At 48.2% G+C, this 127371-nt stretch overlaps 2 protein-coding genes across 48 annotated transcripts; both read right to left on the bottom strand.

Annotated features, from left to right (window-relative positions):
• Positions 1–41637: 41637 nt before the first annotated feature.
• On the bottom strand, positions 41638–82213 carry TNK2 (tyrosine kinase non receptor 2). Of its 44 annotated transcripts, none has more exons than XM_070583506.1 (17): positions 81613–82206; positions 61255–61435; positions 60139–60209; positions 58074–58295; positions 57027–57179; positions 56237–56514; positions 54630–54756; positions 54059–54205; positions 53875–53969; positions 48589–48783; positions 47055–47146; positions 46341–46457; positions 44654–45666; positions 44321–44470; positions 44123–44218; positions 43833–43960; positions 41638–42458 (listed from the first exon to the last, which is right to left on the bottom strand). In XM_070583506.1, the coding sequence occupies exons 2-17, from the start codon at positions 61415–61417 to the stop codon at positions 42452–42454; spliced, it is 3054 nt and encodes a 1017-aa protein (XP_070439607.1). In that variant the 5' UTR covers positions 61418–61435; positions 81613–82206; the 3' UTR covers positions 41638–42451. The 44 variants fall into 44 exon arrangements, 37 of the variants coding, with proteins under 37 accessions (XP_070439607.1, XP_070439611.1, XP_070439612.1 ...); XM_070583510.1 differs by having other exon boundaries at positions 46413–46457; positions 81613–82205; XM_070583511.1 differs by lacking the exon at positions 81613–82206 and adding exons at positions 64748–64917; positions 68103–68375 and having other exon boundaries at positions 44321–45666; positions 46413–46457.
• Positions 82214–95183: 12970 nt separating this feature from the next.
• On the bottom strand, positions 95184–121218 carry TFRC (transferrin receptor). Of its 4 annotated transcripts, none has more exons than XM_008509323.2 (19): positions 121061–121218; positions 115657–115718; positions 115053–115263; positions 114334–114541; positions 112745–112894; positions 112477–112582; positions 110787–110900; positions 110091–110189; positions 109313–109452; positions 107412–107569; positions 106317–106436; positions 104791–104876; positions 104515–104578; positions 103515–103582; positions 102523–102581; positions 102222–102303; positions 100411–100632; positions 99005–99145; positions 95184–98122 (listed from the first exon to the last, which is right to left on the bottom strand). In XM_008509323.2, exons 2-19 carry the CDS (start codon positions 115687–115689, stop codon positions 97880–97882), a joined length of 2304 nt encoding a protein of 767 aa, XP_008507545.2. In that variant the 5' UTR covers positions 115690–115718; positions 121061–121218; the 3' UTR covers positions 95184–97879. The 4 variants fall into 4 exon arrangements, with proteins under 4 accessions (XP_008507545.2, XP_070438707.1, XP_070438706.1 ...); XM_070582606.1 differs by lacking the exon at positions 121061–121218 and adding an exon at positions 119032–121025; XM_070582605.1 differs by lacking the exon at positions 121061–121218 and adding an exon at positions 120282–120954.
• Between the last annotated feature and the right edge of the window lie 6153 nt (positions 121219–127371).

The following is a 127371-nucleotide window of genomic DNA, read 5'->3' as shown; positions in this document are numbered from 1 at the left end:
TCTAAGAAACATGGGACTGGGGCCAACGACATGCGGTGAGAGATAGGAATCACAAATACCCTGTGTGCAACCTTTGGAAAGAAGTGCTGGGCTTAGAATATCTGCTCCGTGCCAGGCCGTGGTAGACCCTCACCAAAAGGTGGATGTCTTCTTTCCAGGAGAGGGAGCACAGAGCCAGGGTCCAGATATCCTGAGGCAACCTGGGAAAGTAGCTTGAGGGATCTGGGATGGGTAGTGAGGTTGAGGGTCGAACCTGGGGAAAGGTCATTGTGACCCCATGAGGAAGTGGGGACTGCTCCTGGAGACCTTGGAGCTCCGGTCATCCCAGTTTGATCTCATGGGACTCACAGGCACGACCAGGAAGGGACGGGAACCACAGACAGGGTGAGCTCGGCAGAGTTTGAGGGTGAGAGAATGCGGCTGATGCAGCTCTGCAAAGGAAAACCACGGAGATCTTCCTCCACACTCTGCCACAGCACGAAGCCCTGTTTCTGGCTCCTCAAGACTTGATTCCCTGAGTATGGGGTCTGTGGAGTGATTGGTCCCAGAGCAGGGAGCTCAGGCTCTCAGACACCACACAGCCCAGGAGGAGGAATCGGCATTTCCACATTCCCAGGCAGAGCCAGCCTTGCCCAAAGAGGAATAGACAGCTGGCACTGTGGTGCCATCTCAGAGGACCATGAAGGCTCCACCACCATGTTGGAAACTTGCTTTCTGAAACAAAAAGTCCAATTATAGCCAAAGCCCAATGGTTGGACCTTCCAGGTATAACACAGATACTACAGAGGGGTAGCATGGTCCCTCCATCTGTCCCTCTCCTCTTTATGGGTGAGTTGATCCCATTATTTCCTGGAAGCAGGAAACTCACAAAGGTAAGAAGGAATTCAGGCAGAGAGCAGCTGGACAGGATGGGAGGAAGATAGCACTGAAGAGAAATCACATAGCCACCAGGTCTGTCTTGGCCTTCTTAATCACTTGTCTGTGTCAGTTCTTGCTCACGAGTTCTCCCTGTTAACTCGGTGTGTGTTTTGTTTGGTGACACTCTCTGGACTACAGTTTCCCATCTATAGAGGAGGAAAAAGCATCCCAGGTTAGATCAAAGGAAGAGTTCGACATCTTGTTGAGCTCACACAGATAACCTCCCACCTTCCAGGGCAAGGAAAGCCAGAGGCGCAGAACATTCTCCAGAGGCTACTGTGGGGGCCAAGACTCCAACTGGCTATCTGGACACCTGGACTTGAATCCCAGTTCGGCCACCCAAGGCAAGTCACAACCTCTTTGAGCCTTGTTTTCCTCTTCTATAAAATAGGGATAATATGTCAATGAAAAACCAGAGCTGGAGAGTAGTTAAAGTGGTAAAGACAGATTTTACTAGGGACTATTGCAATAGGGTGAAAGGGACCTCGGTGTAGAACCAGGCTCAGCTCTGAATACAGCGCCGGCAAGTGGGAATTGATAGGTAAGGAGCAGGGTGGGGGTCAGTGGATGGAAAATGACTAAGTGAAAACATCAGGAGTGAGGGGGATTCTGGTTCAACTGACCTAATAGGACATTTTGCTGAAGACAGGCCAGGGTGATCAGACATCACCCAGGGCTACTGGCAGATGCAGAACCTGGGACATGGAGGGTGATCAGATATTGAGGATGGGGCACTCTTGCCAAAGTGACTTAGTAGGATTCTTGCTAAAGCTGGATTTTACAAGAAAGTACACAGATGGGTCTAGAAGAAGGTTTAGAAGCCTGACTAAAGTTTGGCTAAGCAAAGAATCTTTGTCAAATAGCACCTACCCAGAAGGTTTTGAGACTGAAATGAGCTCATACATGTTACAGTGCCTTATAAATGTTAAGACACCTGTGGAGGTTCTTGGCTCCTCATTTCATCCTGACATCATCCCTGAAGGTAGAAAGGAACAAGGAAGCCAGGAGATAAGGAGGAGTCTGGAAAAGAATTTTCAGGCCCATGTTCATACCAGTCTTTCCTGAGTCCCTGCCGGGTTTTAGGATATTAGCATGTACACATCTAAGTCATCTTCTCCTGCCCTCCTCCAGTTCCCTTCTCCTTTCCCTTTGAGCCTAGCTCCTTCTCAACTTGCCCATTTTCCAGAGTTGAGATGCTTCTAGGTCTCTGTGACAAATGTCTCTCTCTTTATCTGCTTGTCCTTCCTTCTCCCCTCCCAAGGCATCTGATGGAAATTGAGAGGGGTGAGTAACAGGGGAGGAAAGGAGTGGATTCTCTGAGTTCTGTCTGGTGGAGACCTCCTAGGCCCGCAGACTGCTGGTTTCACCTAGGCGCAGGAATCTGAGACGAAGTTTAAGTTGATATTCCATGGGGTAGGGGGGGCAAGAGAGCTCAGTCTTGACTTGGGGTATAAGTAAATTGGAGCAAGGAAGACACATGGAAGGAAGACACAGACTTGGCTTAAACAGACACAGCTTGGGTCCTGAGCAGCGAAGCCAATATCTTAAGAGGACATTTCTCTTCTAAGCTAACCAAAGTGGGAGGCCCTGGTTTTTTGGGGACCCCCTAAAATTGCTTACCGCCATAGAATTTGTGCCCTAATAGACTCTCTTGCTGCTAATAAAGTTCCTTCTGGTCAGACTTAAGACACCCAGACTGAGATGGGGCAGGAAGTCGAGCATGTATTAAGTCTAACTTACTAAGTCTTGAATAAAAAGACTTGCAACTGGAGTGCCGGGCCCGGTACATGTCTCCGTTACCCTGTGGGGTGCATACCATCCTCCCCATTTCACATGTGAGAAAACTGAGGTTCAGGGAGGTAAATATGTGCTCTCGTCATCACTGAGTCATGGCCCAGGTTGGGTGATCAAGTGAAACTGGAGAACACTAACGCCCTGATCACACTTGTCCTAGGTCACCCAGTAAGTCACAAATGTGGAATCTGAGCCTAGATCTGCCTGGTTCCAAAGCAAAAGAAGGGAGTTAATATGCATCGAGTGCTTACTCTGGGCTGAACTATGTTACTTCCCCAAGGCAGACACGGAGATATGCCTTTAAGAAAGGATTCGCTGTCCAGCTGCAAGGAGAGCAATAGTTGACAGTATCCAGCTGTTCGCTCCTTCAGGGCGCACCCCAGTTTCAAGCCAACATCATGCTCATCTCGGGGTGACAGTTGGGACAATGACTGAGCAAGGCAGCAGTGCAAGGTCCTGGCTATGCCCCCTCCCCCGTCTGTGGAATTCTTCTAACAGGCAGTCTGTCCCCAGAGCTTGGCGCAGGGCCAACAGGCACGTTGAGAATTTGTCAGCTCTGCCAGCTCCCCCTGCCCAGTCCTGCCTCCTCCCTTTTCTTTTCATAGGTATTACTCCCTAGTAAACCTTTTCATTTCACTCCATCTCAGCTTTTGCTTCCAGAAGGACCCAACCTGAGACGCTCACTTAAAAGAGGATGACCATTTCACAGACATGGAAACTGATCCTCTGAGCTGGGGTTCGCACCAAGATCTGTACAACACCAAGTTCCATACTCAATCGTTCACCAAGAGGGTGTGTGAGCCTGGGGGGCCTGTTACCCTCCAGTGCACAGTCCTGTCCATGAGAAGTGTGTGACCTGCTTGCAAACACAACATTCTCACACTACAAAAGATAAAGACCAACGGAATTGATGCTGGGGGCCCATGACGGGACCCTCAACAGGAGAGTGTTGTGTGTTGGTGTCAGTGCCACCGCAGAGGAGGGAGCCAAGGTGATGACGGCTCCCAGGCTGGCTTTGGTGAAATCAGGGGCCCTGGCATTTGGGCCACACAAAGGCCCCCGTCATTCTCCCAGGATTGGGTTTCTCAGCCCCTTTCTCTAAAACTGCCGAGCATTTTCACACCAATTAGCTCATTTCCCTTCTCATTTTACCTCCAAGGCAGAGGGGGGCCTATTCAAGCAACATCCTCCTGGCTTGGGGTCCCCAGGAAGGAGGGTCCCCCTGAATGCATAGGCAGGGGTGAAGGGGCAGTACTGACTTAAGGTCCAGGAATCTAAGTTTTTCCATTCACTCAACTTTAAGGAGAAGAATACCAAGGCCAGGAAGTTAGCAACAGTGAAAGTCAAAAACCCAGCACCAGGATGCTAGATTTGCTGTCTGTGTCTTAAGTTAGGCTTCCCTTTTTAAATTCTGAAAGAAAAAAAATCTCAACGTAATTTTAGAACTGGAAGAGACCTTGGCCATCATGTGGTCCACACTTCTCATTCTACCAAGGAAGAGGTGCAGGCCTGGAGAGAAGGGAGTGTCCAAGTTCACGCAGTTCGTAAGTGGCAGATGCTGGCCTTGACCCCATGTCTCCAGTGCACGTTCTGCCTCTCACGTTAATGTTAAGTGGTCTTTGCTACTCCTAGCACCCCAGTCAGAACCACTGGCCCCAGTCGAAGGCTCTGTCCACAGGCAACACCCAGTAAATGTTGTCACGATGGGCACCGAACAGTGATAGACTGTCCTCTCGGACAGGGCAGCAGGAAGAGATCTCCAACGCAGAGTCCTGACAGAGAGCCCAGCTGAGGCCTAAAATAGTCCTTTAAAATAAAGGTTACTAGTTGTGGTTTTTTTCCTGTTATGAAAGTAATTCATGCTCCTTATAGAAGAAATGGAAAATACTTACAAGTAGAGAAAAGAAAAACATCATCAATGTTTCACCACCCAAGAAAAGCCTCTCAGTACATTGATAGATTTCTAGCCTCTTCCCCATGAGTAGCTCATATACATAGTTTTAATCTATCATATTATAGATAAAATTTGGATTCCTGCTCTACCGCTTAAGGAACTTTAAACCTAAACATTTCCTTCTGTTGTTACAAACACTTCATTCGCATATTCTTAAGGAGTGTATAATATCCCATTGAGTGGGCTGCCACTGTAAATTAATTAGGTTGTACGCTTGGGTTATTCATAGTCATCTCTATTACAAGTAAGGCAGAGATGACATTCTTTGTGCCTAAAGGTCATTGTATATTTAGGCTCATTTCCTTAAGCTAGAATCAGGCCTGGTATGTTTTGCTAGGCCACTCTGACCTTCCTTATCCTACAGCAGGAAGTGAATGAACATGAATTAGCTAAGTCTACAGCACGTGGGGCATATTCTTGGACACTTAGGGTCCATTAAATCTCTTACGCTGACAGTGTAATGGTGGAGGCAAAATTAACATGGAATAATTACTCGTGTACTCAGATGAGCTAAAAGTGATGGGTGGGTTAAGGACTCTATAGGTGGGTTGGGAAACAGGTGGAATCACTGAAGGACACTTTCCTGGGTGGGCTCCCAGCCATGAGTCATTACTAACTGCCAGGCCTCTCATTTGCATATCTGAGCCTTGAACATAGCCCAGGTGAATATTCTAGAGAAAGTGATCCAGAAGGATTTTGAAAGAGAAAGGGAGAGGAGGGGCACTTAGAGGGTTAGGGCAGAAGAAAATGGAAATGGTCCTGGAGCAGTAACAGCAAAACCTAGCTGGGGAGTGAGGCTTCCTCTCCCTCTCCCTGCTCACTGGGGAGAGGAACCAGCCAAAGATGGAAGGGAAGGCCAAAGGGAGAGAAGGGGAGCAGAGCCAGGAGTCCCAGCAAGCCCCGTGCCCCGCTGTACAGTGGAGGGTCAGAACTCAGAAGGAGGGTCAGCCTGGCACTCTAACAGCCAAGTTACTCCATGAACCTGTGTGCCAGGCACTGAGATGAGCAAGACACAGCCCTGCCCTCACAGGGTCACAATCTAGACGGATGTAGACATGGGAGGAGGCATTTAATGACAGGCCCTCTGGGTCTGTGGCCCTGAGGTCTGGGTGTATGTTGGGCCATGGAGGAAGCTCACTGAGCTCAATCTAAGGGGATTTCTGTGTTCGTTTCCTAAGGCTGCCATAACAAAGTACCACAAATTTGGTGGCTTAAAAACAACAGAAGTTTATTTTCTCACAGTTCTGGAGGCCAGAAGTCCTAAATCAAGGTGTTGGTAGGAACATGGCCCCTCAAAGGGTCTAGGGAAGAATCCGTCTGGTGGTTGCTGGCATCCTTGGCCTTCTTTGGCTTGCAGCTGCATCACTCCAACCTCTGCCTCCTTCATCACATGACCATTTTCTTCCCTGTGTGTCTGTGTCTGTTTTCTCTTCTTCTAAGGACATGAGTCACTGGAGTAGTGCCCACTAATCCAGTATGACCTCAGTTTAATTTAACTGATTACATCTGCAAAGACTATATCCACATAAGGTGGCATCCTGAGGTTCTTGGTGACGTGAATTTTGAGGGAACACTTAGCCAACCCCTCAAAGAGGGAACTCTTTGAAGAAAGTCTGGGAAGGGTAAGTGTATGGGTCATTACAATAGATGATGACCTCTGCAGGGAAGCCCAGAGGCTGAGCCCACTTCACCCTGGGCTGGCCCTGGAAATGCCTAAAGACTTGCCTTCATCACCACTGTCACAAGCCAGGCCAGGTGATTAAGGGAAACCACTAGACTGATCCCTTGATGAAACTTTACAGGAAGCTGGGCAGGCCACAGACCCAGGAGCTCCCAGCCCTGCCTGCCTCATTATGTCCATTATGTCTGTCCTGAGACCGCCCCTCCACTGCCAAAGGAAGGCTGGAGTGGTGGCAAGAGGAGAGCAGGGCCCGGCTGGAGCTGATGGCACCTGCCCCCCATGGTTGCAGCCCTGCTCTCTTAAATGTGGACTTGCTGCAGCCGCGTGAAGCTCTTGCACTTCATGATTTCCTGCTGAACCCGAGACGAGAGTAAGGATGGGCAAGGGGAAAGGGATGGGACAGTACACCTAAAAATAAACTAACCCCGCCCCGACTTCGGGCATTCCACAGCCACAGGTCAGCCAACCCCCCATCCCCCAGATGACCACTCCTGCTCTCGAAAGGTGGGGAAGCGCTGGACCTAGACGGTTTCTCTTCTGCCTACAATACGCAATCCCAGACTCTCCCTTTATCGGAAAATGTGACTCCTCGCCTTGCCCTGCCCCCTCAAAATTACTTCCTCAGGTGCCCTTGGAATGTTCCCTGCCCGCAGCCCTCCGCTCCCACCCACACTCCCTGGAGCCCTGGAGAGCTGGGAGGCAGGTGGGAGGAGGAGGCAAGAGGATTACAAGTAACAAGCCTGCGTCCCACGTGGGTGCAGTGACCCCAAGATGAAGTTTCCACTGAAATGAAGGTTCAGTTTCCAGGGTCTAGAGACTGCTTTAGCCATGAGGTTCCAGGTGCAAATTAACTGCCCAGGATGTGGCCCCAGGTCCAGGAGATGAGCCTGGGGGAGGATCTCTGGCTGGTTCTCCTTCAGGGGAAGGAGGGTGTGAGAGGGGCTGCAGAGTGAGTGCTCCGGGAAAAGAACAGGGCTTTGGAGTCCCCATAGGTGGACAAGCGACCGCCCAGCTGAACCTTCGTCTCCCCATCTGCACAATGGGAATAGCAATAATAATTCCTATTAGCTTAGCACATAGAAGGTTCTCAGTAAATGTTAGTGTCCTCACCCAGGGAAGGCAGACATGGAAAGGGACACAAAAAGTTGTTCAGAGCGAGAGTCTGGGGTTCTGGGTGGAGGGACCAGCTCGTGGAAGCGAGGGGGTTACAGTATGATTCTTGCTGAGTGAATAGGGAGCCAGGGGTGGGGGACAGACCCAGCTATAGCGCTCAGGAGGCTCCTGCCCCGACCAGGGTCCTGGTAAACTGGGAGATGGTCAGCTTGGCTGGACCAGGTGAGTTGGTGTTAATCATATGCTGAGAAGCTCATTTTATGCAATGATTGTGCAAGTCGGTAAGTGCTTCAAGGACTATGGTTTAGACGCTGGGAGAGAGGGGCCTGTCTGAGAGAAGGAGGTTTTGAGAATCAGAAGCGATAGTGTTGAATCAACCAACTAAAAAGCATAATATGCAAGGACAAGGGCGAGGTGGGTCCTGGAAGGATATTTTTGATTTGAGGGATTTCTTATTCTGACACTAGACTGTCTCACAGAGGAGGGAAAGCTTGCGGGCTGTGGACACAACCGACTCTAGTCGAAGTTTAGGCGTAGGCTCTAATCTCTTATCATAATAGTGAATATATATTGTACAATAATTACTTCATTGTGATATGTGATATAATAGCATATGTTATATATGGTTATTCTATTAGCCTAATTTAAGTGTGAGATTGGCTTTTTAAAAATGCTTTAAAAGCTTTCATGACTGTTATTGCCTGGGGAGCCCCTGAGTGTCTGATCCCCTTTGACACGTCTGGGCAGTTGACCCCGAACCCCCGGTCACCCTGAGACAATGAGGCCACCTGCCTCATTGGTTAGTTTGTTCCTCTGCCAAGAGGCAGGCAAGGACCTGGCTTTCAGAGGACTCAGCCTGAGGAAAGACCTACCCCACCCCCACCCCATGCCATCACAGTAAAGACCCCTGTACTTTGCCTGAAGAATTAAGAACACAACACCCAAACTCTTGTTCTTGGGTTAGAGCTTCTCCTTCTTTTCCCCACCAGCCCTCGGCAGGAAAGAGAGGCAAAATTAAAATTCACTTGTGTTTTTATCCATATCGGTGACCGTGCTTCTGTATAAGTGACCAATGCATTTTAAAGAAACAATGACTTTTTGTACCCTTCTCAGGACCTAAAGTCTGGCCTTTCATCAGATGCATACAGAGGGTGAGGGAGGCAAGGAGAAGATGGGGATGTCAGGAGGGGATGCCGAGCAGATTGACAGGTTGCAGTCAGGCATCCAGGCCAGACCTGGACCACTGGAAAGAGCCTCTGTGTGCAGAGTCTGGGACACAGGATGACAGTCGTTTTCCAGTCCCTGTGGATGCAGCCCAGGCCTGGGGGTGGAGGGAGTGTTAACCAGAACAACAAGGAGGTGAAACCAGAGCCCCCTCCGCAGGGTGTGAGTAGTTTAATGCTGCCAACCTGCATGCCACCATGAGAAATGTGAGAATTACTAGTGGCTGATGAACCCAAATTCCCTCAAATGTGAGTAAAGTCCTTTGGGTACTTGGTTGGAATCCAGAAAGTGCCTGCCTGGGGTGGGGGAACCTCAGAAAGGAGGAACATTGCAGAGAAGAGCCTGAGGGGCCGACAGAGCATCCCTTGTAAGAAGCAACATCTCTCATCTGCTGGGCTGGGAGGTGGGTGCTTTGTGCAGAGGGTGCTTGTGTTTAGGGGTTTCCTAGGGGTGAGTGTCTCTATTTTCTACCTGGGGTGGAGGACTCTGAGTTCATGGAGGGGAGTGAGAGAGAGAAGATGGGTGGGACCAGAATGTGAAAGTCATTACCTTGGGGAGAACGGGCTTTCTGCATGAACAACCTTGGCTGGAGACTTCCTGCTTCCTTCTGGTGCCCAAAGATTCTTGGAGACTTCAAGCCCTTCCTTTCTGGCTTTACAGCTACCTCCCACCCTCCTCAGGAAGCTCTGCCCAGGCCCTTAGAAGGCCTACAGCTGGGGAGGAGGCCAGCCCTCATGCTGCCCCGAAGGATTCCTGCCCCGGCTTCCTTCTCCCTGGGTTACTCTTCTGTTTCCCGCTCTCCCTGGCTGGTCTTCACAGTGCCTCAGGGTTTGACTAAAACTCATTCATCAGGTCTTTTTCTATCCCCTAGGCGAACTTTAGCTTCCTTACCTGCCCTCCTGCTCAGGTATTTCCTGAGACAGACCCCCAGGTGCCCAGTGCCCCAGCCTTGTCTCTCCTCCGGCTCCCTCTTGGACTGCCCTGAGCACCATCACTTCACAGTCCATTCACTGAGCTGAAAAGATAGATCCACCTGATGTCAAGAACTGAGAAGGCCCTCCTGCCACAGTTTCATGGATGCTGGCGGAAGAAATGAGACTCCTGGGTCAGAGACAAAGGACTTTATTACTCCAGGCACAGCATGTAGCATGAACTTCGTGTTCACATTGGCTTCCCTTGCCCCCTAAGTCCCACAGGAGCAACACAGAGGCAGGCCCAAGTGGATTCCGTGACATGGTGGGTTTGCATCACAGCTGAGGAACCTGACCTTAGGAAACCCCAATCTTTCTAAGGGGCTTCAAGCAAACCTGCCCAACCTTTCCCCAGAGGTAAACCTTATCTTTATTATATTGGACAGCAAACAAATCTGCCCTCTGCCCTACAGGGAGACACTATCTCTGTCTCCCAAGGCTGTTCACTGTGTTCATCCTTGAAAAGCTAGTCTAGAACAAAGGGCTGTCAGGGCCTCTGCTTCTGAGACTTGCAGAAAGGTGAGAGACCGGCGGAGAATCGTCTCCCAACACTCATGACCCAGGGAAACGCAGGTCCAACTGGTATGCGTTGCTGGCTCTTCCCCCCGCTCAGGTTTACTGGGGTGACTTGTTCAAGTGCCATAAAGTCCCTTCACCTAGGTCTTCACGCCCAGCACAGTGCCCGACCCCTAATAGGTTCTCAATAAGTGTTTGTCAAATGGATGGGTGAGTGAAAGACTAGGTCTTTAGAGAATTGCTGATTTTCAGGATGAAAATAGCTAAAACATTAAAGAAACCACAATAGTAGTGACTAACATTGGTGAATATTTACCACATGCTGGTAGAATCAATTCCACTGTCACCAGAGCTGGCTTCACGGGTCCGTGACCTATACAGCCACACAGGGCCTCACGCCAAGGAGGGCACCAAGCTTGGTTAAATGCTCTGCTGTTACCATCTTGAAATTCTTAATTTTTTAACAAGGATCCCCATGTTTTCATTTTGCATTGGGCCCCACAAATTATGTAGTTGGTCCTGGCTATAACACTACACATGCATTCCTAAAAATTACCGTGCTATGTAAAATCATGCAATAAGAAGCAGAAGGCATGTGGGGAAAACGGGGTTAGGGACACAATACTCAAAAACTTTGTTGACTATATCAAAAATCTACCTAGTAAAAACAGTAACATAGTTTTGCACATTAAATGGTTAAGAAATACGTTAATATTACTATAAATATGGCACTTTTATATATTTATATGAGATTGAAAAATGAGATAAGCCTCACAAACCATAAGAAACTCTGGATTATCTGCTTCTGGAGTGTGCATTTTTTGGAGGGAGGAAAGAATAACATGCAAAATCCAAACATTATCATGTTTGGTTTTTGAATGCATTTGGCAATATATGTATATATATTTTTAAAGATTTTATTTTTCTTTTTTCTCCCCAAAGTCCCCCAGTACATAGTTGTATATTTTTAGTTCTGATTCCTTCTGGTTGTGGCATGTGGGATGCCGCCTCACCATGGCTTGATGAGCGGTGCCATGTCCGCGCCCAGGATCTGAACTGGCAAAACCCTGGGCTACTGAAGTGGAGCGCACAAACTTAACCACTTGGCCATGTCCGGCCCCCATTTGGCAATATTTTAAAAGAGGTTGACCCTGTATGTAAAACAAAAAGCATAAGTTAACTTCAAAGGCAGTTTTAAATAACTCAAGAAAAACATTTGCAATGTATTTGAAAGATATGATATCCTGAATATATAAATATTATATACTTATGTATTATATTTATGTTATTTATATATTCATTATTTATATATTAAATATTACATAATAATATATTATTATTACAAAGTAATAATAATAATACAAAATAAAAATAGGAGCAAAGGACACGAATAAACAAAGAAATACACGGAAGAAATTTTCAGTCCCACTAGTGTTTAAAGAAATGCAAATCAAAATGATATATCAGGGGGCCGGCACCATGGCCGAGTGGTTAAGTTCACGTGCTCCACTTCGGCTGCCCAGGGTTTCGCTGGTTCGGATCCTGGGCCCGGCCATGGCACTGCTCATCAGGCCATGCTGAGGCAGCATCCCACGTGCCACAACTAAAAATACACAACTATGTACCGGGGGCTTTGGGGAGAAAAAGGAAAAAAAAATCTTTAAAATGAGATTTTTTAAAAAAATCACATTCATAAAGAACTGGAATAAATAGCAATACCCAGGATTGATGAGCATATGGAGAAATGGACATTCGTAATTGCTCTTGAGATTACAAATTGGTACATTTCTGGAGAGCAATTTGTTAACACATAGTGGAAGTCTTAAGATTTTACTTCTACTCTCCAAAAGTCACTTCTAGGAATTTATCCAAAGGAAGTCACAGACCAAGTAGACAGAGACACGTGTACACAGCAAAACCCAGAGACTGCAGGGCGAGTAAGCACTGGGATTTGCTTACGTTCTTAGCGCAATGGAGTGTAACGCATTCATTAACAATGATCTTTGGAAGAATAGACAGCAGAGAAAAGTTTATAAAACATTGTGAAGTAAAATGTTTGCAAAATAGTTTACGCCTTGTGAACCCAAAATCTTTAAAAGAGCTGTATACAATGAAAAAAAAAAAGCCTGGAATGAAATACACCCACATGTTAACACTGGTATTCTCTGAGGGGTGGATGACTCTTCTTTTTGTTTGTTGGTGTCTTCAACGATAAGTATTATTTTTATAATAACAGAGTAAATGTGTTGTAAGTTTTTTAAATGAAGGTTTACCTTCCTAAATGAGTTTTTCTCAGGTGAGTATTAACAGGAGTTTGAATTCCTTGAAAGGCAGCCACAGAATCCCAGCCCCGACAGGACCTTGGGGCCAGGCAGTGCAGTGCCTTCCGCAGGCTCGTGCTCAGCACCAGCCGTGGGGCCTCACGCCAGGGAAGCGGGTCAGCACCAGCACTTAAAACATTGTATGTGACATGAGTAGAAGACTGCAACGCGAACCGTATTTTTATGTGGGTTGTAGTTTGAACACAAGAAAGTTTGAGACATCCTACCCCACAGTAGCCCCAGCAAGTGCTGCCCAACCCTGGCTGAGCCCTTCTAGCAACGGGGAACTCGCTACGTTTCTGCTGAGTTTTGACAGTACGAACTGTTAGTTTTTCTTTCGTTTAACAAGCTCTGGCTTCTCATCATGCCGGGTCACCCCCAGTTCCCACCTGCCCAGGCATCACTAGACATTGGAAAGCGGCCACCATGTCACGCCTGAGTCCAGGCCTGCCTCATCCTCTCCCCAGCCCCCTAGCCCATTAAACTATGACGCACACACACCCCTCTCCAATAGGACTGAGGCCACCATGTCTGGCCATTTGGCTCATTAATTAACCCATAGATTCATTTAATGATCAGTAAGTGAGCACCCACTGTGTGCCAGCTCTGTGCTGGGTGCAGGGGAGATACCCAGAGAATAAGAAAAACCCAGCCGCCTGCCATGGGCAGTCCCTGGTCTAGTGGGGTAGGATGAGTTGACACTGGTCATCTTTGTCATGAGCGTTGCCCACAAGGGCTGGCTGAGAGCCTGCTGGACTCACATGCATCCAGGGTCCTCAGCCTGCCATTGTCCTTTCTGCCTGGGCAGAGAGAAGCCAGCTTCCGTGCCCTGCATGGGCATTGTCTGCCATCTGCCCTCCAGCAGCTCTGGGCCTCGGCCAGCTCCCGGACCAGGCATTTCCCTCCAGCAGGCAGCCTGAGGCCACAGAGACCTCTGCCCTTCACCCACCCCCACCCGGAGCTGCCGGAGGCTGCTAAGGACCTGCAAGCTGTGCCACCTCATGCACAGGTAGGAGAATGAAACCGAACCATCCACCCAGGAGAATGTACTTGCCACTAACTGTAAAGCTCTATGCCAGTTCTTTTGTGCTGCTTATCTCATTTGGCTGTCATTTTTTTTTTTAAGCTACCGTTTATTGGGCACTTGCTGTGTTTGGCATTTTGAAGGATTATCGGTAATCATTGGAACTTTTTGAAGTGGGTGTTGTTGTCCTGCTTTACAGATCAGAAAATTAAACACAGAGGTTAGTTTTTTGTACAAATAATGTCTATTGAGTTCCTATCTGTCCTAGATATGTGGCTAGAAGCAGAGATAAAGGCAGTGGAGAGCAAGACTGCCAGTCTCTGCCCTCAGCAGTCTGGTCCAGAAGCAGATATTCAACAGAAAGTCAAGCAAATACTTGTAATTGTGATAAGTGCTATGAAGGGAAAGTCGAGATTGTCCTACGGACATATAGCAGTAGCATTTACTTTGGTGGGATGGAGGACAGGCAGAAGGATACCTAAGCTGGGGCTAAAGGGGAAGCAGGAGGTAGCCAGGCAGAGGTGGGGCAAGACAGCTGTGAGCAGAGGAATGGCATGTGCTAAGGCCCTGAGGTGTAGAAACTTTGCCTGATCAAGGGTCTGAAACAAGGCCAGAGGGATTGAGGCTGAGGGGCAGGAATTAGTGAAATGAGGCTAGAGAGCTGGGTAGGAGTCAGATCCTTTGGGTTTTCAAACTCTATTGGCATAAGAATCTCCTGGGGGAGCTGATTTCAATGCTGGCTCCAGAGCCCACCCTCCACCAAGCCTCAGACAGAGGTCCTGCACTTTTACCTATTTCCCCAAGCGATGCTGAGGCAGGCAGCCAGAGGAGGACTCTTCGAGAAATACAGAGGTAGGTCTTATCAGCCATTTGGAGGATCTGGGGCTTTTTCTAAGAGGAGGGGAAGCTGTTGAGGCCAAGCCCACACAGCAGGCTGGCTGGCGCAGATTTGAACCCAGTATTGTCTGATTCCCAAACCAGAGGGACACTGTCTCTTCCTAAAAGGAAGGTGGTGTCAGATGGGTGCACCAAAGGCCAGAGGAAGGACCCTCCAGACAAGGGAACAGTGTCAGGCGCAGAGGTGGGTGGGGCAAGGCCGCCACAGAGCCGCTGGCCTAAGCAGAGCCAGATGTCCCAGACGCAGGTCCTCCAGGACCTCGCAGGGCCCTCACACGCTCCTGCTCCAAGTGGTTTTGCATCTGAATCTTGGTTTGCATTTACAATACCACTGTGAGGAAGAAGGGTCTACTGGATCACTCTCCCCTTTCTGCGATGGATATACTGAGGCTCAACCAGGTGGAGCCATTTGCATGATGGTCAGTGAGAAGAAACATGTAGCACTAGGACCCAGGGAGGGAGCAGGACTGGACTTGTCAATGGGCAGCCAGTGTGTTCCTTGCCTGTACCAGAGGTTATGGGATAGCAGCGACCCCTGTTATCATCAGCCCCTTGGAGGCAGGAGGCTGGACTAAATGACCCCCGGCTTTTGCTCACAGGGGCTCTCTGTGTGGGCGCTGCTTTGGTTCAGGGAGGTCATGGAGATCCCAAACCTGGGCCGGCTCACTGCTCTGTGACCTCAGGCGTCTATTCCCCATTCTATGCCTCGGTTTCCTCATCTGTGAAATGAGGTTGGACTAGTCAGTTTCTACAGTCCCTTCCAGCTCTGATGCTGTCAGACTCTGAGTCCGCCTGGGTGCGTCCCTGATTCTGGAGGGTGCTGGCACAGCTGGCATTTTGAGCTGGGACGACAGTGACCCAGGTGCCAAGAGGAACAAGGAAGTAAAGGAATGTTTCGAATTCAGTTTCAATCTGAGCTGCTATGAGAACTGGGTGGGGAACAGGGTGCAGGGGGTGGGGGCGTGTCACAGGACTGCCCTCGCTCTTGTCTACTGGGCAGAGAGGAGGTGGCTGTGAGCTCAGGACCCTGGGCCAGGCAGAGGACACAGAATCGGCTGCCGTGGTATCCTAGCAGAGGCAGGTTGGGCGGATCCTCTCGAGAGGGGTTCTCACCGGTTTCTACAGGCCCACAAGGAGCTCTCTCTCCTCTCACAACCAGGATGGGTCAGAGGAGCAGGACCAGAGCAGAGGCTCACGGAAGGGACGTCCAACAGGAAGATGGGGCATGGGAGGCTTTGAGTTCCCAGTCCCTAGGGCTTCTTGCCACCACCCAAGACGCAGCCAGGCCCTCACCATCCGCCGGTCCCTTCTCCGCAGGTGTGAGAGCTCAGAGCAGGTGTCTCCCCCAGGGATTGCCCCCGTGTTCTGTCGAACCCTGTGGGACTCCACGATGGTTGTGCAGACCCCCACCACCTCTTGGCCCTCCTGGGCTGGGACAAGCGTCTCCTCCTGGCTGGTTCTCCTGGGTTCAGCTTGAAGCTGCTCTGGCCCATCTCTCCTCCTCTTTGGTTTTCTGCCCCTTTTCTCACTTCTCTCCTCCTTCATGTACTTCAGGCCATAGCTGGTCTTTTGCCCATTGCTAAGATGGCTGACCCATGACAACCCCTTTCGCCCTCAGCAAATGTAACACTTATGAAAGATCCATGTTTCCTAAAGCCCACAATTCTAGAGTTGGAAGGTGCCCCGTGGGAGGTAACAAGGAGCCTACTGGTCACTCTGGCTGGGCCCATCCTCTCAGCCCAGTGGCCCAGCCTTTGGAGAAATGATTCCTGCTAACCGAACCCACAGGAGGACAACTGATGCATAAACCAGAATGCCAGTTTGTTACCTGAAAATGTAAGACAGAATTCCCAAAGTGGCCGAATGCTTGATGCCTATTGGTTTACTCTGCCCTGTTCTGGCCTATTCGTCTTCAGTGGGGGCTGTCCCTTTGTGTCTGACGACAGGGTGTCTGGGTAACTGAAGACTCCATTTAGGCAGCTTGGTGAGCCTAGAGCCAGAAGTAGAGGAGAGGGAAGAGTGAGGCCACATTTCACAGAGCAGAACACTCTTGCAAGAGCAGCTTTCAAAATAAAGGACTCTTAAAGCCAATTAAGTTTGGAGACAGCTGCATACTTGACCTCCTCCTGGAAATTCACAATATGTTTTGGCCTACTCAAGGCTCTGAAATGAAGTTTGGCAAGAAATTTTCCTAATATATTTGACCACAAAACCATTTTCCCCTGTACTCCATAATACTATGGGATGGCTAGCGCTGGGCTACAGCCAGGGATGGCTTCTGGGAAGTGGAGAGCCGTGTTCCTGTACCCAGGGCCTCCCCCATCAGGCCGCCCCGCCCGGTTCAGCCTCTCGAGCCCCCTCTCTTGTTTTCCTTGTTGACCAGCCTATGCTGGCAAATTCTTTCTTTCTTTGTGTTAGTTGCATTCTCTAAGCACTGACTGGTCTTCTACACCCTGAGGTCAGCTTGGGAAGCCTTTGTGTGTTTAGTATGACTTCTATATCAGCAACAGAGGAAGAAAGGGCTGTTTGGAAGAACAGGTTGAAGGAACTCAAGAAAAAAACCACCAATTGTGGGTGTACTGAGCTAATAAAGGGGCAGATGTCCTTGAGGGATTTAGAAATGCAGATGTGGACCTGGGCTGAGTCTGGGGATGAGGTCTGAGCCCAGAATTGCTCTGACTTATACAGTGAGCAGGATTGGAAGTGTCAGGGGGATCTTGGAGGGAGGGGCAACGAGAAGCCTTGGAAAAGGAGAGGAAGCCAGATTTAACAAATCAAAATATAGAATGTTTCCTCTTTTTTTTTTTCTTTTTTCTTTTGCTTGAGGAAGAGTAGCCATGAGCTAACATCTATGCCAATCTTCCTCTATTTTGTATGTGGGTCACTGCCACAGCATGGCTGACAAGTGGTATAGGTCCATACCTGGGATCCAAACCTGTGAACTGGGGCTGCCAAAGCAGAGCGCACCGAACTTAACCACTAGGCCATGGGGCTGGCCATTGTTTAGTTAAATTTGAATTTCACATAAACCATGGATAATTTTTTAATACATCCCATACAATATTTGGGACATACTTTACTAAAGATTACTTGTTTATGTGAGATTCAAATTTAACTGCGTGTCCTGTATTTTATCTGGCAACAACTAGAAATTAGCCCTGCAAAGAAAGGAGAGGGCTTTCTGGAAGAAGGAGAGGCCTGTGCAACATCTGAGAGTCTCCTTTCTCCCCGACACTGAGGGGGAGAGAGCTGGGCCTCCAGGTGGCCCCAGACCAGCTCTGGGCAAATTAATCACTAGTTGTCAGTTGGTTGGCTAAAGTCCTAGGCAAGTTTCTGGGCCTAACCCTGGTTTCCTGCCTTGTTGGATTCCCATTGAGAGAGGAACAGGGAGAGAGACTGGCTAATCAATCAAATCCTCAGAGGGAGGACCTGGAGTAGGGGCAGGAGGAACCTGGTGTGGAAGGAAAGGCGGCTGATGCGGGAGGGCCAGACCACAGCTCTTCCCTCCCCTCTGGGAGCTGGTGCCTGCTCATCTCCTTCCTGGAGGGAGTTGGGGTCCAGAGCCTATACACTGAAGGCAGGATTTCAGGGCTAGAGCAGAGGGGAGCAGGCACAACTGTGCTCCCCGATAAGACAGTGCCCCAAATACCTGCAGCTGGGAGGTGTTCTCTCATCTCTTCCCTCTCCCCCCACCTCCATTCCTTCCTTTATTCTTCTTCTTTTTTTTTTTTGGTGAGGAAGAGTAGCTCTGAGCTAACACCTGTTGCCAATCTTCCTCTTTTTGCTTGAGGAAGATTGTCGCTGAGCTAACACCTGTGCCAGTCTTCCTCTACTTTGTGGGACACCACCACGGCATGGCCTGAGGAACAGTGCTGGTCCTGGCTAGGATCCAAACCCACGAACCCCAGGCCACAGAAGCAGAATGTGCGAACTTAACCACTACACCACTGGGCCGGCCCCCCTCCTTTTTTTTTTTTTGAAATAAATGCAATATTCAAGTGTTATAGAATGCCTGACGTTAGAGGGTGGAAAAGTCACATATATCCCATTTTCTCCACAGATAACCCTAATAATTTTTGCTCCTAACTTTCTCATCTACATATATATTTTAACATGACTGGAGGCACACTGTAGATATAATTTTATATTCAGTTTTTTAGTTTAATTTATTAAACATCTTTGATGTTACTACGTCTTTACAATCTTAATGGAAGAGTTTCATCAAGTAGTTATGCCATAATTTACTGTTCCTCTATTATTGAATATTCAGATTTTTTTTGTTTGCTTTTGGTTGGTTTGCTTGTTAAGTTATGATAAAGAGTGCTCTGGTAAATATCCCAATAGCTTTTCCTTCTACTTATCAGTTTCTTAGGACAGATTTCCAGAGGTGGTATTACTGAGGCAAAGTGCATAAATCCTTTATTGGCTGTTAATGTATGGCTAAATGACTTTTCAAAAGTGTTGTACCTAGAAATGTATGACAATGGTTGTATTAGTCAGGGTTCTCCAGAGAAACAGAACCAATAGGATTCATATATATATATATACATATATATATATGAAGAAATTTCCTTTTTTTTTTTTTGAGGATGATTAGCCCTAGCTAACTACTGCCAGTACTGCCAGTCGTCCTCTTTTTGCTGAGGAAGCCTGGCCCTGAGCTAACATCCATGCCCATCTTCCTCCACTTTATATGTGGGACACCTACCACAGCATGGCATGCCAAGCGGTGCCATGTCCACACCCGGGAGCCGAACTGGCGAACCCCAGGCCTCTGAGAAGCGGAATGTGCGAACTTAACCGCTGCGCTACTGGGCCGGCCCCAAGAGATTTCTTTTAAGAAAGTGGTGCACACGACTGTGGAGGGAGGCCAGCCGGCTGGAGACTCAGGAAAGAGTTGCAGTTCAAGTCCAAAGGCAACCTGCGGGCAAGGGCCCGTGCTGCAGGTGAACAGCGGCCGCGCCGGAAGAGTCCCTCTTGCTCAGGAGAGCAGCCTTTGTTCTATTCAGTCCTTCCACTGATGGACGAGAGCAAGCTCCCTTACTCAAGGTCCGCAGATTTAAATGCAAGTCTTGTCCAAGAACACTCTCATAAAAGCATCCAGAAAAAACGTTTGACCAAATATCTGGGCACTGTGGCCCAACCAAGTTGACTCACAAAATGAACCGGCACCAAGTGCCACTTTCACCAACTCTTTGCAAGGACCGGGGAGTATTCGAAAAATTATTTTTATGGTTTAACAGTTTTAAAATCATACCATTATTTTAATTTACATTTTTTACCACTTCTGAGAATTGAACAACTGTTTTTTTCTTCTACACATATGCCGTATATATATACATATATATGTTCTCTTAGTGAATTGTCTATTCAAGTCCTTAGTATTTTTCTTATCAATTTATGTGAGTGTTTTTATTTACTATCGATAAGAACACTTAGACAGATTAGTTGCAAATATTTTCCCCATAATTTGTTATTTCTCTTTGTCTTCTCCTTCAAAACGTAAAATTTTGTGGGACCTGCAGAAAAAAAAAAAAAGATTTTGAAAGAAGTTCTTAAGGAAAAAAACAGATGAAATAAACTAAAAAAGAACATTTTTATTTCTTTCCACAGAAAAAATAGCTAACGGGAAACATAGGCAAAAAACCAAGGCGTTGAAGTGGAAGTGGCCATGATCCTGGGAAAGATGGGAGCCACTGGATCGAACACTGGAGGGAGAAGCTCCATGCAGAGGGCAGCCCCGTGCTGCAGCCATCCAGGCTTGTGCAGGCAGCAGGTGGGGTGGTGTGCCCAGGAGCCTCGCCAGTCAGAGGGGTTAGCATAGCTGTGCACAGTGGAGGGCAGTTTTGTTTTGTTCTTTTTGGCACGTGTAACTAGGACAAAAATTGTCTTTCCTTCCCTAGCCAGCTGTGACAAATTTTGCCTTTGCCCATGTTACTGAGCAGCCCTAAAAAATGAGGGATGTGATCAAACTCTCTCGAGGAGGGAAGTCCTCTGCCATTTGCTAACCTCTCAGCTGAGCTTTTAAAGACTTAAGGGCAGCCTGGCCAAACCTTTGACAGTGGCCTCCAACAGCATATGAAGCAAAATCCCATAAGGAGGGTTAATATATATCTTTAAGGGAGGAAATATATTAGAGGCTGACATTGCAAAGTGTTTGCAGGGCTTTTGTTGTGTATTTCGGTAATGAGATGAGACACCTGTCAGAGAGATGTCCACTGAGGTGGAGAAACGGCCAGTTCTGTCTTCCCAATCAGCCTGTGACATCTCGAGCACGGGACCGACCGTCTCGGTCACCTTTGCATCCCCAGCATCTGGTGCAGTTCCTGGAAGAGATCAGTGACTTGATCATTGTTGAACTGAACAAAGCCACAGAATATGATTAGGAGGGTGGTACAAGAATCGTTAAGGCAGATTTAGATCAAAACCTCTTCTGACTGGACAAGACATAATTTTCTCCATCAAGACTAGACAAGAAACTGAAACGTTTTAGTGGAGGCCATGTGCGAGGAGGATAGCAGCATCTTCAACCAGGGCTTGAAGGGGAAGAGGTGAATGACAGTCTGCAAATCCCCTCACCAGGGACAAACACCTGTCAGGATCTAGAGGCATGTCGTGTCCTCAGGCCAGGCTGGACAGTGCTGCTGATCATAGCACAGCCGGGAGGAGAGTGTGATGCAGATGCTCACAGCCAGAGAAGTAGAGCCAAGAGTGAGGTCTGAGGGGCACGTTGAGGTGGGCAGGAAATCAAGACCCAAGGGCAGAAGCTAGAAAGATCCAGAACAGGCTGAGAAGTTAGTTTGAGGTAGGTCAAGGCAGGCTGCAAATGATGGGAAATGATGGGGGGTGGTGAGGCCAACGATCTGTGGTGCCAGCAGCGTAAGATGGGTGTGAGCCACCAGCCTAAAGATGCATGCAGGACCAGGCGGCCACCAAGCAAGAGAAGAGGAGCAGACGTCAAAGATGGCCGGGGAATGGCGAAGGCAGGTGATGGCACTCAGGAGTCTCTCGCTGGGAGGGACCAAACATTGGGGAGGTGCCCGTAAAAAAGTCCTGTTGACTCTCTCTGAGTGCCCAGAGGACAACCAACAACGAAATCAGCCTTGAGAGTAGGTGGAAGAGAGGGCAATAGATGGCTCCAAGGGTGTATTAGCCGCTTCCTCTTGCTTACCTGTAACCTCCCACTCAAACAGAGAGGTACATATGTGGTGGCCACCATCACCATTTACTTAATTGTCAACTCCAGTATACATGTGGTGTTATCAGAATTGTTAGCCTGCACCCCCACGAGAAGCAGCTTTATGTACAGTTTCTTTTGCCTTTAGTCTTCTATGCTCCACTCACTCGCAAAGTTACTGATGTCAGCACCATTTTCCCCAGCCCCGTTAGTGAGACTGTTGCATGCATTTGCGATGAGTTAGATTGCTTAGCTACATTCTGCCTTCTACCCTGGGATTCCTGGCCTCCTAAATGATTCTTTTTTCATTTGCAAACAGTCAGGCTCACTCTATTGCCGCAAAGTTCTATGGGTTCTGACACATGCATAGTGTCCTGCATCCACCATTACAGGATCGTACGGAATAGTTTCATGGACCTAAAAACCCCTGTTCTTCACCTCTTCAACTCTCTCTCTCCTCCTTCCCCTTAGCCACCACTGATGTTTTTACCATCACTATAATTTTGTCTTTTATGGAAAGGATTGTATTAGATTTTGTAAAAAATCTCGATTTAGGATGAAATAAAAATTTTTTAAAAACCGAATTCTTCACCACAGATAATTTAAGAAGCAGTGAGCTAAATAATCTGCCCAAGGTCACTCCACTGCCACAAGGGCAGAGTGCGAATTTGAAGCCAGATCTATCTGGTTTCCACGTCTGTTGCTTGATTATTCCCTATTCAAGTATTAAGAGGGAATCTCTCATTTTGAGCTCTGAATAACCACTATGAGATGCTTTAGGAGCCCCTTGGGCAAGATTATGGAGGAAAACAAAAGGGGGCAAGCCATCGTTACAAAGTCTTTATATGGACTCAGGAAGTTGAAGGAAGAAGGAGGAAGGAAACCAGGCGTTAGGTAAACCCCATCGAATTTTTGGGTGATTCCATAGCCCCACATGGGTAGCCTACCTGATGCTAGGCCTTTACTGGGTGTCTAGGATCTAGGACACAAAGGGACACTGTCCCTCAAGAAGTTCACAGCCTAGCAGAGTATTGTCAACACATATATAACCTGATACGTTCTACAGAGAAAACAGGAGAAAACTCTTTCAAAACAATAAAAATGTAAGCCTCAGGAGAAGAAATGAGCGGCAGGATTTTTACCCACTCAACTAAAAAAAGATGAAGAGTCACATGAAAAGATCAAATGTTTTCATTTATTGCACTTTCAAATGCGTGGTAATTGAATGACTGTAAAACTTTTGCTCTATTTGGTGAGGGGAGAGAATTAGAAATGGAGATATGAAATGTAGAACAGAGGCTCAGTCACAAGCACCAAAGACGTCAAAATAAAAATACTCTTGTGGGGCCAGCCCGGTGGCATAGTGGTTAAGTTCGTGTGCTCCGCTTCAGCAGCCCGGGGTTCACAGGTTTTGATCCTGGGCACAGAGCTACACATCGCTCATCAAGCCATGCTGTGGTGGTGTCCCACATACAAAATAGAGGAACATGGGCACAGATGTTAGCTCAGTGCCAATCTTCTTCACCAAAATAAAACACTCTTGGTGATTACAATGAATGTGGGAAGACATTCTGATGGACTTTGGGTTTAATTTGACCCCAGAGAAACCAACCACTGAATAACTGAGCACTGACAATGGGAAAAGCCAGATTCTGTCTTGCCATAGAATTGATCCGGGCTGGGCTCTGTAACAGAAAATATAAGTCTTGGAGGGCTGGGTCTGCCTTGGTAGATCTTTTTGTTATACTGTGTGTACACTAAGTTGACCTCACTCCTCATATGAAAATACAAAAATCTGCATATTGCAAAGGCGGCTAATAATTAACCGGAAGGGTAGCCTGACCTTTATCTTTTTGGGTACAGACCGAATGCAGCAGCAGGAGCTCCTGGAGAGGAGTGGACCAGGGGGAGAAGGACCACTTGAGGCTGAAGTGGTGTCTCTGTGGTTCCGTGTGTTGATAGCTTCATCTGAAACCTCTTTCCTGAGTCAACTGTCACAACAACTACCTGCTGGGAAATTGCGCTTGGATGTCTCGCAGACACTCCAAATTCACGTCTCCCAAACAAACTCATTGGACCCCAAAACTGCTTTTTTTAAAAATTAATTTTTTATTGAGATAAAATTCATCATTTTAACCATTTTAAAGTGTACAATTCATGGGGGCCAGCCTGGTGGCACAGCGGTTAAGTGCACACATTCCACTTCGGCAGCCCAGGGCTCGCCGGTTCGGATCCCGGGTGCGGACATGGCATTGCTTGGCATGCCATGCTGTGGTAGGCGTCCCACATATAAAGTAGAGGAAGATAGGCATGGATGTTAGCTCAGGGCCAGTCTTCTTCAGCAAAAAGAGGAGGATTGGCAGCAGATGTTAGCTCAGGGCTAATCTTCCTCAAAAATAAATAAATAAAGTGTACAATTCAGTGTTTTTTAGTATATTTACGATGTTGTGTGACCATCACCACTAATTCCAGAACATTTTCATCACTTCAAAAACCAACACCGTATCCATTAAGCAGATACTCCCCATTCCTCTCTCTCCATTGCTCCTAACAACATGAATCTACTTTCTGTCTCTATGGATTTGACTATTCTGGACATTTCGTATAAACAGAACCAGGCCACATACAGTCTTTTGTATCTGCCTCCTTCCACTTAGCATAAATTTTCAAGGCTCATCCATGTTATAGCATGTCTGAGTACTTCAGTCCTTTTTATGGCCACATAACACTCCATTGTATGGATATACCACAGTTTATTACCCCGAACTTGATCTTGCATCTATCTTCTGTATGTACTGAATAGCACCCTTCATCCAGTGCTCCAAACAATAAATTGGGATGTCTTCCTTAATCTTCTTCTCTTTCACCCTCAAAATCCACTTAGACAAGATAGAAGTCTTGTCGATTCTATCCTCCTCTAAATCTCTCCTTCCCATCCCTTCCCCTATCCTCTATCATCATGGGCCCTATCCCAGTTCAGGACACCCTCTTCTCTCACCCCAAGCCTCTAAACTGTCCCCCAGCCTCAAGCCTTCCATCCATTCTCAATACTGCGGTGGGAGTGACTGTCCTTATTTTCAGAGCTGATCATGTCTCTATCCTGCTTAAAACCCTTCAATGCCTGCCCGCTGCTCTCAGGATGAAGTCCAAATTTCTCATCAGAGCTTATAAATCCCCCCAGGACATGCACCCTACTCGGCTCTCAGCCTCATCTTGCATCCCACACTCTGTCCCCTGAACATTCTGTCCTGAAGCAGCCAGGCTGTCCCCGTGTCCTGAACCAACCAGGCTGTCCTCCTGACCAATAGGAGCTCGTTGATCTGCACTCAGCTCAGTGGCCGAGTTCTCTCTGCAGTTCCTCTTGATCTCTTGCCCACCCTCCAGACTGGACCCCACCCAGGCCTCCCCACGGCAGCTAGACCCTGAGCTGCACTCATGTTCACCTCTTTCTCTGGTGGTCATGTGCCTGACCCCTTCTCCTTGTTCAAATCTCCACTTAAATGTCACAGTCACCTCCACAGAGAGTCCTTCCTTGAGGATGCCATGCCACCACCCACCCCAGTGCTCTACCACATTTCATTTTTAGCACTTACAGCTACCTGAAGTCTTATCAACCTGTTCGCTTGCTTATTGTCTATCTCCCCACACTAAACTGTAAGCTCCTTGAGAGCTTTTCTTATTTCACTCTGAACCCCAACCTCAGATCGGGGCCTGGCACGCAGGAGGGACTCTATAACTAGATAATACACAATGTATATATGTTTAACGTGAAAATAGCTTTTATTTTTTAAAAATCACATAGCGATTTTTTGAAAGTCACAAATCTGAAGCCACTTTGCAGAAGTGAAGCCCCACATCACTGCGATGCTGACCTAGCTTTGACTTCCTCCTCCTTTAAGAAATTCTTCTCCCTCTCTGACCTCTGAGTGCCTGGGCCCTCCTGGTTCTTCTCTTACACTCTGACTGCTCCTTTGTTTACTTGTTTCCTGTTTGCTCTTTCTCTTTCTTCCCCTCCCAGTTAAGGGCTTTCCCCACCACCTGGTCTTGGTTCTTTCCTTCAGCATGGAACGCATCCCCTGGAGCGCGTCTGGGTCTCTCTGGCTCACTGGTCCATGCACCGGACCCTACGTCCTCCCACTACCTGCAACCTACAAGGTCCCACTTGGAACTCCCTTTGTGCCTTTAAATGTGGGATGGAAACTAGGTTCGTAATGACTACAAACTCACCATGTTGAAACCTCATGATAGCATCTTTACACGACTGTGTCCCATGCGGCCATTGAAAAGAATGTGAGCTCCATACGTATTGATTTAGAAGAATTTCCACAAAACATTATGGGAAAAAAAGCAACATGTAGAATAGCGTGCAGGGCGATGCTGTCCACTAGAAATATAATGCAAGCTGCACGTGCAATTTTAAATTTTTCAATAGCCACATTAAAAGCAAAAAGAAACAGGTGGAATTAATTTTAACAGAATAGTTTATTTAACTCAATATACCCCAAATAGTATCGTTTTAACATATCACTATGAAAAATTATTAATGAGATATTTAATATTGTTTCTCATACTAAGTCTTTGAGATATTGTGTCTTTGAGGTGTACTTTATACTTACCGTCCATCTCAATTTGGTCTAGCCATATTTCAAGTGTTCAAGAGCCGCATGTGTCTAGTGGCTGCCATACTGGAGCGGTGCAAGGCTGTCCCCTTGAAGAGTATGTGAACAGGAAGCACACAGCCAGAAACGACTACACAGCACACCCTGGAGAAGCATCCTCAATGGCCTCAGTCATCTTTCCCCCTGGAATGCTCTATGGGACTCTGGTGACTGACCGTGGGACTCAGGATCGGTGGGAGGCTCCGCCCTGAAGTTCACACTCTAGCTCCCTCCCAGGGCCCTGCTTAGACTTCTCAAAAGGACCGCCATTCTATAAAGACTCCTGCCATTTTTGCCCAGAGGCCGTGTCTTTCCTAAGAAGCAAGCTAGCTCCTCTCATCCCACCCCCATTTTCACCATCCTTTGTGCAGCCCCTCTAGGAGAATTTGTTCCAAATCAATATATCAGTCAATCAACAAACATTCATTGAGCACTTATTATGCGCCAGTTGCTTGCTAAGCCCTGGGGACATGATTCTTGCCCTCGTGGAGCTCCCAGTCTCTCAGGAAATCTCTCCCCATCCCTCCTCGCCCACTCCCTCCTCCTGCCCCTCTTCTCGCCCTTGGCCCCCTTCCTTTCTCTCCCAGGGACTCAGATCTCTCTCTTGGCACCTGAGGGCAATGCCTAGGTTGCCAACCACACCCCTTTGGGCTTGGTTTCCATTTCAGAGTTCAGCCTGGTCTCTGCTCTTCTTGGGGAGGTTTCTGTGCATTAGTCACTCAGCTCAGGGAGCACAGGATGGCAGAGATGATGGGGTCACCAGGAGGACAAGGAGGAAGTCTGACCTGTAGAGCAAGGACACGGCTCGGGTCTCACAGCCTCTGGGCTGCTCTGGAACCACCATGGCCAAGCCTGACCTGGAGAGAAAGGAAAGCACAGACCGCGGTGGGTCTAGTTGCGGCTGGTACCTGGTGTGGGGTTCCAGCAGTGACTTACCTGATCTGCCCACACACCCGGAAGAGAGAAGCACTGGCTGCCCCGGGGTATCCAGTCCTGCACTGACTCTTCCCTCCCCTCACGTCTGTCACAAACCAACACGCTTCTGGCTCAGCACTGTGGTCTAGGCCCTCAGACCTGCTCCTTGGGGTCATGCAGGAGCCTCCCCACTAATCACCCTCCCAGATGCCCCAACTCTGGTTCACCCTGCACCCAGCACCACATTAAACTTCACACAGCCCTCCTCTGTGGGCACCCCATTCCCGCTGAATAATTCTGCACGGCACCTTGCCCTGCTCGGGGGTTGACTTCAACCCAACCTTCCCAGATGTTTCTCCCACTAATCCAGGAACAATGGGACAGACCCCGTGTTCACCCCACCGCACACTCTTCCTGGGAGGGGTTCTTTAGGAAAACGGAGGGGCAAAAAAATAGAGATGCTCTTAGCATAGTAGTGCACCAAAGTTATGAGGCTGCCAATGGTGGCAAAGGAAAGGTTTGCTGATCTTGTGGATGTGCTTCTGTGAGGCTAGACGTGCAGGGCCATTTTCCTTCATCCTCTCCCGCTCCTATATAGCTTCTGAAGTCACCTCGCCAACTCCAGGAGGAGGAAAATCTGATAGAGCCAAGACCCTGGGTTGATGGAAAGGCCTACAAAACCCAAAGGACGTGTCCATCTGTGTGTGTGTGGAGGGGGGTCATTGGGGTCGGAGCAGAAATTCCCCAGCGCCCCCAGCTCCCGGACAATGACCAGCTGTGGCAGGGATATTAACTTGTTCCTGAGAGCCTCAGCTCCAGGACTCCCCGATGACTTTGTCGAACATTCCATAGACTACCCAGTGGTCTAGGATGTCTCATTCAACCTTCCCTCCCTCTCTCCTTCACTCAGGTTCAGACTTGCACAGTGGGCTGAAGACTCTCCCAGTGTCTCCGGCTTCCTCCTGATTTTCTCTCACACTCTCACTTCCGCAAACAAAATCCCATTTGATCCCAACCCTTGGTGACTGCTTCTTGGAGGATCTGGACGAACACAAGTGTTCTGTGCATTTCTTCTCCACACACCCTCAGCCCCAGCCAAACCCAACTCACTGAAGGAGTTGAGTGGGATTCTACCAGCAGGGGGCGTATGCACAAAGAGAGCCCCTCAGCCCTTCTCCTCCACCAGGCCATCCAGGGAGAGCTCACTCGAGGAGAAGGGACTCCTGTCTCTGTCCCCACCTCCATGCCTTTGAGACACTCTCAGGGGCGCCTCCCAGATCTGGGCCTGCTGGTTTCTCCGGGATCTGTTGTGGTGTGTGGGCACAGACAGCCACTTGAGGTGCCACCTAAGGAAGGGGGCCTGGGTCCACAGTTCTATCTGCCCACCCAGGCCCTGAGGGCACAGGGAAGTTAAGGTGGAGGTTCCCCAGGGAAGCCCAGCTGCTCTCAGCCTCCAGTTCCTACAGTTGCACTATGTCCACACAAAGGGTGGACCCTAAGTGTTTATTCTTTTCTGCTATAAACAAACCTGGTCACGCCTAGTGACCAAGCAACTCTTAATAAACTACAAACACCTCCAAAACAATCCACAGAGGGAAACATGATCTTGGTGACAGGTAGACTTGGGTTCAAATCTTGCTCACCCCCCTAATTACTAGCTGTATGAACCTGGACAAACTACTTAACTTCTCTGAAGGTGATTTTCTTAGCTAGAGAGAGGGAATAATAATGCTTTCCTCCCAAGCTTTTTGGGAGGATTAGATGAATAACACGTAAAGTTCCAGCACAGAGTGTTCTCTATGGGACCAATGGTTCTCATGGAGGACAGTAGTGACCTCTAGGGGACAATTTGGGAATGCTGGGAGTGTTTTCAGTGGTCGTCACGCCAGGGGGTTCCTGGGGTAAAAGGCAGGGACCAGGGAGCTCCTGCCACACATGGACCGTCATGCACAATGAGGAAATGTCCTCTGTTCCAAATGGCAGAGTAGGTTTTTTGCACAATTTGAAGACATGATGAGTTTTCCAGGAACTCAACTGACGAAATTTCATAATGGGTTTTGTTTGGTACTTTACCAAGAGTTGATCACTAGTCTGAAAAATGTCATCACTGACGGTATTGCCACTTGTGGTGTTTGAGTGGCCGCGAGATACCCATGTGTCAGTCCACATTCGTAACCATGCATCAGACTCACGCGATGTCACTTAATGAGGTGCTTCTCACGCTCTCTGTGCACACGTCTCCTGGGGACCTTGCTGAGGTGCAGATTTGGATTCCAGCAGGTCTGAAGTGGGCCCTGAGATCTGCATTTCTCACATGCCCCCAGGAGAGGCCAGTGCTGCCAGGTCCTACTGCAGTCACGCCCGAGCAGTGACGTGCAGAGCACATGTGCTATTATAAATTACCCTTCTTGTATTCTTCCTTTGTATGACAGTTAGGGCATTGTCTTAGGTCAAGTTCCCCAGGAAACAGACTCAGAGGGAGAGTTCCATGCAGGTGGGGAACTGGGGTGTGCTCTGGGAAACCCCCGTGAGCAGTGGGCAGTGAAGGACTGGGCCGGGGAAGAAGTTCAGCCCTGATGCCGTCACAGCAGACGCATCCTTTATTTCATTCATTCACTCATTCATTTATTCATTAAATTCTTACGAAGGGCCTGAACCCCACCGGGGCCTCTTTCCCTCTGCAGCTGCCCCTCCACCGTGTCATTCTACCCAGGCCCCCAGTGACTCATGTCTGGGAGAGATGTGCAGAGACTGGGGCTAGTCAAGGAGAGAAGGGGCAGGTCACAAGCACGTGGCCCCCATGGTCCGTCCACAGCAACCTTGTCCTCCTTTGCTTTCGCTGCCCCCGCCCCGGGGGGGCAAACCTCGCTTCTGTCTGGAGTCTGGGTCCTCAAGGCTCAGTCCCAGCCAGAGGAGCCCAAGGAGAGCCAGCTAAGGGCCCAGATGGAGGAACAGAGCTGTCATTTTCTGTGCAAATAGACGTGTGCACACTTTTCTGCATTTTTCTCACTGGGAATCTAGAAGCCTGGGTTTCTAGCCAGGCTCCTCGATGAACCTTCTGGGAATCAGGACCCATCAGCCCAAAATACCCACTAGTAACCACAGTTATTACAATGGGTCTATTTCTATAATGTTTGATTTCCTCTGAGTGTAAAATCACGCACACACATACACATGACTCGGAAAGTTGAAAAATTAAAAAGAAATATTGAGAAAAACTGAAGATCACCCACAATTTCACCACCCACAGCCAGGCACTGCTAACTTCAGGATGAATAATCCTTCTGGGTTCTTTTCTCGGCAGAGTTGCAACTGAACAGCTATTAGTAGCCATTACAATCGTGGCTGCATTTTAAGACCTTAGCATTTGTTCAAGGAACACGTGTTTCAGCAACATCGCTGTCCACTGATTTGCGTTCCACCACAGCAGCGAGTCCCCCGCCCAGCTGTCTCTCTGCATCCCCATCCTCCAGCTCCTCCAGCCCAGCTCTCTCTCTGCATCCCCATCCTCCAGCTCCTCCGGCCCAGCTCTCTCTCTGCATCCCCATCCTCCAGCTCCTCCGGCCCAGCTCTCTCTCTGCATCCCCATCCTCCAGCTCCTCCGGCCCAGCTCTCTCTCTGCATCCCCATCCTCCAGCTCCTCCGGCCCAGCTCTCTCTCTGCATCCCCATCCTCCAGCTCCTCCAGCTCCTCCAGCTCCTCCAGCCTGCAAAGGAGAAACTGCTGTTCGTGCCTAGTGCTTCACATTCTTTATCTCATTGAATCCTTACAACCACCTTAAAGTATGTTTTATTATGCCCATTTTACGGATGACGAAACTAAGGCTCAAATGGACTAAATGGTTTGCCAGAGGTGGCAAGTAGAGAACCCAGGTCTGGGTTCCAAGGCTCGTGCCCTGTCCACAGCAACACGCAGCCTGTCAGAAGCCCTCTGCGGATTCTCCAGGCTGGAGAAGAAGCGGCTGAGGGAAGATTCAGGAAACATCTTCTGGTCCATGTGGAGGTTTAATTGGAGGAGCTAGTGCCTGTCCTTTCTGAGAACAAGGCTGAGCGTGTAGCCAGAGGCATGGCTGAGCATCCCCCAGTGGTAGGGACGTTTTTGAGAGTGCTATTAGCAACACACAGGAGCAATGGGCATAAACGGGAATGTGCCAGAGAAACTGGGAAGGACGGTCACCCTGCTCAGTGGAGGCAGAGGGTGGCGGTAGGACTCTCTTAGGGGATGGCCCAGGGTGGCCGGAATGCACGAGCTCATCCCCTCAGGTGAGCTCTGGGCACCAGGAGAGATTCCGAGAAGTCACGTGGTCTCTTTGGCAGTCCTCTGACTCTCTTCATGGCTCGGTTCCCAGAATCCAGTTTGGCAGCCACGCTTGGTGTTTATACTGCAGGCGGCTATATGGGTGCTGGAGTCACCCAGATCTGAACTTGGGTTCCAGGGCCACCTCTTTCCACGGCTTTGAGAAAGTCACTAAACTCTCTCAGCCTCGGTTTCTTTGTCTGTAAAATGAGACCAATAAAATCTAATTTGTGGGGTTATTGTAAATAACACAATGAGATGAGGTGTGTGAAAGTGCGGACTGCTTAGCGTGTGCTCAATAAAGATAGTGTTAGCCTCTGAGTGGGGTTTTTGGGTGGGTAGGACTGGAAATGTCAGGGGAATGTTAATCGACAGGGTCAGTATAAGCTTTCTAGGCCAGGGTAAATTCTTGGCCGGCCTGTGGCTTTCTTCTACATGAACACCCTCAGGAGTACTAACCTGGGGGCACATCCTGATTCTAGTCTGAGGATTCCTTTTTGAGACTCTGAAAAGTAAATGGTGGCAGTGGATTGGGGAAGAAGCCAGAACCTGAAGTAACATCAAACCAACAAGTGAGTTTTCCCTCTCCCCCTCCCCCACCCCTCGCCCGGGGCGTCTCCTAGCCTGGACTCAGACAGCTGAAAACTAGAACTGTGGTCTGGACACAGACAGAAAGAGCTTCAAAAGAAGCTCTCTATTTCTGGTTAAAGGAGCAGAAAATGGGGCTCCTATGGGTTAAAGTGGGTTAAGAGAATCTACATTTTTAAATGTTGTTTTGTCCTTTCTCTCCCATCCCAGTTTCCAGCAAACCGGAAAAACCTAACACGAGGAAAAAGACAACAGACACCAACCCCAAGAAGATGCAGATGTTGGAATTCTCAGAGAGAGGCTTTAAAGCAGCCATTATAACCAGGCTCCGAGAAGTAACAACAAACACACTTGAAGTGAATAGAAAGAGAATCTCAGCAGAGAAATACTAAAAAGGACCAAATGGAAACTTTAGAACTGAAAAATACAATAACCAAAATGAAAAATTCACTGGATGGGCACAATACCAGAATGGGCCACAGGACATGAAGCTCCACAGGTAGCCCCTAGGGTTCCTTAGGTTTGGAAGGGTAAGGTCGGGGCACTAAGGCCAGCACCAAACCAAGGGGCTTCGGTCCAGGAGCCCTTGCTGCTGCTGCCACTGAGGCCTACGTATGTGTAAATCTGCCCAGCCCTTTCTAGCCCAGCCACACTAGCTCCCCACTCATGCCTGGCTGTGGTCGCCTTCCAGCTGCCATGATGCGTTTGCTTAACACCCCCCGTCTGTAAGCACCCAGCCCCCTCCCATGTGTAAACCCCCTGCAGAAAGGGAATGGTGGTTTCTCTCTCTCCATCTTCATAATGCTCCGCATACAGCAGGAGGCACGCGAGGAGGTCTGGTAAACTGAGGACTCGCCTCCAACTGTGGGCTGTGGGGGAGAGGCAAATTTGACAGGTCACCCGATCTTACAGCTGGCAGCCCTGACACAAGACTTTCTCACAATTGCTCACCCTCGTTTCAAGATGAAGAAATTGATGTTCCGGAGAGATTAAAAGACAGGAATGAGGCTGGACGTGAGTAGCAGAGCGTGGTCTCAAACCAGGGCTTCTGCCTATAACCTGGGGCTTTAGCCGGGGAAGACGTGAGAGACGAGGGCGAGGAGCGCAGACGGAAGCTGTAACGAGAGTTGAAGCATCAGCCTCTCCTCCCTGGGAAAGAACGCAGAATATCAGAGCTGGCGAGGTGGGAAGGACCTTCTTCCCGCCCCTCCTTTATGACCTGGGAAACTCAGGCCCAGAGAAGGACAGGGACTTAGCAAAGGTCACACAACCCGCGGCAGCACTACCTGCTTTCCTGGACCTTCTGTATTTAAGTAGAATTAAGTACAATAAGGTTTTTAGACGCTTCATTAAGCATTTTATTTTTACCAAAATGTGTACAGTTTAAGAAAAAAGGTACTTATGTGTAGATGTACTTAATAAATGTTTTGTTAAAATAGTATGATGGGTAATTATTATTTTCCTCAAGGAATACGCCAGATTAAATGCTAAGCCCCGATTGGAGTTGATTAAATAGTAATAGATTTAGCACAATTAACTTTGGCAATAAGAACTATAGAAAAAACAAAAAGGGGAACTACTCCTATACCCAACCAAGGAGGAATGATTAAGAATATTTCAGCACATGTATTCAACAGACTCTGTTTATGAATTTATGATGAAGTGAACACAGTAAAAAAAACAAAAAACAGGACAGAAACACCAAGATGTTCAACAGTGGTTGTACTCCAGTGTCAGGCTACAAATGAGCTAAAGATTCTATTCTATGTTCCAGAAATTATACAATGAGTATGTTTTTTGGCAAAGAAGGAAAATGTTTTATTCAAGAAAAAAAAAAGGCCAGTCTTCTTTTTGGTGGGGGGACAATAACTGGAACAATAGCTTGTGCGACTTTAAGGAGCCTCTGTCCTGTTAACCCACTTCTGTTTTGCTCATGAACGCGCCTCTAGCTCCAAGTACCGTGCCTGGTGCACAATAGGCACGCGGGAAATATTTGGTGTTGAATACATGAGTGGATGGATGGGTGGATAAATGGACGACCTATTCAGAAATATTTAGTACTTGAAGTTGTAAAACGCCTAGTAGAGAAATAAAGGAGTTAAAAAGAAGAATGATTCCAAACAGGAACCATGTAACGGAAACAAAGATAAATAAGTGCACGTTGGAGGGAGCTGTTAGCCCGCTCCCCTGTGGCTCGGGCTGTGGTTTAACGGAGTGTGGCGATCAGACGTGACAGAGTACTCTTCACCCCAGAACTCTTGGCAGACAAACCACTTCTCCAAAACATAGGCCTGACGCTGATATTCTGCACTGCAGCCATCCCTCTCTGACCAGCGCTCCCTTCCCTCCACGGGATGATCGACCCAAGGTTCTGAGGGGGAAGAAAGTAAGAGAGAGGCCGGCAGCTGGCAGGCCAAGACCTGGGGGCCCTCCCTCCAGGTGGAGTCCCTCCAGAGGCCTGCCCCCGACACAGGCGGGATGCTCACTGCCCTGAGTGCCTCTCTGGTCCTGGTAGGGGAGGAAGGGACTGGGGAGCCAGGCATCTGCCATCATAGACAGCACGTCTCGTGTTAATGCAATTAAGGTATAGTGAGTACCCAGCAGTAGCCACTTGGCTACAACAGGGAGGGAGCAAGCGGAATAAAATCAAAACGCTGATCTGGAAAATACTGGAAGCAAAGGGGAAATCCAGTCAGCACACTTTCCTGGAGCACATAAGGGGGAGTAAGGACAGTTCGGCTCTCCAGAACTAGAAACCTAATCACGGAGACGAAACCATCCCGAGGCCACCTGGCCAACTTTTTCCCTGGGGCCGCTCCCCAGCCTCCCTGCACCCCATCCAGCCACCATGGCCTGCCACACGAGTGCCTCTGTGAGTCCAGATCTTTGCTCAGGCTGCTCCTTCTCACTTCCCTCTCCTTCGCCTGGCAACTTTTCATGCTTCAAGGTCCATCCACTTCTTCGATTGTGCTGCCAGGGCTCCTGGTCCCTGCCTGGCCAGTCAGAGCTCTTGGCCCCGCGTTATATAAAAATTGTGTGTGTGGCCATCTCCCCTCATTCACCGTGAGCCCATAAGAGGCTTGTAATGGTTCCAGAGGGCAGCTGACAGCTAGACAGGACAACTGCGGAATGAACCGAGAAGCGGGACATGGGCCCGCGGGAGGGGCAGGCTGGGCTGGAGGGACTGGGAAGACCCTGAAGAAGGCAGTGTTTCACAAGGGCTGGCTGCCACCAGCAGGACTGCAAACCGTCCCCAGACAGGTGTAAAGCCAGCCTAGATGGGGATGATGAGAAGCAATTCAAGGTGCTGCTCCTCCAAGAACAGGCTTAAATACCCAGAAACAAGGAAAAGCCAGGACAGAAGGTGCTGGGGTGGGTGGAGGGAGAGCTGGGCCCATATGTCACATGCTTGGAGAGAAGAGAAAGGCAGAGAGCAGGATTCCTAAGTCCAGGGAAACCAGACGGCGAGTGATGAGGCTCCGGGTCACAGGGTCTGGCAAAAGGGCAGTTAGGACAACAAAAAACCAAACCACCCAATTGAAAAATGGGCGAAGGGATTACTGGACACTTCTCCAAAGAAGACAGACAAAAGGCCAACAAGTACATGGAAAGATGCTCAGCATCACTAATCATTAGGGAAATGCAAATCAAAATCACAATGAGATATCACCTCACATCCATTAGGATGGCTGCTACTAAAAAAAGTTAATGTATATTTCACCACCATAAAAAAAAATGGAAAAAAGTATAATAGGAAGAAGCCATTTTGCAATGTAACAGAATACAGAAGTTAAAAAATAGCCATAATCCCATCCCAGAAAGAATCAATTTTAATATTAATTGAATTTTAATTGAACACTTAAGGATGATTTGATTTGCTGTGCTGTTTCAATTCCGTGAATGAAATAAAGTATTTCTAACCAATTCTCTAGTACTGAACATTTTGATGATTTCCAACTGTTTACTGTTATAAACACGGTTGCAATTAAATTCCTAGTATATATTAAAAAATTAATTGTTGGGGCCGGCCCCATGGCCGAGTGGTTGGGTTCATGAGCTCTGCTTTGACGGCCCAGGGTTTTGCTGGTTGGGATCCTGGGCGTGGACCTAGCACCGCTCATCGGGCCATGCCGAGGTGGTATCCCACCTGGCAGAGCCAGAGGGACCTACAACTGGAATATACAACTGTGTACTGGGGGGCTTTGGGGAGAAGAAGAAGAAAAAAGATTGGCAACAGATGTTAGCTCAGGTGCCAATCTTTAAAAAAAAAAAAAAAAAGAATTAATTGTTGCAGCCAGCCCAGTGGCATAGTGGTTAAAAGTTCACGGGCTCCACTTCAGCAGCCTGGGGTTCACAGATTCCGATCCTGGGCATGGACCTATACACCGCTCATCAAGCCCTGCTGTGGCAGCATCCCACATACAAAATAGAGGACGATTAGCACAGATGTTAGCTTAGGGACAATCTTCCTCATAAAAAGAAAAAAAAAAAGGGAAGGAGGGGCCAGCCTAGTGGCAGAGTGGTTAAGTTCACGTTAAGTTTGCATGTTCTGCTTTGGCAGCTCTGGGTTTGCCAGTTCGGATCCCAGGTGTGGACCTATGCACCACATATCAAGCCATGCTGTGGTGGGCGTCCCACATATAAAGTAGAGGAAAATGGGCATGGATGTGAGCTCAGGGCCAGTCTTCCTCAGCAAAAAGAGGAGGATTAGCAGCAGATGTTAGCTCAGGGCTAATCATCCTCAAAAAAAAAAATGGGAGTGAGTTAGGATGGGTGATGACAGGAGAGTGGGTAGGGAACAGAGCCTCTGCTTAGAGAGGACCGGGGGCTCCCTGGAGCCAGGCAGGGACACCCAAGGCCCACCTGTTCTTTGGGATTAGAGTGGAGCAGCCTTAGTTCAATGCTTTACACTTTATCATGTCCACAAATCCCCTGGGAATCTTGGCCGAACGAAGATTCCAGTTCAGTAGGTCCAGGATGGGGTCCAGGTTCTACATTTCTAACAGGTTCCCAGGTGATGCTGACGCAGCTGGATTTCACGCCACCCTTTAAGCAGCAAGGCCTTAGGATGAAGGGTGAATACATGGGATGGGGCCTGTGACGAGGCTGGTGATGACAGGACTGGAGATGTTTCCCTCAAAATTTGGTTCAGTGGTTTGTAAAGCTCCACCTTGTCTCTACCTCACAAAGGCCAGTAAAGAAGGGGATTCTGTCCACCTTGTGCCAGAGCCAAAGGGGGAAGCCAGACATCCCTGGGGGCCATCCTGGTGGCATCAGCAGGAACAAAATGAGAAACCTCCAAAAGGACAACTTCAGAGAAGACAGCTGGACCAGTGGGAATGTCCCCACCTGGACATTTTAACTTTACTGTGGACAGGTTCATGCATCGTCTTAAGTAGAACAGAACAATGAGCCTCACATCTGACCACCAGCTCCAACAAATCCACTCACGGCCCATTTCCTCCAACTGTCTAGACCCTTCTCAACCGAGCATATCACTCAGCAACACCTTGAAACGTATCTCCAGAATATAACTCCTCTCTTGAACAACATATATGCTCTGTTTTTAAAAAGGAGATAAATCTTTCTGGAAAGCCATTTAGCAATATTTGTTAAAATAATTTGCTACAAAATAAAACTGTCAACAAAATAACATGTTAAATAGAGAATTTCTCTATTTCTATAGAATGAAAACTATGCAGTGTTTATCCTTTGAGAAGATGAATTTAAAGATACAGAGAACTTCTAGTGGTATAATAAGTAAAGAATGGTTACAAAACAGTATGACAGGGATGACCTCGTTTTTATAAAACTGTAATACATACAACCTGGGTGTGCACTGCGAAAAAACTGGAATAAAATATATCAAAATTCAAGTGGCTTTCTGGGTAATTTTTATTTTCTCATTGTGCTTTTATGAATGTTCCAATTCAACAAGTATGTATGACAATCATAAAAACATTAAAAAAAAATACAGTGGTGGTGGGGCTTCCCGGAGGGCACCTGTGTCATCCCAAGATTTTTCACTGGTGAGTGAGCACGTGCTCTCCCCTAGCCCCCAGCACCCTGCCACGCAGCCCAGGGCTTTTTCCCTAGGTTTAGGGGTGGCCTCCTTCGGAGACCCCCAGCCACTCCTTTTCCTGGCATAAGGTCCTAGTGGCCCTCATCTGGCTCCAGATGGTGGGTGAACCTGTTCCCTCTTCTCCTAGCTTCCCTGGGATGTGTCCCTTTAAGCCCCCATGGGCCTGGGCCAGCAGCTTTTTGTGTATGTCTTTGAGGAAGATTTACCCCTAGCTAACATCCAGTGTCAATTCTCCTTTTTTTTTTTTTTGTGCTTAAGGAAGATTAGCCCTGAGCTAACATCTGTGCCAATCTTCCTCCACTTTGTATGTGGGATGCCATCACAGCACGGCTGACAGTGGAGTAAGTCCACACCCAGGATCCAAACCTGTGAACCCAGGCCGCCTAAGCGGAGTGTGTGGAACTTTAGCACTCAGCCATACAACTTTTAGACTTGATTTATTGGGCAATGACTTTACACAATCTTAGCCTTCTCTCCATCTGGAATTGAGCCTGAGAGACTGCAATGTCACATCTTGCCAATAGGTGGCGCTGCCTAACACAAAAGTACTTTTTGTCCAGAGTTTCTGAAGATAGATTTCAGGTGTCATGAAAATAATAATTGCTGGAGAGGGCATGCTGACATCACATTGCTACATAAGGGCATGGGGACAAGTTTATCACCTACCAGTACCACCACCATCACCCTACAAGAATAGCCATTTCAAAACCAAACATAGAGGAAGACCAAAATCTGAGAATAAAGACAGTCCTTGAACTTGAATACATTTCATTGTAAGAAAAACTCAGTTGGGCTGGCCCCAGTGGCCTAGGGTTAAGTTTGCACGCTCTGCTTTGGTGGCCCAGGTTTGGGTCCCAGGATGCGGACCTACACCACTTGTCAGTGGCCAGGCTGTTGGCAGTGGCTCACATACAAAAAGCAGAAGATTGGCAACAGATGTTAGCTCAGGGCAAATCTTCCTTAGCAAAAAAAAAGAAAAAGAAACCTGAGTTTTGTGGTTCTTATTCTTATCATTTCACCTCAGACCAGTGAAAACTTGACCCGAGACCAGCACTGGCCCTGGACTGGCCTTCAGGAACCCCTGCTCTAGCCAAGAGTTGGAGGTCCCTCTATTCCCCAAGTTCACATTTCTGTAAATATTAATTTGCTTCAACTTAGGGACACCACATGTTTCCAGTGTGCAGCGAGACACATCTGCTAGATCCTTCCTCCACTCGTGGCTGCAGTGGAACTGAGCCACCGACCACATCACTTCTCTGCTTCTCTCTCCTCGGCTGTCTCCCTTTGTCTACAGGGTCAAGAGAACTCAGCATTGCACACCAGCAGCTTCATGAGCCAGCCTGCCTCACTCATCAGGATCACATGAAAGCCACCTCCAACCCAGCCTCAAAATACAGCCACAGGATGGGCTCCAGCCTCACCAAACGTCAGAGGTTAGGACAAGCCAGTTCCCTCTGCCCGCAATACCTGCGTGCCCCTCACCTTCCTGACATACGCCTATTCTTCCCCATCAAGCCAGCACAATGCCACCTCCTCTGCTCCCAAGCCACCTGGCACCCAATGACCTTAGAGCACTCACCATCTTGCTATAACGTCACAGTCCCTGCGGCACAGACTGTCTATTTGGCTTGTATCCCCTCTTCAGGGCCCAAAAAGAAAGAACCCAATGAGTCCTCGCTGATTTATTGATTCTCCTTGTTGGCAAACAAGCCTGGGCCGGCTTTTTCAACATCTTCACTTAAGATCTTTTCAATAAACCCAGCAGAGGCTGGTAAAGCTGGCAGGCTGGTTAGAAGTGAGAAAAACAGCAGGAGACTCTAGGGTTTAGGAACTGTGTCCAGCAAGAAAAGCACATCGTGTTTCCTGATCCCCCGTGGGGCCCCCAGATGCTTTGGTGTCCGCCCTTGCAAAAAATCTTCCTGACATGTATTAGCTCTGCCATCGTTTACCAAAAGACAACATTTTAAAAATGGAGTCAAACACGTCCAAATAGGAATGATTTGTAGCAAAAGAACAAATTGCCTCCAAAAATATAAAATTAAGGGAAAACGGGACAGAAGACAGTTGTACACAAAAAGTTGTGGTCAGTGTATAACGAAAGCAAGTGACTCATAGAGACACGCAGGAACACAAAGAAGTAAAATGTGTAACGATTAGTTTGTTGGGTACTTACCATGGCCCATGCACTAGGCTCAATGTTTACCTACGGGACCTCACTAAATCCTCACCACCATTCTCTAAAGCAAGAATTACTCTCCCTCAGTTTCCAGGCTCAGAAAGGTTAATAACTTGCAAGATAAAACAGAGCCGAGAACGGAATCCAGGTCTAAAGCCCTAAGGTCACTTAATACCAACTTTTTCCCTTTTATGATAACGTATTTGACTAAACGGGAGCCACAGACACAACGGAGAGCGACCGAGGCCCATCCTGAATGGCATTTCTTTTGATTTTAATAAACCTAAGACATCAGCTTACTCTCTCATGATTTACTCTTTTCCTAAAGTTTGGATGAGACGATGGTAACGGCCCAAAGGGCTAATTTCCTTGATCCAGTAATTTCCTAAAACCCAGTAAGAAACCCAAGGATATTAATGGATAGTTCATAGAAATGGAAACATAAAGGGCCCAACTTATTTTTTATAATGCTTATTCATTCATTAGAGAAATGCAAATTCAAACCAGAGAGACCCCATCTTCCACCGTCAGACGGCAGAGCTCAGAGGGCTCCATTACCCACGGGTGGGTGTGACAACTGCAACCATGTCCTCAGGGGAGAGCAGTGCAGCACAGACCGCACACACTCTTCGAGGCGGGAGCGCCACTTCTGGGAACTCATCCTTCAGGCTGACTCGCAAGTGAAAAGTAAGCTACAGACGCCATCTACTGCAGCGATGGTTGTAACTGCAAAGGACTGGAAACAACCAAAGTCCCCCTTCGCGAAAAGGGGCCAGGTTAAACAGCTTATGATACAGCCACGCCACCCTATACAAGAACGGGGAGCTCTTTCAGTGTGGCCACGGAGCCCCTCAAAATATGAAGTGAAAACACAGGAAACACACAAGAACCCAATGACAAGGGCAGCCTCTGGGGAGGAGGCAGGCGCCGGGATGGGAGGCTCTACTGTTTACTCTTTAGTACCTTTCGAATCTTGAACTGCGTGAAATATTAGTTATTCAGAAAAACAAAATTAAAATATTTGTACATATTGCAGCCTTTGCTGTTACTGAAGTTTCTGGCCTAGCTCCAGCTGAGTTACGTACTCTCTCCTGCAGTGCACCCCGCCTTAGGGAGCTCTATCGCAAAAACACAGGATGGTGAGTCAGTGACACCAGGTGGCGGCCCTGCAAGGGGTGAAACCCTTCAGGGTCAACCAGGCCTGCCCTTCCTCCCTCTGTCCACAGGTGGTGCGATAAGGCCTGCAGACCTGGGTAGACAGCAGGCACTTGGGGAACCCTCGGGCCTCTGGCTGCTGACCAAGAGGCAAAGAAAGAGGCAGGTACAAGTAAGTAACATAAAATAGAAATTAACTTTATTTTTCTGGAAGAAGCAGGTATCCATAGCTGGGGCAGTAACTTTGGCGACAGAGGCTGGTGGGAAAACACAGAACAGGACAGGGGAAGAGCTGGGTCAGAGAGGAAGCACTGGTGTCCCTCCAGGGCAGCTGCCCCCTTGGTCTCCTTCCAACCCTGGTGCCTTGGGCCCTGGTCCCTGCCAGAGGACGATCTGGCACCCTTGCTCTGCTTCCTGAGCCACCTCAGGCTATTTCCAGGCACAAGATTCTCAGACCAGCCAAGTCCTGTAACATGTCCATGGCGAGGCCCTAAGTCACATTCTGTCCGACACTCCAACTGCCCACCAGGGGCTCCATGGAGAAGGGCCCAGCCCTGGGAAGGGCCCGCCAGGTGCTGGTCCACCTTTCTGTGTAGCCAACACATCCTCCCTGCCCAGGGTCAAGCCTGGCTTCCCCACCAGCAGGGCCTAGGGACACACTCCAGCCACAGGCCCTGCTGGGACTGGAGCCAGAGGCAGGTCAGCCGCAGGGCCTACTGAGGCCACCCTCAGGCCTGCCTTCTTGGGGTCCCTTCCCACACCTTGGCTGGGGGGCACCGAGGGCTGAACTGAAGTTGCAGGGACAGCGCTGGGTGAGGGAGGGACTGGCAAGGCAAGGCTCCCAGCCTCCTGCTGCCTTGGCCTCGTTCTGCCACTGGGAGCAGCAGGTGGCAGCAGGTCCTCCAGGCCTGGGCAGGGCATCTCCCCAACCTTGTCAGCTGGACAGGCTCAAGTGATTCCTTCAGGGCAGATCCTCGGCTCTCCAGATGTTTCAGCGCCTAAGGATGGGAACCAACCAGAAAGGCGCTCTGTCAACAGAGTATGGAATGTCCGGCACAGGTGGGCACGAGAGGGCCTCTCGGTGCCAAGCAAATCGGCTGAAAACTGGTAGTTCTAGGCAATAATTCTGAAACGTATCACCTTGGGATGCCTTTTTTCTTTACCTTAATAAACTAAAAATAAGAGAACAGCAGTCCCATGTATTAAAGTGTCCGACGGCGACAGGGACAGTAAAGCCTAAGTTTATTTGGATGCAAGTTGGTGAGAATAAGCCCGAGATAATGGCTAACATTCAGTGATGGTGTCCTGTGTGCCAGACACGTGCTGTGTGGACCGACGGACGCAGCCCTCCTCAATTCTTCTGACCACTGCTGTGCGGTGGGCACTCCCACTCTCACACATTTACATACAAGAACACCGAGAGGTGAGCACACAGGCGGAGCTGACGCAATCCATGAGCAGAAGGCTGGGCTCTAACTTGGGACGTCCAACGCCAGAGCCCACAACTCCGAAACCCACACCCCACCAGCACCTCTCCTGGGATGTGCTGGGATTTACCCATTTCACTACTTTCTGATTTGGTAAAACTTTCATATGTATATATACTTACACTATATTATATCTAGACATTTTGTTATATATACACACATGAAAATTTTTTACAGGAAATGGATTTTTTTTGCTAGGTGTTCCTTTAAAAATGTGTTAAAGCTCTGTGTTGAGGCCGGCTCTGTGGCTGAGTGGCTTAGTTTGCGTGTTCTGCTTCCGCAGCCCAGGGTTTGCCGGTTCGGATCCTGGGTGTGGACCTACGCACAGCTCATCAGGCCATGCTGAAGCGGCATCCCACACAGAAGAACTAGAATGACTTACAACCAGGATATACAACTATGTACTGGGGCTTTGTGGAGGAAAAAAAAGAGGAAGACTGGCAACAGATGTTAGCTCAGAGCCAATCTTCCTCACTAGAAAAAACAAAACAAAACAAAAAAACTCTGTTACTTTAAACTGCAATATGAAATGAATAGATGAGAAGTAGTTGTTTAAATCAGGTCCTAAACCCCTGGAGTGGGCTCAGGGGCACTGTGGGAGAGGCCCAGGAAGTGAGCCCCCCCTGCAATGGGAGGCTCCAATTCCCTTCTTACTCACTATTGGAACCAAGTGCTAGAAAGTCTAAACAAACAGGCTTAGGAGAACCTGTTTCCACCCAGAACTGTCTGCGTCCTGGGATCGGGGCTGCCTTCCCTCCCTCTGGCTGGGGAACCCTGTGTCTCCTGGCTGTGCATGGCCTTCGAGGTGCTGGACTTTCCCCTGGAGTGGTGTGCCCCGGGACAGCCCTCCAGGGACAGGCAGGTGGCAGGGTGGGGCTTGCTCACTTGTGGTGGGCAGGGCCACAGGATCCCAGGAGGTGGCAGCCGGCCTGCTCCAGGTTCCAGTCGAACATCTCCAGCACTTTGTGGCACTCGCCTCGCGGCCGCAGACCCAACCCAAAGAGCTGCTCCACCTGAGGAGCAGAGGGTGGCGCCATGGGACACACTGGGGCTGAGGGGCACCGGACCAACATGGGGGCAGAGGAGAGCCAGAGGTGGGGGGTGAGGGCGGGGAAGAGCAGCAGAACCAGTCTTCAGGGTCCCTGAAAGCCAGAGTGGGCAGGAGATGGTGGTACCTTCAGATACTGGGCAGCCCTCTGCACGTTCCAGCTGTGGCTCTGCAGGGCCGCCTGGCACTCCTCTGTGGTCACCCCATGCACCATGGCCTGCAGCTGGGCACACCCACCACCCACCGGTCAGCACCACTTGGGCCCGTTCCTCTGTGCCCCTCGGGCCCATGCCCCTCCTCACTGGCAGCCATGCCTGGCACTCACCATCTGGATCTTATCTGCTGGCCGTCCAGCCTCTGGTCCGTCCCCAGGGCAGCCCCTCTGTGGCAGCCGAGTGGTGGCCCTCAGGGCTGGTGGCCGGATCCCTGGGTTGCTGTTGTTGGTGGAGAAGTTGGCCTTGGGGTCCGGGGCAGCCTGTGGCATTGGTCGAACAGTAGCAGTGGGGGCAGCAGGGGCTGGGGTGCTGGGTGGGGGCAGCAGCAGGGGCACAGGCAGGGGGGCTGGCTCTTCAGGGCTCTGGGCCTCACGCAGGAAGCGCTGGTAGCGCTCCAGATAGGGTGGGCGCTCAGGCAGCAGGTAGTAGTGGGTATTGCTGACCTTCTTGCCATCACGGACGATGGGCAGGATGCAGGGACCAGCCCGTGGGCCAGGGGCCTGGATCACCTGGGGTGTGGCGTACTTGGGGTCCGAGGCGAAGCTTTGAGTGGTGGGCATGGTCTTCCCAGGTGAGCTTGAGAGCCGAGGTGGCAGCGGGGAGCTACCGGGTGGCACCAGGGGGCTGGGGGTCCTCGAGCCTTGAGGGGACAGGGGCTCCCGGGGAGGCACCCGGGGAGGGGAGGCAGGTCCAGGCCATCGCCCCATCTCCTCCTCGCCTGAGGGGGCTGGAGACAGCTCGCCACGTGGGCGTGTGGGCCTCGGGGGGATGGGCACCCGGGGGGGCACCTGGGGCTTGTCGTCACCCGGCGGGCTGGGGGAGGGGCCCAGCGAGCCAGCCGGGACCTGCAGTTGCCGCATGCATTCCTGCTGCAGTGCCTGGAAGATCTCTGCGGTCTGAGCCGAGTCAGGAGGCTTGCTCCCACCCTGGGGTGGGAGGAACAGGTTGTCCTCCAGTGGAGGGAGGAGCCGTGCCTGCTCGGGCACAAAGGCGTAATTGGTCTCGCCCTGGTTGGACCCAGCGGAGACCCCTGCATCCACCAGGGTGCTGTTGATGGAGGACACCTCAAAGTCATCCTCATCCTGGGCCACATCGTCGTAGGCAGGAGGCGGGGGCAGTGGGCGCGCATCCCAGTCCACCACCGGCGTGGGGTGCAGAGGCCGGGGCAGTGCCCGAGTGGGGCTCTGGGGCGGCGTCTTGTCCAGCAAGGAGCAGGCATCCATTGCCAGCTGTGCCAGCGAGGGTGCAGAGGGTCGTGGGGCTGGGACCACAGGCTCCTCGCCGAAGTCAATGAGTGCGACCTCGCCGCTGCCGCGGCCTGCCTTGGCACCTGGCACCCGGGCCGAGGGCTTCGCCAGCCACAGTCCACGGGGCAGGCCTGGCTTCCGCAGGCCCAGCCTCTTAAAGTCGCTGGACAGGGGGTCTTGGTCCTCACTCACAGGGTCGTAGGTTGGTTCTGCGATGGAAGGGAGACCCCGACAGGGAGGCAGCGTTAGGCACGGGGACAGGGAAGGTGGGCTGTGGGGAAGAAAGCCACGTATCCCCCACCAACTCCCCATTCCCAGTTCCCCCGAGGTCAGCCCTCAGCGGCTGAACGTCTCCATGCACACCGACCCTATTCACACAGGACGGCCAAACGTTCTCTGGACGCTGTCAGCCCTCTACACAGGCTGGTGACCCCTGCCTCCATCTCGGCTAGAGCAAGCAACACCCCACACCTGGCTGCCTCAGATGCTCCCTCCATCAACACAAGACCCATATCCCCTGCTCCTGGGCCCTGGTTAGTAATCCCTCTCCCGACCCCATCACGGCACACCATTAGTGCAGGCAGGGGACTATGGGGCGTCCCCTAGCATCAAGGGCAACAGAAGTCATCATTGGAGAGGACAGAGCTCATAACCCACCACCATTGAAAGCCCAGACATAGCCTCTGCAGGTCCCAAAGGGAGCGGGGCAGGGCCACGCAATGGCAGAGAGAGGCAGAGGTGGGCGCCAGGACCACACATGTGTTCCAGAGGCCCAAGACTTTGGGGTGGGGGGCGAGGCAGGCATGCTGGGCCGGGTCAGCAGCCAAAGCTCCCAGCACATCCCTGCTCCCCTCCCGCCAGCCAGCCCGCCGGGGCCCTGTACCTTCCAGGAGGAGAGGAGGAATGAGAGGAGAGAGGGGGCGGGGGCCAAGGCACCGAGCGCAGCCCCACTTACTCTGAGTGAAGATGGTAGGCTGAGGTGGGCGAGGTGGAGGCTCCCCTGCAAGAAAGGCCATGCGGAGAGCAGAGGAGGGCCAAGCAGAGAGACAGAGGACAAGGGAGGGAGGACAGAGCCAGACGAGACGGCAGAGTTGGGGGGGGGCAGGGAGAGAGAGAGAGAGGGAGAGCCGTGAATAGGGGCAAGTGACGTAGAAACTCAACAGCAATGGGAAGCAATGGGGCGGCAGGATGGGAAAACCGTGTTCCGGAACGACAGTCCCAGGATCCAGGAGATGGATGAGGCTCCTGGCCAAGATGAAGGCCGTGGGGTGGTTTTGGCTCGGGAGAGGAGAACAGGATTAGAGAGGGCAGTGAGGAAAGCCAGGATCTGAGCACGGCGGGAAGGAGGAGGGAGGAGGGAAGCTGAGGCGGGCAGGCCAACGCAGGAGCAACCGACCGAGGATGCCCACCTCGGCGGATACAGATGCCTCTCATCTTCCACCCCACGCCCAGCCAGAGCCAAGGACACAGCTGTCCCCCTGCTGCCCTGGCCCAACCATCCCAGAGCCAGAATAGCCGGCTCAGGGCGGCCTGAGGAGACAGTGCCCCTTCCAGGGAAGCTGAAGCGCCAGGGGATGTCAGGGAGTCGGGCTCTTACTTTTTCCCCTTCCCAAATGCTGGGCAGGTTGGGAGGCACTCAGTTCCACGCTCAGCAGGTCAGGAGGGTCCATGGGGTTTCCCAGATACAGCCTGTAGGGAGAGAACCAGGTCAGAGGGTGGGGGGAGCATATGGAGCGGTGGCAGCGAGGAAACCCCTACAGGAGATGCCAGGCCTGTCCCCTGGGGTCAGGCAGAAAACAAACACCTGAGTGTCCAGGGGACCACCTTGTCCTAGACCCCTGCAGACTTGGGTCTGGAGCACAGGACTTTCAACTCCCAGTAGCTCCCTTCTGCGGATCTAAGCTGTCCCCAGCGAAGGGTATCGTGGAGAGAGGGCAAAGAAAGAATCCCTGACTGCAGGCTGAAAAGCCCAGGACTGCAGGGGCTCCAAGAACACCCTACAAGGGCAGAGCTGGCCCTCTGCAACCCCCTGGCCCCCCAACCCACACCTGGCAGCCACCTGCTGACACTCTGTTCTCTCCTGCCAGGCCCAGGGGCATCTGGGCTGCATTCCCCTGGTCAGGATGGGGAGGAGGCATCCTTTTGCCCCACTGCCAGGAGGTGGGGTAGGGGCAGGGCCACCTGTCCTGCTCTCAATTCACTCTCAAACCCTGTGCTGACTGTCAGGATCTGGGACTTAGTCACTAGGGCTGATTAAAGCCCAGAGGAATGGGGCTGGGCCGGCCACGGCGCCAGGAGCAGGGCAGAGGGCGCTGGGCCTCCTTCTGAGGGGGGTCGTCTGTGCTCTCCTGCCCCAATTCCCTCAGGCCCTCGCCTGGCCCTTGTAAGTGAGAGACACAGGCCACCCTCCAAGAGCTTAGTGTTCTGGTGTGTGGGGGCACAGGGGTCAAGGGCCTGCTCCATCATGCTTCTCAGGGCAGGAAGCTGTATCAGGAGAAGTCAGAGGAGAAAGGGCTGCAGAGAGCCAGGCATGGCAGCCCCCTGGGGCCAGCAGAGAGGCATGGCGGCCTGGGCTGAGGAGCTGCCAGGTGGCTCCCTGGGGTGGGGCACCCAGGAAGTGACTAATTCTTCTCCTCTGTGTCCTCCCCAGAGGCCTCTCCATTGACCTCGTCCTTTCACTTAGAGGAGATGGAACTCCCCTCCCGGGTACAGAGTGAGCTGCTGCCTAATATTCCCTCTGAAGTGTCCCCACAGTGAGTTCTTTCTGCCCTTGTGCCCCTGGGCCTGACCCAGCAGCTCCCATCTCCAGGACTCTGGTACTCCCAGCAGGAGAAGGGAAACTGCCACTCAATTGCTGGGATCACAAGAGAAGCTTTCCTACTTAACGCTTCCAAAGGCTATGCCCAAGTCCATTTCCCTAGGGCCAGTGTGCCGGGGTGCCAGGCTGTGGCCCCTGGAGGCCTGTCCACCAAATGGAGCGTGGGTCCATCCTTTGAAGCTCCTAACCCAAGCTCTGCCAACAGGGAAAACCTGCTGGACAATGACAGACTGTGCCCCACGATGTGACAGGGACCTCAGAAGCCTAGGGGCTGCTGGCTGGTGCCCAAGGCAGGGTCCTGCCCCGTACTCACTCGTCAATCTTGTCGGGGAAGCCCCAGCAGTGGCGGGGGTCGCTGTCACCATGCCCCGTGTGGATGAAGCTATTCTGCAAGGGCTGGCTGATGTCCTGGGCTGAGAGGCCGGCCACGGAGGTCACCACATTGCGAGGGAAGGGTCCCACACACAGTGTCCGCGTGTTCTGCCCACGCCACCAGTAATTCTCAGCCCTGCCCAACAAAGATGACATGGTGAAACCCAGGGCGTGGTGGGATGGCCCCAAGGAGTGGGACCCTTTTCATACCAAGCTCTCTTTAGCCAAGATATCTGACCACCTTGGCAGAAGAGAACACAAGGGCTAAGGTCCTAGGATCGGTGGCCACAATCAGCCCACCTCCTTCTTAGCAGCCCCCCAGGATCTGCCTCTCCCCCAGGACAGGGCCTGGCTGTTTGCATACAGTCTTTTCCCTAAGCTACCTACGTGGGTCGGACAGCTTTTCCTACAGTTTACAAATAAGGAAACAGGTTCAAACAAGTGACGTGACTTGCCAACAGTGGCCAGAGAGATCGCAGCAGACCCAGGATTCAAATCCAGTTGTTGGTATGTAAGCCAGCACCCTTCTCACAGTACCACCTTCCCCCCCTCCTCCCCTCTGGCAAGGCCTGGGCCCCAGGCTTCTTCTGACCACCCAAATTCATTCTTCAACCAGTTCTGGGAGATCTGAACTGCCAGGGCCCAAGGGAGCACCATGCCCTTAGCACTGGGCTGGGGCCAGGCCCTCCAACCACGACCCATCTCCTGCACACAGCCCTTCACGTGTTTGGAAGCAATCTACGCCTTCACGCCACCAGTTTACACGTCTCCAGTGCGTTCCACCACCTCCTGGCAGGGCTGTGGGACCCTCGCCCTTGCCCCCATCTCCCTCATTGGGAGGAGCTCTACTCTTGTCTTAAACAAGGGGTCCAGAAGGGAGCCTAGCCTCCCAGTGTGGCTGGACTGTGGGACCACCAGCTCCTTGCACTGACCTCAGATACAAAATCAGTTGACTAGGCCTAAGCCTGGACCTGGGGTGGGGTTGGGTGTGGGGGAAGGCAGACAAGAAAGAACAGAGTGCCCTCCTGGACACTTCGAATGCTAAGAGCCAACAGGCTGTGAGGCTCCTGTATCCGCCACTGGAATCACTCACGCCTGACAAAGTGGGCAGAATCTGAACTCAGGCAGAGGTGGCGACAGCCTCGTGCTGCTGTGGTGGACACATGTGGCACCAAGCTGCATGCCCTCACTGCAAACCCCCACCTGTACATCACCTGTCCACAAACGAAAGCGTACAGAAAGGTCTCCTCCAAACGGCAGCCAGACCAGAGGGGCTGGGGGAGGCTGGAGGCTGCAGGGAGGCAGCAAGGCCTGAGAACCTGGACCCTCCCACTGGGGCAGCAAGACCCCCAAACAGCCTGTTCCAGAGACCAAAAGTCGAACCCCACGACACAGCAGTCCTTGGGGAGCCGAGAGGTGGGGTGGAGGAGGGGGAAGGGCCGAGCCTCCTTGTAAACAGGGCCGCTGAGCGGCCCACCAGACACAGCAACCCTGTGATTACCACCCTGCCCTCGGGCGGGACGGGCAGGAAAGGAAGGAAGAAAGGACAACACCCAGGAAGGGACAAAGACCATCCAAAAATAGCAGGGCCACTCCAAGGAAAGAGCCCCCCACTCAGGGCTGGCTGAGGTCAAGGCCCTCCCTTGGAGCAGGGTGGGAGGAAGGCCTAGCAGCAGGGGACCCCGCTGCTGCTCTCCCGCAACACCCACTGGTGACCTGGGTTCCGCGTGTCCCTCCGCGGAACTGCCTCAGACACCAAGCCCAGGGCTGGACGTTGGACTCTGCTCTCCACACCTCTCCAGAGGTGCTCATTAATGGGGGCGGGGGGAGAAACGCAGCCGAGGCACAGATGTAGCGCAGAGCAGAAGGGATTCACGTTCAAGGCCAGGTCTACCCCATGACCACACCCTCCCTCTGTGGACCCTGAGCAAAGCCAGACTGACAGGTCATTCCCTCTACTCTTTTCCTTTTGCCAACACAGCCACGCTCCTCACACAGAAGCCTCCTTTGGACCCACCTCTGAGAGGCAGAGGAGACGCCAAGCCCACCTCCCTTATTAGAGGTATGGCTAAAGCAAGAGCCCCCAGTGACTGCTGGGAGTGATTCCACTTCTCAAAAACGTCTTTGCTCCTGGGGGAGGGGGAGTCAGAGCGCAGACTATGCGTATGGAAGAGACCGCCTTGGGAATCTCATCCCAAGCACACTCGGAAGCAGCATCCTCCTGACAAGGTTCCAACGTAACTTCTGAGATGGCCAACGCTACACTGCACTGCCCAGCAGTCCCCTCTGGGGCTCAAAGGGGCCAAGGTACCAGCAGCCAGAGAGAACCAAGGCGATCCCTTCCCACTCAGCCTGATCTGGCCACACCCTCTCTTCCCCCATCCCCAGGAGAACAGGCCAGAGTCTCCCTGCCAACAGGAGGGCCGGGCCATCTGGTATTCACCGCAGCAAAGACAGACACAGACATGGTCCCCAGGGAAGTGAGCAAAGGGCCCAGCACCTCCAGCATGAGCTCTCTATTTCCTGCGGCAGCCTGTCAGCATCCTGGGACAAGCAAGATGTAAGGCAGCGCTGAGAAACCAAGGCCTGGGCCAAGAACTGCCTAAGGCTGCCGTGCTCCATCAGGGACCACCCTCTGGAAATGTCAGCCCTTGTCCCAGTCCTGGCCTAAGGGAGTCCAGAAATGGCTGACAAAGGTTGCTTAAACTTTCTGCTCAAAACACCAGGCCACCCACTTCTCTGTGAGCGTCCCAGGCAGCCCCTGGCCTCAAGGGACAATACAGACCCTTGCTTCCCCCTCCCCCACCCACCACAGGAAGCAGAGGCTCCAGGCACCAGGCCAGGCCAAGGACCTGCAGATGGATTTCAAAACCTCTGTCCCCCTTCTCCAGTTCTGTAAAAACAGACCATGAAAGTGCTGCCAGCATCCCAGCCTCCAAATAAGACCCTCTGGAAAAGAGCAGCCACCACTGTCCCTCAGTCTAAACGGAGCCTCACACGCTTGGCGGACAGAGCATCTGGGTGTCCTCTCTCTGTCCCCTGCCTGGTCCCCCAAGAAGCACTGAGCCTATAAAGTACATTAGAGCCAAGGGCTAGGGGAATCCCAGACTCTGGACTAGGAAACAGATACTGGAGACAGATCCACAAGCAGGGATCCGAGACTGACAGCAAAGCACAGATATGGAGAAAGCTGAGAGCAGGTGGAGAAACAGACAGAGAGCCACATCTACAAACCCAGACTCAGGGACACACAACAACAGAGAGCCCATCCACCCGAAGACATGGAGACAGAGCCAGCCAAACAAACACAGATATTCAGACACCGAGAAAACAAGGAGGCAGAGGTCAAGCTGTGGTACCACCGACACACAGCCCCACTCCCAAAGCCTCACCGGCTGTCGTGGCCTCCTGCCCCTCACCTCCCACCTCTTGAGCAGCTCCAGGAACCAAGTGCAGGCGCTGTGGTCCAAGTCGGGCTGTTGGCCCTGGAGGAGGAGCCCAGCGAGCCCACACTGGCAGGCAGCAGCAGAGCCAGCAGCTGGGGCCCAACCGGAGCCTATGACGGAAGGGCTGGGCAGGCCACGCCCACAGTGGCCTCCCAGGAGGAGCGGCTCCCCTGACCCCTCCTAAGGCCTGCCTCGCCTCCAGTGGTGACCCAGCTCCAGAGACACACACCCCAAAAACACATGAAGCTCCTGAGTCACCCCCTGGGGAACATGGGGCCCTGGCACACAGGCCCCCACGGGGAGCAAGGTATGGAGGAAGTAAAGATCTGGGGACTACATGGCACTACAGGCGTCAGGTCCAAGGTCCTCTGGCTCCCGGAGGTGGGAATGGTTGCAGGCTCAGACTTCTGGCATAAGGTCCTGCCATGCACCTCCAGAGGAGCCCTCAGCCTAGTCTTCCTATTTCCAGACTGTTCCCCAGAATGCCACGCCTGCCATCCCTGCCTTGGCCCCTCAGCTCCAAACCACAGACTGTATTCCTGCCTGTCCCCCAGGCCTCTCTTCTTCTAGAAGCTTTCTGCTTCTGTCCACCACCACTGACTCCCCAACCATACCCCTCCCCCAACACAACTTGCTGGTATGTCATTCTTAGTCCCAGATACTGGGCCCAAAGGCAGGGGGAGCCCTTGGCTGGGGAAGAGATGCTGGGGCCACAGTGGGTGCAGGTCATTTTCCTCCACAACCAGCCTGATTCCAGGGCCTACTCCATCACTCTGACTCAGACCCAGAGGCTCTCCCCTCTCACCAACCCCCATGAGGCACAAGGTCTAACCAAAGGCCCCAGACTCCCAAACCTGAAGTCCAGGGAGAAAGGGCTCTGTGGGAAGCAGCCCCTACCCTCATCCCTGTCTGGCTCTGAGTCAGAGGACCTGGGAACGCAGGGAATTTCCTCTGCCTCACTCCTCTTCCTGGTCCTCCATGCTCACCCCCTACCCCAAAGGCATCTCAAGCCTGCCCTGCCCCAACCAGTTCCTCAGACACCCTGGGGATCAGATAACAGAGGGTGGGGTAAGGGTGGGTGGGGCTTCCACAGTAGGCGGCTTGAACCGCAGGGGCTACGGGTAGGAGACAGTGACTCAGGAGATGCTGCCTGTGGGCAGAGATCCACGTTGCCAGGTGTGAGGAGGAGGAAGGGTTCAGGAATACAGGGCCTGCGAGAGGAGCCTGGGCAGTAGCAGGGCGGGGGGCTGTGGATGGACAGCAGAGGATGGAGGGGAGCCCTGGGAGAGAGTAGTGGGGCTCAGTGGGAGGGCAGAGGCTGCCAGGAAGAGGGTGGGGCCGCTCTGGGTACTGAAAGGCACCCAGGTGGGCAGTCCAGAGTCTTTATCCTGAGAGGAAGCAGGGAGGGGAGGGGAGGGGAGGATTAGAGAAGGAATGTTAGGAGTTCCAGAGTCCCCAGCTGTGGCCTTGAGGCCAGGCTCAGCCACTTCCTATGCCTCACGTAACACCACAAGGGCAGTTTGGCCCTGACCCACACAGCCAGGGCTAGAGTCCAGTGGGAACAGGCGGTGGTGTGGCGGGGTTGGGGTGGTGATGGCAGCCAAATCCCCTGGGAGCGGCGGCACCTGCATACCAGGGGCGGACACAGGCCTGTCCTCCTCTCCCGCGGCATGGCTCAGGCCCACCACAGCCTGTGGGTTGCTGGGGGACTTTGGAGGCAGAAGAGCTCTTGCCCACAGGGCACCTTCAAGGCAGTGCTGGTGCAGTCCCGTGCTCCCTACCTCCCCTCGATGACGGTGATGACATCGTTCATCTGGATATGCAGCTTGTCTGGTTCTTCAAAGTCCTGAAGGGCCCGCATGTCAGTGGGCTGGGCCTGGGGGCAGAGACAGGTCATTGACCTGCCCAGGACCGACCCCTGATTGGGCCACCAATCCCAGCCACCATGGGCAGACAGGCCCCCACCTCCAGTAGGAAGTCCCGCAGGGCCACAAAGGTGGGTCTGTCCTCTGGCTTGTGAGCCCAGCACTGGACCATGACGTTGTAGATGTCCTGGGGGCAGTCCTCGGGCCGGGGCAGGCGTTCCCCTTCCTTGTCAATCTTATGCAGGATCTGGTGGTGGGGTGGTGCAGGTTGAGGACGAGCAGAGCCCCCAGCTCTTCACTTCCCACCTTCCCTCCAGCTCACGGAACAACTAGAGCTACAGGCCACCATGCCTGCACCCCAAAGAAGAGGTCTACCTATGTCAGGGGGCCAATGCCTGGGCCTCTGACCCTTACCCCATGGGTCTAGGGCCTCCTGACAGGTGGCTGCAGCAAGGGCTAAGAATGTGAGCAAAGCCCAGTCTGTCACTCTCCTGATCACTCGGGGCCCTTCTGTTTGCTCAGCTATCCAAGAGGTCATGCAGACACAGGGCATCGGGGACGGGACTCCGGCAGACAAGACCAGTTCCAAGGGGACCAGGTTGGAAGCGAAGGATCAAATCAATGCTTGCCCTCCCCCAACCCTGTGGGGAGCACATCGCCAGCCCCCTCACCTGACTGCCATTGAGGCCAATCCAGGGCTCCTGGCCATAAGTGAACATCTCCCACAATGTGACCCCAAACATCCAGGTGTCACTAGCATGGGAGAAGGTACGTGTCTTCAGGCTCTCGGGGGCACACCTGGCAAAGGCAAGGGTCAGACAGAAGAAGGAATCTCAGGGAACCACTCACATCAGCCCCAATGGATGTAAAATGCTCATTCAATAAGAGTGCTGTTGCCCCGTCTGCCAGGCTCACCAGCAGGAGCTGGGGAAACAGTACGACGTGGACAGGGCAGGACTTCTTGACTGTGGGGGGCACAAACTTGGAGAAAATCATCTCTGCTCAGATCTCTTACCCACATGCAGCCTGGGATGGGGAGACGGTGAAGGTCCCAGGTGAGGGAAGCAGGGAAAGGAAGAAGGTCAGAGGCTCCGGGAGGTGGGAGGCGGATAAGGTCTCAGGCTGCTTTCTAATTGTGGTGGGAGGATGACAATTTCCAGATTTTGGGCAGGAGCCTAGGATTTGGGTCACTTCAGCAGGAAGCTGTGGGTGGGAAATTTGGATAGGGCCTGGGGAAGAACCAAAATGGGTGGGAACAGCCACACTGGCTTCACCCAAACATCCCCACACTCGGTCCAGGACTCCCTCTTGGGGGAGGAAGAGAACCACCACTGCGGGGAAGCCAGCAAAGGGGGTTCCAGGGTGGGCTGAGGCAGAGAGTGAGAGGACTCTGCCCTAGGTGGGGAATCAGAAGATCGTTCATGAGACTGGAGAACTGGCCCTGCCACACAAAGGGGTTGGGACCTAGGGAAAGCCACTCAAAATCTCTAAGCCTTGTGTTCCTTGTTTGTGAAATGGGAATAACAATAATCTGCTCACTTCACTGAGTTGTTTGCAGGGGGCTGCATAAAAAAATGTGACCTTGTAATTTACCATCTGAACCAGGACGCTTGAGTACGGAAGGGGGTGCTACTAATTACTCCAGGACAACAGGCATAATCCAGGAGGGACAGTCACCCCAGGTGTAATGTCAGTCAGTTATTAATTAGGGTGACTGTCCCTCCTGGATTAGAAGGGCCCTCTGGCAAGCAGAACTAGACTGACTCCTCCCACCCCAAAGCAGGGAGACCACACTCCTTAGGGTGCTTCAGACACCAGAGGACCACAACGGTCTCAGCACAGGATAAGCTTACACAGCAGGCAGGGCCAGGTACTACCCCAGCATGCAGGTGAACATCCCTGGTGACAGTCTCCAAAGCCCAATGTGGTCTGTTCCTGCCTGCCACTAGCTGTACCTGGAACATGCTCACCAACCAGTATTTGCCTGGTTAACTTCTGCTGATATTTCAGGGGCTTAATGTTTAATTCTCCAGGAAGCCTCTATGAGTCCCCACAGCACCTATCCCGGTGCATTCCAGTACCTGGCACATGGGCCCTCAAGAATTCCTGGATGGATGAGTGAATGGATGGGCACACAAGAAGGGCAGCCCAGGCCCAGAACAGACAAGGGATGTTGTGAGTATAAAGGCCCTGGAAGCTCTGAGGTCTGGGTGTGCAGGGGACAGGGTGGGGCAGGGTGGGGTCCAGGCCCTGTGAGCTGGCAGCACCTGCCCCTCACCAGGCAAAGGGCACCTTGCGATGCTCCTGCATGACGTAGTGGTCGTCATTCTGGGGTAGTGCTCGCATCAGCCCGAAGTCCCCGATCTTGACCAGGTCACGGGTGGCCAACAGCAGATTGCGGGCAGCCAGGTCACGGTGAATAAAGCGCTTGGACTCCAGGTAGCCCATGCCCTCAGCCACCTGCACAGCATAGCGGCTCAAGGTACCCAGGAGGAAGTGGCCCTGATGCTTGCGCAGCCGGTCCAACAAAGATCCCAGAGGCGCCAGCTCTGTCACCTGTGGCCACAGAGGAGGCGGGAAGAAAAAGCGTGACTAAGCCCTGCCCCTCCCTCAGCACCCCATGCTGGGCTCCCAGTTGCTCTCCTGAAAACCTAGATCTGCTCAAGCCATATTCAATGCTCCTACCTAGCCTGTCCTCTGGGGACCTCTAGGAGTCCCACAGCTTCTCAATCCCTTCCCTCCAGGCAATGTGGGAAACTGAGGCCCAGAGAAGCAACCCAAAGAGCCTCAGGTTAGAAATTCCAAAAACTAAACTCTAGGGCCACCCTCTCCCACGAGTATAACTCTCTGCCAATGAACATGAGCAAAATCCAGAGGTATACGTGGGCTCCAGCGCACACAGTCAATTCTGGGCCAGGCCTGTTAGCCCCTTTCCCGTATCAGGTGGGGACCAAAGCAGGATCTGGAGGACTTCTGACATTCGTCAGGATGAAGAGAGTGACCACAGCACAGGCAGGAGGAGGGGCAGACCTGGGGGCCCAGAGCCCAGAGCCCTTCCCCATACTCACCATCTTCATGGGCGGTGTGAGCACCACACCGTAGAGGCGAATGAGGTTTCGATGGTCAAGCGAGTGCATGGCATTGACCTCCCGGATGAAGTCGTCCATGGCCTCTGGCTGGCTCAGCACATCAGGCTTCAGGCACTTCACAGCCACACTCACCTGCCCAGAGTGGGACTGAAGGGAGTCAGGACAGGCCCTAGCCACCAACACTGAGCTGCTCCTCCCTCCAACTCAGCTCAAACATCCCTGCCTCAGATCTGCTCTTCCAGGCAGGTGATGGTGTCACAGGTGCCTGTGGCCTGGCTGACCCCCAGGGGCCATCAGCTGGGCCTCCCTTCCTCGGCAAATGCCCAGGTTAAATAGCGACCATAAGGTAAGAGATAACCAGTACGATGACAGAATATTAAAATGTCATAACAAAATGGAATATTAAAAGTGTTTATGGTTTAAAAGTAAAATGTTTTAAATAAAATGCCCAAAAACTAGTCTATGGTGACAGACATCAGAATAGCGGCTTCCCTTGGAAGAAGGGGCTACACAGTGGAACAGAGATGAGGGAGCCTTCCAGGGAGCTGGAAATGTTCTAGGTCATGATCCGGGCAGTGGTGACATGGGTCCAGGCACACGTGAAAATTCACTGAGCTGTATCCTCAAGAACTGTATGCTTTATTGTACTTATTATTGTATTTTAAATACGATGCCAAGACCAAAGGGCAAGATTTAAAAAGTTGTATCCAAAACGTGTACCTTAACTAAATTCAACAATACACCCTAGGAGGGAGAAAAGGCAGAAATGCTAACTCTGCTTCCTCTGAGTAACGGGATTATGGGCAATTTTTTTTTCTTAGTTTTTAAATAGTCCCCAACTTTATAATAAGCAAATGATTTTTGTAATTGAAAAAAGAAACAGATGTGTCTAGTTAAACCGGAGCATGGACTCCAGGGTGAGTCACTTTGCAAGCTATCACCAGCTCGCTTCACAACCCAGCAGCGTGGACAGATCCACCTAGAGGGCGGAGCGGGGCCTCACCCCACAGGACCCAGAAAGCTCACCGTCTTTCCCGAGGGGGCGTCCCACTCGCCCCTGCGCACCACGCCAAAGGAGCCATCTCCCAGTTTCTCGAAGAGATGCAGGTCCTTCTCCCCAATGAGGCAGGTGAGGCTCTGCAGAGGCCCCTCGCCTGCTGGGCCCCCTGGGGTGGGTGAGGTCTTCCGGAAGGTGCTCTGAGAGTGATGAGCTGGGAATTCAGCCTCCAGCCGCTTTCCACTGAACACCTGTTTGAAGGCAGCCAGGGGCCAGATGGAACACTGAAGCCCCAGGGCTAGTCATTCAGTCCCGCCCCACTGGGTCCTCGGCTAGGCCTCTAGATAGGTCCTGGCTTTGCCAAACTGGAGGCCCACGGCCCCTCCGGACCACACCCCCAAATGGAACCCACAGTGTGGTCTCAGGGTGTGCACCAGAAATGGACTGACAGGCATGTAGCTTGTGGCCTCACACCCAGCTGTGGGGTCAGAGACAACTCAAAGCCACTCCAGGCACCACCTTCTGCCCAACCCGTCCCTCCCTGTCCCCCCTACCCCGCACAGTCTCCAGCCCCTAACCCGAGCAGATGGGCAGGAGCCTGAGGGGCCCTCCACAAACACCTCCCTGTCCATTTTTAGCCCTGGCCCCTTCTCTGAGTTGCCCATTTGGCGCTGTCTGTCCACCCTCCCCAGGGAGTCGGCTGCCCTTCATCCTGGCAGCGGAGAGGATAATTTGAGCCTGACATTGGACCGTGAGTGTGTGCAGGGCGGGTGCAGATGAAGCAAGGCTTTGCTAGGGAAGGGCCTGGGAAGACAACTGGGCCTCTGGAGGGACGCCTAGAGCTGAGGCTCAGAAAGAAGGAAAATTAGGGAGGACTCTGCAGCCTGGGGTGGAAAGGGAAGGGCTAAAAGTCAGGGGACAGGAGGAAGGAGGCCCTGAAGGTCAGAGCTGGCTCCATCAGTGGCCACTCCCACCAGGGCACACAAGGCCATGGCTTCAGGCTGCAGACTGTGCCCAGTTGGGCCCCTGCCTCCCAAGGTTGGCAGAGCCTGTCTGTATGGGGTAGGCGGCATCTCCAACCTGGGGGCCTCTACTGGCTGCTGCTCCATCCCTCCTCCCAGTAACCGAGATCCCTTATGTTTACAAGCAATGTTCAGCTGACAAGGCCCTTCACAGCCTTTATCTCAAGGGACCTCCCCCACGGCCCTGTGAGGTGAGCTGGGTGATGTGGCCAGCACCGTTTTACTGAAGACATGCCTCAAGTCTGGCCCAGGGACCTCCTGCAAGTCAGGGGTAGATCCAAGACCCTGAATCCTGGCATACCACACAGCTCTTCCTCCCACCTTCACCCGCCCCACACACTCCTCCTTCCCTAAAACCTGGGCAAGGGACCAGGACAGTGTCCCCAGAAAAGGCCACAGGATCCCAAGAGACAGCCCCTTTGCCAGATGGCAGCCAGGAAACCTCTACTGCCCAATCGCGGTCCAGCTGTTCTGCCCTGCCCGCCCCCCACCCCAGCCCTGAGGCCAGAAGTGGGGAGGGAAGGCCCTGGCTGGTTCACTTCCTCCCACATTGTCTTCCAGACAATGGGCAAAGTTCCACTGAGTCAGACCAGGCACTCACCACTACAGAGACCAAAATTAGGGCAAAGGGCAGGGGGGTAGGCTGAGGGGAAGGATGCTGTCAGCAGGGCCAGATGACCAGAGAAACCTCTACAGACTAGGGAGGGGGAGGAGGGAAGCACAGCAAAGATGTCCTGGATCCAGACAGTCCCCACCACCCCACGCTGGACACCAGCCCCAACACTCAGACAGAGCAAGGGCTCCAGTTACAGGGCACTTGTCAACGAGTGCCCAGCACCACCGCACAGCAGGAGGGACGTGAAACCATGGCTATACGCAGGCTGCTCACATGCCGTCTCTGGCGGAGACAGACACTCAGCCAGGCAGCTCTGCAAGTACCCTGCCCGATAAGACCCTGGAGGAGGGAGGTCAGTACAAAGTGTGAGATTATACCTGCCCGGGAATGGGGGAAGGTTCCCAGGACTAACACCAGAGTGGGGCCCCACGAGGCTGCCCACCCCATCTCACACACCTTGCTCATCCAGGACTTGCGTTTGCACATGGCCTTTCTCCTCTTCACAGCCTCCCACAGCCGCCGCTGGCCTGTGGGGAGGGAAGGGGAGCCATGTGGTTAAAGTGGCTCACAGCCCACCAGGAGGCTGCTGCCCACCTGCAGGCGTCCTCGCTCCCCCTGAGGTGGGTCCACCACTACATACTGCCCAGCACAATGACACCAAGGAAACAAACCATCCCAACCAACCAGGGGCGGCAATTAACTAGACGGTCACTGCATTCCACTTCTACACAGGGGTTCTCAAAACTAGGAGGAGGAGTTTAACCACCAAAATTGAACAGAAGTGCTCTTTTCCCTACTCTCAAGGAAAAAAAAAAATCAAGGTAACGGATAGAATTTTCCCAATTTTGAGTTTTCTCTCATATAATTTTACTATGTTACTGCCATCAGCACCAAGTATCCAGGCCAAAAGCAGCATGAGGGTCTAAGTCAGCACATTATTACTTATTTAGCTATTTTAAGTTGAATGCACCCATAAGTTTCTAATGTTCTACAAAAAACACACTGACTTCTAGATGCACAATCACCACTCTTAGGATCAATACATAGAAAAGAAATGAGTTCAACTTAGAGAGCATATCTTTGTGAGAGAGACAAAGAGAGAAAGAGACAGATTAAGAGAAAATCAGCAAACCATCTGAGGGCTTGTAATCTTTCCTTCTCCATAGAGATCGCTGGACATCGACCCCTCTGGTGTTCAGAATGGTGAAAAGAACAGACTCAATTCTACTAGGGAGTGGGGAGGGGGGTTTCTAACAGAGGAGGAGATGGAGGAAATACATCCTACAAACATCCAAACAAACAAAAAGGGGTGTGTAAGTAATTCTGAGGAGCCAGAGCTGTAAGTGACGACTCCTCAAACGCCAATTCAGCTTCACAAGTGCACACTGTCCTCACACACTCACTGTGGGCAGCATCTCCTGCTGCCCCTCCACCCCACCTCGGGGGTTCTTGGACAGCAGCTAGGCCACCCCATGGAATAAAGGGGGCAGGGAGGGCTCTTTCATGCAGTTGGTGGTCCTGAGGATAGAGGAGGTAAATGGCAACCAAGGCCAACTCAACGGCCCCACCTACCAGGCCGGCCCATGCCAATCTTCTCCAGGTCCTCATTCTTGACATACTCAAAGTGGGACAGGCGGGTAACATTGAGGTCGTCGCGGAGCCGCAGGAAGTACTGTTGCAGCTGCACCTCGGACAGCAGCTCCAGCAGCCAGCCCGTGCCCTCCTCCGGCTGCATGCTGCTGCTCCCCAGCCTCTGTGGGGAGGGAAGAATGGCTCAGGGACCAAGGGATGCAGGGAGGTAACAGGGGACGCTGCCTCGAGTGCCCTGGACTCACCCACATCCTACTACACTGCTGCGGGGAAGGACTCAAACCACCGTCTTGCTCCCCCAAAATGGCTGTACAGAATGCCTGGACCCACCTGCCCCGCTTCCTGCCAGCAACAAAGGTAGATAAAGGGCAGCGGGGATAGAGCCCCCGCCCTGGAGTCAGGGTCTTGCTCTCAAAACCTGTGATCCACGGCCAAATGACCTGAGGTTGACTCCTCTGTTCTCAGGTTCCCCATTGGCTCTTAAACTCTCCTGGAGTCACAGCCCTTTGAGAATCTGATGAAAACTATCGATTATGTCTCCAGGCGAATATATATTCTCAATCATAGAGTTTTAATGAAAAATTTGGGGGGAGGATGCAGTGGTTGCAGTGTCCCTTGAGACCCATCCATGGGCTTCCCAGACCTGATGGACCCCGCAGAAAGAGCTCGGGACTAGACAAGCTCTAGCTGAGTTCCTCCCAAGGCCTGACATTGCCAGAGCCTCTCCCCTAATCCAGAGACCACTCCACAGGCCAGCACTCGAGTGCCTCCAGGACCACGGGGAGGGGAAGACAAGAGGGAGGGCAGGGGCTCAAAGAGCAGCACTGCTCAGCTCCCGTCAATGGCTGACACAACAGACTGTGTGGCCCAGTGTTGTCAAAGCTTTCAACTGTTTCAAGAAATACCAGAAATCAATCTGTATGTGAAACCTCACCATTAAAAGTTTTTTTGGAAAGGTAATATATGCACATGGTAAAATATTCAAAGGGCACACAGGAACCATAAAGTCTTATTCCCTCCCTCACTGCACAGCTGCCTAGCTCCCCATCCCCAAAGCCGGCTGCCATCAATGGCTCTTAGTCTCCTTCTAGATTTCGCTTTTCCCCCACATAAATATTCACGTTACCCACACCATTCTGTTCCTTGTTTTCACTAAACATTATATCTTCCTCTTGACTTTTTAACTATGTCAACAAATTCATGTTTGAAATATACACACACACGTAATGTGCTGGCCAAACAGAACACACATGCAGGCCACAATCAGCCAAAGGGCCACCAGTGAGTGACCTCTGACTTACACTCTCTTGGGCCCAGAGAAAGAGGCCAGTGGCACCCTCAAAGCTAAGCAGCCTGACCCACCAGACACCAAACCCATCCCTGTCCAAATAAGACATTCGGAGCTCAGAACTAGGCCAAGGCCAGCCCCTGACCTGTGTTCAATCCCCACTGAGAAAAACAGGCAGGAGGGAAAAGGCTAGCTGCCCTGTAACCCCCCCTCCTCCCCAACTTGGAGGTGGCCTTGTTCCCCAGCTCTCAGCACAGGTTGCACTAAGAGAAGCAGGCGCTCACAGTCCAGGCCCAGCATGAGCCTCCTGCCCCGACAGTTCCCAGCGGTGCCGTCCACCCAGTGCCAGGAGTTCCGCCTTTCCCAGGAGCTCAGAACAGCACAAAGAATGACAAACGGGAACGAGAAGCCCTCCGTTCAAACCCTGGCTCTTCCACCAAGGCGGCTGGGCCAGAGGGAAGTTTCCAAACTTCAAGCTGTAACCCTTTACCCAGACGGTTCTCAGGAGGGCCAGACAACCCCCTAGGGGACATTTTTGGTTGTGACGATGTTGGGGGCCGCTAGTGGCATTTAGCGGGTGGTTGGGGGAACAAGAACACAAGTTATCCAGCAATGCCCCAGGACAGCCTCACACTGTCTCAAATCCCACACAACTGAATTCATGCAGGTGAAAAATTTGTTTATAATCATCTGAACCTAAAATCAAATTCCACTTTATACCTGAACAAGAAAGTACTTCTGCAGTTTTAACACACACTGAATTTTCCTGGAGTGGAACCGCTGTGTAAATGGAGGGAAAACTGGCCTCTGCTTTGTCCAGAACTTAGCAAAAGTTGTTCACTGTTCAGAAAAATGTCCCTGAAGGCAACTCATCCTTATTATTCCAAAACTCCCCTCTCACTCGGCACTTGGAGATGCTGCCTTCGAGGTTCTATGGAGGTCTCAGCACCTGACGACTTCATTATGTCATATGTACTGATGCACTGGAATACACAAAATGTTACAATTCTTTCCCTTTTATTTCTCCTTTATATCATAGGTGACATTATGTTGACTGACTATCTACACACGCACACAGTAAACAGGTCATATTTCAATTAATGTTTTTTAAGAAGAATAACAATAAAAATAACTCCAACACTTCAACTACACTTACTATATGCCAGGCAGAGTTCGAAGCATTTAGCTGTATTAACTCCCTTACCCTCAATAAACCCATCTGTTACCAACAAGATGGTGTGGGCTTCCCAGGGCAGGGCACCACTGCTTTCCAGAAGAAAGCCCCCAAGGTGCACTGTGAGAACCACTGACCTAGGCAGCCCGGCCAGGCAGGGCCAGCCAGAATTTTCACCATCACTGCCCTGTCCCTGGAGCAAAGTGACCCTACCCCCTACACAGCTCAGGGCTGAAGGCCCCCTCCTCTTCTGCTCCAGTCCCAAGTCCCAGGGTTCCTGGCTCCCCAGTCTAGCCTCCTCTGGGGTAGGAGGCAGCAGCTCCTGAGAACAGCTCAAAGCCTTGTCCTGGGTGGACGGGGCTGGGGGAGACCCAGAGGCCCTTCCCCTGAAGCTGCTTAGAAAGCACAGTCCAGCGTGTTCCTCTTCTCTGAAACATCAGCTAAGAAATCTCCCTGCTCAGCTGGACACTCCCCTCCCTGCGCCCCAACCCCAGGAACAGGGCTGCTCTGCAGTGAGGAGTGTGTGGGAAGACTGGGACGAACCGTGGGATCCTGGGGAGAAGGCGGCAGTCAGGGTCCCGGTCCTGCCTCTACCACCAAGCCCAGGATGACCCTGGACAAGTCCCCTCCCCTCCCCTAAGCCTCTCTCCAGCCCAAGTTTCTTTGTTTGTGAAGCACAGAGCACGCCGCAGCCTCCCCCAGCTCTGACAGTCTCCAGTTGTGTGTGTGCCCGGCCCCCAGCACAGGCCAGAGCCCGCACACCTGTGTCTGACGCGTGCAGCTCTCATGGCGGGCACGCACACTTCTCGCACACACTTTTCTAACACACTTGCCAACAAGAAGGCAGCAGCCGGAGAGGAGAGGCTGCTCAGCCCAGGCCCCCCGTCAAGCCCTCACTGGAGGGGCCCCTCAGCCATTCCCAGCCCTGCTCTCTGCCCTCAGTGAAGTGCTGGCTCTGAGGAGCTGGTCCAGCCCCCAGTCAGTCCGACCCCCGGCCCCGGCCCCCCACTCACTGTGTACAGTCGTCGCCGTAGTCTGGCCAGGAGAGGGAAGGAGAGCTCTAGGCCAGGAAACCGCCGAGCTGCTGGCATCTCCACGGAGGAGCTGGACCCCCTGACTGGGTCACTGGGGCTCTGGCCCGAGAAGTGGAGGAGCAGGGGCCTCAGCTCTTGAGTTTCAGGTTCTGCCCAGAAGGGAAGTGGGCCAGAGGTTTGCCCCAGGAGACCCCAGAATCCCACACTAGGGGTGGGAAATGGGGCAGAAGAATAGGGTGGGCCCGTTCTCTCGGCTGCACAGCTGTTTCCACAGCTGGCTAGTCTGGCAGCGAGCAGGTTAGCTCTTCTCTGGGCTGACTGCAGCCCGGGTCCTCTGTCCTGTTTCTCTGTCTTCTCTCCAGTGCAGTGGTCACAGCTCCAGCCCTACTCCCTGGCTCCCCCACCCAACTGCCCGCCCTCCCTCCCTCCTCCTCCTCCCTCCCTCCCCAGCTGAGCAGCTCTGACACTGGCTGAAAAAGGACCTTTCTGAATCACTGCCAAGAGGGCGGCGGGAATGGGGGGACTCTCCCTCCCAGCCGCCCGCGCTAGCCCCCCTGCCTCCCCAGACACAAGGCCCCCTGTCTCTAGCTTCCATCCCAGCCTCCAGAGTTGTAGACAACTCCTGGGATTTTTAGGTGGGGGCTATGCGAATCAAGTAGCAATGTTCAAAGAAGGGTTGCAGGCCCCCATATGGGCTTGTGTGGGGCTGTGGGGGCTAGTACACAGCCCGAGCTGGGGGCTTAGACCCCAGAAAATCATTCCTGGACTCTGCAGGCAGACCCTTCAGAGACCCTCCCCCATCTCCCAGTCCCAGCCTTGGCTGGGCGTCTCCTGGCTCAGGCCCTAATGTGGCCCTGTTACCCTGGTGCCCGACGGAAATAGGAGGCCGGCAGCCTGCCAGAGGAGGGCAGTCCAGCCAAGAACAAGGGGGGGTGGGGGGAGGAATCTCCTCCCCCTCCCTGGGGTTGCCTTGTCTGCTGCCCACAACACCCAGGGTGCCTCCTCCCCAGATCAGCTGGCCAACAGCCAAAGCCCCCTCAAAACAAACAAATATGCCCCTAGCTCCTGCTGGGATGCCCCCACCCCAAAGCTGTGGGATTCCACACTGTAGGATGTCTCTTGTATAGCACCCACACACAAAGACAACAGCCCCAGCTAAAGGGAACTGGAGACACTCCATCAAGCCCCCGTGGGCCCCCCACGTTCCTAGAGCTGACAAATGATCCCTCTGCCCCTCCTCAAGAGCGCCAGCTGCTCTTACACGCCGCCTCGCTACAGCCCCCAGACACACCTGACAGCTGCAGGAAGTCCTCTCAGGCTCCCTTGGCCCCCCCCAGCCATGCCCAGGGAGCCCCTGTTTCTTGCACACTGCTCTCTTGTCCTTATCCAGCTGGCCAGCAGCTCTGGGAGCCCCAGCTGGCCGGTGGGGTAGGCAGCTGGGGTGAGGAGTTTTGGGGAGTCAGCATCCCAGGCTCTTTCCAGGGCCTCTCTCAGTGCTTGACCCCCTTGAAAGGGAAGTATCTGAAGAGACAGGCATTTCCTGCTCCGACCCTGGGGAGTGGGACGGGGGGTGGGACACCCTCAGCAATCAGTCCCTCTTCTCTATCCCTGTCATCCACCACCCAAAGCCAAAGCCTGTGGAGCCAGCCAGGTGCAGCCGCTCTCAGTCCAAATGAACCATGGTCTGAGGCTGGGGTCAGAGTTAACGAACAAGATGAGGTCAGGCCAAGGTCACACTGGAGCTGACTCTTCCCCAAACCCTGGAAGACAATACCCACAACTCAGAGAAGCCTACTGCCTCCCCTCCCACCAGGCACCACCCTGAAGGAAACCCAGGGACTGGGTGTCAGGGGACAATTTAAGCAGGATTACTCCTTCTATTGCAAGATGGGGGCTGCTGGATTGGAATGGCCAAATTAAAAATTCTAGCCACCCTCTGAAAGATGTGCCCCAAATCTACCAGAACCTCACGCCTGACTCTTTCCTTGGATGTCAGGTAAGGACGAGCCTCAGCAGCTTGCTCAGCAATCCAGCTGGGGGAGGTTGTGAGGAAAAGCAAAGCATGGTCAGGACTCAGAGCTCAGGCCTGCTTCTGGACCCCTTCTCCCAGTCCTGGAAAACAGCCCCCACCTCTCCACCCCTCGTCCTGTCAGCTACTGCCCTCTGCCGGCCAAGAGAGGAAGCGCTTGACCTCCAAAGGGAAGGGAATGGCCCCCTGAAAACGGCCATCATATTTTGCAAAGCAAATCGGGACATTTGGCTTCATATGCCTATTTGAAAGGCGAGTAAGTGGGAATGTCCAGGGCACAGGGACTCAGGGCCCATAAAAGACTAAACCCAAACCCTGGCAGTGCTTGCGGGGCTCCCATGGGGCTGTCGAAGAAAGCCCAAAGGGCAGCTTAATTGGGTCCCAGGAGACCTAGAGACACTGAGCAAGATGTCAGCATCAGTAACTCACCATCACTGACTCGCCACACCCCTCCCCACACACAAACACACGACTCTTCTTTACCCAGCCTGGCAGCCCCCAGGACAGGGGCATAGACACCCTTCACTCCTGAGAGGCTGCCGCAGAGAGCAGGGCTGGGTCCTCAGCTCAGCGGAAGATGGAGTGTAGGGCCCGGCTGCCTGGCTATCCCGCAGGCTTCCCCCATTACCTGCTCTCCCTCCTCGCCCCCAGCCAGGCGCCGATATGCAGATCTCTCCCCCATGGAACCCCAACAGCAGCGTTAGGGCCAGGGAGGGGAGCAGAGCCCTGCCGCACCCCCGCCCCTCCAGCGGCACCGGCGGCGTCACTGCCCTGCGCTCTGAGGGGCCGGGCCTCGAGCATCCTCTAGAAGGAGGGCAGGGGCCGCTAAAGCCTCAGCTGGGGAGGACCCGGTCCTTGGCCCCTGGGGCACGCACCCACAGCCTCACATCCTCCACGACGAGAGCCCGAGCTGGTGGTGGCAGTCTCTCTCGCTGGGCCTGCGGCGCCCCTCCCCCATCCCGTCCCAGCCTCCATTCCTGGGCGCCACCGCCTCTCTGCAGCGCCACCGGCTGACCCCCGGAGAGGCAGGTACCTGGGGCCCCACCCCCACTGACCACGGAGCCACAGCTTTCCTCAGCCCCTCCCCTCGGCCTCCTCCACGACCCCGGAGATCCACAGCCACCAATTAGGTCCCAGGGATTCAAGGGGCCCCCTTATTCCACTGATAAAGGGGGTCCATCCAAGAAGCTCACAGATGAGAAGCCCTGGCCTGACTCGACCTGAGACCCCCTCCCTCTAGACAGTGGGGCCTGAAGCCTAACCCTCGCCTGCTCGGCTTCCACTTAGCTCCAAGGATGCGCCCACCTGCCGGGCTCCCTGTCGCTCCACTGCGCGCTCCACTGCTCCGCTCGCCCGGCCCACTCCCCGCCCTCCGCCGAGGCCACGCCCCCGGCCGGCCCCCACGCCACTTCTCCACCTGGCCTTGACATCTCCCTGCCTGACCCCCAAGACGGCGGGCTGCGCGTATGGGAGCTCAGGCAGGGCAGAGTCCTGGGGGCTGACCTCTCTGGCCTCAGATGAGTGCCCCGTGTGCCCACACTCCCTGCCGGAGGAGCCCTCCAACACGCGCCCACGCACGGCTCCGTCACCCGGCCCTGGGGTGAGGCCACTGCTAGCGGAGGAAGTCCCACTGCAGAGGCTCCTCCTCTCCCTCCAGCCCCAAGGGCCCCAAGGCCCCACAGGCACACCCTCTCATTCTGCTGGCATCTGAAGCATCCACTGACTCCTTAGTACCAGGTATTTACGGCTCAGCTGGGAGCACCTTCACCCCTTTCGGGTTGGGGCAGAGGAGGAGGAGGATGCTGAGACCACCCCCTCACACACACACATTCAAGCTCCAAAGTGAGGAAAGAGACCCCAGGAGGGCTCTAGGGGAGCTCCCATAAGGCTCACTCTCCTCACAAGCTCCTTCTCCACCTTGAAGCATGCTGGGGTGGCAGGCGGCCTATTCTACGCAGCACCTCCTCTGCATCTCACTGCAGCTTTGGCAGAAACCCCTTTTGGGAGCAGCTGCAAGAACCCAAAGTCAGGAGGCTGTGGAAAAGGAGAGGCTGAATATGTCAGGCCCATCTCTTCTTCCCCTGGTTGGAGGAAGGGTCTGATCCAAACCATTCCTCCTTCTTACTTTCTCTCTACCTCCTCCCCCAGACAGTCCCCTGCCTCCTATGCCATCAGGTTACAAGATATCCACAGGATCCAAACTGCCTCTAGGATTTGAGCAATCTGCCCCACATGTACAGCCCTCTGGTCCACAACTTGCCCCCTATCTCTACAGGGAGCCAGGAGCGGCCAGGAACCAGGCTGCCTCTGCTGTCCACTCCCCTCCCCCAGCCTCTCCAACAGCATCAGTGAAGTGACAAATCCACACTGAGGAGCAGACGTGACATGTAATTTCCGGCCAAGAGGATTTTTCCAAAACAATCTACCGTATTTTCGGGAATATATGCCAACCCTACCTCCAAGCCAGCCGTCTTCTGCCTCTGCCCTCCCTCTTCTCCAAGCCCTGGAGGGAAAACAACATACTGGGGAGGAGTGAGGGGGCTTAGAGCTCCTCTCTCAGCCAGAGGATTATCTTGCTTCCACATGCCAGCCCCACCAAGCCCGGTCAGCCTCAACTCACCCGTCTGTGTGCACAGGGCCCAAGCTTCTGGACCAAGGCCAGGCTGGTTCCCTTCGGGACCTCATCCCAGAGGGAATTGCACCAGACAACCCCACACCTTCGGGTCAGCCTAGGTCTGACATCACACTGGTCTGGGGAGGAGGCTGGCCAGGGGCCAAGGGAGAGAAGGGGGTGATTCAGACCCACACCATGGCTGTCCACACCCTCTCCATCTCCAGGACACAGGGGCCCACCCCCTCTCAGGGGAGCTTGGCAGCTGAGGTCCTGAGGACAGGCAAGGCTGAGGTGTATTTGCCAGTGGTGCAAGGCCCACTGGCCCCAAGTCCAGCCCTCAAGTCATTCACTCTTCTCTTTCAATACTGGTACTTCCCAAGACTTTTGAACTCACCCTTCCTTCTCTTCTCAGTGGATGCTCCACTCCCTGGGGGTCACCTCCTCTCCTCCCAGGGCTCCAATTACCACCAGGTGCTGTCTGTCTCCATTCCGAAGCTCCTGAAGCTCTCGACCCACATTTCCAGACATTTACAGGACAGCTCCACCAGGAGGATGCACAGGTACCACAAATTCCACATGTCCAAACTGAGCTCATCATCACCCCCTTAAACTCAGCTCATGCATGCTCCTGTTTCCTGACTGAAAAAATCACAAGCCAACACCAGCCCCCAGGCTAGAAACCTCACCCCTGACCCCCCAACCATAATCCCTTACTTTCCCCACTGGGCAGGCCACAAAATCTTGTTGTTTCTGCCTCGTTATTCCTTCCATCAATACCATTGGGATCAAGAGTCAAACACACCTTGGCTGAAATCTTGGCTCTGTCACTTTCTAGTTGGGCACCTTTGGGCAAATGACTTAACCTCTAAGCCTCAACTGCCTCATCTGTAAAATGGGCACAAATAGTACCTTTCTAGAGGGCAGATTCAGTGAGGTCACGAGTAGTTAGGAGAGCACCTGGCACATGGCTGCCTACTGCTATTCTTGTCATCCGAACACAGACCTGAAGTCCTTCCCTGCTTACATCCTTCCGAACTCCTCACTGAGCCAAATACAAAGGCTTTCAGGATCCACTCCTTGCTTCTTTGTCCACCTCCACCTCCTATCATTTCCTTCAAATGTCTCCATGTTCCAACCAAGTCAAATACTTGCTTTTTCCTAAACACACCCTCTTCTTTAATTTTAATGTCTCTGAGCTATTCTCTTTGTTATACCCCTTTTCTTGGTCTACATGATGTACTACACACCTCTCAAAACCCAAATCAAATGTCATCTCCTCTGTAAATTCCCATTTCCTACCCCCATATGGTTATTTTTACCATGTTTCCCATGTTATTTTATTAAAATAATGTTTGAAAACAAGAGCGGTATAAACATAGTACATGCGGAAAATAGCCAAAAGAATTAAAATTTTTTTAATTATCCATCATGCTCTGATCCTTAAATGATCTTTATTCTGGCAACACTCTGTATTAATACATAATCCTATTGAGGGAGCCCTATGCAGACACCTCTATTGTGGTTTGCACATTGTAAAGTAACTAACCATCTGTTTATATCTGTCACTTTGCAGGCACCTGGTCAAGAGAGTTTGCCATCATACTTCCAGGGGATACCAGGAATAAGCCTGGCTTTGCTCCCCACCCCAGTATTTCTAACCCAGAAAAGAAAGCACATAATGAGAAGAGGGGTTGCCGATCTTATTATGCCACTCCTGTCTCCAGACCCACTAAGCTACTTTGTTCCCACAAAGCCGTTTCAGCCCCAGGGACAACACGACCAGTCCCTCAGGCAGAGGGAGAGCCTTGAATCGGCCTTCCCCACGAAGGCCGCCCTCTTGTCAGACTCTGCAGGGAGAGCTGGAGTACAGGATAGCACAGGGCTGATGCAAAGGAGGTCTGGTTTGTGAGACATCCCAGCCTTGCCAAGAGAGAAGGGGACGGGGGAGTGGCAGGGTGGAAAGGCAGGGCGCAGAAGCAGAGGCAGACATACCCTGTCCCACACACAGGGTCCCTCCTACATCTCATCTCCTTCAACTCCCATGGAGAAAGAGGTGTAACTTTCCGAGAGGAAAGGAACAGATCTGACTAAACAGCACAACACAGACCCGCACTGAACTCAATACCTCCCCATGTACCAACTTGGTATTGAAAGTATTTTGTAGTTGTTTCAAGCTCCACGCTAAAGACTGGCGTGCCACCCCTGACACCCAGAGAAAGGACACCGAGAGCCCTACCACATTCCTGGAGCATCCCTCTCCTGCACACAAACGCCACTTGTGTGTAACAGGACAAATTCCTGCAGCTGTCTGGGTCCTGTGCACATGCACACCAGGCATGCCTGGGTGCCAGGGCTGGAACGCAGGGCACTCCAGAGAGCTGCCTCTCACCAGCCCTCTGGCCCAGGCATCACCACGGCACCGAGGCCCAGCAGTGACTCCCAGAAGGGAAGAAGGATGCAGTCCAGCTCCCAGCAGCCACACACTCCCGAAGCTCTTCCAGGGCTGGGCAGAGACGGCCCAGCTGGTCACCCTGCCTGCTGGCTCAGGCCTCAGCCCATCCCACCCCCTCAGCAAAAGCCTACATCTGAAGGGGCCTATTGTTGGGCCCTGGAGGTGGAGTGGGAAAGAAGTCAGAGCTGTGAATTGGACAGCATTTACTCTGCCAGACAGACTGCTCATCCCCTTGGGACCACATCCATACCAGAATACCCAGGAGCTGGGAACATCCAGTGCAGGGCAGGCTGCAGGGCCCAGGAGAGGAAGGCCCAGGGCACCTGGAAGTGAGAGAAATGTCAGGGCCTTCAAGATACTCAAGATACCTTAAATCCCACTGTATCTTGCCCAGCCATTTTACCAATAAAGAAACTGAGACCCTGAAAGGGGAAGGAAGTTCCCCTCGCCCTGGTCTAAAGCACTTAAAAAGCTGTCACAGGGAGGGGCTGGACCCGTGGCCGAGTGGTTAAGTCCGCGCGCTCCGCTGCAGGCGGCCCAGTGTTTCGCTGGTTCGAATCCTGGGCGCAGACATGGCACTGCTCATCAAACCATGCTGAGGCAGCGTCCCACATGGCACAACTAGAAGGACCCACAACGAAGAATGTACAACTATGTACTGGGGGGCTTTGGGGAGAAAAAGGAAAAACAATAAAATCTTTAAAAAAAAAAAAAAAAAAGCTGTCACAGGGAATGAATCCCCAGGAGCTGGTGGAGATCAACAATTCAGAATGATGGTGATTCTGATCTGGCCATGGAGGGGCAGCCCTGCCAAGGTCAGGACCTAGTAAAGGTCAGGGGCACGGAGCCCCTGCCTCATTAGGAGACACAGCACATAGGGGACCAGCAGAGAGAGGAACTCAGTGTCTCACGTCCAGCTGAGGCCCTTGGCTCAGGGGCTCCCAGGAGGTACAGCTGCTGAAGGGAGGGACCAGGCCAAATCTCGCACCCCGCCCTGTCTTCAGTCACTCACCATGTACCTACCACGCGCTTACCCTGTGCTAGGGTTTGGGGGAAAGAGGAAGGAGAAGTCACGGTCTGGATCCCCAAGAAGACACTATGTGCAGGTTCTTTACTAAAAGCTTTATTTCACTGACTGATTAAAAAACCCCGCTTATTACCTTACATTATCCCGTTTTGCAGATGAGGAAACTGAGGCTCTGGAGACGTGACCAGGGTCACCCAGAGAGTAAGAAATGAAGCCAGGATTCAGTCCACATACAACTGTACACTAAATTGCTTAGCTCAAGGATGTGGGCCATTAGGGTAGAGCTGGAGTCTTACATGTTAAATATCTACTGAATACTGGATGAATTCATGGATTCTGTGAGGAAGCTTGAGAAGGAACAGAGGTTCCAGGAAAAGACAGTAAATTGCACACGTGAACATAATTTTACTCCTTCCCCAAGCCCCACCAAAACTACAATTTATAAAAGAGAAATGTTTTGAATGGCAGAAGTCCCTAAGTAAGGAGACGACCACAGCAAAACTGGAAGCTAGAAAGGACATGGGCCAGTGACAAGTGACAGCAGAGCTGACAAAATCACACATCCCAAGGGGAGAGGCACCTGACTCACCCCACAGAATCCTGAAAAGCCTAAGAACCGGCAGCGCCAGAAACCTCTAGGAGAAGAAGAGGCGACAGAGGGAAGGGCTAAAAATACAGTGGATTAGTTAGAAGCTCTTTAAGCAGCAGTAAGACCCCCTGGACTCCCTCCCCAGGACAAACCCACTGGGTGACTGCCCCTCTGCCACCCTGCAAAGGCCAGGGATTTCCCTAGAAAGGATAAACGGAAGGTCTCTGGACTGGCAAAGCCGGCATGGTTGAGAACGGGGGTGCCAGGCCCCAAACAAGAAGGGAAAGCAGGGGCCGGCCCCGTGGCTGAGTGGTTAAGTTCGTGTACTCCACTTTGGCGGCCCAGGGTTTCGCCAGTTCGGATCCTGGGCACAGATGTGACACCGCTCATCAAGCCATGCTGAGGCGGCGTCCCACATACCACAACTAGAAGGACCCACAACTAAAAATATACAACTACGTATCGGGGGGCTTTGGGGAGAAAAAGGAAAAACAAAATCTTTTAAAAAATTCTTTTTAAAAATTAAAAAAAGAAGGGAAAGCACCCACAGATGTTGAGACCCCAGCCCCCTTCTCTACTTGCTCCAGGAACATGGAGCCAGGCCTCCAGCTCCAGGCAGGAGACAAGAGTGTCTTTTCTGGAGCCTCTGACCAGGCCAGGAAAGATATACAGACACCAACATTGGGAGTTTCCAAAAAATGGTCCATCCAGGTCATGATACAAAGAAGCTCCATCAAAGGGGCCAGCCAGCACTGTAGCCCCCATCCTCAGTCAAGAGCAAACCACAGAAGGTTACCAGACCCCAAGGAAAGCCTGTGACATGGAAGAGAGAGCAAAACATGCAGAAAAAAGCAACCGAGAGGAAAGAGACCACGCAGGGAGGAGATTTCAGACAGAAACCACTCATTGAGATCCTTGAGAGACAAGATGTTGAATCCACAAAATAAGAACAGGATATTATTTTCTTTTAATTGGGGGAACAAAAAAATTACAAATATGACAGAAGACCTAAAAAATTCACCCCACCCCATCCAGCAAAATCTGGCCCACAGCAGGTGCTTCTAAATATCTATTGAATGGACAAAAGATAGTGTTTCTCAAACTTCAATGCACATACAGATCACCCGAGGAATAGAGAGAGAGAGTCGGAACAGAAAAAACATTTGAAGAAATAATGGCTGAAATATGCTCACAGATTCCAAAAGTTCAATGAATTCCAAGCATAAGACACGTGAATAAAACTACACCAATGCACATCGTAATCAAATTGCTGAAAATAAGTGATAAAGAGAAAATCTCAAAAAGTAGCTAGGGATGGTAAGGGAGACATTACACACAGAGGAATAAAGATAAAGATGAGGGGCCAGCCCCGTGGCCAAGAGGTTGGGTTCGTGCACTCCGTTTCAGCGGCCCAGGGTTTTGCTGGTTCAGATCCCAGGTACGGACATGGCACCACTCATCAGGCCATGCTGAGGCAGCATCCCACATAACACAACCAGAAGAACCTACAACCAGAATATACAACTATGTACTGGGGGGCTTTGGGGAGAATAAGAAGAAGAAAGAAAGAAAGAAAGAAAGAAAAAACGAAGACTGGCAACAGGATAACAGCTCAGGTGTCAATCTCTAAAAAAGAAAAGATAAAGATGACAACAGATTTCCCACAGAAACAACAGAAATGAGGAAACAGTGGCACAACATCATTAAAGTTCTGAGGGAAGAAAACTACTGACCTAGAATTCTATTGGAATTATCTTTTAAAAATAAAGGCTAAATTTGGTTTTAATAACAAGTAATTTTATTTGTAAATAAACTTTTCCTTAAGATTGGCCCCAGAGCTAACAACTTGTCAATCTTTTTTTTTTTTTTTGGTTGCTTTTTCTCCCCAAATCCCCCAAATAGATAGTTGTATACTTTTAGTTGTGGGTCCTTGTAGTTGCAGCATGTGGGACGCCGCCTTAACATGGCCTGATGAGTGGTGCCATGTCGGCGCCCAGGATCCGAACCAGCGAAACCCTGTGCCGCCAAAGCGGAGCGCGCGAACTTAACCACTCAGCCACGGGGCGGCCCCTGTAAATAAACTTTTTAAAGATACAAAAGCCGAAAGAATTCATCACCAGCAGACCTGTGCTACAATAAATATTAAAGGAAGTCCTTCAGATAGAAGGAAAGTAACACCATACAGAAATACGGATCTGTGCAAAGAAATTAACAGCACTGGAGATGGTAACTACAGGGGTAAATAATTAAGATATTCTTATTATTGTTTAAATTACTTTGGAAGGTAAATTGACTGTTTAAACAAAAATAATACCAATGCGGTATGTGGTTTATAATATGTACAAGTATAATTTTTGACAATAATAGCACAAAGGGAGGAGAGAAATGAAAATATACTATTTTAAGGTTCTTATACTAGTATCACTTGAAGGCAGACTATGATAGGTTAAACACGAATATTATGAATCCTGTAGACACCACAAGAAGAGAAAACTATCCTCACAGATGAAAAAACTCTTAAATTCTTCAGCAAATAGAATCCAACAATATATATAACAAATAATACATCATGACCAAGTGGAGTTTGTCCCAGGAATGCAAGGTTGGTGTAACATTTGAAAATCAATCAATGTAATTCAACATGTTAGCAAACTAAAAAAGAAAATACTATGATCATTTTAATAAACACATAAGCAGCATTTGAGGAAATCCAACATCCATTCCTATTAAAAATCTCAGCAAAATAGGGACAGCAGGGAGCTTCTTCAACCTGATAAAGATTGTATACGAAAAACCTACAGCTAATATGATGCATAATGGTAAAAGACTGAATGCTTTCCCCTGGAGATCAGCTATAGGGTATCCAATCTTCTTCTATTCAACATTATACCAGAGAATATAGACAGTACAACCAGGCAAGAAATACAGGCATAAAGGTCAAAAAGGAAGTAAAACTGTCTTTATTAGCAGATGCCATGACAGTCTATGTATATAATCCAATGGAAGCTACGAAAAAACTACTAGAGTAAGTCAGTTCAGTAAGGTGGCAAGGTTCAAGGCCAACAGAGAAAAATCAATTGCATTTATATATACTAACAACAAACAATTGGAAACCGAAATCCAAAAACAATACCATCTTATAGCAGCATTACTGACAATAGCCAAAAAGTAGAAGCAACCGTCAATGGATGAATAGGGAAACAAATGCGGTATGTTCATACAATAGATTATCATTCAGCTTTGAAAAAGAAGTATATTCTGATACACGCTACAACACAGACAAACCTTGAGCACACTAGGGTAAGTGAAAAAAGCCAGTCACAAAAGGACAAATACTGTATGAGTCCAATCCTATAAAGTATTTAGAGTAGTGAATTTCAGAGACAAAAAGTAGAATGTGGTTGCCAAGGGCTGGGAGGACGGAGGACTGGAGAGCTATCGTTTAATAGGTACGGAGTTTCAGTTTTGCAAGAAGAAAAAAGTTCTGGAGATGGATGGTGGTGATGGTTGCACAACAATGTGAATGAAACTACGCTACTGAACTATACACTCAAAAATGGTTAAAATAGTAAGTTTTACGTTATGTATATTTCACAATTAAGATAAATGAATTTTTTAAAACTAAAAACCCAAATACTATTAAAAAATACCACTTAAAATAGCATCAAAAAATATGTAATGCATGGGGCCGGCCCTGTGGTGTAGTGGTTGGGTTCAGCGCGGTTTGCTTTGGTGGCCCAGGTTTGCATGTTTGGATCCCAGGCGCAAACCTAACCCTACTTTGTTGGCCATGCTGTGGCAGTGACCCACAAATAAAGTGGAGGAAGACTGTACAGATGTTAGCTTAGGGCTAATCTTTCTTAAGCAAAAAAAAAAAAAAAAAGAGGAAGATTGGCAACAGATGTTAGCTCAGGGCTAGTCTTCCTCAGCTAAAAAAAAAATGCAATACTTAAGGATATATCTGACAAAAGATGAGAAAGATCTGTACACTGAAACTACAAAACATTGGTGAAATTCTTAAAAATCTAAATAAATACAGAGACATATGTTGTTCATGGGTCAGAAGGTTCAATACTGCTAAGATGTCAATTCTCCCCATATTTTTAAAAAAAATTTTTCCTTCCTCTCCCCAAAGCCCTCCCAGCACATGGCTGTATATTTTAGTTGTGAGTCCTTCTAGTTGGGGCATGCGGGATGCTGCCTTAGCATGGCTTGATGACCAGTGCCAGGTCTGCACCGAGGATCCAAACCGGCGAAACACCAGGCCACCAAAGCAGAGCGCACAAACTTAACCACTCGGCCACGGGGCCGGCCTCTCCCCATAGTGATCTATAGATTCAATGCAATCTCAATCAAAATCCCAGCAGGCTTTTTGGTAGAAATTGATAAATTGATTCTAAAATGCATACGGAAATGCGAAGAACCTAGAATAAATAAGGCAATTTTGAAAAGGAAGACCAAAGTTCAAGACGTTACCTTGATTTCAAGAGTTACTATAAATCTACAGTGATCAATAGTGTGGTACTGGGCTAAAGATAGACAGATAGATCAACAGAACAAAAGAGAGTCCAGAATTAGATCTACATATATACAGACAACTGATTTTCAACAAAAGTGCAAAGGCAATTCCATGGAGAGACAAGACTTTTCAACAAACGGTGCTGGAACAACTGGATCTCCACCTGCAAAAACCTGAACTTTAATTCATACATTGTACCATATCTAAGAATTAACCCAAAATGGATCATAGACCTAAATGTAAAACCCATAACTAGAAAACTTCTGGGAGAAAACCACTGTGCTTTGGGTTAGGCAAAGATTTCTTAGACATGACACCAAAAGCACAATCCAATAAAGAACAAGGTGGTAAACTGTAGCTCATTAAAATTTAAAACTTTGGCTCTTCAAAAGACACTTAAGGGAGCCAGCCCTGATGGCCTAGCGGATAAAGTTCACTGCACTCCGTTTTGTAGGCTTGGGTTCGGTTCCCAGGTGCAGAACCACACCACTCGTCTGTCAGAAGCCATGCTGTGGCGGCACCTCACACAGCAGACCTAGAAGGACCTACAACTAGAATATACAACTATGTACTGGGGCTTTGGGGATGAAAAAAAAAGAGAGGAAGATTGGCAACAGATGTTACTCAGACTGAATCTTTCGCAGCAAAAAAAAAAAAACCCCAAAAAACAAAAAAACCACACTGTTAAGAGAGTTAAAATGCAAGCCAGAGACTGGAAGAAAATATTTGCAAATCACATATCCAACAAAGAGCTTGTATCCAGAATATACGAAGAACTCTCAAAATTCAATATGAAAAAAACCCCACACAATTAGAAAATGGGTAAACAATTTGAACAGACACATCACCAAAGATACACAGATGGCAAAAAAGCACATGAAAAGATGCTTAACAACATTAGTCATTAGGAAAATGCAAATTGTGACCACGAGATACCACTATAGACCTATTAGAATGTCCAAAATTAAAGAGATTGATCATAGCAAGTGCTGACAAAGAAGTGAATGAACTAGAACTTTCATGCACAGCTGGTGGGTATGCAAAATGGTACCAGCACTTTGAAAAACAGTCTGGCAGTTTCTTTAAAGTTAAATGGACACCTACCATATGATCGAGCCATTCCAGTCCTAAGGATTTAGAAATCTAAGAGAAATCATATGTCCATGCACAGACTTACACAAATGTTCACAGTAGTTTTACTTGTAATAACCGAAAACCGAGAACAACCCACCAACAGGTGAATGGATAAACAGACTGTGGTAATATACATAGAACATACACACAACTACCCAGCAATAAAAAGGAGTGAGCCATAGACACATACAACAACATGGATGAAGCTCAAAATAATTATACTGAGTGAAAAAGCCAGGCAAAAAAGGAGTACATGCTGTATGATTCTATTTACATAAAATCCTGGGAAATGCAAACTGATGTATAATGACAGAAAGCAGACAGTCTGTAAACTGGGGAAGGGAGATGGTAAAGGAGGGATGGAATGGAGGGATTACAAGGGGGCACGAAAAACTCGGGGGGCTTGGGAATAATAGGTATACTCATTATCTTAATTGTGGTGGTAGTCTTACATATGTCAAAACTTACTAAATTATGTTTTAAATATGTTTCCTTTACCATATGTCATTATACCTCAATAAAGCTGCTATCAAGAACAAAAACCAGGGACAGCCCTGGTGGCCTAGTGGTTAAGCTTGGTGTGCTCTGCTTTGGCAGCCCGGGTTCAGTGTCTGGGCACAGACCTACACCACTCGTCTGTCAGTGGCCATGCTGTGGTTGCTGTCGTGGAAGCTCACATACAAAAAAAGAGGTAGATTGGCAACAGCTGTTAGCTAAGGGTGAATCTTCCTTAGCAAAAACAAAAACAAAAAAGCACTTCATTTTCCAGAATAAAGTACAGGCCAGGGGGGTAGTCATGGGCTTAGGGGCCAGAAGAAAAGGTCTGGAAGCACTGAGCCCTCCTCCCCAACATCTGCCAGCCAGGGTTCCTGGGAAGGTGGGCACCAGACTGGTAAAGAAGGGTCTGAGCCCTCTAGATTCAGGACACTGTAGGGAAACCCATGGCCCCCTGCACAGATGAGGAACTGAAACCCAGAGACTTGATCTTGCCCCAGGTCACACAGCTAGTCAGCCAGTCTAAACCTAGATCTGTCAAAGTCCTTCTCCTCTTCATTTACCACAAATTCAAAAAAGTCAACCTGAAATAGAGTGAGGATGAGTGCTTGTGTTTATGTGTTAAGAACAGACAATTCTCTCCATTGAAGTCAGAGAGCCAGAACCAGTCTGGCCATCCCAGAAGAGCCAGGCACCGTGGACACAGCAGCTGAACTTCTGGTGCATGAGTGTTTGGAGTGGCAGTGTGACAGGCAGGCGTGGGATGAAGCTGACAGTCAGGTTTGGGTTTGCATGAGGAGCAGGCTAACCGGCTCCTCCAGCACAGTCCCAGCGGCTGCCACCACCACTCCCCCTGTCCCAACACGAGAGGACTATCTCCACCCAGTCTGGTTCGGACAGTGGTCTGGGGCCATGTGACTCAGGGCCACAGCTTGGGCTGGGGCAGAGATGGGTCCCAGCTAAGACCCTGAGGCAGGCAGCAACTCTGCACCCACCCCACCCAAGAGCTAGGAAGCAAGAACCGGGACAGTGCCAGGTAAGAGGTGAACAGCCCTAGGAGGATGAGGCCCACAGGCTGGCCAACCAAGCCACTCTGAGCCAGGAACGAGCAGGCCTGGCACCCAGGCTATGAGGGAGTCAGCAGGAAGCCAAATCCAGCTCCCGTCCCTGTAAGCCCCACCTCTCGGCTAGGCTTGGAGCTGGCCCTGGCTGGTACAGAACCCATGATGCCATGACTGCCCATCAGTCCACCTCTACGGGGTGGGGCTGAGGTCTGCGCCACAGAGGATGCCCAGAGTCCAGCAGTGCAGATACCCCACCCCCCCAACCTCTTTCAGGTTGGGGTTCTGAAAGCCCACAGGAGACAGAGCCCTTACGGGTAGCTCTCCGCCCTTCTGCCCACTATGCATCCTTGGCTCTGGGCCCACGGTGTTAATCAGCTATGACAAGAAGGTGTGGCGGGAGCACGTCAGGCTCGTGCCCAAGTCTCTGGCTGCCACACTGACATCTCAGCTCATGTGGCCAAAAGGGTTACGAGATAAGGTGCTGTTAATGCGGTGCTACCCCTTCGCTTTTCTGGAATGTGTTTTGAGAACCTGAGACAACTTGCTCTGATTGCACCATCCCAGCTATGGCACGGAGGCACCCTATCTCCAGGGGCAGGCGGGGGAGGGGCGGCTACCTCCTCTGCAACCACAGCCTGGGGCTACCTCTCCCTTCTGCCCAAGCCTGGCAGCTGCCCAGACAGTCTCACCTCCAGTCTAGACTCTAAGGAAATGCCCCATCACTCCACTTGGCATCCACAGTACTAGGGGGAAGGGTCCTGCCCCGCTGTTGAAAACTGCACGGCTTCCTCCCTGCCCAGTTTTAAACACCGGGGAGTGAACAAGGGCAGTGCGGAGCGAGACCACCCCCTCCTGAGGTAACTGCAGCCCCTTCTTCCAAACGCACCAATTCCAGCTGAGAAGAGAGCTGGGCTTCCTTACCTGCTGCCTTCCTGTAGACACAGCTTCGAGGATGTCCAGGCTGAGGTGGCAGAAGAGGATCCAGCAGGACACACCTTGCTCTGGGGCTTCCCACGCTCCCAGGTTCGCAGCGCTCTTCTGCTCCCCACTCCCCAAACCCCTACATCCTGTGCTCCCCACGGCCGTGGAGCGACCTGGCGCTGGGCTGCCGGTCTGTGGGTTACCACCTCCTCCGCCGCCTTCGCCTCCGGATCCTGTGCCCCTCAGGGGGCCCCCCTCCCTCCTGAGACCCCTTCTCGTCCAGGTATGTTTCCTGGACAGCCCGCACCACCTGTCCTTCCTGCACCCCGGGCAGCCAATTTGCTTCCTGCACCCCGGGGCGCCCTTCCCCCTCAGGCCCCCGGGGCCCCACAGGCCGGGCCCTCCCCACCAGCTCCAGTCTCCCGCGGCGTGCAGGGGCCGCTCCCAGGACCACCGCCTCCCGTCGGAGGTGCACGCAGCTTTCCCAGTACTGCGCCCCCTGCTCCCCGGAACTTTCGAGCCCCTCCCCGCGCTCCCAGGAGCGATCCCCGAACTCGGACGGCTGCTCGGGCTGCTGCAGCAGCCTGCGTGGGCTCCCCTCCCCCCGCTCCTGCACCCCGGCGCGGGCCTCCCCCCACTCCTGCACTGCGGGGCTGCCTCCCCCCTTCTCCTGGTGCTGCTTGCGGGGCCCCAGCCCCTCCTCCTGCACCACAGGCCAGCCCGCGGAGCCCGTCCACAGCGGCGAGCGCCTCCAGTCCGCGCGGTCCGGCGGCCCCCACACCACCCCCAGGCTGGGCTCGTGGCCGCGGCCGCCCCGCTCCTGCACCCCCGAGCCCACGCCTCCCTCCTCCTGCACTGCCGGACCCACGCCCCCCTGCTCCTCCACGCCGAGCTTCAGCCCGCGGAGCTGCTGCGGGCCCCAGCTGAGAACCCCGACCCGCTGCGGCTGCTGCTCCGGCAGCGCGGGGCTGAGCCCGCCGCGCTCCTCTTGCGCTTCGGGCCGCCGGCCCTCCGCCTGTACCGCCCAGCGCACTCGCTTGCCCCCCAGAGGCCGCGCGGTCCCGCCCCTCCAGATGGTGCTGCCCTCGGCGCCCGCTCACACCGCCCCCCGCCCGGCTCCTTCCGCCCCGTCCCCCGGGGGAGGGGGCCGCGGGGTGGCGCGCCCCCCGGCTCCGCCGCCGCCCCCCACGTCCCGGGCCCGACTCTCCGCCCTCGCCTCCGGGCGTCGACGTCCGCCCGCCGGGCGCCGCGCACCGCGCCGGCCCCCGCAGGTGCTGCGGCCCCGCGCGCCGGCCCGGGAGCCAGGAGCGCCCGCCCTCCCGCCGGAGTTCCTGGAGCCCCCCTGCGCCTGCGCCGCCCGGGGGGGTGGGGCCCGGCGGGGCCGGCCCGCCCTCTTAAAGGGCAAGGTCTCGCTTACTCCTCCCCCTCTCTCTTGAGTCCCTCTACCGCTCCCACTTCTTCATTCCATCCCCACCTCCCCACCTCAGGCCCTCCTTGAGCCTTCCTGTGCTGCCAAAGGGAGAAGAGGTGAAGCAGAAGGCAGGGCGTTCACACTGAGACGGTGTAGTCACCCGACCCAAGGGAGGAGTACTGAAATAGGAGTCTCCAATTCTGACCAACAGTTCAGCTGCTGCTGACTCGCGTGCAGCAGTGTAAAAACTCACTTCCATCTGGCCTCAGTTGCTTCGCTTCTAATATGAAGAGGTTGGATTGGAAAGTTTCCAAGGTCACAATCTGGTGAATATCTGACTGCAGAGAAGGGCTCTAATCCTAATCTCTCAGCAGCTGCCCAGAGGTTTAGGAACCTGGACCACCTCCATCCTTTCCGTGGGGGAGACGGAAGCTGGGAGGATGGAGGGTGCTTGAAGGAAGGGAGAGCTGGTCTCAGGCCCGTGACACTTCCTGCTGGGAACACAGGCAGAAAGAGTCCCAGACAAAGGGGGCCTTCCTCCTGCACTGCTCCTTCTTGGGCCCTCTCCTCCTGGCACCCCCAAAGAAGGAGAAAATTCAGAGCTCCTCCTTGCAGTGACAGTGCAGCCTGCAGAGCCAGACCCTAGCCCAGCTGGAGGCAGCCTTGGGCCCTGGAGCTTAGAACCCAAAGGCTTAGGGCCAGTTGGCCCTGTTACTGACTGTACCTCGTCTATAAAGTGAGTGTAATAATAAAACAACTCCAGACAGAATTTTCCCAAGGATCGGACATCAGAGAACTATGTAAGGATGGCTCTTTCTACACTTCCCTTGTCCAGGATTGGGCTCAAGGACCCTGGGCAGAGGACAATAGGGCAATGAGAAGGGAATGGGTTCTAGACCCATGGGGGCTGGACTGGGTGCATTTGGATCATGGCCTCCTGCCCTGTGAGGTGGGCAGGGCAACTTTCTACTAAATCGTTAGACAACAATGTGTGTGACAGCCAGGCCACAGAGCAGGAAGTGAATGCATCCTGCCTGGGCCAAGAGAGGGTCTAGGGTAGGCAGGACTCCTGACCCCATTTCTGGGCACAGCCAAGCTAGGGTCTTCCTCCTTGTTGCCCAGCCTCAGGGGAGAAAATCAGGGAGAAGGAATCTGAGAGGGGTCCTCTCCCCACCCTCCCTCACACTACCTCGGTGATGACAATTGCTAAGGTTTATGGAGGCCCTGCACTTGGCATTTATTCTCATCCAACCCCCCGCACAACCCAGTGAGCTGCGTATTATCATCCCCATTCTACAGATGATAGAACTGAGGCTCTCCATGCTTAAGTAACTTGCTCAGGGTCATACAGCCGGTAGTAGTGAAGCCAGGATTCAGATCCAGTTTTTTGACTCCAAAGTCTGCCCTGAACCACTATGGCACAAGGCAATGTCAAACTCTCATTTTGGGAAGCATCAGGTCTGACTAGATTTTTGGGGTCAACAGATGCAAACAACTGATTTGAAGCAAGCTTCTCTGCCAGTAAATGAAGCTCCAAATCAAACAAAGCGGAAGGTCGGAGCACCTGCATCCTGCTCCATCCGGCTCGGCGATTCTCTTAGGGGAGCCCAGCCCCCCATTCTCCCCGCTGCTTGCCCTCAAGCCAGATCCATGCCTCTTCCATCCACAGTGCAGGGTTATCTGGTGGTTTAGGCTCACAGAAAGGAGGCCTCCTGCTCCTTTCCCCCATCCTGCCTAGTCCCAGCTCCTAGACTGTCCCCACCAGCACATTGCACACTGGGGCGATGCTGGGAGACGTCTCTGAAGCTGTCCCCTTCTCTGCATTGTTCCTTGACTCCGGTACAGGGAGAGACCTAAGGAGACTGCTCTGCCCCCAGGGAGCTGACAGTATAATGAGGAAATGAGACACAGTCTACAAGCACAAGGTTCAGGAGATGCAAGAGGTGGTTGCGGGAATAAGCCCTCTAACGTGTCTGTGCCGGTCTCTCCCCAGATCTGGAACTTCAGGAGAGCTGCCCACAGCAGAGTGACTGCAGCAAGAAGGCTTGTCAGGTCTAGTTCGGAGCGGAGGCGGACCAAGCTGCTTGAGGAGGCTTGTGGTGGTATCCCTAAGAATCTCCACTGCGGGGTAAGTGGGAGGACAAGGAAGGCACCTGTGGGAGGGCAGCCAGCCTGCCTCCTACCTGCAGGCAGGTGCTCAGCCAAGAGCGGTGGATGCTGGTGAGTGATTGGGCTGAGGTTTTTTTGTTCTGGTTTGTTTTTAAAAGTAGAGCAATGTTTTTAAATTAATGTTACAATCTTTCAGTAGCAGGTGAACTGAATTTAGTGGGTTTTGACTGGCTTTTTTTTTTCATCAAAGAGGACAGTAATAGAATAGAAAATATCGGAATGTAATTTTTTGAAGTTTTTATTGAAGTGAAACATACATCCAGAGAAGTGCGAAAGTTTGCACACCGGCGCCTGGAGTAAGAAAACAGCATATAACGAGCGTCCAGAAGTCCTCCGAAATGTAACTTTTAAAAGAAATTTTATTATATTCATCTTGTATCAAGCTCTTCATGTTCATGATTTATTTTTAACTTTCTGACAACCCTCCCCTCATACACACACACACAATGTTAACTCCACAATGACAGGGACTTTTGTCTGTGAACAGACTGGCACCGGTGCCTTGAACAATGCCCAGAACACAGTAGGTGCTCACAACAACTACTGAATAAATGAGAGTGCATTACAGGGAGTAAAGATATTGTTTTTGTGACATTTTTGTTGCATTATATACACACATGTGGACTCTACGACTTGATATAAACTGTTTCTTTCTGTCGGTCACAAACACTTCGGAAAGCCACTGCTCCAGCTTGAGAAAGTTGTGGACACTGTGATTCAGGCTGGGGAAATGAGCATGGGTGAGGCAAACAACATACTAACTAGATCAGTGCTTCTCCGACTTCAGTGCCACTGAATGACCTGGGGATCTTGTTGAAAATGCAGATTGTGATTCAGCAAGTTGGGAAGGGGATGCTGAGATTCTGCATTTCTATCAAGCTCTTACACTTTGAGGAGCAAGGCCTTGGATCCAGAAATTCTCAATAAAGCTACACATTAAGAATCATATGTGGGGCCAGCCCCAGTGGCCCCGTGGTTAAGTTTGGTGTGCTCCCCTTTGGTCAGGTCCTGGGCACAGCCCTATACCACTCGTGAGTGACCATGCTGTGGTGGTGGCTCGCATACAAAAAGAGGAAGATTGGCCACAGATGTTAGCTCAGGGTGAATCTTCCTCAGCAAAAAGAAAAAAAGAATCACATGGGAAGCTTTGAAAAACATTGATGTCCAGGCCCCACCCCGGAACAATTAAATTGGAAGCTCTGGGGTGTGGCTCAGCTTTCGTGGTTTTTAAAAGCTCCCCAGGTGATTCCAGGATGCAACCAGAAACAGCAGGTGCTTGGTTCCATAGTGCACTCCCAGTGCCTAGAACAAAGCCTGAGCTGAGCGGGGAGGGAAGTGAGGTGTGGGGTCAGGACTGGTAGAGGAGGAAACAATCTGATTTGACAAAGGGCAAAAGATTTCTTAGGAAGAGAGCAGTTGCCTCTCAGTGGAGGTGAAGGGAGGGATTTCTGAAGGAATTCTTAGGCGTGGGGCTATCTACTAACCCAGGCCACGTCCTCCCAGGACCAAGAACAGATCGTGCCTTCACCATATCGAGCGAGTCAGAGCTCCCGGAGCTGCTCAGAGGCTGGGCTCACACGTCCCCAAACAATTCAGACAGTTTCAAAACCTTACTAGGACATTGGGAGAAGGCACTGCCAGCTGCTCCCGAGGGCCTCTCCCCTCCGCGCAGCTAGAGAAAGGACCAAATGAACTAAGAGCTGACAAGCCGTGGATCAACATGGGCTGCCCAGAGCGGAGTGCCCTCGTCCTGGGTTCTGATGCCCCCTGGTGGACACCTAGAGTTGAAGTTAGTAACCAACAAATGGACCAATGAGTGCAGGTCCTCATGACCTATGATATGTCCAGCCAGTGTCAGGCACAATCGTGTAAGACACGGCCCAACACACATAATTAAGAAACTGCCAGTGGGGGGAGACAAGATTAAACATATGAAGGACTGGCTCCTTTTATTCTTCACCTACTTCTTTACAAACCTGAAATCTGGCTTCCTCTGGAACTCACTGTACTAAGTTTAGAAATGAGGAGCAGTCAGGGCTTACCCTTGAATGGGGAGGTATTTTTTTACTTTTGTACTTCCCTGCTGTTCCTCTCTCCTTCTTTGTTTAAATCTCCCCATTTATAGTGTAGACACAGCACAGTCCGTAACTGACTGTTCCTTCTGCTCCGAAGATGACCATCCCAGGGAAGCCCATACCTGCTGCCTTTTTGGCCGCCCTCTCCAGCTTGGTAAGCTCATTTCCACTCTGCCCCCCCACCCCCACACACGTCTGAGTCCATTAGGCACACGTGGATAGAGCTCACCGCGTCTGTGGCTGTCCTCCTGAGCAAGGATATCCATTGACTGCCAGATGCTTCCATTTGGTCACACCGAACTGAGCAAGTGGCAACCAAATCTAAACTCTCAAGTCCGGTCCTCTCTCATGTACTCCCCTGGCTCTCTCATTTGCCCAGAAACCAGACTCAGGTTCTTAGCAGCCTCTTTACCCATCTCCTCCTTCAGCAATCTATGCAGGCCCCCAACACTTCAGAGTTCCATCTTCCTGCCTCCATTCCTGCCTCACTTCCTCTCAGCTACTACCTCAGTGCAGTTAGGAGAACCTGGGTCTGGGTCTGACCTTCACCGCACCATTTCTTCACTTGAATTTTCATCAAGCCCCTTTGGAATGCCACTCACCTAACTATGGAGTTACTTCCCTGTGAGGTGGGACAAATCTTTTAATCAATGGGCCTCTGTTTCTCCCTCACTGGGAGATTATAAGGATTAGATGAGGTAATAGTGCGATATTTATACCCCTGAATGGTGTTCTGCTGTAAACGTTCTTTTGACGACCTTGCTGACTTCAGTCTCTGTGCCTCCACGTTAATTCTCCGTTAATCTTCCTAAAACATCGATTCAGCACTCATGTCACTCCCTTACTCGAGAACTTATCATTGCTCCCTAATTCCCCCTGGGTGTTCTGCAAATCACAGCTGGTGATTCAACAAGATAACGGGGTGGGAAAGTGGGTTCAGAAGGGCCAACAAGCTGAAACTAGAAATCAGGATAGGTCTGTAGATTAGAACCCAAGGAAATTCTGTTTCCAGAAGACAAGGCGGTCAGTATGTCAGAAATCAGGGAAGCAGCTGGAACAGCAGATACAAGTCACCATCAGCAAGGATACTGACCTACACCTCCTGCGATGGTGGGTGTGTCCATAGTAAAAAGGCAAGTTCCGGGAACATTAGGTTGAGTTGTCCAAGACACATCAATAGCAACAGGAGGTGATCAGATAGTTAGACCAAGAGGGACAAGAGCTGGGGAGACCCAGGGCACCTGTGCAGTACTGAAGAATGTCTATGAGATAAGCACAGATTGACATAGTCTCATTACATCTGTGCTATTGGCATGGGGAAGAAAGGACTGTAAAGGTACCCTAAAAGGATAGAATTGAATCTGGGTTTGAAGGAGGAAATATACATTCTCAGTGGAAGAGGTATTTTATGTTAGAGCTAAAAAGGATCTTAGAGAACATCGGGCCTAACCCCCTCATTTAGAAGGGAAGAAACTGAGGTTCTGAGAGGTATGGCAGGTTACCCAAGGACACCCAGCAATTTAAGGGTGGTGCCTGGACTTGGATTAGAATTTCCATGACCCAGATACAAATCCGGGGCTGCTACTCCACTAATTCTCTTTTGCCCAACTCCCTAACCCCACTAGCACATAAAAATATACTATGCCAAAACTGAACTGCAAAAACAAACCGAAGAGAGTCAATGTTTTAGTGAATTCTGAGGACTTACATGTAGGGATTATATATGGCCCCATGAGAAAGAACCTTAAGGAATTAGCTGAGGGCACCGGCTGGATGTCAAGAACGGCTGGGACCGAGCTCTCGCACAGCCACAGGTTGGACTGTTAAGCTTCCTTGTTACCTTCCGACTCGCACATGCACGAACTCACTCGCACACACTTTTTTCTTGACTACTAGAAGCCCACATGGATACCAGTCAAACACATTTTGAGCTGATGAGATTCCTGGCCCTTGGTGTGAGCACTTCCACAGGATAGACTTTTCGGCAAAGAGAGGAACAGAAAACAAGGCAGCAAGTACAGAAGAAAGAAGGGGCCTTGGGAAGGATGCTGCCTCGAAAAAGTATGATAGAATCTCTTCAGGTGTTGAGGAAGCCCTCTATGTGTGGAGAAAATATTGTTTGTCAGTTTGTCAATTACCTTATGATTTGGTTTATGCTATTTCTTTGCCATGCAACCCCGATAGTATGAAATCAGTTACCAATCTTTTCCCACACGGCACCTGAGGTTTTTTTGTCATACTTTGAAAGACCTTCCCTCTTCCAAGATTATTTTAAAATTCTCCTGTATTTTCTTCTAGAATGTTTATGGTTTCATTTTTTTCATATGAATCTTTAATTCCTATGGAATTTACTTTGATGTCTGAATTCAAGTAGGAATCCAATTTTATTTTATTTTTCCACATGGCTACTGTCAGTTCTGCTTTGTTTTAGGGTTATAAACTCTCAGAAGGACTTTTTTTCCTTCGCCAAGGAAGATTTGCCCTGAGCTAAGATCCGTTGCCAATCTTCCTCTTTTTGCTTCAGGAAGGTTCACCTTGAACTAAGATTTGTGCCAATCTTCCTCTATTTTGCATATGGGTCACCACCACAGCATGGCTACCAACAACTGGTACAGGTCCATACCCGGGAACCGAACAGGGCCGCCAAAGTGGAGCATGCCAAACTTAACCACCAGGCGATGGGGCCGGCTCCTCAGAGGGACTTTTTAATCACTATAGAGGGGAGATAACAGCATGGTTGCCAGAAACCAGAGAGCAAAGGGGTTAACTCAAATAGAGAAAAGAAAACCAAATCCAGGATATGCAGGTTGGTAGGTAGTCTTTATCAAGAACCCCTAGATCTGCAGATTGCCTTCCCCACTCCACCTAATCAGGTGAGTATCCCTTCCCACCCAGGCAGAAGACAAGAGATTTACTGTCCAGAAATGATGAAACAGAGGGGCTCTGAGTGGGGACACCAGGCACACTGAGTGGGAGTGAGGCACAGCATTCAAAGCATTGAATGAGTGTGTGCAGACTGAATGGTCATGCCCTGGTGGTCCCTCCTTGGGACTCAGAGTGTTAGGAACCAGCTTGTAACTCCCCAGATAAAAAGAAAGTTTCCCCAGAAACTTCTCTCTAAAGAAATAGATCAATCCAGGAATCAGTCCTACAGATACTGACCTTTGGGAGATGCCCCAGTGAAACGTCAGAGTCCCTACCTGATCACTCTAGTGAGATGTTCCCCAGGTGACAAATGCCACCCACGGATACACAGCATTTACTCTCTCTCTCAAGTATAAACGGACCACCAAACTTCATACCACGTATTTGCAGAAAGCTTCAACACGAAAGACAGATTAAAAAAAAAGAGGATAGAGAAACAATGGGAACAGGAGAAAAAAATTAAAAATACATTAATTTTGTCTGATGAAATAATATTGTATCCATGAGACAAGAACAGAAGGCTATAAGGAGAAATATTTGGAGAACAGGAAGGAGTTTTGGAAATTAAAAATTTAATAGCAAAAAGTTAAATGGAAGAGTTAGAAGATAAAGTTGAGGAAATCTCTCAGAAAGTAGATTGAAAAGTCCATGAAATAGAAAATTGTAGAGGAAAAATAGCATTAGAGGATTGCTCCCAAAAGTCCAATATCCAAATAAAAGGAGTTTCAGATACGACAAAATAATGGAAGGGAAGAAATTATAATTACATGTGAAAAAATGTCCCCAAAATAAAGGCCACATGGTTTTACATAAAAGAGTTCACTAAGTACTTAGCACCTTGAGTAGAAAAAGACTCACTTGAAGGTACATCACTGTGAAATAAGAGAACCCTAGGTAAAAACCTAGGTAAAAGCTTCCAGAGAGAAAAACAGATTATACATTATTAGGAGTCAGAAACAGCAACAATGTAATATAGAAAACAAGAGCAATTACTTCAAAGAAATTATTTTCAATGTAGAATTATATATCCAGCCAAATGTTTAATAAAGTGTGATAGAATAAAGGCTTTAAGACATACAAGGCCCCCTAACATTTACATCCCATGCATCCTTTCTTAGGGAATTATTGAAGGATGTACTCCCCCAAGATAAGAGAAGAAATCAGAAAAGTAAAAAGATAGGGAATCTAGGAAACAGGATAATAGTTGTGTAGCAATCCAAAGAGCCGCTAGTCAAAACTGGAACAGGAGGATGGAAGCCCCTAAAGAGAGAATTGTAGGAATAAATATGAAACTGATCAATTAGCTGATGGATCTGAACATATGGAGGGGAGATTCACGGTTCTGTTAAAGAGTTTGGGGGCGAAATAATAAAAGGTACATAGAAAACAAAGCAAACAAAAATTTGTTATGGTTAGTGCCTTCCAGTCTTTTTCTGCCATCCTCTTACCTTCTAGCACTATGTTAGACATTGCTCTGCTGCTCGTCATAGGGTTTTCGTGGCCAGTTTTTTGGAAGTGGGTGGCCAGGTTCTTCTTCCTAGTCTGTCTTGGTCTAGAATCTCTGCTAAAACCTGTCCGCCATGGGTGACCTTGCTGGTATATGAAATATCGGTCGCATAGCTTTCAGCATCACAGCAACATGCAGCCGCCACGGTGTGATAACTGACAGATGGGTGGCGTGGTCCCCTGCCTAGGAAATGAACCCAGGCCTCAGTGGTGAGAGTCGAATCTTAACTATTAGACCACCAATAAGGGAGTTAGGATGAAATTTTTGGGGTTGAGGCTCAGAATAGAAACCCTCTTATATCACTACACCATTAAGACCTCTCAAATAGAATTTTTGTGCAAATTAGAAACCAGAAGTAGGCGAGAGTACAGTTATGCATCGCTTAATGATGAGGATACGTTCTGAGAAATGTGTTGTTAACTGATTTAGTCATTGTGCAAACATAGAGTGTACTGAAGGGAAACAAAATTTGCCACCCCAAAAATGTTTCTCTTTGACATGAGGATTATTTTAGGTAGATTATTTTTAAGAAACAAAAGACTCAAAGTTTTCCTTGATACCTCCCCCTTAACCACCTAAAAGAATTCAGATTAAAAAAACCTGTCTCACGGGGGCAGGCCCAGTGGCATAGTGGTTAAGTTCACATGCTCCACTTCAGCAGCCCGGGGTTCATGGGTTCCAATTCGGGGTGTGGACTTACACATCACTCATCAAACCATGCTGTGGTGGCATCCCACATATGAAATGGATGAAGATTGGCACAGATGTTAGCTCAGTCAGCTCACCAAAAAAAACCTGTTTCAGAAAGCAGGCTCTCACCTTAGCATCACATGAACTAGGTGGTGGACAGGGAGAAAGCTAGAAAAGCCTGTTTGTTGGGCTCCCTTCTGTGTTCTTTTGTTTCTGTGCAGCCAAACACTTGTTTTCCAAACATTTTCTCCCTTCCACCTACCTGTGAATTACCTTCCTTCCCTTTGAAGTCCCTGACTCTCCCCACCCCAACGTCTTCTTTTGTCTTTAGCTGAAAATGGTATTCAAGGTGGGGGCTTTGGCCATTTTGGGCAGTTCCTCAGTTTTCCTGGGTTTCTCCCACGTATAAATGTTATTAAACTTTTGGGGTTTTTTTCTCCTGTTAATCTGTTTCATGTCAATTTAATTCCTAAACCAGCCAGAGGAACCTAGAAGGACAGAGGAAAATTTCTTTCACCCTGTAGTACCTACATGGTGTAGCCTATTACACACCTAGGGTATCTGGTACTGAACTTATGGGACCATCGTCATATATGTGATTATTTTCAAAAAGGGAATTAACAACTAGTTCAAACAGTCCATTTGGGATGGACTAAGCATTAGGCAGTTTAAAAAGACAGATGTAGCCAACTGTAAAGGCTTTAACTCAAGTGCTTAAGGAGGTAAACCGATTGATAGCTACAAGAAGATATTCCCATCTGATGTGTTACCTTCTAAGCCAAGGTGTATCTTACAGATAATCAGATGTCTTCAAATATTTGTTTAGGGCTGCCTCCTGGCCCATCACCTTTCACATGGGCAATTCTTCCTGTAGAAAACAGCAGCTTAATTACTGTCTTGCTTCTCCTCAGGGCTATGAATGTGCCTCCTAATTCTGACGGAGGAAAGCCTGGACACAGGTGAGGCAATTAAAAGGCTTCCCAATTCTCGTGGCTGCAATTCCTGCAATCATACCAAAGAATCTTGGCTGGCACTTGTAGCAATGAGATTAAATTGTATAAAGACTTTTTTGGGGATTGCATAGTAGAAAGGCTGTAAAAGAAAACCCTTACCGATTATGCCTTTTGCTCTAGAGGAGCAATGTCCACTAACCATAAGTAGCTATTGAGCACTTAAAATATGGGTAGGCTAAATTGAGATGTGCTATAAGTACAAAGGATTTTGAAGACTTAATATGAAAAAAAGGAATATAAAATATCTTGGTAAGTTTTAATGCGTACATGAATTGACAGTATTTCGGATATACTGAGTGAAATATGTTAAAATTAATTTCTCCTGTTTTTAGTTTTTTAATGTGGCTACAAGGACATTTGAAATTACATAGGTAGCTCACATATTTTTGGGGGGACAGTCCTGCTAGAATATTCTTAACAAGAACCAATGACCAATTGGACATCCACGTGCAAAAAACTGAATCTAGACACAAACACATACCTTTGACAAAACTAACTCAAAATGGTTCACAGACCTAAATGTAAAATGCAAAACTAAAAAACTCCTAAAAGATAACATAGGAGAAAATCGAGATGACAATGGATTTGGTGATGACTTTTTAGATACAACACCAAAGGCACAAGCCATGAAAGTAATTGGTAAGTTGGACCTCAATAAAATTAAAAACTTCTGCTCTGCAAAAGATGCTCAAGAGAAGACAAACCACCAACTGGGAAAAAATATTTGTAAAGCACATATCTGATAAAGGACTGTTATCTAAAATACACAAAGAACTCTCAATAAGAAAACGAACAACCCAATTAAAAAAGGGGCAAAAGGTCTTAACAGACACCTCATCAGATATACCCTTGGTAAGTAAGCATATGAAAAGATGTGCAACATCCTGTCATCGGGGAAAGGCAATTTAAAACAAGATACCACTACACACCTACCAGAATGGCCAAAATCCAAAACACTGACACTACCAAATGTTGACAAGGATGTGGAGCAACAGAACTCTCATTCATTGCTGGTGGGAACGCAAAATGATACAGCCACCTTGTAAGACAGTTTGGTTTCTTATAAAACTAAACACTCTCACCACATGACCCAGCAATTGTGTTCCTTGTTATTTATCCAAATGAGCTGAAAACTTATGTCCATGTAAAAACGTGCATGCATATGCTTATAGGAACTTTATTCATTATCGCCAAAATTTGGAAGCAATGCAGATGTCCTTCGAAGGCAAATGGATAAACTATCTTACATTCAGATAATGGAATACTAACCAGCACTAGAAAGAAATGAGTTATCAAGCCATGAAAAGACATGGAGGAACCTTAAATGTATATTATTAAGTGAAAGAAGCCAATCTGAAAAGGCTACATACTTCTGATTGCAACTACATGATGGAGACATTAAAAAGATCAGTGGTTGCCAGAGGTTAACGGGGAGAGAGGACAAAGAGGATTTTCAGGGCAGTAAAACCCTTCTGTGTGGCACTATAATGGTGGATACGTGTCATTCTACATTTGTGCAAACCCACAGAACATACACCACCAAGAGTAAATCTTAATCTAAACTACGGACTCCAGGTGACAATGATGTGTTGGTGTAGCCTCATCATTTGTAACAAGCGTACTCCTCTGGTGGGGGATGGTGACAGTCCGGGAAGCTGTGCCGGGGTGGGGGACAGATGCGCAGACAGGGACTATATGGGAACTCTGTACTTTCCGCTCAATTTTGCTGTGAACCTAAAACTACTCTAAAAAAATAAAATCTATTTAAAAAAAATGACAACTCAGTGTTCAAGCACTTTATTAAATCAGATAAGAAATCTCCACAATGTTACACATACCAGATTGTATACAACTATAAGGGCATATCACTTGTTTATAAAGATACAGCTGAGCCGTACGATGGCAGGTCTAATAAGCCATCTCTAGCCAACTAAAATTTAAGAGGAAACACAGTAAAGGTCATGCAAGTTCTAGAATAGTGAATCATGACAGAGCTCACTCATTTTATCCTTTACCTTCAAAATGCACATGATATCTATAGGCAGAAAAAATCTGAAGACTAGCAGGTTGTCACTAGTGAGCTATACATTTCATTCAGGAATATAAGCCTCTTACCATTTACTGGGTCGTCTGATTGTTAATCACTCAACCCTGACCACAGAAAAGAGTTTTTAGAGATTTACTGCTGTAAAATATATGCCTGTTATTCATACTATGCCTTGAAGTCATTCAGCTTTCATTAAAGTATGATGAAGCAAGATGCCCAAACTAGGAATCCCAGCTATGAACTGATCACTTAGCTGCACTCAACATCAGTTCAAGATAAAACACTGTGAAGACTAAAGAGACAGTAGTGAAACAATTCAGTGAGGCTGTAATAACCTAGATCTATTTTAATTTAGGTAAGTAACACTAAGTACTAGAAAATAAAGTCTTTACTCCTGTAGCCTCAAACTTATTTGTTCACAGCTACATTTAAACTTACGATCACCATATACTAACGGGTAGGTAGACATGATCAAAGATCCTGTGGCAAGCTTCACCTCCCTACACCCCTCGCTCCCCCCTCCCCGCAAGCCTCCTATACAAGTTTCCCCTGCTTTAAGCTAAAAGGTCAATTTTGGATTTAAACTTGTATGAACTAAGTTTATAGGAGCTAACATGCAAATAAAGGGATAAAGTTAAATTCATTTGCCAAGAGCAAACATTATAAATGTATGCTACTATCCTGCTAAACAGAAGACCCAGAGAAACCACAAATATAACAAACACTGCGTTAGGTTTCAGAACAAAGAATCTTGAAGGAAGTAATTTTATCTTAGAGTGCTAGAATTTACCCACCAAATGCTATTGACCACAAAATGTTTCTGCAACTAAAACTAAAAGATAAGAGAATTATAGGGAGCTGGGAATACATGTTAGATACTAACGATCTTCAAGCTTTGAAGATGTCATTGCATGAAGAAAATTATGGGAAACACTGTTCCCGATAATTATGTACACCCTTAGTGTAACATATGGAGATCACTGTCTCCGATATAGACACTGTGGTAGGCAAAAACTACCTTGTTCTTTATACATTATGGAAGACACTGCTCCCGATAATGTGAGTTAGGTTTGTGACAAAGGTACTGGAAATTTTGCAAAATTTGAATTAGTTACACCTTGGATAAATTGAGCTGTAACACATATGGGTATTATCACAGCCTGTAAGTGACATTAATTTATAACTTGATCACAATTCATTGCATTTAGGAGAACTGCCATTTTTATCTGGTTGGGTAAACAGAAGTCTAACTTGATTAGCAACCCCTAATTAAATTTAATCTTCTCCAACGCTTAGAGCTTTATAATTTTATTTAGCTTGCGGCTGTTTTCTAAAACCCTCAAGTGTTGACCATAAATGCAAAACTTCCAGTATCTGTTGGGTTTTATTAGCAGATGCTGCTTTTATTAAAAAAAAACGACAGTATAACTGTCATAATTATGGAAGGCACTGCTTCCGATAATTATCTTCTATAAAAAAAACACCATTTATAGTGAACTCTGTCACTGATAAATAAACAATAAATATCTCAGTGCCAAAATGATAGAAAGCTTTTCCAAAAAATTAACACTTTGGCCAAAATTTGGCAGTGTGTTCTTTAAAGTCCAACAAACTGAGTTTGAAATTAAACACCTAAAACTGGTTATTTCAAAATACTTTGGAAAAAAAGAAAACAATAAAAAACTAAACAAAGGCTTATGGGGCAGGGGACAGAGAAAAAGAAAATATACTAAGTCTTTGGCTTCTGGTCTCCTCTTTTCATAAACAATCTTGAAGTTAACATATTAAGGCCTTACTCCTGCGATAAACAGTTGAACCTCAATTTATCCAGCTGAAGGACCTCTATTTCATACCTCACTGGCAAGAACACAAGTCCCATCTCTTCTGAAAGTTAACTGTTTCACGCAGGAACGTGGAAACCAGCTAAATCCTTAAAGGAAGGAATACATCTCACTTGGAGAATCAGGTCTTACAACCTGCTATCTCCTATCGAGCGTCAAATGAGGGTGGAGGATCACAGGGAGCCAACACTCAACCTTCAGCAGTTACTGCCTCCCTCCTCCCGCTCATGAGATGCCAGTTCACATCCTCAGGACTTGGAGCAATGGTTCACGCCACTGGCTCTGACTTTTTCATAACTTTAACAGGAAAGAGGCCGTTACCATTACAAAACACTTAAAATTCTAGAGACGATCAGAGAAAATATTGTACGATGAACATCTTAAAGTGGTTATTCACTTTAACTTGAAGTGCAGGTACCTACCCTGTATTAAAAGCTGCTGCCTAAAAACATATAGGAGTACCAAGATGACTGGGTAGAATTTTAACAACATTAGGTTGAATAGCCCCTACTGAAAAATGTTGCACAACCAGCACAAGTCTAAAAACCACACTACCCTGATATTCTCACATAAGTTATGGGTATCACATTTAAAACTCATTGTCAATGTCCCAAATGTCGCCGGAGAGGGCATTTGCAGCTCCCTGAATAGTCCAAGTTGCTAGAGCCAACTGGTTTCTCAACAGAGTTTCATTGAAAGCACCACTGTTTTTCTGACGCAGCTTCAAGTGCTCTAGCAAAGCCGACAGAGTGTGAGAGCCAGAGCCCCAGAAGATATGCCGGAAAGGAGACTCTCTCGGAGACACATAGGGAGAGAGGAAGTGATATTCCACCTAGAAAAACAAAGCACACAGGAGCATCAGCACAACGCTATGACTTCTGTTGTGAGGAAAGGACCTGACAGAGGAAAGCAACTGTCATTCTCTCACTTCAAATGTTAAAATCTCCCTGGATTTAAGAATGTTGAGAACCATGACACTAATGTTCTAACATGAAAATTGTAAAACAAAGTGTCCATTCCTTTGTAAAAGTGAACTCTAATTGTACTGGGTATTTTTTTCGGTTGGGGCATAGCATAGATATGGAAGGTTTACAACAAGTTTCCATGTAATGAAGTCTCTGCTTCTCCCAAACAGACTAAGATAAAAGCAGTTAAGGGCTGAATTAGCATAAATACAGAGAAAATGACAGCTAAAGGTCACTAATGATCTCTTCTTAAAAATGTTTTTAGGGGGCCAGCCCGGTGGCGCAGTGGTTAAGTTTGCACGTTCTGCTCCTGCGGCCCGGGGTTCACCAGTTCAGATCCCAGGTGCGGACATGGCACCGCTTGTCAAGCCATGCTGTGGCAGGCACCCCACATATAAAGTAGAGGAAGATGGGCATGGATGTTAGCTCAGGGCCAGTCTTCCTCAGCAAAAAGAGGGGGATTGTTGGCAAATGTTAGCTCAGGGCTAATCTTCCTCAAAAAAAACAAAAAATTTTTTTTAAAGCCTAAAAAAATTAATATGAGGTCAAATGTCTCTTGTATTTCCAGTTTAGAGATGTTGGCTCCAGATTGTGCTAGTAAATAAGTAAGAGTCAAAATCTGTGCTGAATTCTAAAGCAGCAAAAGATTCTAGGCTCCTAGAGATATTACTGTACTTTCTACAAATCTCAAGATTTACCAATTAAAAATTAACATACTCTAGTCCATCCTTTTCTAAGAGTTTACTTACTTTCATGATACGGTCGTTGATTTCCCTCATGACAACTCTGTTTGCTCTCTCCGCATTCTTATAATCTGTTGTTAGTTTGGATGTAGCACGGAAAAAGTCTCCACGAGCAGAATATAGCCACTGTAGATTCAGACCCATCTCCTGAAGCAGAAAGACATTAAATTCACTATCGGACACTGGTTTCTAAGGATGTTATTCTATATACCTGCCTAACTGAAGCATAGCAACTGAGATGATTCTGATAAAAGGAAGCGACTCACAGACAGGCTCAAGACTCGGGGGAGCAAGACTTAAACACCTTGTACAGCAGGTTCCAAGCCCTATAAACTACAGTAACACACTCATATTTCAACCAGCAGATAGTACAATTATCTGTTCTTAGCCTCCTAAGAAAATCATCCTCATCAAGAAATTTAATTTAATTGACTTAGTAAAAGTATATAATCCTGGGGGCCGGCCCCATGGCTAAGTGGTTAGGTTTGTGTGCTCTGCTCTGGCGGCCCAGGGTTTCGCCGGTTTGGATCCTGGGCACGGACATGGCACCACTCATCAAGCTTTGCTGGGGCGGCATCCCACATAGCACAACCAGAAGGACCTACAACTAGAATATGCAACTATGTGCTGGGGGGCTTTAGGGAGAAGAAGAAGAAAAAAAGAAAAGATTGGCAACAGATGTTAGCTCAGGTGCCAATTTTTTTTTTTTTTTAAACTTTAGGTTTTTTCCTTTTTCTCCCCAAAGCCCCCCCAGTACATAGTTGTATGTTCTTAGTTGTGGGTCCTTCTAGTTGTGGCATGTGGGATGCCTCCTCAGCATGGTCCAATGAGTAGTGCCATGTCCGCGCCCAGGATTCAAACTGATGAAACACTGGGCCGCCTGCAGTGGAATGCGCAAACTTAACCACTCAGCCACGGGGCCGGCGCCCCAATTTTTTTTTTTTTAAAGTATATAATCCTGTGTAGTTTATCATTTCCAGTTCAATCTCCCTATGAGGGAAAACTTCAAACATTGTGGTTCAATGAACTTCAGAATCTAGTTATTTCCATGTGCTAAGTCGCATTTTCTTGATCAGTTACAATTAGTTTCAAATTTCAAGAGAGCCATAATAATTAAGATGTGGTTATCAGTGATTTACCTCATTTAAGGATCTGCTAAATTGACTTCGAGGACCATAAAACCAGTTGGAAACCAGCAATTAATACTTGCTGTGGCCTCTCCTAGATCTTGTAACTCACAGCCTCTCAACCTCCCTTTCAAATGAGTTATGGATTCTAAGTAAAACTAGACCTCGGTTCACTTTAAACCGTACTTTGGCTGCCAATCATGTCCCCTCCCCAGGAACAGCTAATGGCATTCTTCAAACTGCTTGACACTTGAGCAAGAAGAACTTGACTTTAACTGTGCTCACCTTTATGTCTGCTCTGAATTGGTTCATGTCCTTCACAAATGAAAGTATTTTGTCATTATACATATCATAGTTCAGGTTCAATTCAACATCGTAGCTAAGTTTAATTAGGAGCTGACCAGCTACTTCTGCTGCTGCACGTGTCAGTCTGCTCAACTCGGGAACGTTCTGACTCAGTACCTCATAGGTATCCATGGTAGTACCCAAGTAAGGATACTCCGTGTCCTGGAAAACAAAGCCAGGTTAACATATTCAGGTGGGATACAGGACTAGGAGCCTCACATCCCAGTTTCACCGTCGAGGTGACAGTAATGGCAATTCTTCCCTTGCTTCTAACGTATCCCTCCTCCAATGTTAGCGCAAACCCACTACTTTACGAAGACACCACTTTTGCTGCTTCCTTTGAACCTAACCTACTCCTAGAAGGACTACTTTCTTCTCGGTTCTATAGAATCCCTGTTCTATCACATCATATACCCTGAAGAGATTTCTAGCCAAACTCCTTGAAGTTATATCCTTGTTCTCTTCTCTCTGGGAAGTTTGGCCCACATTAATGAGGGAAGAGGAAGGCATGCATGAAAGGTACTTTGAATATAAAGTGTTACTCTCAGACTGGAATTTACCTTCTTCCTAATCATGCAGCACTAGGTCCGCTCATACACTATTACCCCTCTAACAATGTCTGATGCTCACGACAACTTCTCTGTGCCTTCATTAGACAACTTTCGTAACTATTTCTTTGACTCTATTCCCTACCATTGACCTTGGTGACAACCTCACTGACAATCCTTTACTTTTAGACTGTACATCTCTGTTTTATTACCTGTACCTCTGAACCAGCACTGCTAGACTTCTGACATCTAAGAAGTCATTAAGAATTTTTTAAAAACATGACTTCTGAAGGTCAACAGAAAGCATCCATAAATTTCCTTGAGCACAGGACCCAACACTCAGTTCTTCCTAATGTACTACATAGACATCATGACCGCCTATTTCAACACCATTCGTACGGCTGCTCTGGCAGAAGGTCAAGAGAATGCCAGCTAGGTGAATCTCCAGATGCTGATCTTTCATCACTCCCTCACTTCAAACCTTTCCCATCCTAGTCCCAGACTAAGATAACAGGTATTAAGAAGCCTAGTAAGGACCTGGCCTCTACTGGATGAAGAATTTGAGGCCATCCTGAGGCCAAAGTCAACAGCTTCCATCCTGACCCCCTACACTGACATTAGGACCTCTTCACCCCTCAGAAGAGCTGCTACAGGGCTGGTTTTCCATCTCCAGCAGTTCGGCACAGAAGCCTTCATCATTCTGTTTTCTCTGCTTAGCTTTCAGGGCCTTCTAACTGGCTCTGGTACCAAGCCAATCTTGTCTCCCTACAACTTGGTCAGTTCAAAGTTCTGTCTTGTAACAATCTTACTTCTGTTTGGTTTTTGTGCTTTAACCCATTATCCTTGCTTAAGAGACCAAAACACCTCTAGACAAACATCTGGAACCATATTTCAGCAGGTATCAAGAAGATCACTGTCCAGTAGAACTTTTCATTTGATGGAAATATTCTATACCTCCCTGTCCAATGTAGGCTTGTTATAAAAACTCATCATACTTAATTGAAGAAGTTTTGGAAAATAAATTCAAATGCTAATTAAGCTCACTGAGATAACAATTCTATGTTAAGACTGATAATGAGGGAGCATGCAATAACTGCATATGTCTAACTTCTTATAAAACACATTAAGCACTCTAGGAAACTTGGTCCTATAACTGATGAAAGAAGATCTAAGATGTAACACTCTAGAGTTCTTCAGACTTACCTCACAAAAACAGAAAGACAATGCTGGGATTCCAGAATATGCAAGGAAAGGGAATGCAGCATTATCAAAGGAAAGTTTCTCGCTGCAAGGAAAGCAAGATGTGTCTTTAGAAAGTTTTCTTAAGAAAAGACTGTGCTACCATGCAACCCTACCCTTGCCCCGAAATAAATTCTTCAACTGAATCTCTCTAGGTACAGGTACGCCCACGGCAAGGTTAGGTTTAGATCTCTACCTAACAGAGTAGGTGCTACTGGGTGATTCTGCTTTTTTATTAGCTGTGCATTCACTTTTCTCAACTTACACTTTGTTGATCCAGTTGCTGTCCCGATACAGAGACAACCCAGTAACTGGATGTTTCACCTGTAAAATAAGAAATTAATGAATGTATCATTAAAATGAACCTTTCTCAACTTATTCAGGCTAGTCACTAACATGTTTCTCTATAAACATTTATACAAAATAACGAATTTTTTATCTTCTTGAAAAAATTTCTTTAAGACAATTTAAACAATGTCAAATTTCTGAAGTTATTCCTATTAGCCTTGTGCTGTTGGCTCCTTTAGTTATGGTGAGGAAAAAATGTTTTCCTCCTTAATTAACATCTTAAAGGTGGCTTAACCACAATTTTAAAAGCCTTCACTAGCCTTCACGATATACCCATCTTGTTTATGGTTTCTTCGTTCTAGCACGTTTTATACTACTGCCAGCCTAACCTGGAAACACCTTACTGCCTTGTTGGAGACCCTATCTAGTAATCCCTAGTTTCCCATGGGATCAAGGTCAAGTTCTCTGAGCATTATTTCCCTCCAACTTTAGCCACTCCAGTATATAGCCTCTAATCCCATTAGGCAAATACTGTTCCTCTCTCATTCAAAACTATGGTCATCCACATGTCTGTCTTTATTCAATGAATATTTTATCTGGCCTTCTTAAGTCTTAGATATATATAGTTCAAGTCCATTTAAACCTTCCTTAACATTCTGACTCTACAGACAACCCCCTGTGGGCACCTACACTACAGCTTAGGCCTCATGGAATTCTGCTACATATTCTTAAATAGACCACATATTGTTTGAGATGAGAGCCCTTCACATACCACCTCCCTCATCTCACATGGTTCAGTGGGCTGGGGGCAAATAAGCCAAGAGCATGACTTAAATAATGCTGCTATAGAATTTATTCCAGATTTCTGCTATTGGTTACTTATAATGGTTTAAATATCAATGTTTTCCATCTTACGTAAATTAGATAAAAAATTAAGTTATACAATTTTATAATTAGGTATATACTCACTTCTTGCATCGTTTTCTCAATAAGTGAATACAGCAGTGGGCTGGCAGAAACCTTGAAGTTCTTGGCACCTGCAAAGAGATCATTTTAACATTGCCCCGTCTCTAGTCGAGCAATTTTCACACTGCTACTTCTACAACTAAAAGCATTTGCCCAACTGGAACACCCCTAGATCAGTGGCATATGCAATTATCCTCCAAGTAGACAAAAAAGTGATTTACGAGTCAGGTTCTTTTGTGACTGCTAACCCTAATTTGACTCAACTGAAGTTCTTACTCCTTGCTTTTGTGTACTTTAATGTTAATGATTTGGTTTGGGGTAGCTTTTTGCTTCACCCAGCAAGCTTGCTATATCCAATACATTCTGCTGTGTAGGTAAACGGCAATGACGACTAATCTAATAAAGATTCCGTTCAATTGTAATTCCTTCCCTTTGCTTCCCGATGTAGATATTTCACTATTCTCAGTTCATCCAAAGACTATATGTGCACTTTTAATAACATTCAAACTCTTTCAGCAGTTTGATTATTTGGTATTTCTATCTGTGATACCACAATCTAGTAAGACGTGAATTAGTCTCCGGAAGTCCTATTCTATATGGTATGGTTTAGTTCCTTCTGGTCTGAAATATAGCCCAGCCTAGTGGTTCCCAAACTTTAGTGCATGAGAAGTGCCTGCTGTGCTTGTTAAAATAGTTTGCTGGACCTATGCCCCAGCTTCTGACTCAAAAGGTCTGGGGTAGGGCCTGAAATTTTGCATTTCTGACAGTTCCCAAGTGATCCTGATCCTGCTGATCTGCGGACCACCCTGAGAACCGCTGCTCTAGACAAGGCAATCTGCACCCATTCTGTCACTGAATGGCCTATTAAGAGAAAGCTACGTCAATCTTTTGATCCAGGTATGGCCAATAAATATATAACAAGTGCTGCTTTAGAAAGCTTTCTTCTGCTGTTTTGTAAGTAGTTTACCGGAATTCACAAACAGCTAACGGAAAGGGTACTTACCAAGAACAGCTTTATCCAGATTAATGTAAGTGAAAGCCTTTAAATGCAAGGAGGAAAGGTATCCCTGGAAGAGAAGGAAAAATACTGATGTACCAATATGTAGTGATCTATACCTATTATTAGGAATTTCTTCTTAAATTTGGATTCTATTGAGACTAAATATACCAAGGCAAAAATGACGGAATCAAATCTAAAAGAGCATGGTTTCTGGAGAACAAATTAAGCCAATACAAGTTTGGGTGCCCAGTCTGGGTATGGATAATACATAGACAATACCTCCAGCCATTCAGTGGCACCAATAGCTCCGAAGTCTCCAGCACCCCAGCTGGCAAAGACAATGCTTCTGCTGGGTTTAAACCCACCTAAAAGAAAACAAACAGTTTGATCTGGGGAAAGGTTATAGGTAGGCAACTGACTCAAGATGAAATCAGAAACTTCTACTTCAAGGCAGCAGGTTCAGCAATATTTCTTTTCCTTTGAGGCCCCAGGTGAAGGAACGAAAAAAGGAACAGGAATAAATTTTAAAAGTAATCTACAAAGAACAGGCTAGGAGATCATTTGCAGATAAGATTTCAAGTACATAGTAGTGACTGGCTTCCTGAAAGCCACTTTTTTCCAACTCCATTCTTTGAGTCCCTTAACTTCTGGACCAAGAGATATTTGCCATCGCAGTGTAAGTATGATATGTATCTTCTTTGAAAATAATTCGCTTAGGGGTAAGTCATTTAAAACACTGGATTACTTTTAAAACAATTGGCATGAAATAGACTAAAAATTCACAAGTTTAAGTTACAGGAAATAGTTTTCAGAGAAATTACATTAGTGACAGTTCCTTTTGGGGCTATATGTGCCACTGCCCTCCATCGCTCGCCCTTCCCTGGGTATTTTTCTGCATTACTGTACTTTTGTATAAAAGTTAAGCACTATAACTTACCCTATGACCCAAAGATTCAAGAATGTGATAGGGGCTTGGGGGAGGGGGAGCAGGGGGAGGCTGTAGAGGAGTGGCAGAGTACCATGGAAGAAAGGCTTGAAAGAAGACCTTTATATAAGTATAATATATAAATATATATAAACATATTATATATTGTATTTATAAATCAAATATATTCCATATTATACTTATAAATATAATATATAAAATTATATGTTACAATTTTATAACAAAAGTATAGAACATTAGTACACAGGGACGCCACTGCTTGCTTTCAAATAGATTCCTTTGGGACAATGTCAGATCTGCCATATCATTCTAGATACGTCATACTAAGAATTAGGGCCCAATATAACACTTTCTGTTGTCTCAAAGAAATTCACGATTCCCAGTACAGTGAAGATGCTGCATGGACAGCTGTTTCAAAGTCAAAGGCAGATACAACAAAAAACAATCTACTTTGTACTTAAGAACTCAGGGTCTGGGGCCAGCCTGATGGCGCACCGGTTAAGTGTGCACGTTCTGCTTCTCGGTGGCCCAGGGTTCGCCAGTTCAGATCCCGGGTGCGGACATGGCACCGTTGGCAAAAGCCATGCTGTGGCAGGCATCCCACATATAGAGTAGAGGAAGATGGGCATGGATGTTAGCTCAGGGCCAGTCTTCCTCAGCAAAAAGAGGAGGTATTGGCAGTAGTTAGCTCAGGGCTAATCTTCCTCAAAAAAAAAAAAAAACAAAAAAAAAAAACCAGAACTCAGGGTCCAGCACGAGTGAACCATAGGAATATAGGCAAAAGTGAGCACAGCCTATTACAACATTTAGAACTATACATTGCACACAGATGTTCAAGTTCTCAAAATTTGTACTCTACCTTTTGAGACCATATCAGAGAATATCCGGGCAAGTTCCAATAGGAGAGCTGTTCCTACACTGGACTTTGCAGCTCCAGGACCCCAGGCATCCCTTTGGGCCCCTATTACAACATAGCGATCTTAAAAAAAAAAAAGAGGACAAATTACACAATCAATTTTTAAACTGTTTTCTAATGTTGAAGTCCTGAATAAGTAAGTTAGTAGAAGGGTAAAAATGTAGTCTAAGTATTAAGAATAAGAGGGCTCCCTGCAGTTCTGACTTAGGACTCGAGGGATTAAAAGTTCACATGACAATACTCATCTCTTTAGTACTGCTACTCTTTTTCTATATTACCATTAAGTTTAGTCACTGACTACTTATTTGTGCTAATTGTTTAATAAGCTATTAAGTCCAAGGGCTTTCCTTATTAAATGATATGACTATTTGATTGCATTTAGATAGATAGATTGCCTATTCCAGGGACTGGCAAACTACAGCCTGCATGCCCATTCATTATGTATTGGCTATGTTGTCTTTGTCTTACAATGCCAGAGCTGAAGAGTTACAACAGAGACTGGGTGGCCTGCAAAATGTTTATTATTTGCCCCCTTAAGAAGAAATGTGGGGGCCGGCCCAGTGGCCAAGTGGTTAAGTTCACACACTCCGCTTTGGCGGCCCAGGGTTTTGCCGGTTTGAATCCTAGGCGCAGATATGGCACCGCTCATCAAGCCATGCTGAGGCGGCATCCCACATGCCACAACTAGAAGGACCCACAACTAAAAATATACAACTATGTACCAGAGGGCTTTGGGGAGAAAAAGGAAAAATAAAATCTTTAAAAAAAAAAAAAGAAGAAGAAATTTGCTTACCACTGGTCTACTTAATAACTTAAGAGATTTTTCTAGTGATATGGTGATTTTTTGACAAGTTAATTTCCTAGGGCCTTATTAATTCCCAATAAAACCGACCCCTCCACAGCCCACTTTGGGACAGACAAGATTTAGCATTTCATGAAACTGAGCCGAGCCAGCCTTGCTGCACTGCCTCCTCTGGCCACATCCTTAAGAAGAAGTGAGGAAAACAGAAAAACAAACAAAAAACCAAGGGTCTTTACCTGGTTCTTCAAAGCCTTTAATAACTCCAAAGACGTTAAAAATTCTTATCTCTTTCAGCTCATTGTTCACTGTGAGCTTCACATTCTTATCCCCTGGGAATTCCAGCCGACACGAAGAGTCTGTTTTCCAAGAAGAAGGACAGTCTCCTTTCATGTTTCTAGTAGGAGAAAACAGAGATCAGAGTCTGACTTACTGCTACGTCCAGCAGGTTTATAAAGTCAGTCATCCTCCCTGTCCAGGAAAGTTCCAGGGTAAGTGAACAGATAAAGAGAACACACAAAATTTACTCCCCAGAGGCCAACATTTGCATCTTACTCTGATCTGCGGGCAGTCTTTTGAAAACCATGAGTTACTTCCTAGTTTAATCAATGTTTTCAAAAAATTCTCTACCTATTCTCACCTGTTGTTTGCCTCTCTGCCAGAGATATAGCTGTGGTTTACATTTGAAATAGATACCAAGACGGACTCAGAAATAAGCTCTTATATAAAAGTTCATTAATATATTTTCATGTTTCCTGACTCCTTCCACTAACAAGGGTAGCATACCTTCTTATCTCAGTTATAAAAGAGTATTCTCATGCCACTCGCAGTTAGATCTCTTTCCCTATCCAATTCCTCGTGTTATGCAAACAATCACTGCTCTAACTATGTCAAAACATTATTATCCCTCACGACACAAGGATGAGATAATGGGCTGGCTTCACAGGTTAGGAAAAGACTTGTAGGTGATGGGAAGAATTCACTGATTTTAAGTTTGGTATGAGTCAGTCAGAATCATCTATTACAAATGCCTCAGATAGCATTATTAATAGTCATATGAGGGGCCGGCCACATGGCCGAGTGTTTAAGTTCGCGCGCTCTGCTTCAGCAGCCCAGAGTTTCGCTGGTTTGGATCCTGGGCGCAGACATGGCACCGCTCATCAGGCCATGCTGGGGCAGTGTCCCACATAGCACAACTAGAAGGACCTACAACTAGAATACACACCTATGTACTGGGGAGCTTTGGGGAGAAGAAGAAGAAGAAAAAAAAGAAGATTGGCAACAGTTGTTAGCTCAGGAGCCAATCTTTAAAAAAAAGAAAAAACAGTCACATAGTATTTTACAAACTCCTTACATGTAGATGTTCTTCATTTAAGACCAGTTATCCTGTTAAGTAGAATCCATTTCAGCGACCCAATAAAGTCCAAGAAACATGATCAGCAGGGTTAGAGTAACTCGTTCTACGTCACGCAGCAAACAAATGCTCACATTAGGTGTCTGAAACTAGATCTACGTCCTGTGCCAATACCAGGTGCAAAATATGTCCAGACCAAGATAAAAATTAATGGCATGCTCTAATTAGATGGCTCTATTTTTAAAGAGGGACACTAATATACTAGAGAGGACATCCAGAAGGACTAATCATGACTGTAAAGTATCTAGAAACGATCAGGAGAACTGAGGATATTCAATCCATAGATAAGGAAACTTGAATCGTTCTGTTGTTAAAAAGAAAATCCAGAACTAACGGGTGTTACAGGGAATAAGATTTCAGCTCAACACACATTCTAACAGATCTTCTCTAATAACTGAACGGGTTGCCACAGGCAACAAAGTGCTTTGTAACAGGAAGTACTCAAACAGAAGCTATGCCAGGAATATCGCACAAGGAATTCACTGGCTGAACTGAAAAAGGACTCTTCAAGTTTACAAATTTAACGTCTACTATTAAGATCATTTTATAGAGGATAAATTTCATTTTTGTCTACACCACGTTAAAAGCTATCCATCCCCTAAATGACCCAAATGTGAAAAATTATAGCCAGCACTTTTAACATTTTATCAAATCAACTTAAACATATCATTCCTCCTCTAATCATGAAACCTCACCCTGCAAGACAACTTTCAAATAAGAACTTACGCAAACAGCGCTTCTGCAGCGGCTCTGGAAATTGTTTGGACAGGTATATTAGGCAATCCTGATGACTGAGATGGTGGAAACTGTGTGTGATTGAAAGAAGGGAATCCTGGTGTATAAGGGTCACCGGTTCCCAGATGAGCCTAGGAAAACAAAAAAGTAATTAGCTCCATCAGGCACTTATGCAAGAAGGTCCCTATAAGATCCAGATTCAGTATGAGGCTACATCCCAAGCTTAGCTGAGCACCTTAAGGTCTGAAAGTCTGAGTAGCTCTATGATATGTGACTCGTTTTTATATGGCATAGGCCAAATTCTCAATTCAAGACACTACTGATAAAATACTTTTAGCATGGGGCCGGTCCAGTGGCACAGAGGTTAAGTGCACACATTCCACTTTGGCGGCCCGGGGTTCACCGGTTCAGATCCCGGCTGCAGACAAGGCATCACTTGGCAAGCCATGCTGTGGTAGGTGTCCCACGTATAAAGTGGAGGAAGACGGGCATGGATGTTAGCTCAGGGCCAGTCTTCCTCAGCAAAAAGAGGAGGATTGGCAGCAGATGTTAGCTCAGGGCTAATCTTCCTCAAACAAAACAAAATTTTTAGCAATAAGTAATAACAGTCTCACAGTCATGTAATCCATCTTCCTGCTTACTGTTAAAACTCTTCCAGAAAAAGAGCTTATTTAAGGAAGGCACAGTTCTAATTTCTATTAATGTAGATAGAACCTAGCAATAATTTGGAAAACCCCAAAACTCATTTACTCAAGAAATAAGAACTCACATGTCCAAAGACTGGAAGATTTGCATTGACAATGGGAAATTTAGCCTGGTCCATGTATATCAAGACACCAACTGCATTTAAACTTTCAGCATTTGCAACCTAAAGAGAAACAGGTAACGCTCAAAAAATGAAGACCTAATCATACAAAACTAGAAGAATCTATCCTGGAATTTACACTGAGGACAAACAGTTACAGGGGACTACACTGAAATTCCCAAACGTTTCAAATAGCTTATATGTTTAGAAAAAATATGTGTCTTAAAACTCATTAAGGAGAGTTTAAAAGACAAGAGAAATAATAAAAAACCCATCTGGGACAACTACTATCTTGATATGTTCCATTCTGTCCCTTGTGTAGTTTGACCTGTAAATTCCCTTTTTATAAAACATAGTTATAACTGAATTCTGTATGTACATAAAGCTCAGTTACACAGACACAATTTCACTTACGCATTTCTGATTACTTCATTTTCACTGAAAGACAATGGCTGCAAAATACTCCAAGCGGATATGCCATAGTTCTGAAGCATCCTGTCACTTCAGATAATTGGAACTTATTTGATTTGTTGAGCAGTTTAGTAAATTAAATTACATTAACAGGTATGAGCGTTTAACACTGCTGGTTTTCAGAATGTAATAAACAATGCCGTTCAACTGAAGAATACGATACCAATGTATTTAATAAGCCATACTCACCTTTTGAGCAAAAGTGATTTCCCCTGCTCTAACAATCACTAAAGATCCATTCACGGGATAGCTTAAAGCCTCATAGTCTTCTTTAGTGCCAAAGTTAGCATGGACCAGTTTACCCTAGAAGAAAGACATTAGATTTAATAAGCATTACGGCATTAGAAGAGCCATAGAGTCTGAGACAGAATGGTCTTACAGATCAAACCAAGAGAGGAAAAAAAAGGAGGTCAAGGCCTAGAAAGGATGTGAGAGTTCCACAGTCAAACTGGCCAGGGCTACAAGGAGTGAAGCCAACATTTCTGGCCTCCTACACTCATGTCTTTCATTATCTCAGGCTGCCTTTAATCTAATTTCCACTGATCTATTTACATTAATTAATTTACATCTATTTTACATTGCTTCAGATATTTTGGGGACAGAGAAAGGATAATAAACACAAAGGATATGTTAAACACAAAGACATATACCAACAGAAATATTATAGGTTAGCCATGGCAGCACCAATTACATGTTTCCACACTTGAACCCCAGAGTTGAGGACATACATAGGAATAGGTCTTCACTGAAATTTCTGATAATAAATCTGTCCAAAAATTACTAAACACTATTACAATAAAGTGATTGCAGAGATCAACTTTTAGATATTTACATAAATTGTCAGCATAATGTTCCTAAACGCTATTAGAGTTCGATGTACAGCCAACATTAACAACCAAATGTCTAAGTATAGAAAGCTTGCAGGTGAACTAAAATCCTCAATGTTCTGTAACAGAACAATCTACCCACTTCCAAACTCCTGGCTTGTAAGCAGTCAGGGAAAGTGATACAGAACAGGTGACCAGGAAGACCAAAAATTACCACAAAAGTTCATCTGGCTCAGAAAGCATCCACTACATAGACCCCTGACATATAAATATGTGGTTTTTAACCTAAAAAACCTAGATACATCTATTCTATTAGCTGTTTTTTAATTTCTATGGTAGTTTGGTCATATTTGCCTAAATTTTAAAAGATCAAACATCACAGAATCAAGCTAACACTAAACACCAGCCAAGATGGTTATTGATACCTATTTATATCCACATAAGGGGAATCTGATATATGCATTCACCCGGCAAATACGACCACGTGTCAGGCACCGTCCGAGGCTCTGGGACACAGCAGCAAATGAAACCAACCCCAGCCCTTCGCGTAGCTTACATTCTAGCGTGGAAACAAATGAATAATGTCGGGTGCTACAAGTACTATGAAGAAAAATAAAGCAAGACAAGGGGAAGAGATTAGAGGAAAGACATCTTTGATAAGATACTCAAGGAAGACTTCCCCAGGGAAGCAACATCGGAGAAGAGACTTGCCCATGATGAGGGGACAAGCCACGCTGATATTTAGAGGAAGAGTGGTCCAGGCAAAGGGAAAGGCCTCGAGGTGGGAGCAGGCTCGAGTCTGAGAGTGTTTGCGGAACAGCAGGGAGGTCAGAACACCCAGGGCGGAGTGAGAGAAGAGGAGAGCAGCAGAATTACTTAGGGCCTTGCCAACCAGGATGAGGACTTGGGATTTTTATTTTAACTGAGCACAGGAGGGTTGAGAACAAGAATATCTCGTGACCAGCTCCATTTTACGAGAACAGTAAAGACAATGAGTTTTTGAGCTACTCAACCGGGAGAAAAAAAGTCATGCAGTGTTTTGCCTTACTTACAGTAACTGTTGTGGCCTTACTATACGCCACGTAACCAGTGGGATTCTCCACCAGGGATATCATGTCACCACTCCCGTTCACTACGGTCACCGAGCTCTGAGCATTGCTAAAAAAGATTAAGTTAAAATGAAGCTAAGGGCAAGCTTAGGAAAAAAAATTAAATGGCTTCAATACATTTAGTACTTGACTTCATTATTTTGAAAATCTTTGCTATATTTAGCACACCTAAAAACAGCTTCTTCTGTAGGTTTACCATCGTTCAACATACCTGCCTTTGACCTGAATCTTAACAAAATGCTCATCACGCCACACTTTGTTGAGCTTAAATTCACGGAATTGATTCTCAATGAAAAAAGCCAGGCTTTCATCTTTTTGAGATCCAGCCTCGCGAGGGACATAAGAATTTCCATTCAGCCGCCTGGAGGAAAAGAAGGTCACTGTTAAATGAACTGAAGTTTAATTTAAAATAAACATTAAACTCAAATATCTGTTTTAAAACTGTTTTAAGAGCATAACTCAATACTATCCATTATAGTTAAGATAAATTAACTGTGACCCAAAATTTCTGGATTGATCAGATAGAGACAAACTTAGAAGAAGAAGAAAAAATTATGCCCCACATCTGAAGGAATTCATGACTTCAAACTTGTTAAAATTTCTTTTCCACTGTAAAGCATTCCTTTAAGAGCCCCATCACAGTACAGCATATCTGCTTAGGGTAGTGTCAGGGGGAATCAGTCGCTTCCAGGAGATCTGTTGTGAGCAAAATGAAGGATAATAGTATTGTTGGTGGACTCCAGATGTGCAGCTTCAATTTTCACCTACTCTGAAGCATTTTGAATCCTCTGGAAGCAAAATTGTTTCTTCTTCTGACTCCCATGGCTCTTTGTAAATATACACATCACGTTATATTAGTTATCTTTTTTTTTGGTAGACTACACTCTCCCCTCACCTATAATGCTTGGTGTATGTATAGTATACACAAAAGCATTCACTAGATGAAGTAACAATGCCAAGATTTCTAATTAAAGACTAAAAGAATTATTGTACCATTGAAACTGTAGGAAGGTAGCAAAAAGTAGAAGATGAATTTATTCTTTACACAGAGTTAAAGTACGTGCCTAAGGAAGATCTTAAAAATCTTAGGGCAGGGGCTGGCCCTGTGGCATAGAGCTTGGGCTCAGCATGCTCCATTTTGATGGCCCAGGTTCACGGGTTTGGATTCCAGGCACACACTTACACCACTCATCAGCCATGCTGTGGCAGCAACCCACATATAAACTGGAGGAAGACTGGTGCAGATGTTAGCTCAGGGCTAAACTTCCTCAGCAAAAAAAAAAAAAAAAAAAAAAAAAAACCCAAAAAAACTAACAGCAGAAGCCTTAAGGACACTTCTTAGGCTATGCATTAATGAGTGAGAACTGAAGAAATCAAGGAATACTAGAGACATATCAAGCTGGACAGTCAGTCCTGATCTAGAGGATGAAGATAGTTACTGATGCCCTTGTGAATAGCAGCAAAGCTCAGCATGACTTACACAGGGTTAAGATGGAAACCCCAGAGCAGAAGAAAGTGACAACAAGCAACAAGCTACGAAGAACCAGATGCCCAAAATGATCAAGGACCTATGGAATTTTTTTAAGAGAAAGGAGAGTCCCCACAAAACTTCTCACTTTTTTCCTATCAACATAGTTTAAATTCTTTACTGACTCCTTACCCTCTAACTCCACATGGGAAGCCTCCCCTACTCTAACAAGCCTTTCCTCCAGACTGTCACCTTTGTTTTGTTTCCCTGTAGCTAATCATCAGTATCTGCTTAGGTGCTGAGGCTGAACTTGGGAAGAAGCTAGAGCTTACTTGATGGTGTTGGTGAATTCTGTGGCAGTCAGTCTCTCTGACAACATCGTCCTTAGGTCTGTCCAAAGTAAGCGAGACGGTGTTTCAGGGAAGTACTCTTCCGTTTCTGGTGGTTCTGTTCCCTCTATCTCCTTGGAGTCCCCTGATCTGCCACATTCAGATTTTGGTTCAACACGTTTACAATAGCCCAAGTAGCCAATCATAAATCCTAAGGATAAAAAGTTTCAGAGTTGAATTTATAGAATTCCATTTATAATCTAGTCATATAGGAATTGTTAATCCTTGCTTATAAGCCTCGAAAATACTGGTTTTAATCAAATTGTAAGCAGTCTGAAAGTAAATAATGCATCTCAGTTTTGTATATTTTAAAGCATTCAATCTAATAAATTATATAACTTTATTTTAAACAGTTCCTTTTGCAAAGCATAGGTATTTTTCCCCCCAGAAGCCTTTCCTGAATACTCATATTCAATGCTACAAATAACCGATGCGTTATTTCTGGTGTAACATTTGCACATTACACTGAAATGATTCGTGTGTCTCTCTTCTCCCACCAGGCGAAACTCAAAGGCAGGTATAGAATCTTAGTCATCATTGTATTCCTAGTGCCCAGCACAACAGCACATAAAAAGGTATAAAATAAACATTTGCTGAGTTGAATTAACAGACTTCTAGAGTTGGTGACAAGCAACATTTAAGTTTTGAATGGCCACTCTTACCAATCAAGAAAAAGATGATTACAGCAATAACAGCATAGCAGAAAGATCCATTAAACCTTTTTGGTTTTGTGAGGCTGGCGTGATTACTTCTCACGTTATTGTCAACATTTTCTTCTTCATCTACAGCTAGTTTCATCTCCACATGACTGTTATCGCCATCTACTTGCCGAGCCAGACTAAATCGGGTATATGACAATGGTGCTCCACCAAACTGAGATTTTAAAAAAAGAGAAAAAGAAAGCATATGAAGGAGAGGATAATGAATAGGAACACGTATAAAACGTTTGGTCAGCTATGTACCGTCTACTGGGATAGTCTGATCAGGGCTTTCTTGAGTTCATCTTCTGTGCTTGGCTGTCCCTCTCCACGGCACCCAAAATGCCATGAAACTTCTCTTAAGATTTTCCATAATTAACTCCACTCAAGACTGAGTATACCCTTGCTTTGTGGGATCAGTTCCGCCTCAAGAACACCACTTCTAAGGTAAATGAATACCGGATAATAACTTTGGGTATTATTTCAGGCTTCCTGGGAGACAGTCGTTCTGTTATACTTCACATTCTTGCAAACGGGTGACCGAGAAATACCACTTAAAATACCTTACCAAGTTAGAGAACGCCGATCTGGCTTGATCCATCGTTCCGTGCTGTCACACTGATGAGCCTCCTATTAAAAAAGAGAATTCATAGAATGAGATAGATACCACTGTATCAGATTAGCGAGGGCTTTTCATTACCACACCAGATTAATTACTATATATCAAATTTACTCGAAAATATATTATTATCTTTCTAGAAAGGGTCTTTAACCAAGAGATTTAGTTTACATGACGACTATATTTAGTGTGATCCATGATTAGATCCTGAATTGAGGTGGGGAGGGAGCAGCTTGAAGGACATTATTGGGAGAAGTAAGAAATTTGAATGTAGACTAACTCCCGGAAAACAGTATTTTATCAACGTTAGATTTGGGTAGTGTGATAATGGTATCGTCTTTTTGGAGGAGAATGCCCTTTTTCTCAGGAGATCGATGGTGAAGAATTTAAGGATGAAGAGTCGGGAGGTCTGTAACTTATTTTCAAACAGTTCCAGTTAAAAAAGCAAATGTTAACTGTTAACACCAAAAGTGAACTGTTAACAACTGGTGAAACTAGGCAAAGGGTACATGAATACACACAGTACTATTATTTCAGTTTTTCCTGTAGGCCTGAAATTTTTCAAAATTAAAAATGTGGGGAAAGCTAATTAGAATGTCATCAGGGTAAGTAGATTTAAGTAACTGAATTTGGTAGGCAAAGAAAAGGGACAAATAAAAAACAATAGACTAGCACCTGAAAAAAAAACAAACCCAAACTAAAATAGAATTAAGTCAAGACTGGCCGTGCTCCATACACCAGTGACAAAGCATCTTCAACGGAAAAGGAGAAAAAAAACCCTGATCCTTCTGATTAAAATGAACAGTTCCTACAAATGATTTGACAGACCTCTGATGTAAAAAGAGTTGACAAAAGAAAAACATAGAGTACGCTATTTTACAGATAAAGAGACCAGTTATGAGAGGTTAAGTGACTTGTTCAAGGCTGAAAACTGATAATCTAAAAATGAAGTTCAATGGGTTACTGGGTTATAGAAACTGTGTTCTCATCTCCAGAAATTTAAGAAATTAATCTTAACTTTTTCCAAAGCAAAATACACCTCTGTAACCAACAGAGAGAATCCTAAGTTAAAGCATAGACATTAACTGAAATCTAGATTTTCTAGTTAATTTGGTTTGAGTGCATCCAGACACTTGAAAGTGATTATGTTGAGCTGTATAAAATGGCTATTTACTTCATACTACCTATTTCAAGGCTTTTCCCATGCTGCAAGTACACTTACAGCACATTTAACACCCACATGGCACAAAGCAAGCTATGAGATATATGCAGACTGTGAAACAAAAGACATTATAGAAACTGGCATTTGAAAAGTCTCCTATCAAAAATCTATTAACAAAAAAAATTTTTTTTTAATTCCCAAGCTTTAAAGACCAGAGCCAATAAGTAATAGGTCATATTCTTAGAAGCACAATCTCTTGTCCCATCTGGTACAAAAAGCTTATCACTCTCGCTGCACCAGAACAGTACAAACCCAATCTCTGGAGCCAGAACTAGAAGACCCCACCCCGAACCAATATCAACCACCCTTTTCTAGGAAACAGCAGCTCACAGGTTTAATACTCATCTGAACCAGCCATTCCTCAAGGTTTCTAGTTTGAAATTAATTTTAAGACTAAAGTGACAACATATTTAAATAAGTGATCTAAATAAAGAATTTAAATAAATGATGAGGAGACTGAGTAATTCTAAGTCTGCAGGAACAGGCAGATAATAGAACACGTAATTATGATTTTGTATAATTAAAATCTAACTACATTTTTTACTGAGAGGACAGATATGTTTAGTTCTGTTTCAACCCCAGGCATAAAATTAAGACTATGACATAAAAGAAATCAAGTCAGAGGAAATTGTGACCTAGGCAATTCCCATGTTAACCTCATCATTTAACCCCACACCTGTGAAGAACATGATAATTCTATGATATCCACAAAAGTTATTCCTGAAATTATACATAACAAATTTAAGTCATTCTTTCAAAATGACCCCACACAGAGTAAAGCTTTCTACTTAGGAGAATCCCTTAATGAATTTTCTTCCAACGGAAATCACTCTATGCCCTAAAAGCATGGGAGACAAACTTTTCATACCAGTTGTAACACTATCCTTCTACAAACAGGCAGGTCTGTTAAAAGACCACATCTAAAGGCCAAACAAATCTTACCGGGCTTATTTCAAGATGTCACCAACGACGTTAATTATCCATTACAAGACACAAACCAAATATCACCTTGTGTATCTTTGGTGTTCTCAAAAGTAACTGGAAAAACTATTCCGTTTCTCACGTTAATAATGAAAATTAAAGTAAGCAAAATAGAGCCCCACCTGTTTTGAACATAAAATAGAAGGAGGATCTTAAATGTCTTTAACTGAGCCATGGGATGGAAGACAGGAGGCAGGCAAAGGAACTAACTACAGCCTCAAACTTCTTCAGAATTCAAATCATCTTATGCCTACCTTCCTGAAATGTGGCATTAATTTCTCTTTAATTTTTTAAAATACAGTAATTATCTTGAGGTCTTAAGCTACTTTGGGGTGTCTCAAAACCAGGGGTCTGTATGCAATACATACAGCTAAACAGGGGTGGGATGGGGGCATCAGGTACCAAAATACACTCTCATCTGTGTCTAACAGACCCAAAGCTGCTATTCTATTTTACCTGAAATAAGAATAAGCCCCTTGTTTGTTACCACTGACAAGTCCACTTCCATTTAGAAAACAGGCCACAGTTTCAAGTCCTTGGAGCTCACATGAAATAAAGTTCCTCTGCCTGCTTTTGAGGCTCTGTTTAGACTTTCATTACCTAATAGCTTCACTGCCCTCTACGTTCTCCAAAATAAGACAGAACCCAGCCCCTGCCTTTACCCACCAGCATTCTTCCTTTGTCTTTGAAGTCCTACTCATTCCTTCCAGGCTCAGCTCAAGGGCCATCTCTATGAAGCCTTCTCTGACTAACTGCCCTATAACACTTGATATGGAATTATGTAGTAATCAACAAAGAGTAAAGGTATTTTATTTCTTAACAGTATTGCGGCATGCTTAATGTATATGAGGTTCATTTTTCATATCATTTGGAAACAATACGAAAAAGAATATAATGAAACCCCTGGACCTGGAATCTTTCCCATCCTTGCCACTATTCTGGTTTATCCTGAAATCACTGGGCAAAGCTTGGGTAGTAGGGAGATTTTTAAAAAGCAGAAAAACTTTAAAGTTTAGGGGTCCAAGATCTCAAACAATTGGTTACAGATACCCATTTTGCAAACTACTTCCCTAGGCAACTATGCACTTGCAGGTGAAAATGAAAAGATTACATGAACTTACAAAACCTCTGCAGGGTCCTTAGAACTCACACACTTGTGTACACCCAGAATGACTTCTGAAGAGACAATCAAGGTCTTCCCTAGCTTTAAATGAAAAGGCAGCAGAGGAAATCAAAAACAAGCAGAATCTTCATTGCCATTCAGCTTTCTGAAAAAAGACTGACCAATTTGAAGGTCACCCTTGAAGTCATGGCAGCCTATTGGTGTAGTGCTCATCTAGGAGAGCAGACAGAAGGCACATGCACAGAAGAGTGCCAAAAGGCCTCAGAGGATCATTTTTAACTAGCTTTCATTGTTGTCTGATTCAAATTTAGCTGAGAACATTGCTCCAATATAGGTAAGTACAGTATCAGAGGCGAATAACTGCCACGCCTAGGGCAGAGTTAGCCAAGTCACTCCTTCCTATCCAAGGGTCTTCAGCACAGGCTAGAAGCACACCATTACTTGACAAGAACATTCCATTGAAGAAAAGCTAAAGGGTGCTATGCTATATATAGACTTCTGGAAAATATTTCACATCAGTGACAAATAATTCTGGATTTTCTTGTGAGGCACACTGAGTTTATTATAATCCAAAACTGAGGGAAAAAACAGCAGGGCCAATAAGTACTTCAGATAGCCTAGGTTTAATTTTGACAGTAGAAAACTTCTGGAAACCACCTTAAGTGTCTCTGTCAATAAGGTCAAACTCCCCAGCCCAGAGACAACTGAATCAGCCTCTAGTATTGCAAATTCATATCTAAGCCTAGAATAAAGGTATCAAGTATCAGGTATCCAAATACTCCTGTAACAGGACAACTATTTTCCACTTCAATCCTCTTACTACTCCCCCTAAAACACACACAGGCGCGCGCGAGCACACACACACACACACACACACACACGCACACACAGGAAAAAGCAGCAATAATCGAATTCCCTAATATACCCAAGGTCGCTACCAGCAGTAGGCAAAGGGAAAATGTTGACCAAAAAGAGTCAAGTCAAAAAAGCATGACTTTCTTACCCACTCTCCCCACTGCCCCCTTAGAGAGCTGACCACCAGAAACAGGGACACCATGGGCCTCGAAGGCGTTTGTCAATACAGCACAGCTCTGCCCATATCGCTAATTTTCAACCGTTTTTCCTTAGCCTCCGGACCATCGCTTCCACGAACTATCTGTCCTATGGTCTCCCATTTTATAGTGAGGACAGCCTCGCAGCCCCAATAGTCTTAACGTGAACGCCCGCAGCGTTCAATTGGCTTCTGACCTGGGAAAACTGAGAAGCCACCCACGAGGCCAAGGGGCACGCCGAGAGATCAGGTTGTACAGAGTTCAAGGGTACAGCTTACAGAACCCCCACCACACGCCCACGACACACTCCTAACCGAATCGAGGACAGCTCGGTCCCCTCCAGCGGTGGAGAGACCAGAGCCCGCACGGGACCCGAGGAAGCAAAGGGCTCCGAGCTCAAGGTGACCTCCACCCCCAGCGCTGCGGGGACGCTTCCTGGAGCGGCCACGTGCTCCTCCCGAGGACCCGCCAACGCTGCGGCAGCGCGGCTCGCCCGGCGCGGACTCCTCGCTGCCGCCCGCGGCCTAAGCCGTCCCCGGAGGGCCAGCATTTAAGGGCGAGCCACTGAGAACAAGGGACGCAGGGGGCCAGAGGAGTCGGACGCAGAGTGGCGGGGTGCAGAGCGACAGCGCGGTGGCCCTCCTCTCGCCCTCAGAATCCTCACAGAGAAACCATTCGCCGCTCCGCCACCGAGCCCGGGAGGACGCAGAAAGGACGCGAAGTAGGGCAGCCGCTCTGCACCCCGCGGCTCCACCCTCTGCACCTGCAGCCCGCTCCTCGCGCCGCAGCGTCCCCTTCCCCAGCAGCACGCGGTCCCCGCTCCATCCCGGCCACCCCACCCGGAGGCGCCCCTGGGGCTCCCCGACGCTGCTGGACAGCGCCCAAGGGAGCCGCGCCGCAGACCGCTCGGCCCAGCGCTGCAGGCGGAAGGGAGGACAGCAGGGCCGCGGCTTCTAACAGCGGCGCGTCACTCACACAGGCGACTCTTCGGTCCGCCCCTACCCAAGCCGCCGACGGCCGCTGCGGACGCCTCGCCAAGCAGACTACGGGAGGCGCCTGGCTCGCAGGCTGGCCCTGTCTCTCCCGACCCTCCCACTTGGGCAACTTCCGCTACGGCGCGCACCAATGGAGGCGCCGGAGGAGGGCTGCGCAAGCGCTCGGGCCGGCCGGGGCGGGGGAGGCAAAAGGCGCCAAAAGGCTGAGGGAGGGGCTGCGGGGCACTGGCTGCAGCCCTGCGACCCGGAGCCTTCTGTCTAACCTTGACCGATCTCCAGCCTCTGCAGTGCAAGGTCAAATGCTATTAGCGTTTACTCCTAGATGCTGGATGCTTACACTGAAATAATTCCTTAAAGCGTGTGTCCTTGTTGGAATATTAGGTAGCCGCTAAGGCCTTATGGTGAATATATATTTTGCAGCCTCAGAAATACTTAGGATAAGCAGAAAGGAAAAAGAATGAAAAGCAAAGTGCAAATTTGTATTTACGTTGTGTAAAAGCTGCACAGGAACCAAGATTGGCACAGTGCTTTGCCTAAGGTTTAATGCATGAGGGAATGGAAGGGAAAATAGAAACAAGTGATTTATTAGGTGATAGAATTGTAGATGAACTCTAATATTCATTGCCATTATTGACATTATAGGATTGTGCCATGCATAACGAATAAAATTGGATTCTTGTCACTTTTTAAACTGTTTCCAAACATTCACACCCTCTCCCTCCCTCTAGTCGGTAGCCTGCAGTCCGGTGAGGGAGATTGGACAAGTTTACAAACAGCTACAAAGGATCGGGGCCTTAAAAGGGTTACACGTAAAGCGCTTTCCAGGTCAGAGTCCTGAGGGACGCAGAGCAGTCCTGCCGAATGCAAACCTGTTTCCAGGCCTCAGGCTCCTGCTCCTCCCCTTATTCCGTGCTGCAATAGAAGAAATACGCGGGGTCTGCCCACCGCCTTCTCTTCATCCCCATTCCCTAAAATCTCTCCCCGGGGAGAAATATTTAAAAATCTTATAAGCAGAAACATTCACTGGACGTTAGGGAATCTACGCAGGAAAAAATTAAAGAGAGGAACGGATACGGATTAGCTGTGGAGGGGCCGCGTTGAAATTCAGACTGGGCGTGCTGAGTCCTCTCTCCCTTTCCTTCACTGGCGGGATGTTAAAAAAAAAATAAATAAATAAATCAGCCCTAGTTTCCTGGTGTAACTCTTATTACAACGTGGAGAAAATGGGTTTAGGAGAGAGAGGTTAGGACCGAACCTATGAAAATCCAAACAAAAAAAATTGCATTCACTAAACTGAAACAAGAAAGAGGACACTAAAGAGTGTGTCACTTATATTTTTATTTTCATGCTTTTATGAGTAATAACAGACACTGTGCAATTAAATTCCCTTTACTATCCCTTTCTCCCTAGAAGCTTTGCAAGATCTCTCTCCTCTGCCATTTCACGTAGGTGAAAATAAATTTGTCTTGCTTTGTTGCAGAATCTACACATACTGAGCAATTTCGCTTTGTCTGGTATTCCACACAAATGTTCAAAGATTTCATGTTTTTAATCTGATTTTCGTTGTTGTTGTTGCCATTATTACATACCATTGACGAGATTTTCACATATGGAGGTATATGCGGTAACTATTCGGGTTCAAAATTGATTTGGCTAGAACTAAAGAAGCCTGATTTCTGGTCGGTCAAACATCCATTTTACACCTGCTTTAACCATTAAAGTAAAGAATGCACACCTCCCCTCCTACACCCTATTGGCAAAGCCCTGCTGGTAAACTCCTGGATTATTCCTTCTCAGGACACCAGAGTCCTGTTGACCTGCTAATTTGCAACTGAATACTTCTTTGAAGCTTTGATGAATATGTATCCTGGGTGTGTTTAATGTATGTTTCTTGTTCTAAAAAAGTATAAGACTGTACTGAAAACCATGCTTCTCAGGAAAGATTCTTCCTTTCTGGAAAAGGGCTTCTTGGATTATAATCTTCACCTTGGCTCAAGTAAAACTCACTCTGTCTCTCTTATCTACAGAATAGTTATTGGTAGTTTTGCATCGACAGCGTTAGCTCCTGCTTCTGGAGACCCGGTAACATGGATGCTTGCAATGAAATAAGTGTTTGGTACCTTTATTTAAACTATAACTGAAACAGGTATTATTCGATTTCCAACCTTCCACAGACTGTCACAGGTACAAGAGGGAAATTTGCTGCTTGCCCCTAAGATCAAAATCAAAACATATACGTCTTACCTTGGTTACAGGAACCCAAGAGGAAAAAAAGGGGGCTGTAAACCCAAACCTACAAAATGATGCAAGTTAGGGGTGGGAGGTTTTTCGTTTTTAGACAAAGGCATTTAATACTTTGTCGCCTACATTTAAAAACATTAATCTGTTTATATTATGTATATTTTAATCACAATTTTTAAAAATATGTTAATCTGTCAACTCAGTAATAGAAGATTCAAAACCATTTGCGCTTTCTCGGGTCCTATCTGTGGCCCAAATGCCAAATGGGATCTTTTAGGTCAGCGTTTCTCAAACATTTTTGTCTGTGCTTCATGGTAAAATGCCCGTTGTACTTCACAACTTGGTACACACACGTGTGTGTGTATGTGTGTGTATATGTATCTATATGTGTGTGTGCATATTCACATGACACTGAATCAAAAGTTTCATGAAAAATAATACCCTTGCTGTGTGCAAAGCAGTCTGGAATTTTCTATTTAATTTTTAAAATGCTGATTTCAATCTATTAAACTGATTTCTCCATGGGCTATGATGGTGTTTGGAAACCGCAGTCCTAGGACATCTCCCTTCTCAGAGTTTATGTCTTTTTAGTGAACAGGACAAATGACTTGCTCAGAGTTAAATATCAATCCCCAAGGTTTCTCCCTGTTACTTTGCCCACTATTTCAACTTTCTACCACCCTACACTTAAGCAAATATTGATTGAGGTTTTATTGGTTGGGAGGCAGAGTTGGAAAACACAGATAAAGTCTTTTCAAATACCAGCAAATACTTTGGTCAGTCATGGCAGAACTCTGCCTGCCACACAGCGGGTCCTCACGGCCACCACCACGGAAGCCTCTATGACTTACATTCACCTCTGACCACAGCTTCTATTTGACAGACTATCCATTTTCTTTACCTTGGAATCCTAAGCATAGAGCAATCACTTTAGGACCAGAATCCTAAAATAAAAATGTGGAGCTCTGCACATTGGGACAGGATGCATTCCAGAGAACAGAGGTGGACTGTCAGCTCATATATTTGAGGCTGATACTATTTTCCGATTTATTTCACATTTCTTTTTTTTTTTTCTTAAACATGTACTTGGAAGCCTTTGTTTCCTGTCCTGATACTGCTGACTAAATTATTTTTTGTTTCCCCTGTGCTAAAAGAAAGCTCACACTGGAGAACATAGAACAGGAACAGTATCTAGGTTAACATGGAGGAATTTGCCCCAACTTTATTGTAAGTGGCAAAGGTTACTCAGGGCAGGGAAAGCAGAATAATTAATTGTTGTGTTTTTTTTGAGGAAGATTAGCCCTGAGCTAACATCTGCTGCCAATCCTCCTCTTTTTGCTGAGGAAGATTGGCCCTGAGCTAACATCCGTGCCCATCTTCCTCTACTTTATATGTGGGATGCCTACCACAGCATGGCTAGTCAAGTGGTGCCATTTCCGCAGCCGGGATCCGAACCAGCGAACCCCAGGCCGCCGAAGCGGAAAGTGTGAACTCAACCACTGAATGCCACCAGGCTGGCCCCAGAATAATTAATTTTAAAATTAATTACAAAGATACGTATGCCAATGAGTATAGTGGTCAAAGACAGAGTTTTGAGCAGGATATGAGCTCCTCTTTAGTACCATCTGGGCAAAATAGAACTAGTTTCATAACAGAATTTCAAGTTTGGGAGGAATCTTAATTCATGTACCATCCCTGGCCTATAACAGATGTTCAGTAAACGTGTGTTGAATTCGTTGAACAAAGTGCCTCTACTTCACCCCATGAAGTGGTTGCCTAGCTTCTCCTCAAGTTTTCCAAATGAGAGCAAATCTATCACTTCCCAAAGCAAAGAGCCTAGGATAGTTCAGGCTGTTAGAAAATTTTTACCTCTATTAAACTGAATTCTTTTTACCTCTACTTTCTATAAATTGGTTGCCATTTGAAGAATGCTCTGAAATCCACAGCTGTCTTCTCTTCTTCAAGCTAAATATCCTAATCCTTTCTAAGGGCCTCTACAGGACACAATCCCACGTCCCCCCACCCATTGGTCACTTTTGTTTTGTCTTGTTTTTGGGTAAGGAAGATTGTCACTGAGCTAACGTCTGTGCCCATCTTCCTCTATTTTGTATATGGGATGCCACCACAGCATGGCTTGATGAGTGGTGTATAGGTCCACACCCATGAACCTCAGGCCGCTGAAGCAGAGTACATGAACTATACCACTATGCCGGTCCCATTGGTCCCCCATTGGTCACTTTTGGAATCGTGGTTTGACCAGTTCAGATGGAGCAGGGCCACCGGTCCTCTGTTCTAGAGGCTACAGCCTTTACAAATGCCATTTGTCTGCCACTGCTTTCACTACCTCAACAGCTACTGCACATTGTCAACCCATGTGGAGCTTTCAACAGGGTTCGATGGAAACAGATTCGCCTCTGGAGCAGAGAAATCTGGGTTCAAAATCTAGTTTTGCCATGTACTAGCTAACTGTACTAGTATTCCATATTTCTCTTGTTTCCATGGATAATGTGATATCCACTTATTGTTGCAGTCTGATACTCTGTACATAGACCATCTGTCCCACTTTATCTTGAGTCTAGTCATCTAATGATGGAAAAGGGTCTAGACTATTTGGTTGGCAACATCCTTGACATTACAGCTGAATGACAACAACTAAGATTTATTGAGCATTTACTGTGTGCTGGGAACAATTCTAATCTCTTTACAGTAATGGCTCATGTAATCCTCATAATAATTCTTAAAAATGAGAATTAGGGGCTGGCCCAGTGGCACAGCGGTTAAGTGCGTACATTCCGCTTCGGCGGCCCGGGGTTCACAAGTTCGGATCCCGGGTGCAGACATGGCACTGCTTGACAAGCCATGCTGTAGTAGGGGTCCCACATACAAAGTAGAGGAAGATGGACATGGATGTGAGCTCAGGGCCAGTCTTCCTCAGCAAAAAAGAGGAGGATTGGCAGCAGATGTTACCTCAGGGCTAATCTTCCTCAAAAAAATAAACAAATAAGAATTAATATTTTCCCCATTTTCCAGGTGTGGAAATTGGTATTATGCAGAAATTAAGAAAATTGCCCCAAGTTACATTGCTAATAGGTGGTGACAACCAAAATTAAAACCTAGGCAGTCTAGCTTCTGAATATGGCCCTAAACAACTCTACAGCACTGCCCCTTTACAAATCTAACCATGACACGGACTGACCACATATGTACATGGCTCTGCAGACTTCTCCCCAAGATAGAACTTCTCTTAAAGCAGTTCAAGGACCAACCAAGTGGGACAATTTGAGAAGATTGAGTATTTGGGGGGGATCTATGTATTTTTCTTTTCAGATTTCATTTCATTTCACAATTTGGATTTATATTCACATTGAGGGGAAAATCCCACATAATTCTAAAAGTAAGACTTTGTAGGGGCTGGCCCCGTGGCCGAGTGGTTAAGTTCACGCACTCTGCTTCCGCGGTCCAGGGTTTGGCCAGTTTGAATCCTGGGTGAGGATATGGCACCGCTCATCAAGCCATGCTTAGGCAGCATCCTACATGCCAGAACTAGAAGGACCCACAACTAAAAATACACAACTATGTACCGGGGGGCTTTGGGAAAAAAAGGAAAAATAAAAATCCTTAAACAAGACTTTGTAGTATAACTGATGCTTCAGAAATCTAGGTACATATTTGACATAATATGTCAAATATGCATATTTGGCAGTACATTCATATTGTCCCTACAAGACAGCTGATTTCTTTAAATTTTCAGAATGTATACCTACTTTTGCTAAGGAGAGTTATTGAAATAAAAGAATTGTATTAACTTTGTTTCCAAAATATCAGTGAGTCAGTTTGTTTTTTCTTATTTTTGTCCTCTTCCTTTTGACATCTATGGCTTGCAACTCTTTCGCTTATCTCTGAGTTTCCCTTCCTCAAATGGTGTAAATCTGGCATCTCAAACAACAATACTTCTGGTAAATTGTGTGCCATATGGCCAAATGCTGCCTAAGTTGAAGACTTAAAAAAAAAAAAAAAAGCTAGAAAAGAGACCTTTGAAAGAACATTGTG

Source organism: Equus przewalskii, chromosome 18 (assembly GCF_037783145.1).
Source record: "Equus przewalskii isolate Varuska chromosome 18, EquPr2, whole genome shotgun sequence".
Lineage (NCBI taxonomy): Eukaryota > Metazoa > Chordata > Mammalia > Perissodactyla > Equidae > Equus > Equus przewalskii.
Note: the sequence above shows the minus strand (reverse complement) of the source record. Positions and strands in the feature narration are given on the sequence as shown.

Bases quoted from the DNA above. Each gene is read 5' to 3' on its own strand.
- TNK2 (XM_070583507.1), bottom strand. From the start codon at position 64,825: ATGCCAGCAGCTCGGCGGTTTCCTGGCCTAGAGCTCTCCTTCCCTCTC. The intron at 58,296-60,138 runs GTGTGTGAGATG...GCCTTCAAACAG, and splicing joins GCAAGTCCTGGATGAGCAAG to GTGTTCAGTGGAAAGCGGCT. The intron at 56,515-57,026 runs GTGAGTATGGGG...CTGTGGCCACAG, and splicing joins TCACACCGCCCATGAAGATG to GTGACAGAGCTGGCGCCTCT.
- TFRC (XM_008509323.2), bottom strand. From the start codon at position 115,689: ATGGATCAAGCCAGATCGGCGTTCTCTAACTTG. The intron at 102,582-103,514 runs GTGAGTATATAC...CTTATTTTACAG, and splicing joins TTGAGAAAACGATGCAAGAA to GTGAAACATCCAGTTACTGG. The intron at 102,304-102,522 runs GTAAGTTGAGAA...CTTTCCTTGCAG, and splicing joins AGCAACTGGATCAACAAAGT to CGAGAAACTTTCCTTTGATA.